At 43.6% G+C, this 144,179-nt stretch overlaps 1 protein-coding gene across 1 annotated transcript; it reads left to right on the top strand.

Annotated features, from left to right (window-relative positions):
- Positions 1 to 37,483: 37,483 nt before the first annotated feature.
- On the top strand, positions 37,484 to 132,663 carry LOC144792164 (mucin-4-like). The gene is made up of 10 exons (XM_078667057.1): positions 37,484 to 37,649; positions 52,510 to 52,683; positions 52,806 to 52,882; positions 73,866 to 73,936; positions 76,187 to 76,365; positions 78,087 to 78,243; positions 81,850 to 82,041; positions 125,544 to 125,581; positions 127,097 to 127,200; positions 132,117 to 132,663. The coding sequence occupies exons 1-10, from the start codon at positions 37,484 to 37,486 to the stop codon at positions 132,231 to 132,233; spliced, it is 1,275 nt and encodes a 424-aa protein (XP_078523183.1). The 3' UTR covers positions 132,234 to 132,663.
- Positions 132,664 to 144,179: the final 11,516 nt, after the last annotated feature.

The following is a 144,179-nucleotide window of genomic DNA, read 5'->3' as shown; positions in this document are numbered from 1 at the left end:
CACAACCCCTGTTACAGCTACTAATTCAATTTCTTATTCATCATTGAGTTCAACAAATGTGAATACAGCAACACCAGAGAGCAGCATGAGCATAACTTCAGTGAGACAAGCCAGCTCTCAATGGCAATCAGACAACATAAATTCAACAATGGATGCTACTACCACTTCACCAGCCAGAACCTATACACATACAGACAAAGAACTAACAACTACCTCCATATCTGCAGACAGGGTCTCTGTCACAGCCTATACCGTGACATCTGATGTAACCACAGAAGAAACAATGTCAATTGCAGGATCAACTTCAACAAGCATGATATCTAGTCCAACAGAAGCAAATACATTAACACATACCTCTGGGTATAATAGAACACCTGGTAAGTACAAACTATCTTGTTCATTTCACTTTGAGTTACACATTTTAGTAGGAGCATTAGGGACCTATGATTCTGCAGTAAAATTGAGGGAGGAGTAGGGAAGGATAACAGATGTGGGGGAGTTGAGCAAAGAAGCAGAAGGAAGGGCCCTTGACCTGCTACCGCCTTTACCTGTGCAGGTGAACTGAAAATGGGGATTAATTGAGTGTAAAATCATGCCAGGTGCATTCTGGACTTAGATTCACGAGTCATCTTCATCATCATCTTTATTTCGCATTAGTTAAAGTGCATAAAATTACATAAAAAGAGACATACAAAATAATGTCATTTCCTTTACAAAATGTGAATGCAATATTCGAAATACTCCTATCCACAGGTATTTGTGCAGCAATATTAAAATCTAAAAGCAACTTGTTCTTATAATTCAGACAATACATCATTCAGTACCTTGTGCATAGATTTTCACTTTATAAGTTACTAGCAGCCCGTCCCGACGTTGTCTGGGGAAGAAAAGTAATGTGTAAAATGTTAGTAATTGTGAAATAAAATTTACTGCAATATTTCCCGGTACACAACGTTTTTGGTTTCATTTGAATGTGGACGTAGAATAATTTGGTTTTGCACATTCCCGGACCTAGAGAGAGCAACATATAACTGCCCATGAGTGAAGCAGTCTTCTCATAAGTCAATGCCTATAACTTTGTAGGTTTGGCCTTGAGATTTGTTAATAGTAGAAGCAAAAGCAATGTTAATAGGGAACTACAAGCGTTTAAATTGAAATGGTAGATCATTGGGGATCATGGGTATGCGGGAAATGTGAGCTAAGTGTCCTGCGGCAGGGCCAGAGAGAATAGTTGCTTTAATGACATACGGTAAAAGACTTATAACTTGTAGTCGTGTACCATTGCATAGATCAGGCGGATGTAGGTTCTGTAATAACATGATGGGAATCCCAACTTTAATTTGTATCAAATGAGGCGGAAGTCCGGATGGGTTAAGTGAGTTTTGGAATTCTTGAGGATAATGCACGGCGTCTTGAGTTTCTAATACTGTATCAATGGATTTTTACACTTTTGTGTCTCCTGGTATTTGTAGTAGTATGTGTTCATTGATATGGTTGACACTTGAGTTTCTGGGTGCAACTATAGCTCTTTCGCAAATCCACCTGAAGTCTTTTGTAAGAATATGCTCAATGTCCGGGTATACATGTTGTATGAGTTCCTGTAAGGTAGAGACCGGCGTACCTAAGTTGTCAATATTAATATTACCATTACTGTTAGGTACCTCACCATTACCAAGTTGGAGTAGAAGATCAGCAAAGTGACTATCTCCACCTCCCAAATGTGTCCTCATGTTAGTGCGTAATGGGAGAGTTTATACACAGTCCCAGAGGAGTGATAACTTTAAGCATGCTTTTAGTATGTCCGCATGCGTTCCTCTTGGAACAACAGGAAGAGTTTGTCTGAAGTCACCATCAAAGACAAAAGTTACGCCGCCCATTATGCTATTGACATTTATGTCTTGGAGAGTTCTGTTGACGGCGTCTATATGTGAGCGGTGTGTCATAGTACAATACTCCCACATGATAAGAGAGACCCTTTGAAGCAGTGTTCCTAATGGTCAATTTTTGGTACCGAGCACGTTGATTCCTTTTCAAGAGAAACATTTAAAGGCATTTTAAAAGTTGAATGTGCAGTTTTTCCACCAGTTAGCAAAGTAGCAGCTATTCCCGAAGATGCAACAGCAAACGCTAATAGTCCTTAAGAGCGTATTTTAGCTAGTATGAGGTTTATTAAGTAAGTTTTCCCTGTTCCTCCAGGCGCGTCTAAGAAGAATATTTTCCCTTGTTTACTTTGAACACTAAGAACAATGGTGTCTTATGCGACTGTCTGATCAGGAACTAAGTTTGGTAAATGTTGTGCAACGTATTCATGGACGTTGTTATTTTAATGTAGTACTTCTGTTTGGTTGTATGTGGTATGTATAGTCATATTACTTTCCGGAAGCTTGAAATCTGCTAAAGATTTTTCACTTAGTACATACAGCGAGTTTTCTATTGCTATGAGTCCTTGGTTAAAGATGTCATTAGTGAATGGTATTGAGTCATCATGTGTTTGTTGTTGTTTACTGTGTAGTATATCTTCACATAAATGTTCTTTGTATTCCTCCCATAAAGACATAGGATCAGAAGGGTTACAAAACAACAGAATAGTAACAAACAATTGACGTAGTTGAGCTGGGCAATCCGAAGGGGCAGCATCACCTAATGTATGTTTCCAATGTTGGTCGTCTTCAATGAGTCCAAGTTTTTTACATGCAGCCTGGTAGGTAGGCATTAATTGTCCCTGAACGGTTAAAAGACTGTCAAAGCATGTAGGTCCATGAACATGTTGTACATGTTGTAAAAGAATCCGTAAATGGAAGCACTCGGATTGGTTTGGGTGAATAGTGTACATTCTCCCAAGAGCTGAGTCCTTTTTGACACCAGGGTGGCCTAATATGTTAATGCCACGTTTCCTCTGTGTAAATGTAGATTTACCCCAGGTATAGTATGTGGAACTTCTTGGTATAGCAAAGTTTTAGCAAAATTGTCGGTGGCACACAATTTGAAGAAGGCAGTAAGTGTTGTGGGTGCAGGATTTTGTGCTACGTGTCTCATGTTTTTTTCATTAAAATATACTCTTTGTCCATTTGGCAGATGTACAGCTGGATGTGTGACCGTCAGATGTCTTTCATGAATGTGAAACTCTAGAATGCGCCAAACAGCCTCAGAAGTACATATACACCTGCCATTTAGATATGTTTCGACTTCATTTTGTTTGTTTTCGATAGTAGCAGTTGCTTGATCAGAGCTTTTGTTTATATATTTGCAAATATATTTTATAGCTTTAACTGATTGGCAGTATTCAATATTAATGTGAGCATTAAAACTGTGACACAGTACAGGTGAATATGGAACCATCCACTGATTATCGACAGTAATTTCATGTCCTCTAACAGTCATTGTGATTGTATGTCCGCCATGTTCTGGGCTCCTTCGACGGTAAATGGGATAACCATTAACCCCAGTTTCCGTTTCATTAGTGAGAGGGTGTGGGTATTTCTTTGTACAAATGCCATTTGTCATACATGGGGAAAGAACGTTGTGTTGACCACATGGGCCATGCAACATGTTTTTCTTAACAATCATAAATAGTTGTTAATCGTTGACAGGATCTGGCAGCTCAGCGGATATAATGAGATCCACCTCGTCTGCTTGTATTTTAGGTTCGAGCAACAATAGGATGTGCACGTGTGGCAGTCCTCTCTTTTGCCATTTAATGGTAAATATGTAAGCTTTGGCATATCCAAAGATATGTTTTTGTGTTAGTATTTTTATTAGTGCTTTAACTTTTAAATTGAATACACGTGCAACGATGTCATGTCTATTGCACAATCTTTGTTTGGGAAATAATTGACTTTAAATTTCTGGCCACTCTGGATTGCACGTGAAAGTGATGAACAAATCAAGTCTCCCATACTGCCTAACGTATGTCATTGCATCTTGTGTCTTTTCGTGCATGTACCTTGGCGAGCCAGTGAAGGTAGCAGGTAAAATTACGTGTTGTCCAATATCCGAAGCTTGAACGTGCTGATCTTGATTGAGTGCATCTTTTAAATTGATGTAGTTTTCTGCACGTAGTTCTGTTTGATTGCGGCGTATGAAGTCGAGTCTTTCGGTGATCATTTGTGCCATCATATCCACAATATATTGATTAAAAAGATATCTGAACCAATGTAAGGTATTGAAAGTTGTGGAACTAACCATTAGAGTATAGGCATAGTACTGCATGCATGTAACAGTTTTCTTATTAGCGCTGTTAGCTTGTGGAATGTTTAGACAATAACCATCTTCCCCTCTAGGGAATAGAATGGGGTATTGTAAGGGATCTTATGATGTATGCAATTCAGAGACTTTACGTAATATTCCTTCTCGGGTATGTAAGACAATATCGCGTGGGCCCTTGTTTTCGTTTACTGAAAGAACAGCAACCTCATCAGTTGTCGGTGCATTATATCTCCCCGGATGTGTATTTGGAGGGCGTTGATCAGCGTGGATGATAATTTTAAAAACTTCATCATGTGAATTTATCTCGTTTCGTTTCATAAACTTTATTCGATTCACACAAGAATCATAAAAGTCACAAAAATACATTTCAAAACATACTTTAAAATTCATTTAGAAGCAGTTTTTAAATTTGTACAATAAATTACTAAGATACATTGATTATTAGACAAAGTTATAACCCATAGCTATTCGATCAGATTTAATTAATCATGAATACTTCATATCAGTGTTGTATTAGAAGTAAAAACAACAGTATACCTGGGCAACAAAACTAGTTCTGGGAGCCAAAATTAACTATACCGTTTTCTGATCATGAGTGACACACGTATAAAACTTAGCATTGCACAACAAACATCAGATGTAGACAAAGCTAACAAATGGTCATAACCCTCTTTATAATGGCAAGGTTGTTTTTCCTTAAGGATCGGCTTGATAAACCTCATTCTCGGATCCTTATATAAAGAACAGAAAAGAACAACATGCATCGTGCTTTGGCTATCTTTGTTGTTACAGGGACAGGGGGGCAGTCTCTCACACCAGCTCCCCTGTCTAGGAAACGCAAAAAGAAAATGCAAAATTTGTAACCTAAACCTTGTCAAATAGAATCGCCATTGCACATGATTTATAAAGGTTAAATAAAACTGATGATGTAAAGTAACCTTAAATTCGTGAGGGCTAACCAAAGAGTGCACAAATGAGGATTTCCAATAACTTGATTTGATAACGGATTTGATATCTCCCTGAATGTTTTCGGGGCTATCAAAAATGTCACCCAGGCCTATTTTATGAAGTGTTTCATTTACATAAGATAACCATGGGATCTTATACATGTGTGTCAATTTTAGACAATCCCGAAGGATGTCTCTAGACAATTGTAGATCCTCTGATAGCCATATTTTGCCCCATAATAGTAGGGGGGAGAGGCGAATAGTGTCACTCACATAACTCAAACCTATCTCATCATGGGCAAATCTATTTGAGGAACTTAGTGGAATGGCCAATACACGTTTTAAAAATGTATTCTCCATAATTTGTATTGTATCTGGGCTTTCGGTTCCCCAGACCCCTGCCCCATAGATAGCTACTGACAAGCATTTTGCTTTATACAGGGTTTTTAAATGATTGACAGGTTTTTGACCTAACTTCCCACAGAAACGAAACAGTCCTTCAATAGAGCGACTAGCACTCTGAACTCGAGTCTTAATTAGCGGGGCCCAACTTAATTTGTTGTTAAAAAGGTTTCCCAGATAGTTAAAGTTTTCAACCTTTTCAATAGTACAGTTGTTAACTACAAACTTTCTGGTTTTGGTGCCCTTTGGGCCACAGACCATAGCAAAAGATTTGGTGAAATTTACCTTCAGGTCTAGGTCCAACATAAAAGTATGGAAGGCATCAAGACAATGCTGCATACTATTTCCTGTGAGAGTCATTAATACCGTATCATCGGCATAAGAAAGCATCGGTATGCTCCTGCCATTAACCTTTGGGAAATCGTGGCAGTGGTCCAACAAGTATTTTTCCAGCCCATTAGTGTAAACTAGGAACAGGAAGGGGGCTAATATACATCCTTGACGGACGCCCTCAGTCGAGGGGATAGACTTTGTTTTCTCTCCCCCTGGCCCGAACCTTATGGCTACAGTGGTTGCTTCATGGAGTCTACGGAGCAGGTGAACCAGAGGTTCCTCAAAACCCATATCCTCCATCATCTTCCACAGCTTGCTTCGGCAGACAGTATCGAATGCACTTGAGAGATCCATGAAGGCAAGATGAATGGAAGAATTAATTGCCTTCATGTGTTTCCCTATAATCAATGCCAGGTTCAGGCACTGTTCGACAGTACCTTTGCCTTTCCTGAACCCATATTGGGAGTTTACAATAAGGCCCACCGAATCTGCCCATGTTTCCAATCTGGCTAAGATAACCCTACCCAATATCTTACAAGATGCATCAATTAATGAGATTGGGCGATAGCATCGGGGATCAGATCTATTGCCTTTCTTAAAAATTGGCACCACTACTGCCTCCTTCCATGATGATGGAATACGACTAATGACAACTACTCTAAATACATTTAATAAAGGAGGGGCCCAAATCTTAACATTGTGCTTAAAAAAGTCCAATGGCACTAAATCAGGGCCGGGAGCTTTTAATGATATACCTTTCGACAAAGCATCTTCCACTTCTTGCAAGGTGAGTGATAAGCTCAGGGACAAAGATGACTGCGAAACCACTAGTTCCCTAGAGTCTCCCAATGACAGTTCATTAAGTGAAGTTCCATGCGGATTAAAAATAGCCCCAAAATGTGATTCCCATGTTTCACAAGCAATCTGCATCACAATATTATCCTTACCATTACTTATGAAAAGAGGGCGATTAATTACTTCCCAAAATAGCCTACTGTCCTTCAAATCAGAGGCCTTTTCTAAGTCTTCCCAAGCCAGATTTTTTAGGTCCAGCTTCCTTATTCTCATTGCTTCTTTATAGGCCATTCTAGATGCCCTAACCAATTCTATATCCCTGGGTTTTTGGTTTAATGCCACTTTAAGGGATCTATGTGTTGCTGAGCATGCAGCATCAAACCATCTGGGCCCTGGCCTTTTATTTTTCCCAATTGGTTTTGTAAGGCGTTCGGCTACATGCCCACATAATAATTCAAAATTCCCTATAACCTTTTCAGGGTTAGCTGTCGGTGATAGACATGCATCATATTCTGAGCTATGTTTGGTCATAATCTCTGCCTCAAGACCTGCTGCGTCTATTTTACCCCATTTAAGAGTGATACCTTGATTCCTGTTACATTTTATGGGTTGATCCCAAACAGGATGTTTGAGTTTAACAGGACAGAGGAGGGATAGGGTCAATGGGTTGTGGTCACTGGCAGCATTAGCAATTACTTCCAGTTTATCGACATAGTGGAAATACCCACTGGAGATAATCACAAAATCAATAAAACTCATCGTGCCTCTACTTCCCTGAAATGTCGGTATCGGGGCCAAGTCTGGACCAACCCAGGGTTCCACTATAGATAAGTCATTCAAAATGATGATATTATTTAAAGCGTCCCCCTGGGGTGTGTGTTTAAAGTGTGTCAAAGGAAGGTCGTGAGAATCTCTCAAACCACACACCTTCGAGTCCCCACGGGTGCATAATGAGCAGTTAAAATCTCCCACCCAGATGACAAAAAGTAGGGGTTGCTCGTGACGTGCCCTGGTCATGGCCTCCTCCAACTTCAACATTACAGTTGTCTCGTTATGATCAAAGATGTTATAGTACCAATTAATCAATAACAACGGTTCAGGAAACAGATTGACCAACATCAGCACTTGGAACCATGGGGTGTCAACTATCTTGGTAATTACAAGTTTACACAGTTTTAATGAGGTTGCTGTCATTAGACCACCTTTTGCCCTACCAGCTTGTGAAGGTACCGCTAGGGTATTAAGGGATTGAAAGCCATCAATATCCTGTGCGCAACGGCTCCATGTTTCCTGGAGGCACAAAATATCACAGTCACCCACAAAATCTAACCATGCCTCATCCTCCAGTCTTTGAGCAAGCCCAGCAATATTCCATGAAATTAAGCACATCCTTTGTTCACCTGGGATCTTTGTGGCTGGCTTAAGTGATACTTCCGGAACGTGCAATTGGATAGTTACATTTGATGCACTTTCTGTGTTGATACCAGCCACAGGGACTTGGGGTTTGGAAGCACGACCGTCACCGATGGGAACATTCGCCCATGGGTTATCGTTGCGACTTTCACCCTTCTCCCTCTGGCTGGACTCTTCTATTATCAGGGCATTACCAGGAGAATATTGTGGTGGTCAATCTTGCTCGTCCATGCCCACAAGTGGATCAAAACGATTTCTTAACGGAATATTATTTGGAAACCAGCCCGCCACTTCCGGCAGGGAACCAAACATGTTGGTAATTGGTGTCCCTTGCCACCAATTTTGCTGGCTATATCCATCGGACCTGTTTGATGTCCGTCCAGCATTCTGGACAATAGTCCATGAGCCTTCATTCGCATGGTGACTTCTTGGTGGGTAAAAGAAGGTAAGGGGTCTCATAACTATTGTAGGGTTAACTTCATACGATGGCCGCACACATATGTTTTGTGCTGTGTAAGGATCAGCAAAAGAAACAATAATACAGTCACCTGCCAAGGACTTGGGTGTAGGGCCTATCCATGGCACTCTTCGGACCATTAATATACTGCTTCTATGATGAACGGGGAGCTGTGTGTTGGAATTAAGCCAATGAATGACTTTATTTTTCAGGGATTGGGGGTTCTCCTGGGAATTCTGATCCAACTCAGGAACTCCAGCTAGTATAGTCACATAAGGCCCGGCTTCTGGTGGAAGATCAATAAAACCACCACGAAAGTTGGGGCGACTGAACGGCCGCTGAAAATTTTTCAGATAATTTTGCCTTTTGCCGTGTTGTGGGGCAGCTCGTAAATTAGAATTCTGCCTATAGGCTGGATTAGGCAAGGGACATAATTTTGGTGCAACAATGATAGGGGTTGATGCAGTCTGGTTTGCAACAGTGGTGCGTGGCTTCGGTATGGGTTTTGCTATCGGTAAGGGCATAGGAATATTTTGAGGTATTTGTAAGGGTGGTGGCAAAGGTACTGGTTCTTTTGTCTTGGGGGCTAAATCGGTCTCACTGGTACGTTTAGCTTCCATTTCCTTTAGACTCAGGCTGGCCAAGGTAACTATGGTTTTATCCATTTCCAACAGATTATTCTCTATACGGGAAAGCCTTAATTCTAAGGGGGTAAGTAGCTGTTTTAACGTGCCCCAAACTATATTGAGGAATTCTTCATCACCCCCTCTAACATTTAGTGATCCACCCACTTGAACCGTCGAATCATCCATTCTATTTGTCCCTGGGGAGGCAACCAGGATGCTATCATCCGCGGAGATATTTGAATCCGGAACGGCTGCCCCACCCAAAGTGCCAGGATTAATTTTCATACTATCATCCTTTGTCCCAAAAGATCCTAGTGCCCTTCTGCTATTGAAAAATTGTGATCTTGCAATTTTCGCCTTTTTCCGAGCATGGATGGCCCTGGCAATACATTTCTTTTTATGTATTGCCATTTTCCTGGCCCTACCTATATTCATAAATGAATTAATTTTAGGAGGATGCAGGGTGCCTGACATGCAAGTTAATGGGACGGGATCCTTAATTGGTTCCAATGGAGTAGGCGAATGGATCAAAGGGGATATTGAAGAGGAAATAGAAGGTGCTGGATGGATAAGAGCCGATGTCATTAGTGGCTGTGGACCTACTGTACGCTCGGGTGTGCGCGCAGAAGCAATATTCCCCATGGAAGACTTTCTAGTAGTAGCTAAATGCTCGGATAACCTTCGTGCAGCTTCAAGATCCAAAGAGACCCTGTGCTGCATTTTGCTGATTTCCTCGTCAATAGCCAAATTGGTTTTGACTAGGAAATCATCCAGTGTCCGATTAGAACTAGAATTACTCGCAGCCATAAGGGTTTTACTCCGACTACCCCGCGAGCACATTATACAGATTAAGAAATAAATACCAATAAATAATTAATAAAAATTTTACACCAATAAAACTGTATAATGCACCAACCAACCAAGGGGCGTGGCCCAGCCCAGTCCTCTTAGCCCTCGAACGGCCTCAAACGGCCCAGTCTTTGCCCAGTCTTCGCCCCGGGCTGCGTCCCGCGCTGCGGGAGGGACAAGGAAGTTTATAGGGGCGTAGATGGCGGGGGGAGGGCCAGCAGGGAGAGCGGACCGGAAGCTGGATGACGGTCTCGCAGGGACTCCTGGTTCCTGGAGTCCCTGCACGCTCGCAGCCCCGCTAGCGCCTCTCACCCGCGGTGTCCTGAGTCCTTGCACGCGAAGCGGCACCCGCGGAGCGGGTGCGGCGAGGTGTAGGCTTTATAAGATGGGCGCCGGTGAATAGCGTGTGGAATACCAGGTGAGCCTGCTGTCTGCCAAAAAGTGAAATGGTCTCCCACGGAACAGGCAAAGAGGGTCGCTTTTCACTCCTCGATGGCGGGGGGAGGGCCAGCAGGGAGAGCGGACCGGAAGCTGGATGACGGTCTCGCAGGGACTCCTGGTTCCTGGAGTCCCTGCACGCTCGCAGCCCCGCTAGCGCCTCTCACCCGCGGTGTCCTGAGTCCTTGCACGCGAAGCGGCACCCGCGGAGCGGGTGCGGCGAGGTGTAGGCTTTATAAGATGGGCGCCGGTGAATAGCGTGTGGAATACCAGGTGAGCCTGCTGTCTGCCAAAAAGTGAAATGGTATTTTATAGCTTTAACTGATTGGCAGTATTCAATATTAATGTGAGCATTAAAACTGTGACACAGTACAGGTGAATATGGAACCATCCACTGATTATCGACAATAATTTCATGTCCTCTAACAGTCATTGTGATTGTATGTCCGCCATGTTCTGGGCTCCTTCGACGGTAAATGGGATAACCATTAACCCCAGTTTCCGTTTCATTAGTGAGAGGGTGTGGGTATTTCTTTGTACAAATGCCATTTGTCATACATGGGGAAAGAACGTTGTGTTGACCACATGGGCCATGCAACATGTTTTTCTTAACAATCATAAATAGTTGTTAATCGTTGACAGGATCTGGCAGCTCAGCGGATATAATGAGATCCACCTCGTCTGCTTGTATTTTAGGTTCGAGCAACAATAGGATGTGCACGTGTGGCAGTCCTCTCTTTTGCCATTTAATGGTAAATATGTAAGCTTTGGCATATCCAAAGATATGTTTTTGTGTTAGTATTTTTATTAGTGCTTTAACTTTTAAATTGAATACACGTGCAACGATGTCATGTCTATTGCACAATCTTTGTTTGGGAAATAATTGACTTTAAATTTCTGGCCACTCTGGATTGCACGTGAAAGTGATGAACAAATCAAGTCTCCCATACTGCCTAACGTATGTCATTGCATCTTGTGTCTTTTCGTGCATGTACCTTGGCGAGCCAGTGAAGGTAGCAGGTAAAATTACGTGTTGTCCAATATCCGAAGCTTGAACGTGCTGATCTTGATTGAGTGCATCTTTTAAATTGATGTAGTTTTCTGCACGTAGTTCTGTTTGATTGCGGCGTATGAAGTCGAGTCTTTCGGTGATCATTTGTGCCATCATATCCACAATATATTGATTAAAAAGATATCTGAACCAATGTAAGGTATTGAAAGTTGTGGAACTAACCATTAGAGTATAGGCATAGTACTGCATGCATGTAACAGTTTTCTTATTAGCGCTGTTAGCTTGTGGAATGTTTAGACAATAACCATCTTCCCCTCTAGGGAATAGAATGGGGTATTGTAAGGGATCTTATGATGTATGCAATTCAGAGACTTTACGTAATATTCCTTCTCGGGTATGTAAGACAATATCGCGTGGGCCCTTGTTTTCGTTTACTGAAAGAACAGCAACCTCATCAGTTGTCGGTGCATTATATCTCCCCGGATGTGTATTTGGAGGGCGTTGATCAGCGTGGATGATAATTTTAAAAACTTCATCATGTGAATTTATCTCATAGTTGTACTTAAGTGACGGAATGTAGGTGTTATGAGTGTGCAATGTGTCTTGTAGTTGTTCAATAAGGTGTCTGTTTAAGTTTGGGATCATGTGTGAGCGTGCATCTACTTGTTGCATTTGAGAAAGGAAATATATTTGTAGAGACTGTGGAGAATTTCCTTCTTCTGGAATCATGCTGCCAATTAAGTGGTATAACTGTCCATGTATTTTAGAAGTAGGCATGAAATTGCCTTCCTTGACTTCATTAGCACCAAAGGATGTCATTTGGAAAAGAGTATTATAACGGCGTGTGTTTATTAAGAAAAGATTAGAAAGCGGGTGTGTGCCATCAAGTAGTTGTTTAATGATTGGAGGTGGCTCTTGTATGTTATTGATAATGATCTTTCCTGATGAGCTGCAAAGGCCTTTAGGTTCCGCCTTCCATTTCAGTGCTTAGCATTTGACACAGACACTGTGTTGTTGCCAATTAAAACATGTGCATTGTTGATGTAGTCACTAAGTGCGTTGTAGTTGAATGCTGACCAGAGGCCGTGTACAGTGTGTGGTTGTTGTAGTAAAGGGAGTTGTGTACCTTGTGTTTCAGATGTTATTGGTGTTATTTGTAAAGTCGAAGTATGAGGTATGTCGTCATTGTTTTGGACCGCCGGATGATGGTAAATGTCAGGCATGCGTGTTTCAATGTTGTTATTGTGTATAGTAGTGGAGGTTGAGGGCTGGGCACTGTTGTGTTGAATAGGCTGTGAAACATCCGAAGTAGATGGTGCACCAATGTTTGTTAACTGTTCGTGATCATGTAGCTGTGTTTGTCGTATGCGATTATTCCTTTGTGCCCGTGTTTTATATGTTGCCCTTGAAAGTTGTGTCTTCCTCTTCACCATTTTTCCAAATTTATTGTAAATGATGAAAAATGTGTCATGATAGTGCAGGTAACTTGAATTGTGCAGTGCAGTGGTGTTGTTGTCATTGAATGTTGATGTTGTGCACCTTTTTAGAATAGTCGATGTCTGATTTGGCTATGGTTCGAAAGTGTAATGAAAGAGTGCAATGTGGCAAATGTAGTACTGTGGCTGTTAGCAGTAGAGTACAGTATTCTGTACCTGTCTCCTTTACAAATGCATTATGGTTTGTAAAAATATTGCCCCTTAATTATTTGTGTTTCTGTTTGGCAGCAGTGAGAAGTGTGAGTTGCTGAGTATAGTTAATGGTACTTTAGATTGTCAATAGTTACATTACCAGCAGAAGGCACTAGTGTGAGTGTTTATGAGAAAGGTATTGGCTAAAGCAATACAACTGTGTGAATGAGAATGCACGCTTAAATAGTATACTGCACTTCTGAGTGTGAAAGTGAAAGTGGAGATATTTGAATAGGCTTTTTTTTTATGAGAGCCCATTGTGCGAAAGTGCGATGTATTTAAAAGTGTGAAAGTGTGCTAGAATGATTGCAGGTATTATTTGTACTGTAAAGTTTGTAGATTCTGGGAACAAAACTTAGCGATTGAGAAAAGCACCATGAATGAGCATACAGCACCTTTTATTGGGAAAGTGAAAGTAGATATAGTGAAAATGCAATGTCTCTTTTGATGGCAGACCCCTGTGACAACGTTTGCTGTAGGCTAAAGTGTGTTACTGTGCTTGTCTTCGTGCTGCAATTACAGTGAGCAGTGCGATAAGGCTTTTGTCCTGAATTTTGAAATAATGCCCACAGTTAGTAAAGAAAATATTGAGATTGTCGAAGCAATTTTTAGGCTTGTGGCGACAGAACTGTGCGATAAGGAAAAGCACCGTCAATTAGCATACATCACGTCTCTTTCACCAAGTTAAATGAGCCTTATTGAAATCTGCATTGTTTTTGTAAATGTCAGCCCCCTGTGCGAACGTTTGATGTAGTGCAAAGTGTGAAAGTCTGTGTGCTTTGGCGCAGCAATTGGAGCGAGCCCTGCAAGAACGCCTTTTTCCCTACGACTGAAATAATGACCGGAGTTTGTAAAGCAATCCTTGTGATTGTTGTTATTGAAATCGTGTTAATGAGAATGCGATTCATATAGTAGCGTCATAAGTCCATGTCTCGTTTCCTTTGTGTACCTCTTCTTTCTCGAACGTGCGTGTTTGAGCAATCGGTAAAGGTTTTGCAGATTTTTCGCGGCAAGTAGTGTGATAGTTTTCGTTAATGCAGCGTCATTGGTTGGTTGTGCAAGGCTCGCCCCTTTGCTGTGCTCGGAGCCCACTGAGAAGGAATGCGTCGTGAAGTGGGCGGTGACGTATGTCAATGAAAGCCGAGCCCCTTTCTCCGCGCAACTTGGTTTGTGAGAATGGGTTTCTCGTTACGTAAGGCGTCTTGTTTGTGTAAGCTGCGCCCCTTTGTTTATGTCCGCCCCGACCCCAGTCATAACGTGTACTTTGAGAAAGGCATGAATGTAGCGCCGAGTGTGATAGCGATCTTCTGCCTGAAGTGACTACCCATGTAAGTGCGAGCCCTTGCCACAGGTTGAACTTGTAAATTGTTTTGCCATGCCCCTATGACCATGTTCCCTCTGATATGTTTAGTTACACATGGCCACGCTCCTCAGTAACATCCGAACAAAGCTGTTTATGTCACCACCGGCACTATCGCTTAATTGTATAAAGGCTTGAATGTTGCTGTGAGTTTCTGTCTTCCTGAACTCGCTGTGTTTTCTGTGTGCCTGAAGCTCACAGCCCCTGTAAGCGAGTGAAGTTGGATGCATTTTGGGCCATGCCCCTCTGCCAATGTTTCCGCCCACAGGTTTACTTTGACACGCCCATGCTACTCCCTAACAGCAGAAGAACGCCCACAAGGAACTACTTTACCCCTAATGTTGTAACGCCGACAAGGAACCACTTTACCCCTAATGTTGTTTGCCCTTTGTAATGTACATGGTGGCCAAATGTATAGCCTATGTTCATCTCCTGGAACTCCCCTTTACAACGCTGTAATGGGTGTTGTGATTGGTGGTGTACTTCTGGAGTTTACCCGCATCAAAGGTTCCCAGTTCTCTCTTTACAATAGTAGTATAGATATAGATTACACGGCATCCAAGCAGTAATAAATGTTAATGTCTGTTAAGACCAACCATTAAGATTCTATAATCTCTATAAACGAACCTCATCAATTCTTTAAAATTTATAATGCTAGTTAGTTCAACTTAGCTTTTCTATATTTGGCTGATCATACAAGCCATTAGGAAACATATCTCCTGTGCCATGTTAATAATTGAAGCCAGTAGCATGTTAAGGTTCAATAACAGCATTATAATTGCAAAATTGGGATTTGTAATCATTATTTGGTTATTGTATGATATGATATATCTTCAGATGTACATTACCTGAATTAATGTACAGTTAGGCAAGAATCCGCTCAAGTCTTTACAGCTGCCCATAAATGATGCAATCTCTTTAATTGGACAACCAAGGAATTCTAAAGTCATGCTCTAATTTCATGACACAGGTTGGTTTATTTGGACTGTATTCCGTGTCCATATTTAAAGCAACTATAATATGGGGGGCCAATTTGATGGTATTACTGATATAGGGTAACCCTAGTTCCTTATGGTAAACGAAGTTGGAGCATGGACTTGGCACCAATAATATTCTCTTAACAAACATATCCTCCACACATTGCAATGCCTCAGCATCCTCCATACCCCAGATTAGGTTCTAGAGTTTACTGAGTAAAGATTTGCAGGATAGCCCAAAAATATATGGATGTAATTTAGACGGAACCCTAACAGAATGAATCGGTGCTGAGGATTCTCAACAAAGGAGAGATAGGAAAGATGTTCTTACATCACAGGGGATAAACTCTGATATGCAATTATGGTGCTTTTCCCCCTATCCCTTTACCATCTCTCTTTTGTTCTTTTTTCCATAAAGACTTCTTTAAGCTTCAATTTAGGGAAGCTTCCACATAAGGTTGAGGTATCATAAACTTTGCCTAAGACCAGGAAATTAAAAGTCACTCTTTCATTGGACAACCAAGGAATTCTAAGGGCGTGCTCTAATTTCATGATGTCTTTTAACACAGGTTAGTTTATTTGGACTGTATTACTTTAACATATTTAAAGCCACTTTAATATGGGGGGCCAATTTGATGGTATTATTGATATAGGGTAACCCTAGTTCCTTATGGTAAACGAAGTTGGAGCATGGACTTGGCACCAATAATATTCTCTTAACAAACATATCCTCCACACAATGCAATGCCTCAGCATTCTCCATACCCCAGATTGCAGCCCTATAGGTGGCAAAAAGTGTAGATTTGGGTAAATAAACTTTTACCATTTACTGGACTAGTTTTAGACTAGGTTTTATGAGAATCTCAATACTGCAGCTATGCTTTTGTCCAAAGGGTTTACTCTATTTAGCAACATGTCCTTCCAACTTAGTCTAGAATCAAAGAGTACACCTAAATACAGAGGGGCAGATTTACAATTACTGGCGCATCCCTGCAAATTAGCAGGGATGCACTAGTAATTGTGCGCCGCAGCTCCGCCACCCATGGTGCGCCGCATTTACAATGCGGCGCACCATGGGGCAAAAACAGCACAGATGTGTCACGCATCTGTGCCGTAAAGGCGTTGCATTGCTGGAGTTGTGTTGCAAGTGCGACGCAGCTCCAGCAATGCTCTGGGGGGCCTATTCTGCCAAAGCTACGTCAAGCCTTACGCCTGCTTCAAGCAGGCGCAGGGTTTTGACGCAGCATTGGTCTAAAAGTGACTGAGTGAAATCTTGTAGATTTCACTCAGCCACTTTTAGGAGGCGTACCTGCGCAGGAACGCACCCCCCCCCCATGCCAGAACGCCTCCTTATGGTGCAGGGCTTTACAACGTGACGCATCTCCCAGATGCGTCACGTTGTAAATACCCCGCACCATGGCTCATCTTTTGTGACGCAGCAGCGACATAAAAGAGCCGCAATTGGCTTGTAAATCTGCCCATAAAGTTTGTCACTCAGTCTATTCTTCTTTGAACTATTTGGAATCTTGACAACCTTTTTGATTCCTCTCCTACAACCATAACAAATATCATGGCTTCAATACCTTTAGATCGAAGTCAGTTTTGAAAGTCATATAATTCTCTATGAGGTTCTGCAAGGGCATGGGTGTTCTAGCTAATATCATTGCATCATCTGCATAGAGCAGAATAGGAAGAGAAGTTGAGTTAACTAATGGGGTATCCTTTCCCTTTACAATCAAGACCTCATTCAACTTGTTGGTATAGAAGGCAAATACAAAGGGGGCAAGCACACATCCCTGTTTTATGCCTTTTATAACTTTGAAAGATTTTGAGCATTCCACTTGCATCCCTTAAGGGACTATAGCTGATGCAACTATATAAAGTTGACTTATAGAAATGATTGTCGAGACCTACCCTCCCTTGTCTTCCATGATGTATAAGAATTTACTGTGTGCCACACAATCAAAGGCTGCTGTGAGATCCATAAATGACGTACATAGTTTATCTTTCTTTACGTTGGAATATTTCTCAGCCACCAATGTTAGCTTCAGACTTATCTAATGTCCCTTACCATTTCTAAAACCATACTGGAAATCGGAGAGACACTTTTTTCCGCAACAAACTCTTTGAGTTTTTTACAGTAGTATTCGGCCCACTACCTGTGCTGTCAAGTTGGGAAATGGGTCTATAATTCACTGGATTATTGCCATTCCCCTTTTTATAAACCAGAATAATTAAGGACTGCATCCAGGAAGGTGGCAGGCCTGTTTTGGCTATTGCAGTACAAACGTTTGTCAGCAATGGGGCCCACATTAGTCTGTTTGAAAGAGAAAAATCCAAGGGTCCACCTCTGGACCGGTGGCCTTATGGGAGATGATTGAGATTGGGCAAGATCTATTTCCAGGGCTGGCTTAAAGGGTAGTGAGACTGGTGCAGCCACACTCAGTACTGACCTGTGGAGGGGGCACTGACCTAAAGCGGGAGCACTGTTTTTAGCAATAACTTATGATTGCAGAGATGAGGGGCACTTTAGCCCGTGGTAGTGAGAGAATCTGAGGAGGAAATCATGGGGTGTGGGGGCACCAAAAATGATTGTCGCACTGGGCGCCACCAGCGCCACAGCCGGCCCTGTCTATTTCTTCCAATTCAAGGAGTAGAGGAGGGTAAACGTTTGGGGCCGTCCAGGCTACAAATGAGGAATTACTCTCCGTCTTTTGAAAAATCTTCTGATAATGAGTAACCCACGCGTCCTCCTCTATGTCCACATTTAATGACGCCACTCCCCCTTCTGACAGAAAGGTGTATTAACCACCTTCCAAAATGCTTTGCTATCATTTCTTTGTGAGGTTTGTTTTAGATTTTCCCAAGCCTCTTCTCTAAATTGCTTCAACCTCTAGCTTTTTTATAGCTTTATCTGTGGTTCCGTTCAAGGTCATTGTCTCTAGGGAACATTTTTAGTACCTGATGTAGACTTGCTAGTGCCTTTGAGGCAATATTTCTTTGTGTGGCTTGTTTTAGATTTTCCCAATCCTCTTCTCTAAATTGCTTCAACCTATTATATAGCTTCATCTGTGGTTCCGCACAAGGTCATTGACTCTAGGGAACATTTTTACTACCTTACATAGACTTGCTAGTGCCTTTGCGCAATACTTATCAAACATAATAGGTGCTCTTTTGGTGGTGGCGGGCAAATTAATTGCTGCCTAATTCCTTCTAAGAGCTTCCCAAATGCCCCTTTCACCTAATTGGGATTGGCCAGCTCATCTAAGCACAGCAAAGAATCCTTACTGTTAGCGGTGAGATTATAGCAGATAGGTTTCCCTCATCTACTTTGTCCCATTTTAACATACTGCAGTTTTTTATTGCTAAGATATGTTTTGGGGAAGCGTTTCTGGTACTTTTATCCTATCCATCCAAAATGCAAGAGAGCAGAGCATAATCACTAAAATCTATTGAGCTTACCTGTATATTTTTAACATAATTCCTCACGAATCATGAATCAAAATTCCCAGGGCGAGGGTAAACAAAGGGTTTACATCCACCAGGCAAGGATACCATGTCAAATGTTTGAAAATCACAACTAAGAAAACTACTTTATGATGTGTTCATAATATTTTGCATTTGTAAAGAAGACAAAACTTCTTAAGATGCCCTTGTCTTCACCTAGATGAAGTCGCTCTCGAGTGACAGACATGAAGACCTTTAGTCAAAGGTAACTCATACAAGAGCGTTTTTTAAAGTTTGTAAAAAAATGAGAACTTCAGTGATGTGACACAGGAGCAGTGTGGAGGAATTTCATGCATTGATAGTGAATACAGAAAAGGGTTTACCACGCAGCTGAGTTAGGTTAAAGCTTGGAACAATCACAAACCTAGCCAGAGTGTTTTATACAAAATGTTATGCAAATACTAATTGATGTTTCATAAAGAGCTTTCTGACAGAGCCTCATCTTTAAAGAGACATATTTTGTGAATGGGTAGCCTGTGTGAAGAGGCTGGGTGAGCTGAGATGGGAACTCTTCTGTTCAAAGCCAAGATCAGTCAAGCTGAGGCACTCTGAATGTGCTGCAGTTTGCCTATATCATAGCCAAGCAGGTACAGATATAGGGATTTACACTAGTGTTAGTGCCATAGAATGAGCCACTGAGCAGTCACCTCTCTAGGTCTGGCTGGAACAATAAGAATATTGATCCTTATGACAAGAAGCTCAAAGAAGTAGGTAGAGTAGCTTGTCAATTTGTACAGTTAATGAAAAAAAGACGTCAAAAGTGATTCCAGGGCTATGTGCAGAATATTCAGGAATGACGTACAGATCTGGTGGCCACTAGCAACGGGTCCAGACTGGGTCCGGAGAGGATCAGTGGCAGGGGTTCACGCGCTGCAAGGCCAGGAACAGCTGAGAGAACAGTGATGTGACGGGAGTTGGACATAATACATATAATAACCTATTTGTGTATGATTCCGTGGTTGAGGGATGGTTCCTGTCATCATGAGATTGTTAGACATGATGATTGAGGTAGTATGTATTCTAGGTTAGCAATAGTTTCTGTATCGCTCAATGAGAAAGAAAGTGTTGAAAGGAAGCTCAGCGACCAGACAGTACGTGAGCCACACTCTGGGCCTTGGAATTGAATTAATGATATCAAATCACTGGAAATGTAGGACTAGGTGTTAGGGAATAATAGCCTAAAATAGATGGATATCCAAAGGGACCTAGAACATTACGCAGGGTGTTTCCTTTATCACAACATGTGTGCCACCACTGGCCACGATTTTCCATGGATTTCAATCTAATTCCTATTCCCAGTTTTTCTCAATACCATTAGAATCTCATGGATTTTGTTATTGATATGTTAAAATGTGACCACTTATAGTACATTATTTCTCTGACAGGGATGACAACACCTACATCAATGATGACAGAAGGCACGTCATATTCAGGACCTGCACGCACAAGCACAACTGACATTATTAAATCTGCAGGAGAATCAACGATATTTATAGATACCAGCTCAGAATCCCCACAAAGCACTGAGAGCTCAATAACCACATTACCGGCAAGCAGCTCAATCTCAACTCATGTAACCAATGCCACATCCACGGAGACAACTGTTGGTCCAGAAACATTAACACTGACAACATTATCCCTGCCCACCAATCACAGCTTTCCAAGCAAAAATGATACATCAGAACCAACCAAGACACCATACCGCAGCAGTGAGATCTCATCCAACGAGACAGCTTTCACAAGCACAATCTCAGCTGGTGTTCAATCTACATCAGTAGTAATTATCCAAACTCCAACAATTTCTACAACTCAAAACTCTTTTACTACTGGCTCTTCTGGCACAAACAGGCCTTTCAATTCATCTGTAGGCATGTACCCCACCAGTGTAAGTGATGCCTCTACTAGTACAAGTTTGACCACAACAACAGCACAGACAGGAGTAAGCACTACCCCAGTCACAATGACTAGGTTCACTCCAGGCACAACAGTAAATGGAACATTTTCAAATACAACATCAATGGTGACACATCCAAGCTCACCTGCAGAAACTGACATCAGTTCCCAGACTTCAGAAGGGAATGAATCCTCAGCAGCATCTACAGCTATGGCAGAGGCAACACCCTTCACTCCATCTACAAACCAGACAGTCCAAACTGCCTCCTTAACTGGAAGCACAGCCGCCATCACAGCTAATGATGTTACCACTGGACCAGAAACAATACCAACAACAGTACCAACAGTAGTTAGCACAACCCCTGTTACAGCTACTAATTCAATTTCTTATTCATCATTGAATGCAACAAATTTGAATAGAGCAACACCAGAGAGCAGCATGAGCATAACTTCAGTGAGCCAAGCCAGCTCTCAATGGCAATCAGACAACATAAATTCAACTATGGATGCTACTACCACTTCCCCAGCCAGAACCTATACACATACAGGCAAAGAACTAACAACTACCCCCATGTCTGCAGACACGTTCACCATCCCAGCCTATACCGTGACATCTGATGTAACCACAGAAGAAACAATGTCAATTGCAGGATCAACTTCAACAAGTATGATATCTAGCCCAACAGAAGCAAATACATTAACACATACCTCTGGGTATAATAGAACACCTGGTAAGTATAAACTATCTTGTTCATTTCACTTTGAGTTACACATTTTAGTAGAAGCGTTAGGGACCTATGATTCTGCAGCAAAATTGAGGGAGGAGTAGGGAAGGATAACAGATGTGGGGGAGTTGAGCAAAGAAGCAGAAGGAAGGGCCCTTGACCTGTTACCGCCTTAACCTGTGCAGGTGAACTGAAAATGAGGATTAATTGAGTGTAAAAGCATGCCAGGTGTATTCTGGACTTAGATTCAGGAGTCATCTTCATCATCGTCTTCATTTCACATTAGTTAAAGTGCATAAAAGTACATAAAAAGAGACATAAAAAATTTAATTTCCTTTACAAAATATGAATGCAATATTTGAAATACTCCTATCCACAGGTATTTGTGCAGCAATAATAAAATCAAAGAGCAACTTGTTCTTATAGTTCAGACAATACATCATACAGTACCTTGTGCATAGATTTTCACTTTCTAAGTTATTACACGGCATCCTAACAGTAAAAAATATTAATGTCTGTTAAGACCAACCATTAAGATTCTATAATCTCTATAAACAAAGCTCATCAATGGTTTGTACTACAACCATAACAAATGTATTAGCTTTAATAACCTTTAGATCGAAATCGTATAATTTTCTATGAGGTTCTGCAAGACCATGGGTGTTCTAGCTGATATCATTGCTTCATCTGCATAGAGCAGAATAGGTAGAGGAGTTGAGTCAACTAATGGGATATCCATTCAATTTAAATTCAAGACCTCATTCCACTTGTTGTTAAAGAAGTCAAATAAAAAGGGGGCAAGCACACATCCCTGTCATACGCCTTTTTCAATTTTGAAAGATTTTGAGCATTCCCCATACATCCCTTAAGGGACCAAAGATGATACAATTTTATAAAGTTGATTTATAAAAATGATTATGAAGACCTACCCTCACATGTGTTCCATGATGGATAAGAATGTGTGTGTGCCACACAATCAAAGGCTGCTGAGAGATCAATAAAGTCCAAACATAGTTTATCTTTCTTTATGTTGGAAAATTTCTCAGCCACCGATGTCAGATTCATACAGATCTAATGTCCCCTTACCCTTTCTAAAACCATACTGGACATTGGAGAGACACTTTTTTCCAAAACCAACTCTTTGAGTCTTTTACAGTAGTATTCGGCCCACTAGCTTAGCTGTGCTGTCAAGTTGGGAAACAGGTGTATACTTCGCTGGATTAGAGCCATTCCCCTTTTTATAAACCGGAATAATTAAGGACTGCGTCCAGGAATATGGCAGGCATGTTTTGGCTATTGCAGTATAAATATTTGTCAGCAATGGGGCCCATATTAGTCTGTTTGAAAGAGAAATATCCATGGGTCCCCATCTGGACTGCCGGCATTCATGGGAGATCATTGAGATCGAGCAAGTTCTATTTCCAGGGCTGGCTTTAGGGTAGTGAGACCGGTGCAGCCACATTGGTGCTGAATTGTGGAGGGACCGATACAAAAGGGGATTATTGATGGAGCGTTTGAGCAATTCAAACACTCGCCCCAAGTCAACTGATCTGGTCTTAATCCATCACCATACTTTAGCTCATTCTGTCACCCCAGTTCAGACATGGCCATATGCAAATCAGTCTGACCCTGTGCCTCATGGGAACAGTCCAGCCCGAACTGCCAAGCCATGTCTTCCCTGGACCAGAAACAAGCATCCTGGCACCGGTTTCGGGTTCATAACCTTCTTCAGCCCAGCTACCTTGAATCCAGTGGCAAAGTGAGCAAGGGACTTACGTCTGAGCATACCCTGCCACACTTAGGGCGAACAAAGCGATACAAAAGGGGATGATGGAGGGAGCGTTTGAGCAAATCAAACACTCACCCCTAGTCAACTGATCTGGGTTTAATCCATCACCATTCTTTAGCTCACTCTGCCACCCCACTTCAAGTATGGCCATATGCGAATCAGTCTGACCCTGTGCCTCATGGGAACAGTCCAGCCCGAACTGCCAAGCCATGTCTTCCCTGGACCGGAAACAAGCATCCTGGGACCGGTTTCGGGTTCATAACCCTCATCAGGTCAGGCTATCTTGAATCCAGTGGCAAAGTGAGCAAGGGACTCACGTCTGAGCATACCGTGCCACACTTAGGGCAAACAAAGCGATACAAAAGGGCATATCCCCTTTTGTATCGCTTTGTTCGCCCTAAGTTAGCCTGGCTGATGAGGATTATGAATCCGAAACCGGTCCCAGGATGCTTGTTTCCGGTCCAGGGAAGGCATGGCTTGGCAGTTCGGGCTGGACTGTTCCCATGAGGCACAGGGTCAGATTGATTTGCATATGACTATGTCTGAACTGGGGTGGCAGAGTGAGGTAAAGAATGGTGATGGATTAAACCCAGCTCTTTTGACTGAGTTTTTGATTTGCTCAAACGCTCCGTCCATCATCCCCTTTTATATTGACCTGCGGAGGGGGCACAGACCCAAGGGGGGAGGGCTGTTTTTAGAAATAACTTATGATTGCAGAGATGAGGGGCACTTTAGCCCGTGGTAGTGAAAGAATCTGAGGAGGAAATCTTGGGGTGTAGGGCACCAAAAATGATTGGCGCACTGGGCGCCATCAGCGCTACAGCCGGCCCTGTCTATTTCTTCCAGTTTAAAGAGTATAGAAGGGTAAACGTTTGGGGTAGTCCAGGCTACAAACGAGGAAAAATCTTCCAATAATGAGTAACCCACGTGTCCTCCTCTATGTCCACATTTAATAATGTCACTCCCCCTTCTGACAGAAAGGGGGATTAACCACCTTCCAAAAGGCTTTGCTATCATTTCTTTGTGAGGCTTGTTTTAGATTTTCCCAAGCCTCTTCTCTAAATTGCCTCAACCTATTATCTCTAGCTTTTTAATAGCTTCATCTGTGGTTCCGTTCAATAAATTGCTGCCTAATTCCTTCGAAGATCTTCCTGAATGCCCCTGTCACCTATTTGGTATTGGCCAGCTCATCTACGCACAGCAAACAATTCTTACCATTAGAGGTGAGGATTATAGCAGATAGGTTTCCCTCATCTCCTTTGTCCCATTTTAACATGCAGCTGTTTTTTTCCTGCTAAGATATGTTTTGGGGCAACTGTTTCTGGTACTTTTATCCTGTCCATTCCAAAATGCAAGAGAGCAGAGCATAATCACAAAAATCTATTGAGCTTACCTGTATATTTTTAACATAATTCCTCACGAGTTATGAATAACAATTCCCAGGGAGAAGGTTAAATAAAGACTTTACATAAACTAGACAAGCATAACATGTCAAATGTTTGAAAATCACAACTAGTAAAATTTGTAAGGCATGCAAATCTCCTTAAAGATGACCTGGTGCTCACCTAGATGAACTTGCTCTAGAGGGACAGACATGAAGGCCTTAAGTCAAAGTTAACTCATAAAAGAGCGTTGTTTAAAGTTTGTAAACAATAAGAATTCAGTGATGTGACACAGGAGCAGTGTCAAGGAATTTCAAGCATTGGTAGTGATCACAGAAAAGGGTTTACCACACAGCTGAGTTAGGTGAAAGCTTGGAACAATCATTCACCTAGCCAGAGTGTTGCATACACAATATTATGCAAATAACTAATTGATGTTCCATAAAGAGTTTTGTGACAGAGCCTCATCTTTAAAGAGACATCTTTTGTGAATGGGTAGCCTGTGTGAAGAGGCTGGGTGAGCTGAGATGGGAACTCTTCTGTTCAAAGCCAAGATCAGTCAAGCTGAGGCACTCTGAATGTGCTGCAGTTTGCCTATATCATAGCCAAGCAGGTACAGATATAGGGATTTACACTAGTGTCAGTGCCATAGAATGAGCGACTGAGCAGCCACCGCTCTAGGTCTGGTTGGAACAATAAGAATATTTCAATATCATGGAAATCTCCCCGGAACCTTCGCCCAGATCTGCGGACAGACCACGCAGCTTGGTGTCTCAGCATCCACAAGGGGCTCTATCTGGAGGTCAGAGTAGCCCGGGCTCGGGTTACTCCCGTACATATTCTCCGTCTAAGGCAAGAACGCTGGTCAGACCGTCTAGATCTCCTCGGAGTCCCAGGGTTTCACCCAGGCCAAGATCTCGGATCAGATCACGTTCTCCAGTACGGCCAAGAACACCTGTCAGACCAAGTTGACCAATCCGGCCAAGACCGAGGTCTCCATCAAGACATCGCTCTAGGTCCAGAGACCGTCACAGCAGGAATCGTGACAGGTCCCATAACAGTGGACGTACAAGATCTTCCACAAGGTCGTCCTCATCTAGGTCGTCTTACCGAGATTACTCTCCGACCTTCTCATCTACGCCTCCTTCCCGAGTCTCTCCAATTGATGACTTCGCGACTTTCTCCGATGTTCTGAGCAGGGGAGCAAAAAAGCTGAACATTACGCTGCATACTACAGTGGTTCCCACTTCTGTGATTTTTGATACTCTTCATCATCGCACAGCGCCCAGGCCTCTTCTGCCCTTGGTCCCCGGCCTCCTAGAACCGGCTAAGGCTACTTTCCTCACACCAGCAGTGGTGGGATCGGTTCCATCTCGGATAGCCAAAAAGTACAAGGCCCCTGCAGAGGATCCCTTGTTCCTCAGATCTGATCCTCCTGCGGACTCCATTATTGTGGCGGCTGCCATGAAGTCCCATGCAGGCTCTACTTCTTCCTCAGTACCACCTGAAAAAGATAGTAAACTTATGGACTCGTTTGGTAGGAAGGTATGCAACACCTCCTCTTCATTTATGAAGGTGGCTAGCGCCTCTGCCTTGCATGGAAGGTACGAGAGGTCCCTTTGGGACTCCCTGACTCGCTTTACAGACAAGCTCCCCAAGGAAGATCGCCAAGACTTTCTGGAGATTATACAGGAGGGAGGCCTGGTAGCCAATCAAGTTATTAGCGCCGCAGTGGATGCCTCTAACCTTGCGGCCCATGGCTATTCAAATGGTATTTGTCCCCGTAGTTCGGCCTGGCTCCGCCTGACAGGGCTCAAACCAGACGCCCAGAAGAAGATTTTGAATTTGCCATTCAATGGGAAATCTCTGTTTGGTCCACACACGGACGACGAAATGTCCAAAATGAAAGCGGAAATGGACACCGTCAAAGCTGTGGGATTAGAAAAGCGCAAGGAATTCAAGAAACGCTTTCGCCAGGGAGACAGGAGGTCTTTCCAGCAGAGGGTTCAAACCCCTCAGTGGCAATCCCAGTCTCAGCAGAAGACGCAGTTCCAGCAGCGTCGTCCTGGCAGAGGAAGAGGTGGCAATAACAAGCAGCAGTCTTCCTCCAAGGAACCTCCTAAGCCCTGAGCCATTGCTTCCTCCACGTCTGTTCGCCACTCCGGTGGAAGGGAGTGTTTCTCATAATCTGAAAGAGTGGAAATCCATTACAAAAGACAGATGGGTGCTGAATATTGTGCAGCATGGTTACTTGCTGAGGTTCAAATCTCCGCCTCCGCAAGTCCTCCTTCAGGCGCGACACCTTCCATGTTTCCAGAGTCAATTGCTACAAGACGAAGTCTCCGTCCTCCTGAAGAAGATGGCCATAGAGGAGGTTCCCTCCATTCACAGAAATCAAGGAGTGTACTCCCGGTATTTCTTGGTTCAAAAACGAGGAACTGCCAAGGAATACTGGCCCATTCTAGATCTTCGAATGCTAAACAAATTCATACGAAAAGAAAAATTCCGCATGCTCGCCCTGCACCAGAGCTTCCCGCACCTTCATCAGGGAGACTGGATGTGTGCCATCGACTTGCAGGATGCCTACTTCCACATACCAGAGTCAGTCAAGCATCGGAAGTTCCTAAGGTTCCATATCGGACGCCGTCACTACCAGTATCGAGTGCTGCAGTTTGGCCTGAAATCTGCACCTCGGACATTCTCCAAGTGCATGGCGGTGGTGGCTGCTTTTCTTCGCAAAAGAAAGATCTTCGTCTATCCATATCTAGACGATTGGCTGTTGAAAAGCTCCACTCCGTCACTGCTTCAAAACCATCTGTCGTTCTGCCTCAAACTGATGGACTCGTTGGGTCTTCAAGTCAATCTGAAAAAGTCAGTTCTCAACCCTTACCAGCGGATCCACTACCTGGGTGCTTCTCTGGACTCACTACAGGCAAGCGTGTGTCCTTCGGAGGAGAGATTGTCATCTATGCTCCTGAAGGGTCGCCTTCTTCTGGACAATCAGGCCCTCACAGCCAGACAAGTGTCCTCTTTTCTGGGATCGATGGCCTCGTGCATTTACATCGTGACAATGCTCGCCTTCACATGAGGCCTCTGCAACAAGCCCTCGAATATCAGTGGTCTCAGAGATCGGATCAGTGGGAAGACCGGGTCTTGCTTCCTCAAGAAGCCAGGGACTTGATCAGATGGTGGTTAAAACGATCCAATCTCCTCCGGGGAGTGCCATTCCATCGTCCTCCTCCGTCCCAGTCAATTGTCACGGATGCCTCCCTTCAAGGCTGGGGCGCTCACATGGACCGACTCCAAGTTCAAGGCCTCTGGTCCGAGGTAGAGCAAGGCTACCATATCAACTTCCTGGAGCTTCGAGCAGTTCATCTGGCTCTCAAGTCTCTTTATCCTTCTCTGCTCACCAACTACCTCCAAGTTCAAACGGACAACACAACAACTATGTTCTATTTGAACAAACAGGGAGGCACGAGGTCAAGAGTCTTGTCTCTGGAAGCACAAGCCATCTGGCACTGGCTCCTAGCAAGAGGCCTGTCCATCGTGGCAGTTCATCTACCAGGAATTCAAAACGTCCAAGCAGACTGCCTAAGCAGAATCTTCGTAGAAGCGCACGATTGGGTGCTCAACGAGGAAGTGGCGCAAGAGGTTTTTCGGTGCTGGGGCGTACCGGACGTAGATCTGTTCGCAGACGCGGCCAATGCAAATGTCCCGTCTTCGCGTCCAGGTTTCCCCAACAGGGATCACTGGGGAACGGTCTTTTTATCAGCTGGTCAGCTGGTCGCAGACATTACTCTACGCCTTTCCTCCCCTGCCTCTGATCCCGGCGGTGATCCAGAAGTTCTACAGGACCAACACCAGAATGATCCTGATAGCACCAGAGTGGCCACGCCGGTGGTTGTACCCCGATCTTCTACAGATGTCGGAGGTTCCGCACCGGCGCCTACCATGCCGTCCAGACTTGTTGACCAAAGACCAGGGGAAGGTGTTTCACCCCAACCTTCCTTCACTTGGCTTGACAGCATGGCTCCTGAGGTCATCCAGTATGGACATTTAGACCTCCCAGCAGACTGCAAGACTATTCTTAAGGAATCAAAACGACCCTCCACTAGGAAGTCCTATGCTTTCAAGTGGAAGAGGTTCTTCTTATGGTGTCATGAGCACTCTATTGCATTTAGCGAGATCAGGCCTGAAATACCCCTCCATCAGGGTTCATTTAGCTGCAATCACAGCATATAGGAAGTCTCCTAATCAGACATCTTTCTTCCTTATGCCTGTAGTTAAAGATTTCCTTGAAGGTCTTAAGAAAGTCTTCCCACCAGTGAGGTCCCCCTCCCCTCCCTGGGAGCTTAATATCGTCCTGACTAAGCTGATGAGTGCTCCTTTTGAGCCTATACATAAGGCCTCTTTGCAGCACTTGACCTGGAAAGCTGCTTTTTTAGTGGCGATTACCTCTGCCCGTAGGGTCAGCGAAATCCAGGCCTTGTGTTGTAAGGAGCCTTATACAGTTTTTCATGCCAACAGGGTGGTCTTAAGAACGCACCCAAGTTTCCTGCCTAAGGTAGTTTCAGACTTTCATATCAACCAGTCTATTACCTTACCTACCTTTTTTCCTAATCCTTCCACTCCCCCGGAGAGGTCGTTACACTCCCTAGATCTCCGGAGGGTCCTGAAGTTCTACTTGTCAAAAACCCTGCCTCTTAGGAAGTCTGATCGGCTTTTTGTTAATTATGGCAGTACTAATACTGGCCTGTCAGCTTCCAAAAGGTCCATTTCTCGCTGGATTGTCTCCTGTATAGCTTTAGCCTCTCAACTAGCTAACAAGACCTTGCAGGGTAAACCACATGCACATTCTACTAGAGGGAAAGCTTCCACTACACCTCTCCTTCGTAATGTTCCTATTTCTGAAATTTGTAAAGCGGCAACTTGGCGGTCTGTCCATACCTTTACCCGCCATTTTTGCCTGGACTCAGACACTCAGGTCGATGCCAGAGTAGGGCAGGCCTCGTTAAGGAACTTATTTGCATAAGATGTATTTGCAATATATGTCTTAGTCATTCTTTGAAGTTTTTATACGTCTTGCTCGTCCGCGAGACTTTGGGTATGAGCTTGCTAATCTATTCATAGATTATGACTATTGATGAGTATCCCCTGGATGAGAAGGATTAGTTACTTACCTGTAATCCTAGTTCTCATCCAGGGGTATACTCATCAAAGTCATAAGCTCCCGCCCACCTCCCCGGACGAGCAGAGTTACACAGTTATGAGATGTTTTATTGTGGATTTCCTCAGGTGTTATGCACCTCCAAAAAGAACTGACCCAACTGTCACCTGTGGTGCACCATGGGAGCAGGGGGTTGCCTTCAGGTCTTAAAGGCACGGTACCCCTACTCTAATGCCTTAAAGGCAAGCTGTCAGTTTTCTTTGTTTGCTTTATACTCTACTGCAGCCTACTGGCAAATGCCTGCAATTACAGGTTTTTCCTATGGCAATAAAGCATTGTTGTATACAAATGTTTTCTGCTCTCTTTCTTCCTTAGGGTTTGGAAGAGTACTACTGTATGTATGCTAATTTATGTAATTTTGCAGCAATTTTGCCAGTTAGGAAATGTTTTAGGCTGCAAATATATGTTTTCACATACATATATACATATATATTTATATGTATTTTCTATATGCTCCGGGATCCCGCACATGGGCGGGGATTATTCATAGATTATGACTTTGATGCGTATACCCCTGGATGAGAACTAGGATTACAGGTAAGTAACTAATCCTTGCCTACTTCGCCCTTTGCAAAGTAGGCGAAGCAGGCAACACTACGCCCACTTTGTGGGCGTAGCGAAGTTGCCCGCCACCCGCCTCCCTCCCGCCCTCCCTAAATGCTTTAAATGAATATATAAATGAATTATAAAACCACTTACCATGTCCGCCGCGTCCCCGGGGCTCCCGCTCGTCATCGCGCCGCCGGCGCCGCCGTCTTAGATACTAATGCGCATGCGCGGCCGCCCGCGCATGCGCATTTCTCACGAGAAATGCGCGGGCGGCCGCACATGCGCATTAGTATCCAAGACGCGCGCACCGGTGGCGCGATCTCGAGCGGGAGCCCCGGGGATGCGGCGGACAAGGTAAGTGGTTTTATAATTCATTTATATATTCATTTAAAGCATTTAGGGAGGGCTGTAGGGAGGCGGGTGGCGCGTAATGGGGCTACGCGAAGTGCGTGGGTGGGCGTAGTTTTTTGCCCACTTCGCGTAGCCCACTACTCCCAGGGTTACTCATGACTTGTGCGAACCCAGAGGCATTTCTTGTATGTATTTCTTCTCTGATGGTTATAATCAGGTTATGTTCTACTCTTAATCCCGTACCACAAGGGGATATCAAGCCTGCGCCCACCTATTATAATATTAGGAGCACATTTGGTCTAGTGGTGATGCAGTCATTTTTAAATGAAGAAGCATATAATTCTGTACAATATCATTAACCTTATACTTTAATTATTAAAAACATTACAAGTTAAACCATACAATCATAGTGTCTTAATATATACAGTGCATTTCTATACACAAATAGCTATGGCGGCCATCTTTTGACATACCATTAGTACCTCAGCAAGAAATTGATCATAAGACACAGAATTCTAGGTAAGGGACCAGTAGCATTAAGTGGTACAAATAAAGTGCCAATATGTACAGTGCATGTAAAAGTAGTCTCAGTGTTGATCAGTATACATGTAAACTAAATAACATTGATTGTGCAAGGCCAGGAACAGCTGAGAGAACAGTGAGGTGCCGGGAGTTGGACATAGTGACCTATTTGTTTATGATTCTGTAGTAGAGGGATGGTTCCTTTCATCACCAGGTTGTTAGACATAATGATTGAGGCAGTATGTATTCTAGGTTAGCAATAGTTTCTGTATCACACAGTGAGTAAGAAATTGTGGAAAGGAAGCTCAGCGTCCAGGCAGAAAATGCACCACACTCTGGGCCTTGGAATGGAATTAATTATATCAAATCACTGTAGATTTAGGGCTAGGTGTTAGGGAATAATCACCTAAATTAGCTGGTATCCAAAGTGCCCTAGAACATTACACAGGGTGTTTCCTTTGTCACAACATGCGTGCCGCCACTGGCCACGATTTTCCATGGATTTCTCTCTAATTCCCATTCCCAGTTTTTCTCAATACCATTAGGATCTCATGGCATTTGTTATTGGTATGTTAAAATGTATCCACTCATAGTACATTATTTCTCCAACAGGGATGACAACAGCTACATCAATGATGACAGAAGGCACAGCATATTCTGGACCAGCAAACACAGGCGCAACTGACATTATTAAATCTACAGGAGAATCAACAATATTAATAGATACCAGCTCAGAATCACCACAAAGCACTGAGAGCTCAATAACCACATCACTTGCAAGAAGCTCAATCTCAACTCATGTAACCAATGCCACATCCACGGAGACAACTGTTGGTCCAGAAACATTAACTCAGACAACATTATCCCTGTCCACCAATCATAGCTTTCCAAGAAACATTACTTCATCAGAAAAAACTATGACACCATACCGCAGCAATGAGATCTCATCCAACGAGACAGCATCCACAAGCACAATCTCAGCTGGTGTTCAATCTACATCAGTAGTAATTATCCAAAATCCAACAACTTCTACAACTCAACATTCTTTTACTACTGGCTCTTCTGGCACAAACAGGCCTTTCGATTCATCTGCAGGCATGTCTCCCACTACTGTAAGTGATGCCTCTACTAATACAAGTTTGACCACAACAACAGCACAAACAGGAGTACGCACTACCCCAGTCACAATGGCTAGGTTAACTCCAGCCACATCAGCAAATGGAACATTTTCAAGTGCAACATCAATGGTGACACATTCAACATCACAGGCAGTTATTGACACCAGTTCCCAGACATCTGGAGGGCATGAATCCTCAGCAGCATCTACAGCTATGACAGAGGCTCCATCTACAAACCAGACACTCCAAACTGCCTTCTTAACTGGAAGCATAGCTGCCATCACAGCTAATGATGTGACTGCTGGACCAGAAACAATACCAACAACAGTACCAACAGTAGTTAACAAAACCCCTGTTATAGCTACTAATTCAATTTCTTATTCATCGCTGAGTCCAACAAATTTGAACACAGCAATACCAGAGAGCAGGATGAGCATATCTACATTGAGCCAAGCCAGCTCTCAATCGCATTCAGAGAACACAAATTCAACTGTGGTGGCTACTGCCACCTCCCCAGCCAGAAACTATACACATACAGGCAAAGGACTGACAACTACCTCCATGTCTGCAGACATGGTCACCGTCACAGCCTATAATGTGACATCTGATGTAAACACAGAAGAAGCAATGTCAATTGCAGGATCAACTTCAATAAGGATGATATCTAGCACAACAGACACAAATAGATTAACATATACCTCTGGGTATGATACAACACCTGGTAAGTACAACCTATTGTGTTCTTTTCACATTGAGTTACACATTTTAGTTGGAGCGTTTGGGACCTATGATTCTGCGGTAAAGGTGAGGGGGGAGTAGGGGAGGATAACAGATGTGGGGGAGTTGAGCAAAGAAACAGAAGGAAGGGCTCTTGACAGGCTATTGCCTTAACATGTGCATGTGAACTAAAAATGGAGTGCAATTGAGTGGAAAAGCATGCCAGGTGTATTCTGGACTTAGATTCACGAGTCATCCTCATCATCATCTTTATTTCGCATTAGTTAAAATGCACAAATGTACATAAAAAGAGACATAAAACAATTCCATTTCCTTTACAAAATATGATTGCAATATTTGAAATACTTCCATCCACAGCTATTTGCAACACAATAATAAAATCTAAGATTAACTTGTTCTTATAATGCAGCCAATACATCATACAATACCTTGCGCATAGATATTCACTTTATAAGTTATTACACCATGTGCAAACAGTAAATACATTTAATATCTGTGAAGACCAACCATTAAGATTCTATAATCTCTATAAACAAACCTCATCAATCGTTTCAATTTTTAATGCTAGTTAGTTCAACTTAGCCTTCCTATATTCCGCTTAAAGGGATACAAGTCATTGGCAAAAGTATCCCCGGCACCATGTCATTAATTGAAGCCAGTAGCATAGGTTTAATTAAAGCATAATAATTACAAATCTGGAATTTGTTATCACTATTCGGTTATTGTATTATCTGATATAACTGTATATCTGTGTTAACCAGAGAGATCGGGCGATAATTCTTGCATAAAGAATGGTCTTTGTCTTCCTTAGAAATCAAGCATATTAAAGCCTATTGAAAGGAACCGCTCGAAGAACCCGCGGCAAGAAAAGATTGTAATAGGAGTAAGAGTTTTGGTAAGAGAAGAGAGGCAAAATGACTATAAAATTCGATAGTGAATCCATCTGGACCGGGAGCTTTACCGTGACGCAGTTTAGAAACATCGCGGGAAATTTCAGAAAGTGATATGTCCAATTCCAAAGAACTAAAATTAACATGGGACGATGGAGGAGAAGGGAGGGAATGAAAGTAAGAAAGAAGATCTGTCTAGGTTTTGACGTGCTCCGGGGTATAAAGAGTTTTGTAAAAATTGACAAATTCGTCAAGAATATCCTTGTCTTTAAATCGAGATTCACCGGAGGAAGTTTTTATAGATTAAATTTTTGGTACGTTCTTTCCTAATTTTTAGGTAGTTAGCAAGAAGTTTCCCCATTTTATTTCTACCACCATACTATCGAGAATTACATTTTAATAGGAGGTTAGAGGCAGCATCAGTTGTAAATGTATTGAAAGAAATTTTGGCATCGATAAGTTCTTTAAGGGAGGCTTCCGAATTGGAAGAGTGATAAGCGAGTTCTAAGCGTTTAATATCAGCGAGTATTTGAGCCGATTTGACCTCTCTGAGTTTTTTCCCTCGCGCCACAAAGTTGATGATAAAACCCCTAGAGGCTGTTTTGAAAGAATCCCAAACCATAACAAAGGAAGAGTCAGGGGTTTGATTAAGAAGGAAAAATTCAGTGGCAAAAGTATTGAATTCAGAACAAAAGATGGGGTCAAGAAGTAAAGTGTTGTTGAATCTCCATCTGCCGGAATGAGGGGAAAATGGAAGGAGATCTATGTCAACTAGGACAGGGGCGTGGTCAGAAATTAAAATGGAGCCTATTTCAGAACGGATGGCGTGTTGGGACAGAGATTAACTGAGGAAAATATGTTCAATGCGGGATTGGGATTGGTGGGGTGGGGAGAAAAAACTATATTCTCTGAGTTCAGGATTACATAGTCTCCAGATATCAACTAAAGCGTTATTCTGAATAGTTTTGATAAATTGAGAATGCATCTTAGAGGGCACAAATTCAACTTTCAAGTGACGGTCAAGGAAGGGGTCCATAATTTGATTGCAATCACCACCAAAAAGAATGTAATCACCAGAGAGGGAGGCTAGTTTGTCAGAGATAGAGGGCCAAAAAGATCTATCAATTCTGGTAGGAGCATACACATTAAAGAGAATAAGAGGTATATTATCTATAAGCAGTTTAACAATAACCCAACATCCATTAACATCACACTCATGAGAAAATGAGGAAACATTCAACTTTTTGTGAACCAAAATCAAAACTCCATTTTTCTTGTCAACAGTGGGAGAATAGAAAACATGACCTACCCAACAAGGTTTAAGCTTTAAAGCCTCTGTCTCCGAGAGATTAGACTCCTGAAGGAGGGCAACATCAGTTTTAAGTCTGGCTAAGTGTGATAACACCCGTTGCCTTTTATTTGGATTATTTAATCCTTTAACATTCCAAGTCGTAACACGGAATGTAACGGCAAAAGAAAACAACTAGCAACAACATGCTTGCTAAATTCAAAGGGAGAGAAGAACAAAGAATAATGCATAGTCAGTGACAAGGAAGAAGAAGAGAAGATAAGAAGGAAGAATAGAAGAGGAAAAAAAGAGAGGAAAAAAGGAAGGGGAAAAAAGAAAGAGGGGGAGAGTCTGCAAGAAGAAGAAAAAAGAATAGAAATAGGTAAGAGAGCAAGAAGACAGTGCATGTCCAAGAAAGACGACTGAAGAACATACTTACGAACACAAAAATGAAAAACGAGAACGGGGTGGAGGCATCAGAAGGCGACGGTGACAACATCAAGAGCGGGCATCGGACCTCCACAACCAGGAATCCAAAAAGACAGCATACAGAAAACAATATGACACATCAGGGTAGTGAGAAAGAGGGAATATCTATAAATGAGAGATAAAAAGATGAAGATTATATTGAGTACAAAGAAGAGAAGAAACAAGAAGTCAGAATTATACAAAACAGAGGATGAATAAAAAAGGGATGAGACAACATCAAGATATGAAGCAACAAAAAATGAGTGCAGAAACAGCACAGCAAAAAATACCAACAAGTCAAATTAAACATGACTGGAAGTGTCAATAGTGTCTGCTCTGTGATGATGAAGGAAGTCTTGAAGAGCAGCAGGATCCTCGAAGGTGGTAGTTTTGTCCTTGTAGGTAACTTAGAAAAGACACGGGTGAAGCAAACCATATTGAGCGTTGAGAGCCCTCGATTGTGGGCGCATATCCAGAAACTTCTTCCGACGATCAGCGGTAGCCTTGGAGACATCTTGTGACAGATAAACACGATGACCCTCCCATATAATTTGTTTCTTAAGCTTGGCAGCTGAAAGAACCTGTAGGAGATCCGTGTATTGAAGAAACAGCATGATAACTCCACTCGGTTTATTAGAAACTTTAGGACCAAGGCGGTGAGCTTGTTGTATATTGATAGAGGATAGAGCTGGTGCATCCAGGATTTTCAAAAGAAAGGATTGGAAAAATGTAGTAGGGTTGGACCCTTCTGTAAGTTCTGGAAGTCCGTATAAGCGGAGGTTGTTCCTACGATTTCTACTTTCCAAATCCTCCGTCTGTCTCTTGAGCTGCAGTATCTCAGTCTGCATTGAAGATATATGAGAGCCAGAAACTTGAAGAGACTCCATAGATTGTTCTAAGATGATAGCCTGTGAGTCCAAGGATGACCATTTGTCATGCATAACTTGTAGAGTCTTGGTGGTTGCTTCCATAAAGGGCTTAAGGGCTCGTAGTTCCTCCAAGATGAGGTCCATAGAAGAGGAGGATGAGGCACTCCCAGGAGAAGGAGGGTCTTTCTTGAGGCGCTTAGTAGAGGCTGAAGAAGTTGGCACCTTGCCTCCAATATGGGATTTGGGAATAGCACCAGGCATCGTGTCAGACTTTGACGCTGTGGTTTCATCCATATCCTGAAGAGGAGAATCCGAATCAGAGCAAGCAGGCACTTTAGTAGCTGTGGAGAGTTTTAAATTGCGAAGCTGTCCCATGAAAGAGCCAAATGAAGTGATTGAGCAAAAAGCGTAGCCACCAATGGCTAAATAATGTAGGCCAGGGAGGTAAATATGAGAGGAGTCATGTAGAAGGCTGAGAGTGCGAGGACAAAATGGCGGGAAGTCAGTTATGACAGGAAATTCATTGAAAAGAAAATTAATACCTCCATGAAGAATGAAAGAACCAATGTGGCGAAAGAGGGGAGTTCAATGATGAAAGTAAATTGCTGAAAAGACATTCAGAGGTTAAGGAGAGAAAGTGGCGTCTTCGCTGCATCTTTGCGCCATGCCGAGAAAATCTTCGTGGACTGAGGGAGACAAAATGGTGTCCGGAAAGCCCAGAATCGGGTCGCAGCAAAATCCAGCAGAAATCAGCATATTAAGGAGAAGCAGCGTATATTGTGTCCATTACATCCCCAAGGAGCGTGCCAGCATTGTAGGGGAAGGTCTCAGTACTTCACATGAAGCGAGAGAGATGCTGAGAGTGATGCGCGGCAGACACGCAAAATGGCGGCCGGGACTGAGAAACCCCAGTCGCGGCAGTAATCTTGCTGAAAAAGCATTAAAAGTCCGAAAAATGAGGGCGCTGGGGCTCACCTCAAGTTCTGGTGCCCATATCCGTGGTCATAGACTGGCAACTGCAAGTGAATCCGCCGGTAGAAGAAGAAACGCGGAGGCCGATGTCAGAGCTCCGACGTTAGTCTGCCATCCCGGATAACGCGCAAGCCACGCCCCCACACTTTTTATTTATAGATCGCATCTACTCACATGTTTAGCTGTCTGAAGGCAGATCTATTGTTTTCCTAAACATAACACATTCTTTGAGTTGATTTTGGATCAGCCCATGGCTCATGATTGGATGGATTTGTTATGTATCTAATTTGTTTGCTCTTGATTCAATGGTTTTCTGCCATATTTCTGTTTGTCTTACACAGGAGTATTTTGATTAGATGAGTTGCATTCATAAACTGTCTACTTGGGGGGACAATTTTATTATTTTTTGTTCAGTACTGCATTCGAATATTTGTGTTTTCTTACCCTCTTTCCAGCTTTTTCCTCTACCTGCCCCATGCAATCTTTTGTCATTCCCTCCTACCCTGCTCTCCCCAATGCTTCATGCCAGCGTCCCTAATTATTGTTGTGCTTTCTACAAGTGCTCAACATGCTGCAATGTGCTGCTAGCTAGCTTCCTTTCTCGCTCTACTTCACCCACACTTGTATTTCACTGTTTTAATATTTTAATTTAGCATTCTAATAAAGCTGCAATGTTAAAACACTAAAATAAAAATGTCTGCCATGCATCATGACGCATGCACCCATCTGTCAGGACGCACGTGTCATGACGCACACCTGGGCATGATTCGTGATACAAGCGTTCGCATCTTCTGCCATCTTGGTATGGGTTATCTTCAACAGAAAATCCATTGAAATATTGCTGGTCATACTTGTACCTGTGCAATGGCACTTGTGTTTGCATGCCATAGTAAAACAAGCATTGGCAAAGCCAATAGATGAGCCTTTTCAGAAATAAGACTCACTGTTTTTGCCAGTGTTTATTTTATACTCAGAAAAGAGGAATAACTTGAGATAGATAATATACAGCTTCATATTTCTACTCCACTCATGTCTGGTAAATAAATATTATTGAGCTTATGTTGCTAATGGAAACAAATGTGTTGCCTGTTTAGTCATGGAGATAAAGGAATTTAATTCTTGATATGAATAATAGAAAATAAGTCTGCCTGGTATGTTAGACCTCAAACCCCTTTGCTACACCTTGGAATAGCATGTGTCTGTGTTCAGAAGGAGTTATCTCCCCTGACATAATTTCTTGTTCCCTGAATACATGCAAGTCCTCAGTGTGACATTGGACGATTGTTACATCCACATACATGATCATGTTTGTGTGCTCTTTTTTGCCTCCTGGATATGTTTTTATTTGATCCCCTTGTTTTACACCCCTGCTGTCTTCCTGCTCTTTAGGTCTATTTTGCAGAGATGTAAATGAATGCTCGAACAGCCCATGCCATCAAAACGCGACCTGCGCTAACACGTTTGGAAGTTACACCTGCACCTGCAACTCTGGATACAAAGGTAACCCTAGAGGTGTGATGGAGGGCATGAGGTTTGTGACTGTGGGAAAGAGAGTGAAAGAGAGAGAAAGGATGTAAAACAGGTAACTGTGTAATACGGTCCAATATTGTCATTGAGGTTCACCAGAACCCCAAGATGGCAATATTGGATTGCATTACACATGCTCACCATTGGGTAGTTTTTATGTTACATGTTTATATTAGGGTAGTTGGCTTGACCACATGGGTTTCTTTAAAGTGCCTTTAAAAACAGACACATGGAGGTAAAATGTATTGGTTTTGTTTATATTTCTTCAATACATTTTTTATAAAACCAGGAGCCAAGGTGAGGGTCAGTGCATTCGCGGCAATGATGTTTACCACACAACTAAGAATGTACAATGTTTCCCACAACATGTGCTACATTATTTGAAAAATTTGCATTTTTCACCAAAACATGTTTTTCTGGAAGATATGGATTAAAATAATGCTGCCAGAGACTTTGTCCCATAATTTGCATTTTTTGCCAGATAATTTAGTCAACACAATCAAGTAGTGCTGGCGGATTTGAAACTCTTCAGATTTATTTGGACGATAAAATCTGTATTTTACAGGCAGCCATGAAATATGTTTTCAGATTTCTCGGTTCTCTGAAATGTATGGGTTTTATACCTCCTTGCACTGCATTTAGTGCAGTAAAAGTCTTTACATCAAACTGTTAATAGTAGAGCTAAATGTTCAACAGACCTGGCCTGAATAGGAAGACTCTTTAATGGGAGTGTCCTCTAATCAAGCCTTCAGAGCACACATTGGTAGAGGTGTGGCTACTGTAGAGTTTCTCAGAAGGTGGACTTAATCAACACCTGCAGAACAAATTCCAGCACAAGGAACACTCTGCCCAAGATGCTGTTCCAGGGATTTAAGCAATTAGAAAGTGGTCCTTCGCCATTTCCAAAGATTTTATTCAATTTGCTTACATTGTGCCTATCATCTGCTTAAGTAAGCATCCTGGCTGGATAATAATCATGCTGTTGCATTATTATAAACATTTTTTGGAACCCTCATTAGCACCACAGTATCATAGGGCCTGTTTGGTTTTTGCAATTAATGAAGTTAATCAGACTTAATTCAGGATGCTAAATTAGTATTAATAGAAAACCTGGAGAACATGCATCATACTTTAGTACTCAAACACTCTTGTGGTTTTCAGGATGATTGAATTTAGAAAGCATTGAGGCATACCCTGATGATGGAACAATGAATAACCATGCAACAGTATCCAGTAATACTTTTGAGATTGTTGGAATACTAATAATACTGTAGTTTCCTGTTGAGGGCAGAGATAAGAAATTGTATACCAGCATCCAGGTGCATCCTGATAGGAAGATGGTTTGCTTATCCTGGGGAGGGTGGATGATAAACTGCTTAGCAATAGCCAGGTATATTATTGAGTTTGCACAATGATGGATTGTATACATGTATATAGGGATATCCCAAAGATTGCAAGATAATTAGTCACATGAACCCATGTAGCATGATTATATAGTTTATATTGCTTCAAGTGTAATAGTGTTGAGACAGGCTTATAGTGTTGCATCTCTGTACGCAGATACTTTGCGTGCCCTGATTCACGTGAACTGATTTGGTGAGTTCATAAACATGCTGGAGGTTGGTAAACTAGTTGAATGCATCATGCAATGACAACAGTTAGTATCTTAATAGTGTGGGAGGATAGAACTATATATTTTACTTTAGTGACTAAATGGTTTTCTGTATTTGCCAGGTGGATATACAGACAATGTATGTATGTCATATTTATATATGGCAAACAAGCCAGGGACAGCTACAGGGCCAAATGTGAAGTAGAAATCAGAGAGCATCTTCCAACAGCAATGGAAGGAGGCTGTTGAGTACTGCATGGGAAGGGGGACATTTACAGAATTATATTTATCGCCCTTGAAAAGATGTGCGTTCAGCTCTTTCCTGACCTGAAAAAACATTTAGGTTGAAGTACATGAGTATATGGGTGTCATTGACTGTCCTGGTAACACATTGGATATGAGATCCTTTGGGAACTACAAGTGTTGATCTTGATGGCTTTGAAGACAATGGTGCTGGTCCTCAAGATGGTGCTGGGAGGTTACAAGAGCTGAAGAAGATTGGCGGTGGTACAGGCAATTTCTTTGAGCCCTGGGTGTGGCATTAGTGCAACTGTGAGATAATGTTCATTGGTGCTCGTCTAGGGTTTGGGAAGCTGTGGATCATTACATTGCCATCATCTAGATGTAAGAGTACAAAGGTCTGGTTGGCAGTTCTAAGGTCCCTATCTAGGAGGAATTCTTTCACTTTCTCCGGTAACGTGAGCTAGCACTATCCTGGTCTTCTTGGTGATGTGTTCATTGAAGGCAAGTTCAGTCTCAAGGGTGAATTCAAAGATTTGGCACTGGGTGATAGATGAAGGCTGAATCAGGTTGAGTCAGCTTTGGAGAAGCTGTTGATTTCAATTGTTGTTTAACATATAGTAGTCTGCCTTAGTGGATATGAGTTTCAGAGATTTGCTGAACATCCAGGACTGAATAAGGTTCAGGCAGTGCTTGAGGACGGAGAAGTTTCAAAAAGGAAAGTTGTAGGTGGTCAGCATATTGGTGATCCCTGATGCTGTCATCGGCGATTGGAAAGCCAAATGGCTCCACAGAGAGGATGAAGTTGATATCAGACAGTATGATTCTGTAGAGTACTCTGACAGGTGACGTTGTGTTTCTAGAATCTACAAAAGATCATATACATGGATGGATGGGTGTATGAATTCATCAATTTATTTTTTATTTATTTTTGGAGTTTCGTATAGCGTCAACTTGCCCTGAAGTTATCAGAGTGCTTGCACAGTAACATTTATAAGGAATACACAATAAAAAAATAGTAGGGATGCAGGGTGATAATATACAACAATTGGTGAAATAGATGAAGGATCTAGTTTGGAGATTGTAATAAAAGGTTATTTTAGGGGTAGGAGGAGTAAATGAACAGATTAGTTCCAGAGGTAGTGAAGTTCCGGCTGTTTGGTGGTTGAGGGGGGAGTGCATCAAGGCAAGTTCATGTATTTGTTGAAAAGAAGTCATTTGAATTATTTTCTGAAGTGTCATGATTGTCATGTAGATCCTATGGCAAAGCATTCCAAATTCTAGACACATTCCCAGAGAAGGAGCGGGTAATTCTTTTTTCTTACTTGAATTTAGACAGAATCAGGAGTATTGTGTTTGAGGTTCACAGAGGCATCTTTCAGCCAGCTTTTAATAGTTGGTTGGCAAGGTAGTTAAGTTTTTTAGTTTAGAGAGCTTTGTGGAATATACAGCCAGTTTTGGATATGCTTCTTGCTTCGATTGGTAGCGAGTTGAGTTTCTTAAGTGCGGGAGTGATGTGATCATAGTGGCTCTCCCCAGAGACAAGTCTAGCCGCTGTGTTGAGCATGGATTTATTAGGTATAAGGTGGTTTTTATGGGCACCAGTGATTGTTGCGTTATTATTCTAAGGTTTTTGCAATGTGTAGAAATCACTTTTTTGCTGAAGCATTCATATGGTCTTTCATGCTCAAGTGTAATCCCTAGTGTCTTAACAGAGTTGGAGATAGATAGTTTACAGTTTAATGCAGTTAGGATGTCAAGACATTTATGGATAGGATAGGACTTTCCTTTTGGTTGGATGAGTAGGAGTTCTGTTTTGTTGGATTTAAGCTTTAGTTGGTTGTTGTTCAGTCACACTTACACCATGGAAAGAGTGTTGTTATGTGATTGATTTTTTTATATTACAAGATTTTAATGAGGAGTTAGGTGTCATCTACATAGAGATGATAGCCAATTCTGTCTTGTTTCAAGAGCACTGCAAAGGGGTTCCATGTGGAGGTTGAACAATTCAGGGGATCGGATTGATCCTGGGGGACACCTTGTGGGACTGGTACTGCTGGTGATGTGGAATTGTTTAATTTGATTGTGAAAGATCGTTGGTCCAGATATGAGGCAAACAGATGAAAGGCAGTGCCATTGATGCCTGCAGGCTGTGAGAGAGTGTTTAAGAGAATGTTGTTGTTGACTGTATCAAAGGCCGCAATGAGGTCGAGGAGGATTAGGAGGCAGGCCTGGCCATGTTCCAGAGATCTATGTAATACGTTAGTGATGTTCAGGATTTCAATCTCCAAACTGCAGCCTTTCTTGAACCCAGATCGGAAGGTATAATGTAGGTTGACTTTTTTGATCTCATTGTTGAGTTGTGAGAGCACACATTTTTCAATAGTCTTGGCTAGGAGAGGAAGATTAGTTATTGGTCTGTAATTGTTAAGGTAATTTGAGACAGCATCTAGTTTATTGATAGGGGTGACTTGGCCAAGTTTTAGGCATGGAGCCAATAGATAAGGAGGAGTTAATGATTTTACTCCATGTTGAGGACATGACGTTCCTGAGATTTTTGACAAGAGTAGAGGGAAGAGGGTCCGAATGTTACAATGCTGGCTTTATGATTGCAAGTGTTTTAACAATTTCATCTTGAGTAATATTTTCAAACTTGTACCAGGTTGCATTGATTTTCAGTTGTATGTGATTGTGGTTGGTGTTCTGGCTCACTGGGGGTGTGTTTTGGTGGACTACTATTGATTGGCGGTGAGATAGTGTTGGTATTAACATTGGTAGAAGGGGTTGAAGAGGTGGTGCGGTCCAGGGAGAATTTGATGTTGTCATTTTTTCTGAGAAAAATTTGCCAAACTCTTCATCATGCTTAGCAGAGTCATCAATAGAATTTTGAGGGAAAGAGGAGGTTTGCAGTTTGATGATGTCGGAAAGGTCTTCAGTTCTTTTTCTGGGCGGTCAAGTTGGGTTCAAAAGATAGAGGATTTCTTTCTGTAGATATTTATTTTGTATTTTAGGCATTCAGCTAGGAGGAGAGGGAGATGGGCCAGTGAGTGTTGTTGTCTCCAGATTCTTACAACCAGCCTAAGTTGTTGTCTCTCCTCATTAAGGTTCTTATTGAACCAAAATCTGGATGGGATACTTATTGATTTCTTGGGTTTTAGATGAGTGACTGTGTTGAGATGCTCTGCCATTTTTGTGTTTGTTAGAAAGGGAGCTGGGGTCCTCAGCAGACTTAAGAATGGAGCATGATCAGATACCCCTTGGGGTATCCTGGCATTGATTCAAATTTGCTAACCATGACCAGTTGGCTTAGGAAGCTGCCAGAGTCAGGTTTAAGAAACTTGCACAAGGGCAGGACATTGCTATAAGAGCAGAGAATAGGAGGAAGAGTAGCCAGTCAACATATATCCAACTTGTCCAGAGGATAAGGCTGAATCAAGGTAAAAGATAATATTTTAGGTTTCAGTGACATAAAGGACTAGAGAGTGAATGGTCCTTGCAGAATTAGCATCTGAATCTTATCACTGCTAAGGTTAATAAATGGATGAACTAATGTTGGTTGGGCTGGTAGGTGAATGACTAGTGAGGGACATTGGTCGTGAGTCCTATTTTTAATGTCAGCGTTTGGATGAGAATAAGATGGTTCATGATATTTATGGAGTCTGATAGTGCCAGATATTATCTTTATCTGAAGTCAAGATGTTTTCATCTACAAATTGGAAAATGACTGCTTCAGTGCTGCAGCATGATCTGAAGCCCAACTGGAGCTTGTGAGCCTTGATGTGATATTGTAATTTTACGTATAGGCTTCAATTGATGACCTTACTGATAATGGTTAATGGGTGATGGACTCGTAGTTGGGTAGATCATCAGGATGGATGGTGAATTTCTTAAGGAGGAAAAGGATCTAGCTTAACTTGCAGGCTCTTGAGAACAAAACATTGGGTGAGTGTGGTGTTTAAATTGTGAGCAGGGGTGAGAGAGTGTCTCCAGAAAGGGCTTTGATGAAAGATGAGGAGGTGGCTTTAAGAGAAGATACCATATGCTCATAACATTGTTTCTATGTTTCTACTGATGCTGCATCAATGATGAAATGTTGGAATTTTATAACTGTAAAGACATGCTGTATACTTGTTTTGCAAGATATAGGAGCCGGTATCTATTTGTGCTTACTGCAGGCTATGTGTGTGGTAATAAAAGGGAAATAACAGTAAAAACTGACCCAACAGACCATAATACAGACCAAGAAAAAGCCCAAGCAATGACCAGCCCATCTGACATGCCCAGTGTGCCCTTTAAGCCAAGTCGAACCCTGCTCTAACCTCACTAACACTGGGCTTAGTACATATGTTTGGGTACGGGGCAGATGAACATATTTACAGTTGTAACTGTAGCCTAACTAGCACTGGGTTTAGTGCAAACCTTTGTGGGTGTTATATGTATTATTGTATCTCCAGTCTCAATAACATTGATGATATTGTAAAAAACAGAAATACTTTTTATTACTGTTTTAACCCAAGACAATGTGAAATATTGTTTTTGAAAAAATAGATATATCTATGTTATATAAATGTATTGTAGATGCATTACAAATGTATTTCATGCAAATTATATTATTACGATTTAATAAAGAAACATTATTTTGGTAAATAACTTAATATTACCTTAAAAGTAATCTAAATAATTCAATGAACACACGTTAATTCCTTTCTCTGGAGATTAAAAACACATCTAAATCATTAAGGCTGAACATCTCACCTGTCCCACATAGCAGCAGAGTTTTAGTGATGTCCCCCTTAGTTATAACTCTGATCAACTCACGTTCAGGTGTGATCATATGTTCCTGTGAGATTTCAAACTCCACTGGGTATAAACAAAACATTTGCCAAATCCTTCCAATAAGAGAGCAACCTACTAAAGCATTCGACAACTTTATTAATCCTTTCAGAATCCTCACCTTAATGTACCTTGTTCATGCTCAAACAGAGATGAAAATAGATAAATCTAAAGACCTCAAATAAATTGACAAGAAACATTGAAAAAACTATAAGGTCTTGTTTTAACATGTTAACGTATCCAAACACTGTCATGCACAAATGCACATATACTATTTGTGTCATAGCTCTGTGCAACTCTTCTATTGCTGTGGTTCAAATGTCAGTGACTGTTTCCACTCAAAAAGCGTCTGTTTCTGCTACTTTCAGTTCCCTAGCCTTCCCAAATGTACCATCGGCACCCTATTCCTGAGTAATGAAAAATGGAGGTTACATACAGGAGGCTCCGAAAGAAGTGGGCTGCCTAAAAAACACTGTATAAATAGCCTCTGACTGCCTTGGTTTTTATATGTTGACACATTTAAAACAGACTGACTATCTTTGCCAGTGATTGTTTCTATTTATTTAGTTGTTACCATGATGCTATGTTATTTGGCCCACAGTTGGTGGATATTTCGACACCTACGGGTACTTGGAGTGTTGTTTAATTGTCAGACAGCATTACTGTGTATTAGCAGACAAGTTGTTACTAGTACTATCAAATATGGTAAGAGTGGGCTTAGTGTCTCCCCATACTCTTGATTAGGGGTCCCGGTTTCTTAGTATTTACTTATCTGAAAGAGACACGTTAGTGATAGATTCCTTACTTTAGAATATCCCCAGGCGTCAGACTGGATCTGGAAAATTTTGGGTAGCAATACCCCTGCGCGCCAACAGGCGTCGTCCGCGGCTCCGCGTCCGTCGTTGTCGTCGTTAGCGCCGGAATGACGTCGTTGGAGTACTTAGACGCCGCCCATGCGCGCTGACGTCAGTTCTTCTTTTTTCCGCGCCAGCTAGCGCAGATCCGGAGAAGCTCTACCCCTTAGTCTTTTTTGACTAAACTTTTCAATCTTTTTGATCATTTTTTCTACTCGAGTCTTCGACTCCGACGGTGCCGGTAGGGATGCCTGGGTTTAAACCCTGTTCCAAATGCGACCAACTGATGTCGGTTACCGACCCCCACTGCCGGTGCCTGAAGTGTTTAGGCCTCGACCACGACGACCGTACCTGCTCCGACTGCCGGGCCCTGACATCAAAAGCTAGGCGGGAGCGGTCCCGCAAGCGGCTCGAGCTCCGGCAGTTGGTCCCGCGCCGTCCAGGTCCCGGTCTCACGGGAGGTCGAGGGACCGGTCGCGGGGTCGGAGTCCTCGCAGCTCCGGGAGCGGACATCGGTTGTCGGGATCCAAGTCCTCAGGTAAGAGGCATGAGAGGTCGGAGAGGCGTCATTGTTCCTCCGACCAACCCCGACGCTCGCGCGATGCGGCCGGGGGTTCGGGTGACTGAGTCGCAGGTGTCGCCACATGCCCCACACCTTCGGGTCCCTGGGCATGGCGCGCCGCCCGAGGAGGTTGAGCGGTATCTTATGGCCATGAGGTCCCTCCCTCCTTAGCCGGGTCCCGTGGTGCCTTCGGGCCCAGCGGCCCCGGCTGGAGGCCCTAGCGAGTCGGGTGCTTCGGCCGCGACGCCGTCGGGTGCTTCGGCCCCGGTGCCGCCGGCGACTTCGGTTCCGGTGCCGCAGGACCTCACCGGATCCGTTTCCGGATCCGGGTCGTCGCCGGTCGACTTCACGACCTCACCGGCGCCGGCCCCGCGGGTGTCGCCCCTGGCGCCCCTTGTGGACGCCGTGCCAATGTTCCCTTCGGTCCTACTCTGGCGCCGGAACGGCGCCGCTGGGCGCCGCTTCCGACGGCCTTTGGAGATTTTTATTTCCATGAGGAGGCCCCGTCTGTTGACCCTGTTCTACAGGAGATGGGTGACGAGGGTGATTGGGAGGGGTCTGCTGACCCTCTGACAGAGGAATGCCAGTCTCAAGAGGACTGGACATATGAGCTTGGGGAGGACAGTGGTATTAACACTTTGCCAGACACTGGATTTGTCTCCCCTCCCACCGTGGCTACGGAGGAGGGGGCTGCTTACAGTGTAGTGTTGACGAGGGCGGCCAAGGCCCTAAACCTTGAGCTCCCCGTCGCGGCCATGAGGACTAACCTCCTCACTGAGGTCCTTAAACCGCAGGCAAGCTCCAGTGAGCCACTGCTGCCGTTTAATGAGGCCTTGTGTGACGTTCTTGTGGGCACTTGGTCCAAGCCTGCCTCAGGTCCGCCTGTGGATAGGAACGTGGCCAGGCGCTACCGTCCGGCTCCGGGCGACCCTTGCTTTTTGTCCACCCATCCCTCCCCCGAGAGCTTGGTCATCCAGGCCTCTACTTCCCAGACCGCATGCCCGATGGCCCCGCCAGATTGGGAATCCAAGAGGCATGAACAGTTCGGGAAGAAAGTGTTCTCGTCCCGGAGTTTGGGACTGCGGTCTGTCAATACCGCATGCCTCTAGGGCCGCTACACCCACACCCTGTGGGATACGGTCGCGGACGTGCTGCCACAATGCCCGGAGGAGGTCCGGTCTAAACTCGCCCAAGCCCTTGCGGAGGGTCGAGATGCAGCGCGATATTCTATCCGGTGTGGGCTGGATACCACGGACTCACTGGGCAGGGCGATGGCAACGACGGTGGCGGTTCGACGCCACGCCTGGTTGAGGACCGCCAACTTTTCGGCCGATGTCCAGTCCACTCTTCTGGACATGCCGTTCGATGGCCGTCACCTCTTTGGCGACAAGGCAGACCATGCGCTTGAGCGTTTTAAGGACTACAGGGCCACGGCCAAGTCCTTGGGCCTCTCGGCCCCACGCCAGCAATCGGGTGCCTTTCGCTCCTTTCGTGGCCACGGAAGGGGCACCCCCACATGAGCTGCCAGCCACGCACCGCAGAATGTTCAGCAGCGCGGTGGTGGCTGAGGAAATCGCCGTAACAGCGGTCGGGGACAGCGGCGAGCCCAGTTCACACCGCCCTCCGCAGCACCTGCCTCAAAACCTTCCTAGTCCGTGTTTTCAGGCCCATGTGACGCCAGTGGGTGGCAGGGTTCGCCATCACCTCTTCCACTGGCGCAATGTCACGTCGGACGGGTGGGTGCTGCAAATCGTCCGAAGGGGCTACTCCCTCCCCTTCGAGGCGACCCCTCCAGCCATGCCACCGCAATGCCACCGAGTATCGGGGGATCATTTGCGACTTCTGCAGGAGGAAGTTACGTCCCTCTTGGCCAAGGGGGCCATCGAGCATGTTCCTGGGCCAGAAGTAGGGTGTGGTTGCTACTCCCACTACTTTCTGGTACCCAAGAAGGGCAAAGGGGGCCTACGCCCAATCTTGGACCTACGGAACGTCAACGGCTTCCTCCGGAAGGAGAAGTTCAAAATGCTGACACTAGCTCAGGTCCTAGCTGCCCTGGACCCAGAAGACTGGATGGTAGCGTTGGACTTGCAGGACGCTTATTTCCACATCCCCGTTCTGCCGGCCCACCGGTGCTACCTGCGGTTCATGGTTGGCCACAAGCACTTTCAATTTACCGTGCTCCCCTTCGGCCTTACCAGTGCCCCACGGGTGTTCACAAAGGTGATGGCAGTGGTCGCAGCTCATCTGCGCAGGTTAGGGGTTTCAGTCTTCCCCTACCTCGACAACTGGTTGTTGAAGGCGGGCTCACCCCAGACAGTCGTCAGCCACCTCCAGACGATGGCAGACCTCCTGCATCAGCTGGGGTTCTCCATCAGTGTGCCAAAGTCACACCTGTGCCCCTCTCAGAAGCTCCTCTTCATCGGAGCGGTTCTCGACTCGGCGCAGTTTCGGGTTTATCCTCCCGAACAGCGGGTCCGGGATATTCAGGCTATGATTCCACTCTTTCAGCCTTTATCCCGGGTATCGGTCAGGTTGACGCTGCGGCTTCTGGGGCTGATGGCCTCCTGCATCCTTCTGGTGCATCACGCTCGGTGGCGGATGAGGGCTCTGCAGTGGGACCTGAAGTTTCAGTGGGCCCAGCATCAAGGCAACCTTTCCAACCATGTCCTGATCTCGGAGGGCACTGCGAGACAGCTGCAGTGGTGGCTCACGGACCGCGATTAGGTCAGTGGCTGATCCCTCTCCCTTCCCCAGCCGGAGCATGTAGTTGTGACGGACGCGTCCCTCCAAGGCTGGGGAGGCCATATGGGAGAGGCGGAGATCAGATGCCTCTGGTCTCCGGAGGAGTCCCAGTTCCATATCAACCTTTTGGAGCTGCAGGCGATCCGTCTAGCACTGAAGGCATTCCTCCCCTCTGTCCGGGGGAGTGTAGTGCAGGTGTTCACGGACAACACCACCGCCATGTGGTACTGCAACAAACAGGGCGGGGTGGGGTCGTGGACCCTTTGCCAGGAGGCTCTGCGCCTCTGGCAGTGGCTGCAACAGCAGGGCGTGACCCTGGTGGTTCAACACCTGGCAGGTTCTCTGTTTTTATCAATGTTATATTAGTATGGAGTTCTGTAATAGTGACATGTGTTCATTGTTGTTACTTTATAGTGTCCCCTGACGAAGGGGCTTTCAGCCCCGAAATGCATTGGGTTTTAAATAAACACTGCGTGGAACGAACCTGTGCAACTGTCGTGTTTGAGCAAGAGGTCCGGATGGGCACAGTTTATGCATGAGAAACTTGGAAAATTGGCAACAGATCCCGTGTGTGGAGCACTGAATAAATTGGAGAGAATGTAAAGTTAAAAAAACAGAATTAAATACTGGTGGAAATGATTACAGAGGACTACATGATGGATTAACTAGTGAAAAGCCACGAAGGCTTCAATTCGCTGTGCATTTGACTTGGGGCGAGAGGTCGCCTCATCCTACCCTATTGTCTACATTATTGGGCCACAGGGCAAGGCTCGATGTCAATCTGCACGCATTCTTATCAATGATGGATAAAAACTGTGAAAAATGATTACATAAAAATGGTGTGCATCCCGCTCTTCTTGAATTGTGTTACGTACTAAGCCATCTTTCCTGCCCAAGGTTGTCACGGCCTTCCATATCGGGCAGTCTATCACCTTGCCCACCTTCTTTCCGCCACCGCATCCCTCTAAAGAGGAAGAGCAGCTCCACCGTCTGGACCCAAAACGTGCGCTTTCATTCTACTTGGATCGCACACGCCAGTTCCGGGTGGATGACCAACTCTTTGTTGGTTACGTGGGTGCTAAGAAGGGGAAAGCGGTGCACAAGCGGACCATCTCGCGGTGGATCATCGTGTGTATCCAGGCATGTTACTCCTTGGCTAAAAAGAAGCCCCCGGTTGGATTGCGGGCTCTTTCCACCCGGGCCACGGCTACTACAACTGCCCTGGGCCGGGGTGTGCCCTTGCAGGACATTTGCCAGGCAGGTACGTGGGCCTCGCTGCACACGTTTGCAAGATACTACTGTCTGGACAGTGAAGTCCGGAGGGATGGCTTCTTTGGCCGTTCCGTCCTCCAGGACTTTCTGGTGTGATTATTGGTTCGCAGACCCTCCACCGGGGTTGGTATTGCTGGGGTATCTATTCTAAGATAAGGAATCTATCACTAACGTGTCTCTTTCAGATGCACAAGTTACTACTTGTGTAACGATATATCTGTAAGAGACATTAGTTAGTGGTAGATTCCTTACCGACCCACCCATCCTCCCCGTCCTGCGAACCGATATCTAGGGTTAAGGTCATCCCCTTTCAGGGCCCTAGTTTCATGGGACCAGTGTTGGTTCTATCATGGCTCTGCGTATCCGACGCGGAAAAGCTGTGTATCAGAACTGACGTCAGCGCGCATGGGCGGCGTTTAAGTACTCCGACTACGTCATTCCGGCGCTAACGACGCCGACGACGGACGCGGAGCCGCGGACGACGCCTGCCGGCGCGCAGGGGTATTGGTACGTAAAATTTTCCGGATCCAGTCTGACGCCTGAGGATATTCTAAGGTAAGGAATCTATCACTAACTAATGTCTCTTACAGATATATCGTTACACAAGTAGTAACTTGTGCGTTTGTCATTTCCGTCTGTATTTATGCATATTTATTTTTTGCTAACTTTACCTATATTTATCCATAAACCATGGATAAACAAACCATAGGGGATTGAAGTCTCAGTGATGATGTGGATAATAAGAGTATTCTTGATAGGTATGAATAGTAGAGCGTTGAAATTTTCGAGCTCCATCTGTGAGCTACTCACTCATGCTTGAAAACCCTGTGGGAGTTAAATTCATGGAGATTTTGAAACCTCACTTATTGGACACACCATATACATCAATTAGGGATACCATGAGTACCCTGCTTTTGCACCTGACTTCTCCCCTCCACCTCCTGCCTTCTCTTTCCAAAACTTTCTTTAAAGAAATACCTGGGACTGATTGGCTTTGCCAGTGCTTGTTTTTCATGTCATTGTTTATCCATTTTTTAAACCGTAAACCTAAGCAGACGTATGCTGCATTTTTGCAGGAAATGGGACCTTTTGCTGCTCTTCAGAGTGCGACTCGAACCCCTGCCTTAACGGAGGCACGTGTCTCCTCTCGGGCGTGCGCTGCGCGGATCAGATCTGCACGTGCCCCGCCGGGTACGAGGGAGAAACGTGTTCAGAGCAAAGCTCGTTTTTTGTTCCCGTGGCTAGTAAAGGTAAGTCCACAATAGCTCAAAATAGGCTAAGGTTAAATGTCAGCTTTCTTCTTCTGCTTTGTGAAAATACATTGCATTTTTATAATTCATGTCACTAAATATGTTCAAATTACTTTCATCAGCTAATATCCCAAAAAGAACTGTCATTCTGGTTTTGTCTTCAATATTTGCTTTCAACAGCACAGATGCAGAGTGCAAGGTTAGTCACTTTCATTTCAAATATTCATGTTATCTGTGTAAATATGGGAACCAGACGTAATGCCATCTGAAAATAAAAAAATTAGCATCAGTGCACCTGAATGAATAATAACTGATGTAGTTTTCATACAATACAGAATCTCAAAAAAAAAGAATCCTTTTAGGAATATTTATAGCTTTTCTGGCAATTGATTTTATCCCTCGTTGGGTATGTTGGCTTCTAATGGGTGAATAATGTCTCAGTAAAGATAAAACCTTAGTAACCCCCTGGGAACACAGGGAATACCAAGCAGTAATGTGTAGGTCGGGGGAGGGGGGTGGGGGGGATTTAAATCTATAAACTGATGAAGATGGAGGGATGAAATTAAAAAAAAAACATCCACTAATAGACCACTACATTAAGTAACAATATGAAAAACTTCAAGATAGAGGAAGTATTATGCAGCAAACTACACGAAAATATTTAATATTGACGACTTATTTCGGTTATCTGAAAATAATAACAAAACGATAAATATTCATGCAGCTAAACTAAGGGATTGGATCTCTCAAAAGGGGAGAAGGGTTCTACAGAAAATTTGGTTCATGATCAACAGAATTTGTTTTCCTCTTTAAAAATGAATGTGGTAGACATGTTTCTGGTAAAGCTTTCCTCAAGATCAAGACAGCTTGATGCTGTGTCGTTGTACAACATCATCACAAAATGGACAGGCGAAGGCGGCATGGGGGTGTGGAAGTTCATGAGGGCGACATAACTTATATAGAAGGATCAGATTAGCAGCTGGTTGTTTAAATTGTGTCTAGAAATCCAGGGACAGATTTCCGAGTTCTGGCACATCTCTGCAAATTAGCAGGGATGCACTAGAAAAGATGCGTCACCCAATTCCCTCCCTCTGCCACCACAAATGCGTGACATTTACAATGTGGCGCACCGTGGTACAAGGATAGGGTGATGTGTGTCTCATCCTGTGGCGTAAGGGCGGCGCATTGCTGGAGTCGTGTCGCCATCGCAACGCAGCTCCAGCAATGCTCAGGGGCACCCTATGCCTAACATGCTGCGTCACTCCTTACGCCTACTTCAAGCAGGCACAGGGTTTTGACATAGCATGGATGTAAAAGTGACTCACTGCGCCACGTTTACGAGGCGTTCCTGCAACACAATGACCACCCTGCGCCGGAACGCCCACATGAAACCTAACGCAGGTTTCATGTGTATCCATGCCTGGTCAGCTTTGAGTTTGTTTGGATCTTCCACTCTGGGTTCACTCGGGGTTTCAGGGGCACAGCTATCCTGATCCACCTCAGGGTTCCATATAGGCCAACAAGACCTGGATAGACCTGAGTGGGCGATATGCACTGGTGACAGGATCACTATAAGGGGAATAACTGATGCTAGGCAGTATCTACTCCCCCCACCCCTGGGATAAGCCATGCTGACAAGGTCTTACACCTCTGGGGGGAACTACCAGATGGGCCGTCAGTGACAAGGGGGGACTTGAACAACATCATGGCACCAGAAGACAGATGGCAGGTGGAAGGACCACACCGGAGTATGGAGGTGGCTTCCTTAAGATGGACTGACATATTGAGATATTATTACCCGTAGGAATCGGGATATACCTTCTTCTCCATGGTTCACGGGTCCTTTTCTCAATTAGATTTTTTATTTCTTCCAGGTCCTCAAATACATAGCACCACAGCAGTTTTTATCGTACCACAAGGACTGTCGATCACTCCCCAGTTAACCTTCAGCTGCAGATGGGGCATCTGAGACCCGCTGTCTGTAGCCGCATGTCGCCTTGGCAGCTACGTAACTCATTTTCCAGAACCACATTATACTAAGGGATTACAGACTATCTGGCATCCGATGCAGGCACGGCCCTTAGTGGGGTAATCTTGTGGGAAGCCCTAAAGCCCACACTGATAGAAATAGATATATGTTTCTGCACCAGAGAGCGACGATGCAGCGATGCGCATTGTAAACCCTACAGAGGACCTCTGAGGCCGAATTCAGAGACGGGGTGAAGCCCGGGCTAGTCATAAACTCATTCTCTCCCAACAGCAACTACACCAACTGCTTCTGAATGAGGCACAGTCGACATGGCAGGCGACACAGTGTACGATATATCAGTGGGGGCCTAGTCCCAGGACCCAACTGGTTTCCCTATGAATTCCCGAAACTATACAGTCTCAATTAGGAATATACTTGCTGAAGGCATTGCAGGAGACCTTTGAGTCACAGGTCCTCCCAACGGATTGGCGACATGCCGCAATCATGGTGTTCTATAAGCCAGGGCGTCTCCCTGAACACCCCTCTTCTTATAGACCTATATCATTGCTGAATATAGAAGCCAGATTCTTGTGGACCATCTCATCCCAAACATATCTGATCTCGTCCACCTTGATCAGGCTGGCATCATGCCACACAGCTCCACATGCCATAACATCAGACGGGTCCACAATGCCCTACCAAGAGCATCAGAGCTCAGCCGCCCGCTGCCATATTACTAGAAGACATGGATAAAGTCTTTGATTTGCTCAGTTGGGAGTACCCGTTCCTTCTTTTACAGGCCCTCAACTTTTGTCTGGGGTTTCTCACATATATTTGTCTACTCTACACAGACTTTACTGCCTCAGTGCCAGTGGTGGGGGCACAGTCAGACCAATTACCTATCTTCAGAGGTATTAAAAGGGTGCCCCTTTTCCTCCTTATTATTTGCCTTGGCAGTTGAGCCTTTGGACACATTGGAAAGGCAGGACCTCCTACTGCGCAGGTTTGAGTGAACCTCGGTACTGTCGGACAGGGTTTCACTATACGCAGATGACATGCTCTTCTTTCTTACGCACCCAGGGTTCAGGGGTCCACGGATCCTGCAGATCCTTGGAGTTTTTGGAGAGACCTCGGGCTTAAGTACAAACCAGTCGAAGTCAGTGCTGTTTCTGATAGATACATCTGCCGTGTGGATTCCTCACCTTGTGAATATCCATTTGCGTCAGCCACATTCGGAAATTCTTTTGTAGCCTCGTGCCGACGTGGACTAGGACGTCATAGAGACACGACTTCGCTCGCGACTCCGCTGACGTCACCGACTCCTACAATAGGCCCACGCCGGCGTGATGACATCAGTTCCCTTTTTTCCGCGTCGTCGACGCTAACGGTTTCAGGATACTCTGTAGCTTATAGCTTATTGTTACTTAATATTTTTTCGATTCTCCATTCTCTGACCCTTTGCTACCGTTGTCATGTCGACAAAGAAGACAGGGTTTAAGCCTTGTAGAGAATGTGGGAAGATGATGTCCGTTACGGACCCCCACCAGGATTGTATCTGGTGCTTGAGTTCGGATCACGACGTGGAGGGATGTTCTTCATGCCAGAAGATGAATCCGAAGGCTCTTCGCGAAAGAGAATCTAAACTTCTTGTGGCCAAATTAAAGGCGAGTAAAGTTAAAAGAGATCGAAGTCGAGATCCAGGTCGAGGTCTCGAGAGGCGTCGGCCTCGAAGTCTTCGTCTGATCACGTTTCCGGTTCTCTTAAAAAACATAAGAAGAGGAGGCATGGATCCCGTCATCATTCAGGTGATAAGTCTGGTTCTAGATCGAGATTTCCCAAGAGGATGAAGTCAAAAGTAATTCCTCCGCAAGTGTCGGATCAAGAAGGTGAGGCTTCGCCTTCGGAGTCGATGGTCCATTCTCCGACTCCGGTTCCGGATCCGACTCCGGCTCCGTCTCCGGCTCCATCTCCGGCTCCAGATGGCACTGATGGAGTTCCTGTTGAGGAAGCGGTTTCAAATCCTGTTGAGGAGACAGATTCAAACCTGCCTCGAGATCGGCCTGAGCATCCTCCATTCCCGACTCCAGGTCAGGACCCCTCTGCGTTTTTAAACGCGATGTATGGTGTCTTCTCGAGATCATGGTACCCCTCTGGAGCACCTTCGGGTCCCATGGGTCCCATGGCTTTTAATTTGGGTGTTCCTCACTCATATGCTCCGGCACCTTTTATGCCAGCCCCGACTCCGTTGTGGCAGTTCTAAGCTCCACCGAGGTCGACGCCGATATCGACGCCGGCTCGGCCGAAGTCGACGACTCCGGTTCCGGCGTCACCGACTCCTAGCAAATCTATGGAGCATCCTTCCAAGCCCTCGGATTCGATTCCGAAGTCGGCTCCGACGCCGTCGAATTCGGCGTTGGATTCGACTGCACTTCGAGTTAAAATGAGATCTTGGAGAGAAGCTCAACGTCTTCTTGATGAGCAGAGGGTTGATGGGTCTTCTTCTGAAGTGGAGGAGGGCGAGCTGGATAGGAGTTGTTTTGAGGACCTAGCAGAGGCAAGTGGTCTCGAATTTTCTCCGGAGTGGTCTTTGCCTTCAGGACCTGATGCACCCTCCAGGGATGTGCAACCATATCATGTTGTCATGAAGAAGGCAGCAGGACTTTTGGGTTTGACATTGCCTACTGTCGAATTTAGGTCGAATTTATTGACTGAGGTTCTCCATTCTCCAAGCTCGGCAGTGGAGCCGATACTACCGTTTAATGATGCTTTGAAAGATCCCATTATGGAGGTATGGAAAAAACCCTTTTCTGCTCCTGCAGTTTCAAAAAGTGTGGCTAGGAGGTATAGAGTGGCTCCTGAGGATCCTGCTTTTTTATCTTCACATCCCTCTCCTGAGAGTTTGGTTATTCAGGCCGCTTGTTCTAAAAAATCAGTGGGTGCTTTTCCACAGGTGCCTGGCGACATAGAGGCCAAGAGACAGGACCAAATTGCAAAAAAGACTTTCTCTTCGGCTAGTATGGCGTTGAAGTCTTCTAATGCCACTTGCCTTATGGGCAGATATATTCATGCTCTTATGGACTCTATGCGCTCATTAATCCCTAAGGTCCCTGAGGATAGCAGAAAAGACTTTGAGGAAGCTTTGTCTGATTCTCAAGCGGCAGCCCGTCAGGTCATCCAAAGTGGGCTTGATACTACGGATTCTGTGGCAAGGATCATGGGCACGGCGGTTGCCACGAGGCGCTTGGCCTGGTTGAAGTCGTCTGATTTTTCGGCTGATGTGCAGTCAGCTTTGTTGGATTTGCCTTTCGATGGTGAGGGGCTCTTTGGAAGAAAGGCAGATACGGCCTTGGAGAGATTCAAGGACAGCAGGGCGACTGCTAGATCTCTTGGCCTTCAGGTCAGAGGCTCTACGGTCAGGAAATTTAGAGGATTTGGCCGCTCGTCCTTTCGTTCTTATAGACAAGGTCAGCAGCAGCAACAACAACAGCAGCAGCAGAATACCTTGTATAGGTCATACAGGGGAAAACAGAGGGCACGTCCTCGAGGGCGTCAAGCCTCCTCCTCCTCCAACCCCCCAGCCACAGAGAAGCAGCCCTAGATCCTCCATTCAGGATCATGTAGGCCCAGTGGGGGGTCGGCTTACCCACTTTCTACGGGATTGGGAATCGGTTACATCAGATCTTTGGGTTCTCAATCTCGTAGAAACTGGGTATGCCCTTCCCTTTCGGGAATTCCCTCCCAATTACCCTCCTTGCCAGGAGTATTGCTCAGAGGAACATCTGTTACTCCTCCAGGAGGAAGTCCAAACTCTATTGAGAAAAGGTGCGATAGAGGTGGTCCCAGAGCAGGAAAGGGGTCAGGGATGCTACTCCCGGTATTTCCTGATTCCCAAGAAGGATGGCAGACTTCGTCAAATCCTGGATCTCAGGATCTTGAATTTTTATCTGAAGCAGGAGAAATTCAAGATGCTCACCCTTGCTCAGGTTCTTCAGGCTCTGCTGGAAGAAGACTGGATGGTGTCACTCGACTTGCAGGATGTGTATTTTCATATTCCAATCCTGAAGTCGCACAGGAGGTATCTCCGTTTTACGGTGGGATCGCAGCACTACCAGTTTGCGGTCCTTCCGTTTGGACTTACTACTGTGCCTCGAGTCTTCACCAAGGTGATGGCGGTGGTGGCAGCACATCTCAGAAGATCGGGGATACCTGTATTCCCGTATCTGGACGACTGGCTGATCAAAGCAGAGTCGTCAGAGAGAGTGCTCCAGCATCTGCAGGAGACAACCCAGTTGTTGTACAGGTTGGGTTTTTCAATAAATGTACCCAAGTCTCACCTGATGCAGTACTGGATACCACTGTATGTCGTGCATTCCCTCCCCCTCAAAAGATTCGCGACATACAGGAGATGATTCCTTTATTTTACAATGGAGCGGTCGTTCCAGTCCTGAAGGTCCTTCGCCTGCTCGGTCTGATGGCTTCTTGCATTCTGTTGGTCAACCATGCACGCTGGCACATGAGGGCACTCCAGTGGTGCCTCCGCAGGCAGTGGTATCAGCACAACGGGGATCTCAGGGAGTCAGTGAAGATCTCCAGAGAAACTGCAGCGGATCTGTCTTGGTGGAGCGTGGAAGGCAATCTTTCTCAAGGAAAGCCTTTCCAGCTGCCTCCATCGGTGGCCACAGTGATAACGGATGCATCCACTCTAGGGTGGGGTGCTCATCTGGGGGATCTGGAGGTCAAAGGGCTTTGGTCTTCAGAGGAAAGGTTGCTTCACATCGACCTTCTAGAATTGCGGGCGATACGTTTGGCGCTCAAGGCCTTCCTCCCTTCCCTTCGCGGTCAGTCAGTTCAAGTACTGACGGACAACACGACCGCGATGTGGTATATCAACAAACAGGGAGGAGTGGGGTCGCAGTGTCTCTGCAGAGAGGCTCTGCGCCTCTGGTCCTGGGTTCAGGACCATCGGATTTGTCTGATGGCAAATCATCTGGCCGGAGTGTTGAACGTTCGTGCAGACAGTCTCAGTCGGCAGTTCTCTGCCGACCACGAGTGGAGGCTTCACCCGGAGGTGGTTCACGACATCTTTCAGATGTGGGGAACTCCTCGGGTGGATCTGTTCGCCACTCACGAGAATGCTCACTGCCTGTCGTTCTGCAGTCTCCAGTTTCCGATGCAAGGAGCTTTGGGGGACGCGTTTCAGTTGAGTTGGGGAAATCAACACCTTTACGCGTTTCCTCCCATACCTTTGATTCCTCGGGTTCTGAGGAAGACTCGTCAAGACTGGGCCCAAGTCATATTGGTCGCCCCGGACTGGCCAAGAAGGGTGTGGTATACAGATCTCCTCCACCTTTCCTCTCACCCGCCGCTCCGTCTCCCTCTCAGGGCAGACCTCCTCTCTCAGATGGAGGGGCAGGTTCTACACCCCCATCTCCAGACATTACACCTTCATGCCTGGAGATTGAACGGGGCAACCTGAATTCCTTTTCCCTTCCGCCTGACGTTGTGGATGTCATCTTGTCAGCCAGGCGTGACTCCACTAAGTCCATTTATTCTTATAGATGGTCGAAATTTGTCACGTGGTGTGGGGAAAAGTCTATTGACCCTGTGAGAGCCCATTTGTCTGATGTTCTCCAGTTTGCCCTTTCTCTGGCGCAACAGGGGCTTGCTGTTGCCACAGTGAAGGGATATCTTTCTGCGCTGTCGGCTTTTCTCTGCTTGCCTGACCAGCCATCTCTTTTTAAGTCTCCTGTGGTGTTAAGATTTTTGAAGGGCCTCATAAATAAGTTCCCTCCTTCTCCTTTTATCGTGCCTCAGTGGGACTTAAATCTTGTCTTGACTTTTTTGATGGGTGCTCCTTTTGAGCCTCTTCACAAATGTCCCATGAGGCTTTTAACCTTTAAAACAGTCTTCCTCGTTGCAATAACCTCGGCAAGGAGGGTAAGTGAGCTTCAAGCTCTTAGTCATAGGCCCCCTTTCGTGACCATTCATGCTGATCGAATGGTTCTCAGGACCAGGGCTGCTTTTCTGCCTAAGGTGGTAACTCCCTTCCATCTGGGGCAGTCCATTACCTTACCTACCTTCTATCCTCCCCCTCACCCTTCTAAGGAGGAAGAGAGACTGCACCGTCTGGACCCTAAGAGCGCGGTGTCCTTTTACTTGGACAGATCCAAGGACTTTCGTGTGGAAGACCAGCTCTTCATTGGGTTTGCTGGCTGCAAGAAAGGAAGAGCTGTCCATAAAAGAACCTTGTCAAGATGGATCGTCCTCTGCATAAATATCTGCTACTCTTTGGCCGGTAAGGAACCACCAGAGGGTATAAGGGCTCATTCTACAAGAGCTAAGTCTTCGACCTCTGCATTGGCTAGAGGTGTGCCTGTAGAGGATATTTGTAGAGCGGCAACTTGGTCTTCCCTCCACACTTTCGCGAAGCATTACTGCTTGGATTCCGAAGTGAGGAGGGACGGTCACTTTGCACGTTCTGTCCTTCAGGATTTCCTGGTTTAGAAGAGTGGACACCCTCCTCCGGGAGTGGGGACTGCTGTGGGACTCTATTCACAAGGTGAGGAATCCACACGGCAGATGTATCTATCAGTTACTTACCTTCGGTAACGCTTTTTCTGGTAGATACTATATCTGCCTGTGGATTCCTCACTGACCCACCCGCCTCCCCGTTGTCCACTCTTTTATGCCAGAGTTACTGTAATGTAATTATTTTGTTGTCAAGGAAATGTTTCAACTGCTTTCTTGCATTTGCTTTACACTGTGTGTTTTGCCTTGACTATTGTGTACTGTGTATACTATGTATATATCTACTGTCATTGGTCCATCCGTGTGCCTCGATGGCACGGAAAAAAGGGCGGAGCTGATGTCATCACGCCGGCGTGGGCCTATTGTAGGCGTCGGTGACGTCAGCGGATCGCGAGCGAGGTCGTGTCTCTATGACGTCCTAGTCCACGTCGGCGCGAGGCTACAAAAGAATTTCCGAATGTTGCTGACGCAAGGGGATATTCACAAGGTGAGGAATCCACAGGCAGATATAGTATCTACCAGAAAAAGCGTTACCGAAGGTAAGTAACTTGTTCTTCTCGTCCGTGGAGATCAGGGCCAAGGACTCTCGGCCACTCACCTGACTCATTACGGAGATGGGTTTCAATACCTTGGTATCTACATATCCCCTAACCCGACCGTCTCATGGACATAGAATCTAAATCCTCTACTATCACGCATCCAAGAGGAGACGAAGATGTGATTTGCCTTACCTCTGTCCCTGCTTGGACAATCTGCCAATTTTATAATGGTCTCCTTGCCACGATTACTATATACGCTGCAGAACTTTCCATATGATATTTCACAATCATGGTTCAAGCAGATCAATGCAGTCCTTAACCACTTCAATGCTAAGCATGAGCTTGGACTTCAATGTAATTTCCATTGAAGTCAATGGAAACTCCATGACGAGCTGAGCTCGTCATGAGCGTCGAAGGAGTTAATCACTTTCTGTGGGGTGTTGGTGCGGATAGAGTCGCCCTCCATACTTGCATACAATGCACCTACTGCAGAGCTATAGCCGCGGCGGACGTGCAAGCCTACGACTCTGCCTCCCACCTACTCCGCATAAACGAATGGTGGTACAGTGCACAGACAGACCTGGGGTAAGCGGCGGAGAGACAATCGATGGGCAATCAGCCACTGATAGACATTCTCTATAGTCACATAGGAACAGCCCACCTGCCCCTGGCAACTAGAGTGGTCATCCCGTTATGGCGGCAGAAGGTCCGGCAGCTAGGTTGGTATGAACAGCTGACTCGGACAACCCCATTATTGCATGAAACCTTGGTCAGACAGGATGCCGCACTTCCAGGGTTTTGAGGATGGGACCTTATCGGCATATCCACGCTGGGTGACATTATGAAAGGGACTGTGCTCAAATCATTCCAACAGCTACAGGATGACTATCACCTTCACTGTATTTATAGCTTAGACACACCCAAACACCGTATATTAAGGACATATCAGAGATATCAGATATTAACCCACTGGAGAGGCAGTTGTTGATGAGTGACATCGGTGCACACAAAATTGGGCGGGCATACCAAACCCTGACTACACATAGTCCCACGACTCTAGTAACACTGCGAGTTGCTTGGGAGCATGAAGTTGAGAGCCTGGACGATGATGACTGGATGGAGGCATTGTCGAGCCCACGCGATACGGCCATCGCACCAAGCCAATGTCCAATCCCATTTAAATACTTACATTGAGCATACTTTACCAGGTCTCGTCTGTGGCAAATGGATGTAATATCCTCTACTGCATGTCTCCGTTGTGGTGGGTGGAAGGGATCCTCTTACATATGGTGTGGAGTTGTACCAATCTCTTGCTCTTCTGGCAGGGATAACCTCTTGCCTGGCTTTGCTGCTGCCCTGGCAGATTCCACTGGATCCCAAGCTAATTCTCCTACATAGTACAGAGGCGATAGGTGGTACTAGATACAAACAACACCTCTTGTTCTTGGGGCTGACTGGCCAAGCGTGATGTAGCCTAATACAATTTATAATGCTAAAAAATCTCCACAAAATCCCTAAATCCAATCCTAACCTTAAATCCATCATTAAAGATATCACTAAACTTAACCCTTCACCAAACTCTGACTGCACCTGGACCGCAACCTAAACCTAAACCTTTTCCTAATTCAACTCTAACTCTAATTCTAAGTCTAACTGTAACTTATCACTAAGCGGAACCCTTAGCTTAACTCTGACTTTAAACCTGAACCGTAAAATTAAACATATTCTCTGACTCTAAACCTGAACTGTTACCAAAACCTATTCCTAACGCTCACACTAACTCTATTTCTAGATCTAATTCCATCTCTTACTCTATCACTAGGCTTAACTACCAGCTTAACTCTATACCTGAAATCTAACTTAAATCTATCACTACCGCTCACTCTAACACTATCACTAAGCCTAACATTTAACCTACTTCTGAGTCTACATCTGAAGTCTAATCTAATGTTATTTCTTACTCTAACTCTGACTGTAATTCTAACTCTAACAATATCACTTAACGAAACTCTTAACCTAATACAGACTCCACACCTAAAACCTACCCTACACCTACACCTAACTTTAAATCTAATTATGACTCTATTTCTAACATTATCAATTGACCCAGGGCCTGTTGTATCAAACGTTGATGCAATGCAACTGAGCAAGACAATTTACTCCATTGAGTCAAATGGAGAGGGCAGGAATGTTCCATAGCAATCAAGATAGGGCATATGCTGCTCCCTCTATGCACTGGCACACTCAGTGCATCCCAGCTCCAATGCAAACACCCTTGAATCATGGTGCAAGAGTGAGTGGGTAGCTGGCAGGATTGTTTTTGTGCAGAAGGGACACTGCACAAAAACAATCTTAAGTGGCTTTTTCCTATTTCTAAGTGTGCTGCAGAATGCAAATGGATAGAAAGAGAAAACAACATGGAGAAATCAATATATTTCTCCTTGTTTCACATGTATCGGGAATATGTAACATTTTGATGCATTTCCTGGTTGACCTGTCTTGGTAAATCTGGGAAAGGGTCACCATCCATGGGCGGATGTGTCGTAAACCTTACCTTTTTTAACACTTGTATCTCATCTTCAATTTGTCAAATAATTTTTAATGATAACTAAAAAATTATGCTATTACTGTTTTCGTTATATTGACCTAAAAATAAATGTTGTTTCAGCCACATTTTCTTCATGGGTGAGTCTTTGCAATAGTATTTTTTTCAGCAGCTTTTCCAGCGGGATAGGATCTGCAAAGGGAACCTAATCATTCACTGAACCTAATGGTGACTGATAATATGCTGCTCCCATCCAGTGTAGGCCCTACCACTAAACAGAGAGTGTATTAATTGCACAGGCCCCTTCAGGCCATGCTCCACAGATCAGGCCACACTGATTGCTGAGCAAAAATGTTTTCTTACCATTATGGGGCCTCTTCCTAAAACTACATTTTGTAGCACATAGTAGCCTCTCCTACCTTTTCTATGCAGAGATCTGTGCCACAATTGGGGATTTCTCTGCACACAAAGCTCTACACTTCAGAAGGAAATGTGGGAGGGACAGTGATTAGTGGCTGTAAAATGGGGACTACTCACACCTACATGGAAAGGGTGGCAAGGACGAGTTTAGGAATCAACATGCAAAATCAAAACGTACACTCACACACGAATAAACCCATTGCTATTCACAAACTGTAGTCCTAAAGGTACAACAATCAAAAAGGTCTTAAAATATATTCCAGCCAGTGGAGCCAAGGGCTTACATTAAGTCCTTAGAAAATAATACTAAAATAAATGCATTTATTTTGACGTTTAAAATAAATAAATACAGATTAAAGAAATGTATATAGTTTGAATAAGTTGGAAACATTACATTCATAATTTAAAGAATAATAGATATATTTTAGTGTCAAAATTATAATACATTTCAAAAATGTATTAAGTAATTATTACAATTAAAATAATATTTCTACGTATAACTTTAAATAAATTGGAATGCACATTAAATAAAAATAAACATTTTAATGTAGGTGGGATTTTCAATTTATTTTAAGGACATTTTTATGTTAAATAAATATATCTCTTGTAAGTAATCATTTAATGTGATTTTATTTTGATACAGTACAACATTTTATTTGATTAATTATACATTTAAAATAAATATGTCAAATTATGTTACTTGAATATATTATTGTAAAAGCTATTCATTGTCTTTTAGCTTAATACATGTTAATACATTTGTTGTACTTTACCATTGAGATATCTCTGTCCGGTGGGGGAGATCTCCCACCATCTTTGTTAAATTACAAGTAGTAACTTTAAACTCATAAATCCTGTTCTGAAAGGCCCCACCCGGTGGCTGAAACACACAAGTCCACAGCTAGGAGTAAGTTCACACTTGGAAATGTTCATTAACAAAAAAGTGTAAAGTTACTCCTGTGTGCAATAGCAGATTTACACTTTCAAAACATCTAATCATATAAATGTAACTTTGTGAAAAATCTCTGTGTGTCTACTTTACAATCTAATGCTACCGTCTTGAGTAGTGTTTCTACCCTGCTCCATTGATTCTATTTGAACGGGTCCACACTCGGTCTGGGAAAAAATGTAATCTACAATGAAGTAGTTATTGGCATGATTGTTATGCCAAAAGTGTGAGATTATGTCATGTTGGTATAGGACTTAGTTCAAGAAAAATCCTATGGCAGGGTCTAGGAAAAAACCTGAACAAACTGAATGCAAGTGGATTTCATTGGTGTCACTTTTTTTGCGCCACAAATGGACACGGGGAGCTTTTTGCACTAACAAAAAAAGAGCAACAATTTTGATGCTGCACTTTGCATAATTATGCGTGATTTTGTGTCATTCTTTTGGGCATTTAAATAATTTCTGCAAAGAAAATTACACAAACTGTGCTTATGGCTAATGCAGAACTAAGCTGTCTATATAATTTTGAGAGGCATGTACACCCAGTTGTGACTATAATTAAGGTTCATCCTATATTCCCTCTAAAAATGCTAACTATGGTGCACAGAAATCTAGTGCCCCACTATATGGACTATTAATTTTAGCAATGGCTAATATAATAATCGCTTGTAACCAAATTCAATATCATCATGGTAATGTATGGATAATTGACTATAAGACCATTATCCTTTTTGCTATTGATCTACTCACTAAAATCAAATTTAGAAAAAAATGTCCCGTCTGTTTAGTCATTCTAAGCACATTCTTATCACTCCCATCTAAGTATCTGAACAGTTCTGCTGTTCTTCTTAATACTTGCATATCATAGTCCTTGAAAACAACATCACACAGGCTACCAGGCCTAAATAATCCTCTACTGTATCAAACTGAAACAATTGCCTCTTCCTCCATGTGATTGGCTATGAAGGTTTCAACCTACTCATGTACAAACCTTCCGAATGGTTCCACCCTCAGACACTGATGACCACGTGGACTTCTTGTTGTCCTTGATTCTACATTCTTTCGACACTGAGAATCATCATAATCATCAATCATCACTTTATTTTGCCAGTACAAAAGAACAGCATAAAAAGAATTTTAAATACAATGCACACAAAATCATATTAATCTTAAAAACCTTAAAATACAAACATATGCACAGTTTCTTAAAAATTCAATTTAAAATTATATAATTAGGTGCAACATGGCTAAGAGGGATAGAATGTATGTATGAGAAATTCATGTATTATTATCATAGTATTTTAAGTTACGGGAATTGTTTGCTTTTTTTATGACACACCGTAAAAACTAGGCCAGACAATTGCATGTGAATGGATTGGGTGACAACTGTAAATAATAAAGAGCTATGAGACATTGTCTGAATTTAGGGCTATGCATAAGTGGAAAAAATAAATTTTCCTTTCCTCAATATGCAAGCTGCAGAAGAATAAAACATGACATTCCCCTTGTGGGCAAGCTCAAAGGACATCCACAGAATAAGAATCAGAAGGAAAGCCTAACAAAAACCTCAGGAACAGAAATCTATGTTGAGCGCTTGTAACAAAGGATAAATATATGGGATCAATATTGTTTATTCTGGATGCAAATTGTACTGTATGACCCTGAATGACCCTCGATTTACTACCGTTAGCATCCTACCCATCTTTCTTTAGTTTTTCGACTACTAACTCCTTTAATTAAGCCTTAGAAACAGATTAACATGTTGGTGGATTGTCCAATAATTTGCCCAAACCAATGGATTATAGGGTGCTCTTTACACATTGAAGCCAATTTAACTTTCTTATACCATCTAGGGTTAGACAGTCCTGCACACTTTCTTGTGTTAGCTTTAGTAAGAATCACTTTGTTCTTACATAGATTCTTTTACCGTGTTGCCCTCTTGTGAGGAATGAATGCTACATGACAAGGCATAGGTACATGTCCTCTCTAAGGTTATTTTTAAAGCATCTCAGCAAGAGATGCCAAAAAAGGTAATGACTATTGGTCTTGAATAGAGGTGTGTAAAATAATGATCCCTATGAGCAATAGTTTGCGGAGAACTATAATAACCTATTTGACTCCACCAAGAGTTGTACTAGTCCGGCAACTAAATCATCCACTGCTGACCATATTCACTAAGTCAGTGCACAAAATTACTTGGGAATAGTGACAAACAAATTGACATATTAGCAGAACTAGACATGCCCAGATCTTCCAAACATGGGTAATAGGTTGTGTACCATAGCATACATTGTGCCTAGTGCCTTCCAGGGTCTTTTACTTCTGTCTTCCTCGCATATTTAAGAATCTCCAAATCCCTGTGGTTGCAAACAGTAGAGAGAGGAAACAGACAATCTATGCATGCCGGGAGCATGGAATGATGATGGATGCCTTCATCTCCTTTCTCACAGGGAACTGACATAAGGAATTGGCTAACCATGAATCCTAACTCTTAAACATTTAACTTCATGGCAAGAGACTACCAGAACATGAGACTTCCTTCCAATACTAATCGAGGAGACGGATGCAAGTCTTGTGGTCTGTGAAGATGCATTTTGTCAGGAAACGTTTTTAAAGTTATGTAGAATGTTACAAACTTTTACAAAATGAATCTGTGCAGTTTCTCATATGAAAATGCAATACTAGGGCCTACCTTGCACACACACGTCAAGCTAGATGTGGTATAAGGTTGATCCATTGTCAACTGCACAACATTTTCTGTTAAACCACACTTACATGAAAAAAAATAATGTAAGGTTTTACAAATGTTCTCAAAATTCATGTAACATAAAGTACTGCATGCATATTCTTTTTATCTAAGCCTACCTGGCTAACAATCTACTCCAATGGTTGGTGGCCAGAATGGTGATATACATGTCTGGCCAACTTAGTGCATTCCAAACAGATTTGCACCTGCTGAGGCTATGACCATTCATCCTTAGGATTGTGGAAAGAGATCAGGGCACTCAAACCGTCATGTGATAGTGACTCTACTTGCTTCTAATGTGCACAAGTGCAACTCTTGAGTTAGCCCTTCCTTTGGGGTACCCTTCCCAATAGGGTGTTGCTTAGAGGAACATTCTGCAGTTAGTATCTTCCGAGCCTCACTAGAGGTGTCATTTTGCACCAGCTCTCTGTATCTCTGCAACTACCCAAATATTGACTCACAAAGAAGCAGATGAGGGTAAACCAAAGCACAAGTAAAACACACTTCCCATTTAAGTGTATGTGACTGGGATAAACCAGCAGAGGCTACTGTTAATAGCTGTGAGCAGCCAAGTAAGATGCAGGCAGCTAGAATGCAGCCCCTCTGGTCCTTTCATGCTAAATCATGAAACAGAGAATGTGCTACAAAATAATTCCCCTTTGGGTGCTTTAATCAAAGTGCTTACAATGTGATTGTTTTAGCCTTTGTTGTCCACTTTTCATGCCTCTATTTTTTGAGGAAATATTGTGTTATGATTTAAACAAAAGCCTACTTTGGACTTTTAAGGCCTTCATCTTTTAACTGGTTTGCTACTTGAGTTGTTGTTCCCTTAACAGAAAAGCTAAAATGGACAACATTTAGGCCCTCCTTGCAAACTCCCCAAACTAAGATACTGGGATACAGGGGGACTGGATAATTCACGGGTTGTGAGTTACTTCTATACGAGGCATAACATGTGGACTTGTGAATAAATACCATGTTCCAATCCATGTGTTTTTCCCCACATTGAGAGAAATGATGGGCACAAACCCACATCTATTTACCACCTCCTTGGACATGGGTAAATCTGCTGATGGGAGAATAGGGCCATCATTTACAGCTCCTCACACTTTGCAGGAAGAAGGGCAGTCTGCGGCCAGGTACATCTGTGGCCTGCAGCCCCCACCCTCTGCTACATGGGGGTTCAGGAATAGCATTTTCATGTTTCTGGCATTACTAAGACTGTATTTTCAGAACCATTAATCCCCAGCCCTGAAACACCAAGTTACTAAGAAGGCACTGAGCAGCTTTTCCCCATTGAGTGGTGTCTCCAGGACTCCTGTCCAGTAATAATATAAGGGATAAAGCACTCCGCTGTTTATTATAAGGATATTGCAAGTCACTGAGGAGTTCCATGACTATATAGAGGACAAAGGTTGAAGCCAAGTTCCTTTATAATGTTATGGTTCTCTGAAGTGACTTACAGTATCCTTAGCATGTACGGCAGGTGGTCGTTTAACCCATGTAATGCATGCTCACACTATCACCTTTCCCACAAACCACTTAAACCTTTGGTGTGTAGCTCTTTCATATGAAAAAGAGAGCATATTTGCAAACATGATGATTAAAAACAGAAACTCTAGTTCCAAATTAAACATATCAATAGGCTATTGAATATCTGTTGCAAAAATATATTAGAATAATTTAATACAAGATCAAGCATGCCAATAGACCCGATTCAGGTGGTTCCTCTGCTTCGATAGAAGTCAATGTGGGAAATACCCTCTCCCAATATTTTTTTTTGAATCCCAGACTTTGCTCTTCTAAAATATTGGCCTGTATGAAAGTCAATTTAAAAATGGGCAGAAACATGCAGAAAGGTTATCACTTTTTTTACCTAAGGAGTACAAACATTAAACCTCTTACCGTAAAAATCACCTTTCTTCACGTCACTGTACAACTAGTAAAACAGAGGAGAAATAAACAAAAGTCACAATTTTTTTTCATTCTTTAACTTTGTTCACTGACTTGACCTGCTTTCCCCTCCACTGCTGGCTCTGGAAACAGGCATTGTGATGTCAGAACTCACTGAACTCAACTGTAATAATTTATTACAATTGAATTCTGCCATCATTTCTTTATAATAAGAGACTGGGTGTGTCACTGGTCACTGATAATATATGGTTAGACAGCCCTCTCCATATGGGTATCACAGGCTTTATTACGCCTCTCTGTCCTGCATCGAATCTCCCATGCACAAATTTGTGTTTTTACTGTGGGTGGTCTTCTAATGGTCCGTAATTTTATTTCTTAAACAATATTATCCTCAAGTAAGGAACCACACATTAAATCACAGAGAACTTTACAGTCAGCGCTCTCAAAATTCGTCACAAAATTCTCAAATCTCTTATGTCAGCCACCAATTTTTGATCTATCAGAGTCATCTTCATACACTTCTCTTCATCGATTCATCTATATTTTACACTTTACAGCATAATTCAGACACAGGCCCTTTTTCCAGAATCCAGCTCATTTAAATGTGTCTTTTTGCAGGAGAAGTCCAAAGGCTACCACATGGCGTTATGTGCGTTTTCCCCTTAGGAATTATGCACAGTCTGTTGGAAATTGATTATTAGTAGTGATAAGTAGTGACTTACCTCACATAAACAGACCACAAACACAGTAAGAGGTTCAGTCAAGGTCTCAATAAATTGTTCACTTGCTCAACCTTTGGTAGCTGGCAGCGAGCAGGCAGGCATAACTTAGGCAAAAGGTGTGTAAAGCATTTAAAAACACAAATACATTAAATAAGTAAAACACAACACACAATAAAAACGCAACTCCAATTATAAAAATAGAATATAATTCTTTGAACAAATAGACACCAAAACAACAAAGATCTAATGTAGGAAACTGGCGATATGAGTTTTTAAAGAATAATCACTTTTGAGTGTTCAAAAACATGTAGCGCCACATTGGAACATCTGGTTGTACTTTACTGGGACAAAGTCAAAGTTTGAGGTTCACAACAATGGAGTCCTGTTTGGGTACATAAGCAGGAGGCCTCGGTCAAAATTTGACCTTCAGACTTACAAACTTTTCTGGAGGATTTTCTCTCCATGTCGAGCGGTCCCCTTCAGCAACCCAATTTTGATGTGAAATTGTTGGGTTGCTTCTCCATAAGGCCCCAGACAAAATTCTGGAAGTCTGGAGCCTTGGAGCTTTCAGTGGGACAAACCGGAAAGCCAGGTTGGGTTGCGAATAAAGGTAGCCGGCTTAACTAGACATTGAGTCGGTCACCGTATGGAGCTTTTTCCCAAATTTGCTCCAAACTTCTCCAAACTTCTGGAACTTCTTCCTGAAGTTACTCTTGAGAGTTAAAGTGTCCAGAATACAATTCCAAGGTTCTGGAATCTCATAGATGGTCCTCTGGATGTGTGGACTACAATTCCCACAATTCACCCGACCAAATCCTTAAAAGTCCACTGGACGCACTCCAGGATGGGGACTCTTGATGGAGATGATGCATGTGGGCTCTGTTAACCTGTAGCTTGCAGGGAGACCACTCCTTAATCCTTCTTGAAGCAAGGCAACGTTTTTAGGGCTGTAGTACCAAATTGTGCAGCAGGTGTCCTTCAAAGCGCAATCCTTTGGGTGCAGAGCCAGGTTCCAGCAGGGCAGACCTTCTTCTCTTTGTATATTTAGGCAGCAGAGCTGAGAAGCTATGCAGCTCTTCCATATTTATTCACAGTTTCTGGACGTTGAGTAGGGGGGCTCCCCTGACCAATGGGATGCAGGGTGCCACCCAGGTGTATTACCACTTTATCCAAACTGTGGCATATTCTTGTCCCACAAAGCATCATTCTCTCAAACTCCAACATGGAGAAGGTCTCTCCTTTCGTGTTAGATCTAGCTATGCCAACCCACTGGTGTAGCTAAGTTTCCTAAAGACTCCCCTTCCAACCCTCATCTTAATCAAATGACAGGGGCTCCTGTGTGGCTGGGGTGGCAGGATGTGGGGGTCAGCTTGTGCTGTCCGAAAGTATCATGCTCCCCTTAAAGACCAGTTTGACTGCCCATCACCTCCTTTCTGCCTGCTGCTCTGCAGCTTGTATTTCTCTGTCCATAGGAAGCCCATTGTCTCTCTAGCAGGGCTGTTCACACCACATTAGAGCAGACTGGCCAGCCAGGGCTGAGGCTTGCCAATCAAGAGAGAACAGCTGAAAGGCTGGATTTTGTCACACAGAAAAGAAAGTTTAATTACTTATTTTCTGTCATAGTTATTATAAATCTAACAGTGGAAAGTTGTTGGACTTAGCTTAACTATTCATTTGATAACTTGAAGAATATTTTATGTGGCTCCCATCAATATTTATACTTAAATAAAAGGTTACAATGTTAGCCCATGGAGTCATTCACTACAATGGAGAAAAATTAAATTTACACTTTTTCCCTCACCGGGGCTTATAAAACATCTTTTATAAAGTCCCTGCCTATAGTTACATGGCACTCTATTCCTGGAGAGTCTAGGGAAGACCTTAGGTGTGACTTATATGTAAAAATAAGGTAGATTATTATTTTGGAAGGACCTTAAAATTAGGGGTGGGCAGAATTTGCATAGTCGCGCTATGCAAAGCTCCGCGAAACAGTAAAAAATCTCAGTGAGCACGCAGAGTTCCACGCACACGCGGAGTTGCTTGTTCTGCCCATTCGCGGTGCTCTTTTCCTGTTCGCGAACGCTGTTTGCATGCTTGGGGGGAAATATCTCGCGAATACACATTGGAAAGCACGAACAAGCAAACAATTCTGCGAAGCTGCGGATCGCTTTTTCGTGGACCGCTAACTTACCCAAATTCCACAAATTCCGCAAGCGGAGCGGAATTTACCGCCCAGGCGTACTTAAAATCGAAAGTTGAATTTGTATATAATTTCAGTTTATAAGCAGCCTGTAAGGCCCGGCTGGCTTTTAATATGACAGAAGGCACCACAGGGCACACACATTGCAGAAAATCCTTTGGGCCTCGAAACCTCCCTTCCCTATTATATACTAGGGATTTTTTAGGTAGATTGGACTTACAGGAGTCGGCCTTTGCCAATTGTAGATATACTAAATTACTATGTACTTTTTACGTATAGCACAGGCCCTGGATCTGGTCAGCAGAACCCAGGGCACAATCAGAGTCAGAAAATCAGCAGCTAGTAGTAAAATGGGGGCAAAAAGTGGAGGGACACTGCAAACAGGTCCTGATCTCTCCCACAGTCCCACAGTGCAATGCTGGATATTTCATTTTAACATTGTTCCTTCTTCTATCAGTAGAGTCTGCAGATTTGTATCCACCAGTCTCCAATACCATCCATGACATTGCAAGACTTAATCAATTGCACCATGTTAGCCTAGGCCAGCCCACAGGATTAGTGGATTAAAATTTACAGAGTGCAGGGAGCTTGAGATATGGTCTTTGCAGCCATTTAAAGTACATGACTCATCTTCCATCTATTTCTTTCCAGATTCAGGAAGTCATTGCAGATCTACTTGTAAGAAGGCTGTTTAATAGCAACAGTAACCACCGCACTGCAGTGTAAGTACTTTCAGAACTGAGCAGCACAGAGTCACAACACACAAAAGCCCACACAAAAGCAGGAAAAGTGCAACGACCTGACACAACAGAAGTGTCTAGGTAGAAATTCAGGTCTTCATTTACAATATTTTGCTCTAGGGCAGTGCCGCAAGCCTTCCTGCTCAGATACAGTGCATTCCTGCATTCATTTCCTGCGACGGCGCTCAGTTGACTGCCATGCACCTTCTTGCTCAAAACAATCAATGGTGGCGATTTCCTTTTTCTATGTGTGCACCTCCCCTATGCCTCCCCGGGTGAGGCATAGGCTTTTCACACTTTCCCAGGTTTACAACGTGTTGTAAATCTAGGACTGTGTCAAATGCAATTGGTGTAACATGGCTAAACCCACTGCAACGCCCATGGCACACCTCCCCATCTTAGATTGAGGCAACGCAGTGACTTACACACTCAATACATGGGTCAGACTCTGTGTCCTGCTTTTGTCACTGCAGATGGAAAAGGAGTTTCCACTTATACCATCATGGCAGCTAAATTAATTTTCCCTGGAAGACGTCACATTTAGGGACTTTTTAGCAGCCAGGATGACTGAATTTGTTGGTTCCAACACAGGCACAGCATTGAGCCGTGTTGTCGAATGGGAGGCTTTTAAGGTTGTGATGCAAGGGCAGTGCCTGGGACATTCAGTGGGAATGCAACCTGATTTGGAGAGACATCTCCAGAAAATTATGGAAGATCTCAATGACCGAGATAACAAGGTGGGTAGTAGCCCGGGAGCCTTTTTGTCATTGCTGGGAATACGCGAACAATACAATGTGATTTTGTAGCAGCTGCAAAGCCATGATTACAAACAATTCTTAAACAGGGTGCACAAGGATGAGGGATGAATGGGACGTTTTGTTTGGCTGGTTGCTATGGGCAGAGAGTAGTAGGGCTCCTATTACGTGACTGGTGTCATTGGAGAGAACAGTTGTATTCCAGCTGAAACATATTAATCAGGCATTCAGTTCTTACTATGTGCCCCTTTATCAATTGTCGGAGCTAGAATTTCTGAAAGCATTGAAACCATATCCATTGTGGAAGGAGGTTGAGCTTTTAGATTGCCAGCAAAAGTTCATGTTTGTGAGTTTTATCAAAGTTTAGAGGCAAACCAAGATTTTGGAATGCCCACTTCTCGCCAATTTATTTAGATTTATGACTGGAGATTTTTCCCTCACTCATGGTGAAGAAAGCAACCAGTAAAATAAATGTTCATGCTGTGGATTCCTAGGAGTGCAAAAATGGTAAATTCAGTCGTAAGGTTATATTTAAGACTAATTTCATCATTGTAAACAGTACCCATCAATTCCTAAATGTTTTACTTCAAAACCTGCCCAACAGCATAAGGCTGCTGAAGATACCTAAATAATGAACAGACAGGAGTAAATTGCTGTAATAAGTGTAATGAAGCAGAGGGGTGAAAAGTCTGATAACTAACCCTGGGCATAGTTTGTGAAGTAGCGCTACGCGTATCTACGCGAAGTCCGCTTCGCACTACGTGAGCTACGCATAGTTACGCGAACTGCGTAGTGCACTGTGCAAAATGCTGTTCTCACTGATTGCACAGTGCCGGATGCTTGTCCACACTGTGCAATCAGTGCAATCTGCATCTTGCACAGTGCAAGCGGTCGTTTTCTGCCGCTCTAGTAGATTTCTACTCGAGCAGCAGCTTTCTGAACCCAGATTGGTAGTTTCTCATCGCGAGCGGTCGCGAGCATACGCGACCACTCGCAATGAGAAACCTGACCTCCCCGCGTTGAGAATCTCGCTGGGAGGTTTATTTTCCATGCCCGCAATCGGCAACTTGATGTTGCTGATCGCGAACGAGGAAAAAGTCTCGCCGGAATGTCATTTTGCTTGCTCGCGGATGCCAACTTGACAATGAGGACCGCAAAAAATGACCGCTGCACTACGCTATGCTTCGCTACATGTGTTTGCACTGTGCTACGTGCAATTCGCGTAGTGTGAAGTAGCGCAAACTTCACAAACTACGCGAGCGTAGCGTAGTGCTTTGCCCAGGGTTACTGGTGACCTAATATTTTCCACATCATTCAATGAAGGTTCTTCCAAAAAATCTAAAATGGGAACAAAGACTAGAAGTACCTCTTCAACAAATGTAATGCACATCAGAGTGTTTTGCATTTCAATATGGCACATATGTCTGTATGCTTTATACTGTGGCAATTATTTATGTTTATTTATGTATTTTTTCAGTCAAGGTGGTGCACACCTCATGAATGTCACGACTCAATTTAACTACAGCGGGGTTGCTACTGAGATCAAGTACTTGAACAAGCAGTTGGTCCCGGCCTTAAACCTTAAGATTGAGATTCTCAGAGCAGTGACAGCCACAACAAAGATTGCTTTTATTCAAGTCATCGATGGCAACTTCAGTAAGTTAGTATTTTTTTTGTTAGGAAACTTTATATTGAAAAATTCCAGTAACAAGAACAAGATTAACAATCTATCCATAAAGATTACACGGAGAATAAGATCAATAAACAAAATACTTAATATTTAAGTATTAATATTTAGGCAATTGCATTATATAGGCTTTTAAGAAAAGTACATAGGCAATTAATTATTAAGACATAGCACATGTATGTGTTTTTTTTGTTTACAAAAAAGAAGGAAATGCAGAAGTGATAAAGGGAAGAGAGAGATTGAAGAAAAAAGGAGAAGGTATAAACATGCAGGGCCGGACTGAGAACCAAAACCGGCCCTGGCACCCCCAATCCCCCCTCTCTCCCCACGGGGGTTGGGGGTACCGGCGAGCTCTTTACCGGGGCCGGTTTTTGGCCGTTTTTTTTACAGGGCCGATTTTGCAGCTATGCTGAAAAAACTGCCCTGTAACAAAAACGGCCCCCGGGGGCCCAAAACCGGCCCCCACCCGTGCGGCGCACCGGGGGATTGCCCGTTGCCCGCTACATGGTCACTTCTATGTGGCTCTCCTGCGTTGGAACAACCACCCTGAGGGAGAGGTGTGGCGCAGCAGCCAGGGCAGCTGACTCCAGAGTGTGGGGTTCACGGTTCGATTCTCAGAGGCAGCTCAGCTCAGCATTGCGTGACTCTGGGCAAAAGCTCACTTAATCTCCCCAACGGCCCCCCGCTCCTTGAGACCCTAACGGGTGATTAGTTTGCACTTTACAAATACCTGGTTATTTATTTACCATTTATACACCGAATTCCTAATGATGTTCTTTTTTTCTACACAAATCATACCATGCTAAATCAGGTTTTCTTTTTAAAAATCATTTAAAAAAACAGTCTTCTGTGCCATGGAAGATATCTCTAATGGGGAGCATTCAAGATAACTACCATGACAAGGGGGACACTTTTTACTGCCTCTCACCCCCAGGGATTTCCATGCAGGGAGGGGCAGTGAAAACTGGCCTCTAGGTCCTTCTATCTAAATTAGGTGGGCAGGCAATGAGGTCAACCTCCAGCTAAGCATGGGCGTAAAATCCATTCCGCTCGCGGAATTTGCGAATTTTTGACAAATTTGCGTTCCGCGAATCACACGAATTTGTCAAAAAAATCGCAATTCGCAAGCTTGCGGATTTTTTTGCTTAGTCGTGAGACTTTTTGTCCGCGAGCACGCAAAAACGGACGCAAACACGCAATTGCACAACGCGAGCATGCAACTAACCCATGTACGACCGCATGGGTAACCTCGCGGTAGCCGCGCTGAAACAATCCCGCGAACATGCAAAAAGCCCCGCAAACACACAAAAAGCCCCGCAAACACGGAAAAAAAAAGAATTAGCAAATTCGCGGATTTCGCGGGTCGCGAATTTGCTTTCGCGCAAATTCGCAAATTTCGCCCATCCAGCAACCCTTTCTCCGTCGGGCCATCAGAGGGTCTAACTACCGCAGGGTCCCTATGGTCTGTCCGCATCTGAATTCAGCAGTCGGACCATCAATTTGGCAATAAGATAGAGTAACTTTACCACTAAGAATTAAATAATCCCCTAAGCCCCCAGATGGCTCAAAATGGTGAAGTAAATGAACAAAAATCTAAATGCTTTAATTCTGATGAAAGACTTGTTAAAGTTATTATATTATCATTCTCAAGTGAACCTGATGCCACTCACTCCTTCTCCTTCATCTGCAGCGAGTCTGGATGACCTGGTGCCATACTTTTCTTGCGGTGACTTTCAACGAGATGCTTATAAACTGAACAACAACACATTTATGTGCGAGTCCCAGTGCATCAATTATTGCAAGAACGGTGGGAGCTGCACCCTGACCTTTGAAGGTCCTCTCTGCAGGTATGTTACTGCATCTTTCATCTGATGCCCTCAGCAAGATCCTTCTCTTGACTGACCACCGTAACTTGGATGACTGGTTAGATGTAGTAGTAGTAGCATGTTTATATCAGATTACAAATCCTTAAAACATTCTATAAAACATAGCAACTAGCTCAAATGCAGATAAATACATATGCCATAGTTAAAATACACATTCCTCTCATTAAAAACAATCAACTCTAACAGATTACTCACACTAACAATATCAACATGGTAAATTTTCAATCTTTGTAAAAGCAATTAAATAACATTAGATGCTAAGGGCTATCTAAAAACAACATCCACTTCCAAAAGACAAAACAAAGGATTTCAGTGTTTGCGATCGCAATTTGGCTTTTTACATCTGGCCCAAAGAGAATTATGCTAAAGGGGGATGACAAATCCCACAGTTTCATAATCCTACATCCAGGAGCTCAAGCGAGTTCGCATTTATACCTTTAAATCACTTGCAAATTATTCAGGCTGCCTGTAAATACTTGGCTAAACCAACCACCATCACTTTTCTTGCATAAGACTTACAGATCCTGAGAGCTACCTCTGAGATCCTAAGTCCACAGTGGGATAATCCATTTCTTGCGTGGTGCTGGATAAGCTGCACAAATGAGTTAAAAGTGAGAGATAGTCTCAGAATTGTCTCTTCATGCTGGGCATAATTTGGAAGCGCTATTGGAATTTCCCCATCTAGAGGTAAACTGTGCTAGTGGGAGCACCCCATATCTAAAGTTCAGACACAGTTGCCTGGGCAAGGAGCCTTCTATAGCATCAAGTGCAACTTCAGAAAATGGCATGATCTTATGATCAAGAAATTGGTCTGCCAGGCCAACTTGCAGCTTTTGATCTTATCACCCCTAGTAAGATGCAGTTTCTGGCAGCATCATCTCTACCAGTTCTGTCTTTCCATTGCTGTGCCAGCAGTGGCTGTATCCTTCCTCTACATGTAAAATGAGGAGGGGAATGGAGAGAAGGGTTTTGGAACTTTCTGTCTCATCAGACTCTAAGGGGTATATTTACTAAACTGTCTCGCAGTGAAATGCAGCCCCCAGACTTGCTGCATTGCTTGAGAGGGAGAGAGCAGGAAAGTGCTATATCTGCAGAGATATGGTATTGTTCTCTATTTCCACAGCACTGGTGCACAATCAAGATAACAGTGCCACACACACACACACACTTGCACCATAGTACAATAGATTGTGTGTGTGTGTGTGTGTGTGTGTGTGTCTAGCATAGGTTTCCAGTACATAATACTGTGTTTAGACACATTTTTAACTTTTACTACTTTGTATGTGCACACATACGAAGTAGGAAAAGTTTAAAAGACAGTCTAAGCACAGTATGTTGCTCTGGAAACTTATGCTAGGCACTCACACACACTCTTGTACTAAGGTGCCTTTACCTGTTATGATTCTGGAAGGAGGTGTCAACAGAAAGCTTGCAGAACAACGCAAAATGCATTTATTTTTGGATGAAACCCAAGCAGGCTTCCGGCCTGCTCATGAAATGGAGTTGTCTCCAGGGTCAGCTTTGGAAGATTTGTGAATGGTGTTGGACAGAGGTCAACCAGTGGCTCTAGTGTTACTTAATTTATCAGACACTTTTGACACAGTAAACCACAAGATCTTGATAACCAGGGGGCATATTATCAAGGGGGTTTATCTCCGCTTTTTTGGCTTTAAAAGCCAAGAAAGCGGAGATAAAATTAACTCCCTATTACCTAGCCGTCGCTAACACCATTTAGCGACAGCTAGTAGGAGATAGCGACCATCTTGGGCCCCGCTTTGCATGTCAGTGATATTTATCACTAATGACATGCAAAGTGAGCGTGCCATGATGTTAGCGACTGGAAACAGTCGCTAACATCGCTATCTCCTATTACCAACTTTTGGAGATATTCGCGCTAAGCGCGAATATCTCCAAAAGCTCACACCTGCCCCTGAGCAGTTCTTAGCCATGTTATCCAATGGGAGGTGGATAACATGGCTAAGAGCATTAGATCGGTAATGCATGAATATCGCTGACTTTTCAGCGATATTCATGCATTGCTGCCGATTTTTATCTCTTAGGAGATAAACCTTGATATTAGCAAGGTTCCTAAGCGATAAAAATCGCCGCAGCTCGGCGATAAAAATATCGCTGCTAAACCAACATAGCGATAATTATCGCTAGTTGTTGGTAATATGCCCCCTGGTTATTGAGGTGGGATTGAGAGGCCGAGCCCTTGATCGGATTTGTTCTTATTTAGAGGAGAGGTCAGAAGGCATTCAAATGCACCCTTTCTGCTCTTCATTTAAATCAGTTGAACACTGGGTAACCCCGGGTTTGGCCCTTAACCCAACCCTGTTCAATGTGCACTTTCATCCACACGCTGCACTTATTAGATCCCAGGGTTTCAATTGCAGATGATACTTAGTTGATTTTAATTTTGGATCATTGATTCTCAGAATTAATTGGTGAACTCTTTCAATAATTGTTTAGCAGACATCTCAGGCTGGTTGAATAGCAGCCCGTGATTTTTCACAAACTGCTTATGGCAACAGACAACTCATGAATCCATGGAGCACTCATTCATTTTTTTTTGCGTTTTTTGTATTTAAATTGATTTTGCAGCAACTCTGTAGAACTATCAGTAAAAACTCTAGAACTATTTAGAAATATGGGGCAGAACTTGCATTCAGTATCTGAGGTTGTCACATGTAACTTTAATACTCTATTTCAGCTCCCACTGCTCTATCTATCTCACACTGTGTTGTAATACATAGCCATTATCAACTCTGCTATTCTGAGAAGCCACAATTCACATACATAATTCTGTTGGCCATTCTTTGTTTCAGCAGTTAAGGGATGCTCTACTGCCTAAACACTCCCTTTGACAGTCTAAGTGACCTATTAAAATGACACATGCCTCTTTAATCGGCATGCTCAGGATGGCTTGTCTATGCTGACAATATATATTCAAATTGCGTAAGATTTACTATATCCAAAAATGTGCTTTATATCTGTAAACAGACAATGCTTGCTATGCTTGTGCTTTCCAGATCAGCAACTCTCTGGATAAGTGGCACCTCTCTGTTCCCTCATTTGTTTTTAGCAATTTTCCAAAATGGAAATATGTTTTTTCCTCAGGGGATTTGTGGTTAATTAATAAAAAGCTTAGTTAAAAATCTAAAAGTACAGATGTATTGACTTGTCACTATTGGGGCCCACGCCATCCAGGGATCCCTTAGATAGATTGGTTGTGAGCAATTCACCGGTTTAAGGAAATCGAGGTGTGCAGGGGAGGGAGGGCATATGTGCTGGTTTTTCATGTGCTGCGGGATATAGGGTGTGTGATGTATGGGCGAGGGTGGGGGAGTGGAGCCTGGGTCTGATGTTCGGCAGACCTTTCAGAGGGATGATGTATGGTGCCTCGGATTTGTACGATTTGATTATTGCGTGTTTGATGCTCATCGGGCTTCGCCCATTTGGTACCTTGAAAAATTAATAAAATTTGTTGTTATTAAAAAAACCTAAAAGGATGTAAACTTGTATTTAATGAAAAGTTGAGCTTTCTTGTCTCCTTTTCCTGTGCAGGTGTGTTCCTTTCTCAATTTATACCACTTCTGGTCCAACCTGTGACACCATCGCCATGAACCTCAACGCCTTCTTTGGCATCCTCTTTGGGGCTCTTGTATTCCTTTTGCTGCTCATAATCGCCATTGTCCTAATAGTCTACTGGCGCCGCAAGAAGAAGAAGAGCGAAGTCTATGAATGCTATGATGATAGGTGAGTGCTATCTTTGAGGCGCTAATAGTTAATGATGTGTTAGTCTTGGCATCACCCTCTTTCTTGAACATTCTTTAGTTGGAGCCGCCATGTGGGAAAGGACTGTTGTTTTGCTCACAAATATTGTGGGTGAGCCTCAGATGACCTTCCTGGGCCTCACTTGAGCTGCTCCTCTTTCAGAGCAACTAGGAAAAGTCACACATGCAGGAAGAATTTTTGGGAACCATCCTATATCATAAATCATGTATCATGCATAATAGGCTATGGCCAGTATATGTGAAGTAAAGTTAGAAATAACAAGTTAGACTTCTCAGTCCATAACACAAAAAAGATGGAAAGTTAAAACACACAGAAAATAGTCTTATGTCACAGCCATACTTCCCACCACCTCTAGTACTGCATTCACTGGTCTGATGAGGTTCTTTCCCGGTTTGGGTTATTTTAAAGGGGTAGCAGTACTAGGCAACATTAGCGCAGGCTCTACTTCACTAAGCAATAACTATGAGGTGTCAATCTGCTGGTCAGTTTTGTCATGCAGAGCTAAATGCATTTATATTGGTAACACAATGCCTTTAACACAGGGAAGGTCTTTACACTTCACTATATACCATATCACTCTCTTTCTTTTAGGCCTGTGTTATCTGTTTGTTGTAGTTGATCCTTTCAGTGTGCTTTTCTCTCTCATTCAAATCAAATAAGTCTTTATTTCGACTTTTAGTCATAAAAGACATACATAAACATATTAAAATCAACGTTTCATCATTATTACATCCATTTTAAATATTTACAGGGAAATACATCATTTAATCATCCAATTGATATTTATCCACATATAGGGTGTTCCAACACAACTGATTAAAAAAAGAAAATAATGTGTTTGATAAAATCATTAAAATTGATTCCATTTGTTTTCCTGCATAAATACCAGATTAAATTTGTGGAGTCTGCAATACTTTCAGCTTGTCCCTTCGTATTGTAGTGTGTTTATCTAGGTACCTATATTGATACTCCTATTTCTGACCCTTGTCAGGTTATTAATTCACTAGTGTCCATACAACGGCACAGAAACCCGTTTTCAGATTAAGTCATAGCGCATGCTGTCACATTAAGCAAGCACTATCCCTCCAGCCCCCTAGAGAGCACACCGAGTTCTCAAAACAAACCAAACCTCCAGCAGACCTGGGAAATCCCCCGCAGCTATTGTTTTGATTTCGCTCGAGAACTCCTGAAAAGAATGTAAGAACGACCAGTCCTTATGACATTCCTACTGACGTCTTATGTCCATCCTTACGTCAAACTCGGCACCTTTCAGGTATAACTATACCGACGCTGCCCTAAGCAAACACACAATGGTGACGAGCTTGGAGCAGCGCTACTTGCCGGAGAGCCCAGCTGATGCAGAAAGCCCACGGACGCTGCCCCTCCCTCTTTGACGCGCTGAGAGAGACGCTGCCTTTTCTCCTGCCGAGAAATCCAGCCTCCGGCGTTTCCAGCCGCCCTCGCGGATAACTGGGATATCGAGTCCTGAGACAGAGATACCAACCCTCCAGCCTTCTAAATCCCAGGTACTGAACTGACTAACCCCTTACAGAGAATTCTTGAGTCAGATCCTTGGCAAAAGAAATTTAACTTAAACTGCTACTTACTTACTTACTCCCTCCCACGTATTAGGCTCAGGTCAGGTACACCGGGGTAGGTGTAGTTAGAAGCACCAGTTGAGAACGATTAGTCAATGTATATATGTATGTATATCTTTTATCCATTTTAAGTATCATATGGCTAAGAAACCATATCAATGCTTTTACAGTATTATTTTATAATCCTGTTTTAACTGTATGCACTTTACTTAACTATAAGTATTGCAATAATAGCGATTCATTTCTCTTGTATGAGAAAAGAGACTGATCAATAAATAACATCTTTTTATTGAAACACGCCCATCTCTTATTTCTCTACAAACTGGTGAAACTAAGAATGCACGTACTGACTGAGTAAAATAGTTGTCTTTTGTTTTCACACGACTCTAGAGATATACTCTTCATTAGGGGGGAGCAAAGTTGTCATGTTCTATGGTTGTCAGAATCTAAATCCCTTCTTGTCTATCCGGGGAGGTTAAACTCCTCCTTGCCTATTCGAGAAAGTTTCTAGTGAACTCTGAGCTAGCTGGCACACATAACTTTAAGTCTAATATCGTCAGTAGAAGACCTAGTTAACCACAGTCCTACGTCTATACTATTGAAGATATTATTCCAATGCGCAGAGCCTATTGGGGAAATAGGAACTACACTACATGGCGCCGAACGGTTTGGATAGGCGATAAATCTAACGCAAGACTTTAGAGTAACTCAGTCGTGCTTTTTCACACAGACCCCTTTTTTCCCATAAAACTCCAAAGACGTCTGGAGTGGGTGAAAGGTTAAATCCGCCAAACTTAGTAGGAGGAGACTCCTATGTATAGTTTTTGGTTTATTCAACGTTGAAGGATACAGTGTTCCAAAATATTGTGCATCTAATCTTTGTTTCCGTGGAAACCTGATCTGCAACAAAAAACCTTCCTGTCAGTAATATGTCAGACGGTGAAGGAGATAGGGAGACAGCTAGATTAGCAGCTCAACTCCTAGCGGAAGACACAAGTCTCCTACAGCAAGACCCTGATGCAATACTCATCACGGTCAGTATAAGAAAAACTATAACTTTAAAACTTATAGAAAACGGACTGACATCAAGAGGTGGTACAGTCATATTCGTAATTGAGGCACATGAATATCGGCAGACAGAGGTATTCTATTCATGGATAAACTTTCCAGCAGCAAATGCTGTAACAAAGGAGTTCCACTATTACAAAATAGAGGAACCACCGGATGAGTACACCCCTTTCGAGGAGGTGGAAACACCACTCAAATACCAAGAGCACCTGCTCTGGTTTAAAGGCGCCCTAAAACATAATAATCACATCACCAGGCTCGGTCCACTAGGTAGACCAGGAGCAACGTGGCCGGTTCTAGCCGGCTACACACCACATCCAGACATTGAAAAAATGTTGAAACCAGAACTTTTAGCACAGTTAGAACAACTGATTAAAATACACAGACAATTAGTCCAATATGTAATGCGGACTTCAACAGTCCAACCGACTGTTAAAATTCCACAGCTGACCCCTCATCAGGGGAACAGAAATACAATCACACCACAGAACATACAGTCCTGTCTAGGTAAAGTACCCATTAAACGGGAACAAATTCCATTCTGGTTAGCACAGAAAATCACTCAAACAGAGGCGGTATTTCCAGATACCACCCCTGTTGAGAAACACAGAATTCTGACTATCTGCCTTCCAATGGGGATCGCACCACATGTGGAGGACTGTGACACTTGGGGTACAGTCTTTGCTTCCATTTACACAAAAACACATGGTGTACCATCCATGTCGGTAATACCAGAAGTGCTAAAACAGATTCAAAATGAATACGGTCCAGAACCTGCTTTAACTCTGGGTATGAAATTACTGAAAGACTTTAAGCAGGTCTCAGCAATATTACTAGCAAACATAAAGGGGGAAGCAGCAAATGTGGCAATCCGCCAAAGATTGAAGGAAACAGATATAGCAGACCAACCATTTGAACTTCTCAAAACAATGTGCCTGTCCTTATAACAAGGTGAAATCTCCCTTTACTTCTGTTAATTGGAATAATCTTAGTAGTGGGTGTGTTTTACTCCTACTACTGATTTCAGTGTCTACTGTCACGTTGTCTTTACCTATGCATTCCTAAAAACACGTGTGTGTGTACCTGTTAGTCCCTTGTGCAGTTCTTCCCTGTCACTCAACCCTTCTCTAGTGAAAACCATTTGAACTTGCCAGAATCATAGAAAAATCCTATGAAGAACTAGGAAGAGATAGTTTGGGTGGGAAACCAGTGAAACCCCAACTAATTGAAAATCCTGAAAAAAGTATTTATTTATTTATTTATTTTTTTATTTTTTTTTTGTTCAAAAACCTTTATTGGAGTAAGCATAGAAAAGTACAAGAATGGGCCTACAACCTCACGGGCTAGACGCTAATGACAAGGCACAATGCATGAAATAAAAATGTACACCCGTGGTCAGGCACAGCTCGAGCACAAAGCATTACTCTAAATATATCACAGAGCAATTTGAATTTTTATTTTACAAAAAGAAAAACAAACACTAAAAGGCGAATGCACGATAATGAAGGTCAGCCCAAAGAACGGAGGGGACGGTCCACGATCAGGAGAACACACCCAGAGCCCAGAGGCTCCAATCAGGTCTGGAGGGGGGGAGGGGAGCAGCGGGGAGAAACGGAAATATAAAAGAAAAACAGTATGGAAAGGTTCCGGGAACTCTCGTCTAGGGAGATAGGACAATCTCAGCAGTGCCTACAAAGGGAGGGGTGCAAATACCCCCACGATAATCATTCCACTGGCCCCAAACCTTCGTCCACGCCCTGGGTCTGCCCCTGGCCACATAAACCGTCTTCTCGCGAAACATGGACCAGTCCATGTTATCCTCCCACTTCGAGACCTCAGGGGGCCTGGACGCGCCCCAGAGTTGCGCAACATCCCGCTTCGCAATCATGTAACCCAGGGTAGCCCATCTGGTCTGGGCCACAGAGTAGTCAGTGGGCTCCCACACATTCAACAGACATCGCCGAGGCTCCGGCCGCAGGGCCACACCCGTCACAGCAGTCATCACCTCAAGCACAGCAGTCCAGTAAGCCGCTACAACCGGGCACTCCCAGAGGATATGTAAAAAGGTCGCACTCAAACCACAACCACGCTTACATAGCCCATCCAAAGAAAAGCCCATCGTCACCAGACGCGGACCCGTGACATAAACTCGATGAAGAATCTTAAGTTGAACCAAACGAAGACGGGCAGGAATGGCCACCTCCTTGGGAGAGGAGAGTGCCGACTGCCAATCCTCGTCGTCCAGCTCCAACCCATCGCCAACCCAAGCCTCCCGAAGTCGGACCAGTAAGTCCGCCCGATTATTGATCAATTTCTTGTAAATCAGAGAAATAGTGCTATCGGGAAGATGCCCATCAAGGACACGGTCCTCGAGGGGGGAAGATTCAGGCAGGGCCTCATCAGGAACCAAGACTGAGGCGAGGGCGTGCCTGACCTGCAGGTAGCGAAAAAATTCCCTACCACTCAAACCATATTCCGCCTGGAGGGCTTGGAACGACTTCACACAACCGTTCGAGCACACATCCCCCACCTTACAAATCCCAATCACATCCCAGTGGTCAAAACCCTTGGCAGACCAGAGTCCGCCCAAACGTTCTGAGGCATAAAGCGGCGTCGCCAACGTCAGTCGATCCTCCCACCCCAAACTCACATTCGCAGCTCGCCATACGGTTACTGCGATTTTGGATGGGCCCACAAGATGGCGCCCGGCCGATCGAGAATAAAGCGCTCTAGTAAAGTCCCCACCCGGAAGCTGGAGTCTATCCATCTCAAATGCAGGATTACGACCCGGGGAAAACATAACATGATTAATGGCAGACAACTGGGAAGCCCAGTAATATCGCTTGATATCGGGGAGCGCCATGCCCCCGTCATACCAAGGGATGGTGAGCTTTGCGAGTGCAATACGCGGACGCCCATCCCATATCAATTGCCGTTGAAGACTCTCAATCTCTTGGAAATAGGTCTTAGGAATAGCGTCATAGGAGTTTTGGAGCGCGTAAAGGAATCGCGGCAAGGACATCATTTTAAACAGGGCCGCCCTGCCCAGAGGAGACAAAGGAAGCTTACGCCAACGGGCCACATCCAAGCGCAGTCTAAGCAACGGTGGTAGGAGATTACGCTCAAAGCGGAGCGACGGGTCCAGCGTAATAAAGATCCCTAAATACTTAAAACCCGACTGGACCACCTGAATAGGGAGCCTGCTCGGCAAGGGGGGCAAAACACCCGAGAGAACATACACACAGGACTTGGTCCAGTTAATAACAAGGCCCGAGTTGGCTCCAAAGGAAACAAGAACGTCAAACAGAACAGACAAAGATTTACGCGGGGAGGTGAGATATAAAAGGATATCGTCCGCGTAAAGCGAAACGCGGTCCTCAAAGTCCGGAGACCAGCGAATCCCCTTAATGGAAGGTTCCCACCGAAGCCAAGCAGCCAATGGTTCCAAGGCGAGAGCAAACAGTAACGGAGACAAGGGGCATCCCTGACGGGTACCCCTACCAAGGGCGAAAGGGGCCGAGACCCTACCATTCACCACTACCTGCGCCAGAGGTTCCGCGTACAGTAACTGGACCCAACCAATAAACTCAGGCCCAAAACCAAATTTCTCAAGAGCCGCCCAAATATAAGGCCACTCCACCGTGTCGAAGGCCATGGACGCATCCAACGATGCCAAAATGGCCGGCTCCGTCAGAAGCCCGGCCCTCGCGACCGCGCCATGAAGACGACGTAGGTTCAGAGCCGTGTTGCGATGCGGGATAAATCCAGATTGATCCGGATGGACCAAGTCACTAATGACCGTCAAGAGACGGGATGCCAGGAGTTTCGCCAGAACCTTGGGTTCAACATTTAGCAGGGATATGGGCCTATAGGAGGAACAAAGATCACGCGGTTTACCCTCCTTGGGGATGACAACTATTGTGGCCAGTCTCTGATCATAAGGGAGAATACCCCGTTCCCGGGACTCCAGAAACATGGCGCGAAGATACGGAGCCACCCTATCGGGACGCAACTTGTACAATTCGATCGGCAACCCGTTCGGGCCCAAGGCTTTGCCCGAACGGAGGGAACGGATGGCAGTAGCTATCTCATCAACCGTAAAGGGGGAGTCCAACGCCACACGGTCTAAATCGGAAAAAATGGGCAGAGCTATATCACGCAACAGAAGACGAGAGTCAACCACATCCCTCACAGACACAGGGGTATACACCACACGGAAGTACTCGGCAAAGCGGTCAACTATTCCAATCGGGTCCGTTACACTCACACCACACGCAGACTGAATCACGGGTACCACACGATTAGCTCTCTCCTTCTTATCCAGCCATGCCAGCAATTTACCCGCTTTGTCACCCACATCATACAAACGTCCCTGTTGCTCCCGAAACATCACTTTGGCGGCATCTGTGACCATGGACTTATAAGCAAATTGTTTCAGACCCAGGACATGGAGCTTCTCAGGCGTGACACCAGATTCCAAACCCTCCTCCAATGCAGAAATCTCCCCCTCAAGATCAACCACCTCTCTATTCCTCGCTCTCTTAGCCTCAACAATAAGGGAGAGGGCCTGCCCACGAATCACGGTCTTAAAGGCCTCCCATAAGGACACAGCAGAGGAAACCGACCCCTCGTTATCCAGAAAATACGAGTCCAGGGACTTAAGCAATAGGGTGCGGGTCTCGGGGGAGGTAAGATACCACGGATTAATGGGGGACACCCGGCCCACTGCCTCCACCCCAACCTCGAAACGAAGCCAGAGCGGAGAGTGGTCAGAGATACCCCTGGGCAGGTGCACAATCTCACGCACCGCTGGGGACTGAGCCGCAGGCATCAGGAAATAATCCAGCCGAGACAGACTCCCGTGGGCCCCAGAGTGAAAGGTGTACTGAAGCTGCGTAGGATGCAAAAGCCTCCAGCAATCCACCAGGCCAAAGGTATCCAAAAATCCACCCAACCACTGCTGAGCCACCGGGGTATCCCTAGGGGGGTGGCGATCGTGGAGGCCGGAGACTACCGAATTAAAATCACCAGCCAGAAAGAGAGTACTATCAGGAAGGTCCAACAAGACACGGCCCAAATCTGAAAAGGTAGAAGTCTGCAAGCCGGGGGGCACATTAACAGATAGTAAGGAGAGGACACGGCCTTCATATCGACCCACAAGGACAGTAAACCGCCCCCGGTCATCCTGAATAACATCATCAATAGCCAGGGGGAGGGAAGCCCGAATAAGGTTACCCACACCCCTGGAACCCGAGGTAAACCCCGAATGTGCTACGAGGCGATAGCCCCATCTATTCATTGCATGACAAACATTGCCTATCAAATGAGTCTCTTGCAGGAAAACAATGTCAGGAGATAAACGTCGTATACATTTCAACACCACACTTCGTTTGATACGATCTCCCAGACCGTTAACGTTCCACGAAACAAATCTCAACCCGCTACCCCCCATCCCACCCGACAAAGCCCAAACCCCCCACTAATGAGCATGACCACAAAAAGCAGTTCAAATACAGAATAAAGTCGCCTTGAACACAGAACACACAAACAACAAACTTCCCAACCACCCCACCCCCAAGTAACAAGAGAACGCCCCCCACCCTGCACCCCTGCAAAAAGCTAAAAAGCCACCCCAACCTGCAGTGTGCCTGTCGCCCAAGAACCCCTATTCTACACAAAGACCCCGGAGGAGGAAAGGCTCCGTCCCACCCGCCCCCCGATCAAACCAATGACGAGAAACAGAACATACATCAAAACACACATGAGGTAGAGGAACATAGGCTTACATCCCTGGAAAAGTTATACAAAACAAGACATCAGTCAAAGACGAAACGTTCAGCTCTCTACACCACCTTCAGCACCGCCCGGGAGGGCTTCGGACTCAGTCTCAGGAGGGCGATTAGGCAGGGAGTCCAGTCAGTCATTCACAGCATCTGGCCGATCAAAGAAGAAAGTTCGATCATTATACCCCACCCGCAGCCTGGTCGGAAAGAGCATTGCGTAACGCATCCCCATGTTCCTGAGACGCTTCTTGGCACCACGAAATCCCATACGCTGCTTCTGGACCTGTTGGGAAAAGTCCGGATAAAAGTTCACCGTGGCATTCTCAAAGGCCACCAGGCCCTTCACCCGCGAGGCCTGCAGGATAGCGTCCCGATCCCTATAGTGGAAAAGCTTTGCGACAATAGGTCTCGGCGGGGCGCCTGGCTTGCCCTGGCCCCCCGGAACACGATGTGCGCGCTCCACAGTGAAAAATTTACTAAGGCCAGACGGAGAAAGGTGGTTCTGGATGAGGTCTTCAACCAGGAGATCAACCGAGTGGGGTTCTGGATTCTCCGGCACACCAACCACGCGAACATTACAGCGACGTGCCCTGTTCTCAAAATCCTCCAAGCGCCGGGTCATGAAATCGTTCACCCTACGGAGATTGCCAATCTCCGTCTGAATATCAGAGACGTCCGTCGTGAGGCTGGATGATTTGATATCCAACGACTTCACCTTTTCGTTCGTCTTGGAGAGATCGGCCCGAATCAAATTCACCTCAATTGCCACAGTGTCAAGTTTGTGGGCCAAGGTTTCGTACTGTTGGCCTATGGATTCCCTCATGCCGGAAATGGCGCCCATGATGTCCTGCAAAGAGGGCTCCGTCGACGCATCCACTACTTGGTCAGACGCAATTGGACCGGGCAGGGCAGCTCCGGGGGACCCCTTAGAGTGGGTATAACGATCCATAACATTAGATTGAACCGGACCCCCGCGCAGAGGTGTCTTCGTCTTGCGCGTCTCTCGGTCCCCTCTGCCCGCCATTTTGAAGATGCGTCACGAGTAAAGTCACCAGGGTCGACGGACCGGGCACCAGGAATGGAGGCCCCGGGACCAAAGGAATACAAGAGGGTATCACTAGGATAAAGGCAGCCCACTCAAGGAACAGTCAGCCAAGAGCCAGACAGCCTACGCGTGTCCCGGCCGCAGCTCTGACCAGACCCTCTCACCAATGTCCCAGTCTGAGGCAGAAACGAAACCGAAACTTAGGAAGGGGACCCTCAAGACCAATCCCTCTGCCGTTGTTGTTCAACTCCAAGACGGCCACCAAACCTCACCCAGTCCCGGGCGCACTTCGAGGGCGGAGCCCAAAAGTTCAATTGAACATAATTCAGCCACCCGATGTCCAAATCAGTTTCTGAAAAGTCCAGGTAGATCAGCCCAGCGTCCTCTATATGAATCCTCGCAAAAAATCAGGATTAAAGCAGGATATTAAGCCGGGAGCGGCGGAGGTCCGGGGAGCGCTGTGCTCACGCGGCCATCTCGGATGCCCGCCAAGCTCCTCCTCTCTGAAAAAGTATTTATTAAAAATAATCTAAACACTTCAAAAAAGAGCTGGGATGGAAATAAACAATCCACTCCCAAAGAAAAAAGATTCCAGTCCAGAGGAAGGTCTCCTCAGCGCAGAGAAAGATCTCCGGACCAAGGACACAAGTCTCCCCAGAGGGAGCCCTCTGAGAAAAAATACAACCTTAGAAATAGGGATAATTTGAAGAAACCTGATAGATATCAAGATATTGATACACGTCCATCTCGATCTTTTCAGACTTCCTCGCAGAAATCGGAAAGAAGAGGACGGTCAGAACACAGGGAAGAGCACGTCAAGTCCAAAGACAAAGAACCTGCTCATCAAAGTAAAAAGTTACAATTTCCAAAGAGGAAGGTAGCCAGCATTAAAATAATCAAACATGCCGAGGATCCTGAGGACTCAGCTGAAAAACGGAGAGTGGGCTCAGACAATGTTAGACAGCGCAGCAGAAGTGAGCATAGCTCGCAAGATCCTGATGAATCATCTGGAGACAGTGGACACGAATGAATACATTCAAGTGGAAACTGCAGATACCAGAGTTAGCAAACCTCATAAAATATATGAAATAACTTTACGTATAGAGGGAGATAAGACTAGGAAAATAAGGGGTCTATTTTGGGATAATCTCTCCAAGGGCTATGACATCCTTCTAGCTGAAAAAGACTGGCCACCAGAGTTTGTCAGGGAGTGCCCTCATGGCGAAGAAATGATTATGCCTGCCTTCTCAAATCATATTCCAATTCATAAAAAATATACACTTGCAAGAAAGTGGGCAGTAGCCCAAGCTCCTGCATTATATAAAAACCATGTGGGATGGGATGAGGACTCTCCTCCTCACAAGATCCAGTTAAAATCTCAACCAACTGCACAGAGGCAGTACCCAATTAAGCAAGAAGCTAAAAAACAGGTCAGGGAGATCTTAGATCAACTTGAATACCAGGGGGTGATTGAAACATGCACCTCACAAATGAACAATCCTTTGTTTCCTGTCTCCAAACCAGATGATTCATATCGTCTAGTTTTGGACTACAGACACCTTAACTCATGCTGCAAAAAGTTTGCAGTACAAAACTCACACAGTGCAGCACTAATGAATAGCATAGTGCGCAAAAAATACAAAACAACATTAGACATCTCTAGCGGATTCTTTTGTCAAAATATAGCACCTGAAAGCAGATATTTGACCGCTTTCTCAATAAATGGCTCGCAGAAAAATTTCTGTCGTTTGCCCCAAGGGTTCAAGAACAGCCCAGGATTATTCTCAGCGAGAGTAACAGAGTTACTACAAATATATGATGATGAGGCATTATCTTATGTCGACGACATCTATCTAACAGATGATGACTTGGATACTCACTTGAAAAGAGTGAACACCATAGTACTTGGGTTCGCAGCAGAGGGTTACAAATTCAACTTCAAAAAGTCAAGAATTGCCCATCTGACTGTCCTATTTTTAGGATATGAATTATCGAGTGAAGGCAAAAGCCTGGCAGACAATTTCCTGGAGAAATGTGCTGTAATCCAAGCACCAAGAATGCTGAAAATTTACAATCAATTCTAGGTTTCCTAAATTTCGGAAGAACTTACAATATAAATTATGCAGAGAGGGTTAAACCCCTCTATGATCTAATAAAACCAGATTTTAAAAGAATCAATTGGACTCAAAAACACACAGAAATTTTGAGATCTTTACAAACAGACATGTTAGTTAAAACTGTAGTGTAGTTCCTATTTTCCCAATAGGCTCTGCGCATTGGAATAGTACCTACAGCAGTAAAGGCCTAGGCCAGACGTTAACTAGGTCTACTACTGTCGATACTAGACTTAATTTTTGGGTTTGCCAGCTAAGCTCAGAGTTCGCTAGAAACTTTCTCGAATGTTCAAGGAAGGAATTAACTCCCCTGATTAGACAAGAAGGGATTTAGTTTCTGACAACCATAGAACATGACAACTTTGCTCTCCCCTAATCAAGAGTCAATCTCGAGAGTCGTGTGAGCACAAGGCAATTATTTTACTCAGTCAGTACGTGCATTCTTAGTCTCATCAGAATGTAGAGAAAAGGAAGAGACGGGCGTGTTCAATAAAAAGGTGTTATTTATTGATCAGTCTCTTTTCTCATACATGAGAAATGGATCGATATTATTGCAATACTTATAGTTAAGTAAAGTGCATACATTAAAAGCAATAGTATAAAATAATACTGTAAAAACATTGATATGGTTTCTGAGCCATATGATGTTTAAAATGATTAAAATATATTTACATACACATATACATTTGACTAAACGTACTCAACTGGTGTTTCTAAATACGCCTACCCCGTGTACCTGACCTAAGCCTAATGCGTGGGCGGGAATAGAAAGTTACAGTTTAAGTTAAGTTTGTTTTTGCCAAGTGAATAACTAAGGAATTCTCTGTGAGGGGTTATTCAGTTCTGTACCTGGAAGTTAGGATGAATGAGGAATGGTATCTCTTTCTCTGCTCTCGATATTCCAGGCTGCCTGCGAGGGCTGCCCAGAAACGCCGGTGCTGGGTCTCTCGGCTTGAGATAGCAGCGCGTCTCTCAGCGCGTCAGGAAGGCGGGGCTGCTGCCAGCGGGGTCTGCTTCTGCTCTCGGCTTCGGCAAGTATGGCTGCTCCGTCTTGTCACCACGCGTGTGTTTGCATAGGGCAAGGTCGGCAATATTTATACCTTAAAGGTGCCGAGATTGACGTAAGGATGGACATAGATACGTCAATAAAGATGTCATACGACTTGCTCGTTAGCACATTCTTTTGCAAAAGTTCTCTGTGAAATCAAAACAATGGCCGCACGGATTTTCCAGGTTGTCATAGGTTTGATTTGTTATGAGAACGTCGTATGCCTTATCAGGGGCTGGAGGAATGTCGCTTGTCTAATTAGATCTCAAGCGTTATGGCCATGTAGTGTAGTTCCTATTTTCCCAATAGGCTCTGCGCATTGGAATAGTACCTACAGCAGTAAAGGCCTAGGCCAGACGTTAACTAGGTCTACTACTGTCGATACTAGACTTAATTTTTGGGTTTGCCAGCTAAGCTCAGAGTTCGCTAGAAACTTTCTCGAATGTTCAAGGAAGGAATTAACTCCACTGATTAGACAAGAAGGGATTTAGTTTCTGACAACCATAGAACATGACAACTTTGCTCTCCCCTAATCAAGAGTCAATCTCGAGAGTCGTGTGAGCACAAGGCAATTATTTTACTCAGTCAGTACGTGCATTCTTAGTCTCATCAGAATGTAGAGAAAAGGAAGAGACGGGCGTGTTCAATAAAAGGTGTTATTTATTGATCAGTCTCTTTTCTCATACAAGAGAAATGGATCGATATTATTGCAATACTTATAGTTAAGTAAAGTGCATACATTAAAAGCAATAGTATAAAATAATACTGTAAAAACATTGATATGGTTTCTGAGCCATATGATGTTTAAAATGATAAAAATATATTTACATACACATATACATTTGACTAAACGTGCTCAACTGGTGTTTCTAAATACGCCTACCCCGTGTACCTGACCTAAGTCTAATGCGTGGGCGGGAATAGAAAGTTACAGTTTAAGTTAAGTTTGTTTTTGCCAAGTGAATAACTAAAGAATTCTCTGTGAGGGGTTATTCAGTTCTGTACCTGGAATTTAGGATGAATGAGGAATGGTATCTCTTTCTCTGCTCTCGATATTCCAGGCTGCCTGCGAGGGCTGCCCGAAAGCGCCGGTGCTGGGTCTCTCGGCTTGAGATAGCAGCGCGTCTCTCAGCGCGTCAGGAAGGCGGGGCTGCTGCCAGCGGGGTCTGCTTCTGCTCTCGGCTTCGGCAAGTATGGCTGCTCCGTCTTGTCACCACGCGTCAGTAGTGTAGTTCCTATTTTCCCAATAGGCTCTGCGCATTGGAATAGTACCTACAGCAGTAAAGGCCTAGGCCAGACGTTAACTAGGTCTACTACTGTCGATACTAGACTTAATTTTTGGGTTTGCCAGCTAAGCTCAGAGTTCGCTAGAAACTTTCTCGAATGTTCAAGGAAGGAATTAACTCCCCTGATTAGACAAGAAGGGATTTAGTTTCTGACAACCATAGAACATGACAACTTTGCTCTCCCCTAATCAAGAGTCAATCTCGAGAGTCGTGTGAGCACAAGGCAATTATTTTACTCAGTCAGTACGTGCATTCTTAGTCTCATCAGAATGTAGAGAAAAGGAAGAGACGGGCGTGTTCAATAAAAAGGTGTTGTTTATTGATCAGTCTCTTTTCTCATACATGAGAAATGGATCGATATTATTGCAATACTTATAGTTAAGTAAAGTGCATACATTAAAAGCAATAGTATAAAATAATACTGTAAAAACATTGATATGGTTTCTGAGCCATATGATGTTTAAAATGATTAAAATATATTTACATACACATATACATTTGACTAAACGTACTCAACTGGTGTTTCTAAATACGCCTACCCCGTGTACCTGACCTAAGCCTAATGCGTGGGCGGGAATAGAAAGTTACAGTTTAAGTTAAGTTTGTTTTTGCCAAGTGAATAACTAAGGAATTCTCTGTGAGGGGTTATTCAGTTCTGTACCTGGAATTTAGGATGAATGAGGAATGGTATCTCTTTCTCTGCTCTCGATATTCCAGGCTGCCTGCGAGGGCTGCCCTGAAACGCCGGTGCTGGGTCTCTCGGCTTGAGATAGCAGCCCGTCTCTCAGCGCGTCAGGAAGGCGGGGCTGCTGCCAGCGGGGTCTGCTTCTGCTCTCGGCTTCGGCAAGTATGGCTGCTCCGTCTTGTCACCACGCGTGTGTTTGCATAGGGCAAGGTCGGCAATATTTATACCTTAAAGGTGCCGAGATTGACGTAAGGATGGACATAGGTACGTCAATAAAGATGTCATACGACTTGCTCGTTAGCACATTCTTTTGCAAAAGTTCTCTGTGAAATCAAAACAATGGCCGCACGGATTTTCCAGGTTGTCATAGGTTTGATTTGTTATGAGAACGTCGTATGCCTTATCAGGGGCTGGAGGAATGTCGCTTGTCTAATTAGATCTCAAGCGTTATGGCCATGTAGTGTAGTTCCTATTTTCCCAATAGGCTCTGCGCATTGGAATAGTACCTACAGCAGTAAAGGCCTAGGCCAGACGTTAACTAGGTCTACTACTGTCGATACTAGACTTAATTTTTGGGTTTGCCAGCTAAGCTCAGAGTTCGCTAGAAACTTTCTCGAATGTTCAAGGAAGGAATTAACTCCACTGATTAGACAAGAAGGGATTTAGTTTCTGACAACCATAGAACATGACAACTTTGCTCTCCCCTAATCAAGAGTCAATCTCGAGAGTCGTGTGAGCACAAGGCAATTATTTTACTCAGTCAGTACGTGCATTCTTAGTCTCATCAGAATGTAGAGAAAAGGAAGAGACGGGCGTGTTCAATAAAAGGTGTTATTTATTGATCAGTCTCTTTTCTCATACAAGAGAAATGGATCGATATTATTGCAATACTTATAGTTAAGTAAAGTGCATACATTAAAAGCAATAGTATAAAATAATACTGTAAAAACATTGATATGGTTTCTGAGCCATATGATGTTTAAAATGATAAAAATATATTTACATACACATATACATTTGACTAAACGTGCTCAACTGGTGTTTCTAAATACGCCTACCCCGTGTACCTGACCTAAGTCTAATGCGTGGGCGGGAATAGAAAGTTACAGTTTAAGTTAAGTTTGTTTTTGCCAAGTGAATAACTAAAGAATTCTCTGTGAGGGGTTATTCAGTTCTGTACCTGGAATTTAGGATGAATGAGGAATGGTATCTCTTTCTCTGCTCTCGATATTCCAGGCTGCCTGCGAGGGCTGCCCGAAAGCGCCGGTGCTGGGTCTCTCGGCTTGAGATAGCAGCGCGTCTCTCAGCGCGTCAGGAAGGCGGGGCTGCTGCCAGCGGGGTCTGCTTCTGCTCTCGGCTTCGGCAAGTATGGCTGCTCCGTCTTGTCACCACGCGTCAGTAGTGTAGTTCCTATTTTCCCAATAGGCTCTGCGCATTGGAATAGTACCTACAGCAGTAAAGGCCTAGGCCAGACGTTAACTAGGTCTACTACTGTCGATACTAGACTTAATTTTTGGGTTTGCCAGCTAAGCTCAGAGTTCGCTAGAAACTTTCTCGAATGTTCAAGGAAGGAATTAACTCCCCTGATTAGACAAGAAGGGATTTAGTTTCTGACAACCATAGAACATGACAACTTTGCTCTCCCCTAATCAAGAGTCAATCTCGAGAGTCGTGTGAGCACAAGGCAATTATTTTACTCAGTCAGTACGTGCATTCTTAGTCTCATCAGAATGTAGAGAAAAGGAAGAGACGGGCGTGTTCAATAAAAAGGTGTTGTTTATTGATCAGTCTCTTTTCTCATACATGAGAAATGGATCGATATTATTGCAATACTTATAGTTAAGTAAAGTGCATACATTAAAAGCAATAGTATAAAATAATACTGTAAAAACATTGATATGGTTTCTGAGCCATATGATGTTTAAAATGATTAAAATATATTTACATACACATATACATTTGACTAAACGTACTCAACTGGTGTTTCTAAATACGCCTACCCCGTGTACCTGACCTAAGCCTAATGCGTGGGCGGGAATAGAAAGTTACAGTTTAAGTTAAGTTTGTTTTTGCCAAGTGAATAACTAAGGAATTCTCTGTGAGGGGTTATTCAGTTCTGTACCTGGAATTTAGGATGAATGAGGAATGGTATCTCTTTCTCTGCTCTCGATATTCCAGGCTGCCTGCGAGGGCTGCCCTGAAACGCCGGTGCTGGGTCTCTCGGCTTGAGATAGCAGCCCGTCTCTCAGCGCGTCAGGAAGGCGGGGCTGCTGCCAGCGGGGTCTGCTTCTGCTCTCGGCTTCGGCAAGTATGGCTGCTCCGTCTTGTCACCACGCGTGTGTTTGCATAGGGCAAGGTCGGCAATATTTATACCTTAAAGGTGCCGAGATTGACGTAAGGATGGACATAGGTACGTCAATAAAGATGTCATACGACTTGCTCGTTAGCACATTCTTTTGCAAAAGTTCTCTGTGAAATCAAAACAATGGCCGCACGGATTTTCCAGGTTGTCATAGGTTTGATTTGTTATGAGAACGTCGTATGCCTTATCAGGGGCTGGAGGAATGTCGCTTGTCTAATTAGATCTCAAGCGTTATGGCCATGTAGTGTAGTTCCTATTTTCCCAATAGGCTCTGCGCATTGGAATAGTACCTACAGCAGTAAAGGCCTAGGCCAGACGTTAACTAGGTCTACTACTGTCGATACTAGACTTAATTTTTGGGTTTGCCAGCTAAGCTCAGAGTTCGCTAGAAACTTTCTCGAATGTTCAAGGAAGGAATTAACTCCACTGATTAGACAAGAAGGGATTTAGTTTCTGACAACCATAGAACATGACAACTTTGCTCTCCCCTAATCAAGAGTCAATCTCGAGAGTCGTGTGAGCACAAGGCAATTATTTTACTCAGTCAGTACGTGCATTCTTAGTCTCATCAGAATGTAGAGAAAAGGAAGAGACGGGCGTGTTCAATAAAAGGTGTTATTTATTGATCAGTCTCTTTTCTCATACAAGAGAAATGGATCGATATTATTGCAATACTTATAGTTAAGTAAAGTGCATACATTAAAAGCAATAGTATAAAATAATACTGTAAAAACATTGATATGGTTTCTGAGCCATATGATGTTTAAAATGATAAAAATATATTTACATACACATATACATTTGACTAAACGTGCTCAACTGGTGTTTCTAAATACGCCTACCCCGTGTACCTGACCTAAGTCTAATGCGTGGGCGGGAATAGAAAGTTACAGTTTAAGTTAAGTTTGTTTTTGCCAAGTGAATAACTAAAGAATTCTCTGTGAGGGGTTATTCAGTTCTGTACCTGGAATTTAGGATGAATGAGGAATGGTATCTCTTTCTCTGCTCTCGATATTCCAGGCTGCCTGCGAGGGCTGCCCGAAAGCGCCGGTGCTGGGTCTCTCGGCTTGAGATAGCAGCGCGTCTCTCAGCGCGTCAGGAAGGCGGGGCTGCTGCCAGCGGGGTCTGCTTCTGCTCTCGGCTTCGGCAAGTATGGCTGCTCCGTCTTGTCACCACGCGTCAGTAGTGTAGTTCCTATTTTCCCAATAGGCTCTGCGCATTGGAATAGTACCTACAGCAGTAAAGGCCTAGGCCAGACGTTAACTAGGTCTACTACTGTCGATACTAGACTTAATTTTTGGGTTTGCCAGCTAAGCTCAGAGTTCGCTAGAAACTTTCTCGAATGTTCAAGGAAGGAATTAACTCCCCTGATTAGACAAGAAGGGATTTAGTTTCTGACAACCATAGAACATGACAACTTTGCTCTCCCCTAATCAAGAGTCAATCTCGAGAGTCGTGTGAGCACAAGGCAATTATTTTACTCAGTCAGTACGTGCATTCTTAGTCTCATCAGAATGTAGAGAAAAGGAAGAGACGGGCGTGTTCAATAAAAAGGTTTTGTTTATTGATCAGTCTCTTTTCTCATACATGAGAAATGGATCGATATTATTGCAATACTTATAGTTAAGTAAAGTGCATACATTAAAAGCAATAGTATAAAATAATACTGTAAAAACATTGATATGGTTTCTGAGCCATATGATGTTTAAAATGATTAAAATATATTTACATACACATATACATTTGACTAAACGTACTCAACTGGTGTTTCTAAATACGCCTACCCCGTGTACCTGACCTAAGCCTAATGCGTGGGCGGGAATAGAAAGTTACAGTTTAAGTTAAGTTTGTTTTTGCCAAGTGAATAACTAAGGAATTCTCTGTGAGGGGTTATTCAGTTCTGTACCTGGAATTTAGGATGAATGAGGAATGGTATCTCTTTCTCTGCTCTCGATATTCCAGGCTGCCTGCGAGGGCTGCCCTGAAACGCCGGTGCTGGGTCTCTCGGCTTGAGATAGCAGCCCGTCTCTCAGCGCGTCAGGAAGGCGGGGCTGCTGCCAGCGGTGTCTGCTTCTGCTCTCGGCTTCGGCAAGTATGGCTGCTCCGTCTTGTCACCACGCGTGTGTTTGCATAGGGCAAGGTCGGCAATATTTATACCTTAAAGGTGCCGAGATTGACGTAAGGATGGACATAGGTACGTCAATAAAGATGTCATACGACTTGCTCGTTAGCACATTCTTTTGCAAAAGTTCTCTGTGAAATCAAAACAATGGCCGCACGGATTTTCCAGGTTGTCATAGGTTTGATTTGTTATGAGAACGTCGTATGCCTTATCAGGGGCTGGAGGAATGTCGCTTGTCTAATTAGATCTCAAGCGTTATGACCTAATCAGATAACACGTTCCTGTGCCGTAGTGTGACTGCGTCAGATAACGGTATCTGCATCATGGGGGTTTTCTTGCCTCATGGGCTGACTGTTAGTTAACTTGATAGTTAGTTTAACCAGAATAGGGTCAGGAATAGGGGGACTGATTCAGAACCTATAGAAATACACGACACCCACTCCACGCTAACTATGGTCATATCTACTAATCTATGCATAGTATAACATAGTACAACATACTATAGAGTATAGTGTATACCTTACCACCCCAAAATACATAAATGCATTTCGAAATTTTCAAATATACTGAAAAATTGCAGTCATATATATTGTATGCACTTAAGCTATGAATTAAATGCAAAAGTAAACACGCATTGTTATGCATTATTGCTTTTTGGTATATGAGAAATACACATGAAATGGCTCTTAATATGGCTATACAGAAAGGAAGTTCGAGACCATTTCATCACATAATAAAATATTTGTGAACATCCCAGCGGACAGCTAAAGTCTATATAAAGTATCTAAAAATAGAAATCTTAGTTCTCTAGGAATAGTTTCTTACTTTAAGCAGAAGATCAGTGTCCCGGAAAAAAATATATAGAAAAATATTTTAGGAGCTTACTGAAAAAATTGCTGTCCGTGAACCGGATGGTAATTGTTCATGTGACTTTATTTTTAAAGTTGAAGGCCGAATTCAGGGAACGCCGTGTGCGAGTTTACTCAAAAGTCTCTATTTCTGTTCCGGAGAGAACATCATATCATTCAGGCTTTCGAAAAAACTGTCAACAGCTTCATGGGAAAGTTCCACTAAGTCGGAAATAGGGGTAACCATGCATTCGTGCGCATGATTGTCTCCATTGACATTCTGATTCGCATTGCTGACAGAAGGTCGTACCTGTTCGATGTTGCTTTCATCTTGAACTTCACTACTCTTCAATCGCAGTGGTGAAGATTCCAGGAATGCCGTCATCAGGATTGGCAGCCTTTGAGGGCAGCACAAAGCGTGAACCTTGGTAGGAACCAACAGTGTATCTGCATCCACTGGCGCATCCGATTGTAGCGTCAGACAGGTGTCTAACACGCATTCTTCTCCGCATAGCAGACACCTTAGTACAGGTAAAACACACCTTTGCCACATTGGTCGAAATGATAGAAACCAAGTCATGTTCAGGTCTCTAAGCCGGGAGAGTCCCAGGATTTTTGATATCCGGTCCCGGTATCCAATGGCTAGGATCGTATCTTCCATTGTCGCGAGAGTTTGATCTGTGACATGGGTTGCCATAACGAAAAATAAGGACTAGGAATAGGATTCCTGCAATTAGTCCCAGGATCAGGGGAAGTCCGCCAAAAATCGAATGGACGAAATCTGGAAAAATACCCAGTATGGCTTTGAATGGTGTTAATGCCATCGAAAATACTGTCTTAAATACCCCTGAGATCCCATTGGTATCAGAAATATTTAAGATTTCGCTTAGGATTTCCGCGAAATGTACGGGGGAATTAGTTGATAATAATGTATGTATCTCTGCAGTCGTCCTTGCGACTTGTAGATCATACGTTTCTTTTGATGACGTGAGCCTTGTAGGCGTCTGAAGAAGCACTGTTTTCATTCTGCTTAAAGTGTCTATTCGAATAGAAGTAATTTTCAAACTGGGCCATGCCCTTGCCTCCCTGTCTGGAAAGGAGCTGGGGAATAAAGAACGTCCACAGCACTTGACCTTCGCCGTTGTAGTTACTAGATAAGGAGTCCCGGGCATAAGACTGCAACATCTGCGGTCTACAATAAGAATGTAACTCCCATTATAGAGTCTTTGAAAGAATGGTTCTATTTCAGTTGCAGGTGCGCCTTGCTGGTGACATGAAAGGTTGTATGAATTCCCTTCACAGGCTCCATGCAAACTAATTCCGTTACACAGAAGCGTGCCGCTTAGTGACATAGCACAATTGTTGCCACTAAGAAACACTTTCTGTCCTTTATTACTGACCTTGCATGGTAGCATCAGCATCTGCGAGTTCAGTTGCTAATCTAACTGCCTCTCTTTCATCCTCATTGTCAGACATTTTACTGACAGGATGGTATTATGTTTATTTACAGATCAGGTTTCTTTATGGAACAAAGATTAGATGCACAATATTTTGGAACTGTTTATCCTTCAACGTTGACTTGACCAAGAACCATACATAGGAGTTCCCTCCTGCGAGGTTTTGGAGGATATAACCTTTCACCCACTCCAGACGTCTTTGGAGTATTCGGGAAAAGGGGTCTGAGTGAGAAAGCACGACTGAGATACTCTAAATGTCTTACGTTAGTTTTATCGCCCTTTCCAAACGCGTTGGGCGCCATGTAGTGTAGTTCCTATTTTCCCAATAGGCTCTGCGCATTGGAATAGTACCTACAGCAGTAAAGGCCTAGGCCAGACGTTAACTAGGTCTACTACTGTCGATACTAGACTTAATTTTTGGGTTTGCCAGCTAAGCTCAGAGTTCGCTAGAAACTTTCTCGAATGTTCAAGAAAGGAATTAACTCCCCTGATTAGACAAGAAGGGATTTAGTTTCTGACAACCATAGAACATGACAACTTTGCTCTCCCCTAATCAAGAGTCAATCTCGAGAGTCGTGTGAGCACAAGGCAATTATTTTACTCAGTCAGTACGTGCATTCTTAGTCTCATCAGAATGTAGAGAAAAGGAAGAGACGGGCGTGTTCAATAAAAGGTGTTATTTATTGATCAGTCTCTTTTCTCATACAAGAGAAATGGATCGATATTATTGCAATACTTATAGTTAAGTAAAGTGCATACATTAAAAGCAATAGTATAAAATAATACTGTAAAAACATTGATATGGTTTCTGAGCCATATGATGTTTAAAATGATTAAAATATATTTACATACACATATACATTTGACTAAACGTGCTCAACTGGTGTTTCTAAATACGCCTACCCCGTGTACCTGACCTAAGTCTAATGCGTGGGCGGGAATAGAAAGTTACAGTTTAAGTTAAGTTTGTTTTTGCCAAGTGAATAACTAAAGAATTCTCTGTGAGGGGTTATTCAGTTCTGTACCTGGAATTTAGGATGAATGAGGAATGGTATCTCTTTCTCTGCTCTCGATATTCCAGGCTGCCTGCGAGGGCTGCCCGAAAGCGCCGGTGCTGGGTCTCTCGGCTTGAGATAGCAGCGCGTCTCTCAGCGCGTCAGGAAGGCGGGGCTGCTGCCAGCGGGGTCTGCTTCTGCTCTCGGCTTCGGCAAGTATGGCTGCTCCGTCTTGTCACCACGCGTCAGTAGTGTAGTTCCTATTTTCCCAATAGGCTCTGCGCATTGGAATAGTACCTACAGCAGTAAAGGCCTAGGCCAGACGTTAACTAGGTCTACTACTGTCGATACTAGACTTAATTTTTGGGTTTGCCAGCTAAGCTCAGAGTTCGCTAGAAACTTTCTCGAATGTTCAAGGAAGGAATTAACTCCCCTGATTAGACAAGAAGGGATTTAGTTTCTGACAACCATAGAACATGACAACTTTGCTCTCCCCTAATCAAGAGTCAATCTCGAGAGTCGTGTGAGCACAAGGCAATTATTTTACTCAGTCAGTACGTGCATTCTTAGTCTCATCAGAATGTAGAGAAAAGGAAGAGACGGGCGTGTTCAATAAAAGGTGTTATTTATTGATCAGTCTCTTTTCTCATACAAGAGAAATGGATCGATATTATTGCAATACTTATAGTTAAGTAAAGTGCATACATTAAAAGCAATAGTATAAAATAATACTGTAAAAACATTGATATGGTTTCTGAGCCATATGATGTTTAAAATGATTAAAATATATTTACATACACATATACATTTGACTAAACGTGCTCAACTGGTGTTTCTAAATACGCCTACCCCGTGTACCTGACCTAAGTCTAATGCGTGGGCGGGAATAGAAAGTTACAGTTTAAGTTAAGTTTGTTTTTGCCAAGTGAATAACTAAAGAATTCTCTGTGAGGGGTTATTCAGTTCTGTACCTGGAATTTAGGATGAATGAGGAATGGTATCTCTTTCTCTGCTCTCGATATTCCAGGCTGCCTGCGAGGGCTGCCCGAAAGCGCCGGTGCTGGGTCTCTCGGCTTGAGATAGCAGCGCGTCTCTCAGCGCGTCAGGAAGGCGGGGCTGCTGCCAGCGGGGTCTGCTTCTGCTCTCGGCTTCGGCAAGTATGGCTGCTCCGTCTTGTCACCACGCGTCAGTAGTGTAGTTCCTATTTTCCCAATAGGCTCTGCGCATTGGAATAGTACCTACAGCAGTAAAGGCCTAGGCCAGACGTTAACTAGGTCTACTACTGTCGATACTAGACTTAATTTTTGGGTTTGCCAGCTAAGCTCAGAGTTCGCTAGAAACTTTCTCGAATGTTCAAGGAAGGAATTAACTCCCCTGATTAGACAAGAAGGGATTTAGTTTCTGACAACCATAGAACATGACAACTTTGCTCTCCCCTAATCAAGAGTCAATCTCGAGAGTCGTGTGAGCACAAGGCAATTATTTTACTCAGTCAGTACGTGCATTCTTAGTCTCATCAGAATGTAGAGAAAAGGAAGAGACAGGCGTGTTCAATAAAAAGGTGTTATTTATTGATCAGTCTCTTTTCTCATACATGAGAAATGGATCGATATTATTGCAATACTTATAGTTAAGTAAAGTGCATACATTAAAAGCAATAGTATAAAATAATACTGTAAAAACATTGATATGGTTTCTGAGCCATATGATGTTTAAAATGATTAAAATATATTTACATACACATATACATTTGACTAAACGTACTCAACTGGTGTTTCTAAATACGCCTACCCCGTGTACCTGACCTAAGCCTAATGCGTGGGCGGGAATAGAAAGTTACAGTTTAAGTTAAGTTTGTTTTTGCCAAGTGAATAACTAAGGAATTCTCTGTGAGGGGTTATTCAGTTCTGTACCTGGAAGTTAGGATGAATGAGGAATGGTATCTCTTTCTCTGCTCTCGATATTCCAGGCTGCCTGCGAGGGCTGCCCAGAAACGCCGGTGCTGGGTCTCTCGGCTTGAGATAGCAGCGCGTCTCTCAGCGCATCAGGAAGGCGGGGCTGCTGCCAGCGGGGTCTGCTTCTGCTCTCGGCTTCGGCAAGTATGGCTGCTCCGTCTTGTCACCACGCGTGTGTTTGCATAGGGCAAGGTCGGCAATATTTATACCTTAAAGGTGCCGAGACTGACGTAAGGATGGACATAGATACGTCAATAAAGATGTCATACGACTTGCTCGTTAGCACATTCTTTTGCAAAAGTTCTCTGTGAAATCAAAACAATGGCCGCACGGATTTTCCAGGTTGTCATAGGTTTGATTTGTTATGAGAACGTCGTATGCCTTATCAGGGGCTGGAGGAATGTCGCTTGTCTAATTAGATCTCAAGCGTTATGACCTAATCAGATAACACGTTCCTGTGCCATAGTGTGACTGCGTCAGATAACGGTATCTGCATCATGGGGGTTTTCTTGCCTCATGGGCTGACTGTTAGTTAACTTGATAGTTAGTTTAACCAGAATAGGGTCAGGAATAGGGGGACTGATTCAGAACCTATAGAAATACACGACAAAACAAAACTACAAACACACGATAACACACGCAACCTTGTAATCCGAGTCATCCCAGGAAGATGCGGATTCACATACCTAACCTCTAATGAGGGAGAAACGGTACCAATAGCATACAAATCACATTTATACACAGAAGCTGAAAAAACATTCAGCATTAAGGAAAACATTGTTCATGCGGTCCAAACAGCTGTAGCAAGAGAAAGATACCAAGCTGACGGCAGACGGATTACAGTCAGAACAGCAGAATCAGCCTTTGAGGCATTAACAAGCCCATGTAATTTACCTACAATGGCACTAAATCCAAAATGGATACAATGGGAATATTCTCTTGCTACAGACAGAGTGAAATACTATTTTGACCCGGAAATGAAAAAATTGAAAAATCTAGAATATGAAAGAGAATATCCTCTGCCAATCGACATTCTGCCCATACGACAGTACGCCTGTATAATACATACAGACGGACATGCTCAACCCTCAGTTTGGGGAGAGCAAGCATGCAACGCCACATGCGAGATTGTAAAAGACGTGTGGCGAGGAGGTAAATTGAAACCTCTGTTTACAAAAACACACTCAGTGGAAAATAATTCAGAACAACAAACTGAAATAATAGCATTAAAAATGGCGCTAGATAATGCCGATCGCGAATTCCCGACACTAATAGTGTGCGATTCGTATTACTGCGTCAAATCATACAATAACGATTTACATAAATGGATTCAAAACGGTTACAATGATGACACAGGTGCAACTATAAAGCAAAAATCGCTTTGGGAACAAATAGTTCTTTTAAAGAAAGAACTACCAAAGACTCACGTGATACACTCACTGAGTCATCAGCGTGATGGCGTTCACGTTGCAGGGAATTCATTGGCTGAGACAGCCACAGCAGAAACAACTAAATCGGCTTCCGTAGCTACAAAAAAGCGTTCAGTAAAATACATTGACGGGGAAACAATGCTGGCGGTAAAAACGTCATCAAAAGGCGACTGCTCATCGCTACCCATCATGTATCCACTCAGTTATACATACATAATCGATGCAAACTCCGTTCCTTTTGCTCGAATGCCTGGAGTGGGGGATAGAGTAATTCCAAACATGAACAGGAGAGTCTTGTTAATAGCAGACGCACATATGGGTGAGGGTCTTAGACACCTTAAACTTAAGGAATCTCTGGAAGAATTACAATCAACATACTGATGGCCAGGAATGAGCCTGGAACATCACCTATTCGCAAGAAACTGTCCAAACTGCAACAGAGATCGCAGTGGTGACCGAGACGGTGTATTGCCATGGCGTTTCGCTCAATAAAGGATTAGGCTATCGACATAAAATACCCAGTATGAATAATGCGTCATATTAACATGTAGAGACTATTTTCACTTAAAATGTAGACCACAGCTCTCGGCTGACGTCTGAACTGTTATACAAAGATTTGCGAGTCTATAATGGCATATACGCTAGGAGCATGCTACGTTCTGACCAATGTCCTGCCTTTAGCTCTCGAGCTTATGGGGGGGGGGCATGGCCATCATGAGCATTGCATTGCGGGACTCTTCTCACTTCCTACCTGAGGGAAACGGGATAGTGTAAAGAAAAAACCAAGGCATAGAGCAATCTATAATGGCAAAGGTATTAGGTTCGGGAGCTGGGTGGGTCAAACATTTAATAAGTGTCCAACGTAGTCTTAATAATCTGCCAAGAAATTCTCTAAGAGGTCTCAGTCCGTACGAACTATTGTTTGGGACTAGAATGCTAATCCAGGACCTCGATAGTCAAACTTCAGTGGTTAAATAAAAATGCTTTGATATCAAAGATCGTTTGGCTATTTTACAGGACTTAAATGAAACAAGAAAAGACCTGAGCAACATAAAGTTGAAACAACAGCCAATAACCACTGAAGAAAAACCACCTGTCCCAGCAAGGCCTGTCTGGATTCCAAAAATCGGGGATCTGGTCAGAGAGAAGATCGCGGTGAAGAAGGAATTTGGACCTTCTTACAGAAAAGCAGTTCTTGTCTTGTCTGTCAACGGGACAAGATCAGTAGTACTACCGCCCCTTGCTGGTAAAAAGGAGAACCGAGTTGTATCCATCGACCTGGTTAAACCACAATCATGTGGCCGATAACAAGTAGTAGGCCAAGTGGACTCCCAAGAAGCAGCAGAACACCAAGGTTTGCTACAATCACAGAGGTTCAAACTGAAAGACTAATCACACCTGATAAACCTACAGTGATTCAACAAGGACTATGCAACAAAGCAAAGGAACTTAAACCTCTTGAAACCCAAATCAAAGCTTTACATCAAGAAATTCCATTCTACAGTGATGTAACCACAGACTATGCTAATGAAACAAAGCAAATACCTAAAGCAAAAAGGAATCCAGAAGCAATTAAAACAATTGACAGAACAGCATCCGGCTACTTCATCAACTCCGATGATTTTTCTGAGGATCTGAGTGAACCTGAGGAACAGCCGACAACAAAAACTTTTAAAGACAAAGCAAAGGAACTCTTTCATCAACTAAAGGAAACCTATCTGATTTCTCCATGGATTAAAATTTGGGTGTCACTAGGTGTATTTGTCCTCATACTTTGGCTCATCATGGTACTATGCTTGGGACATTTCATTGAGGGAAAATATGCTACAATGGACACAGCAAGTCAGAATATCAACTTGGTCCTGAAACCACACAAGTCTTCACACATCGAGAAAAGAGAACTTTCTTCAGTAAACTTCACAGCCAATCCTATACCCGGTGGGGTAGCATGGGACAAAACTGATTATGAAATATATGGTCCGGTTGAGCTCCTGAAGTATCCTCATCAATTCAAGATTTCATTGAGTGACTTTGTAAAACCAAGCACATTCGCTGATGATTGGGACTTTGAAAGTATTAATGATATGATGTCTGATCTAGTGATGTCAGCTAAATTTACAGAACATGATTATTTGCAAGGTTCATCTAAATACGATCAAATGTTTTGTTACAACCATTATGGTAACCATTATCTGCATAAATCTACTCAACCTAGAAATGTTTTAAATTTTAACCAATGGGAACATTGTGCAACTCCACCAAAAGGCAGTTCAAAGACATTTTTTGATAAATATTCATACTTTTCAGGGTTCAACACAAGTAATGCAGAAACATTTTATTTCAAATTTTTAAATAAGACAGGAATGAAAACCATGCTTACAAACACAAAATTGATATATTCGGAATCATTTTTTGAAAAAATGAATACATTCGGTTTTGATTTCTGGAACAATAACATTGAAACAAAAACGATCTGGGGCACAAAAGATTGGCAAGTGCAAGGTATAGAATCATTATTTAGAGCCTGCATGATCCCAGAACAAATTATATTTTTGAATGACACAATTCAACAGACTACCTGTCTTGGCCTAGCAAAGATCAAAGACTTAAATAAACCGTCTATTCCAAAACCAACACCTAACAGTAATAGCACTACGGATGTTGAGATAGACGTATCCCATATTTTAAACCAAAACAGAACACATCCTGATTGGAAACAATGGTTGATCCGGCCCACAGACACAAATAACTGTCAAGACAGATTCCTGAACAAAATACAGGGGTTCACATTGACCAGGCCAGACTCAAGATACTCCCAGAGACAACATCCAGGGATTGTAACTACTTACAGTGTGGGGAAACTCTGCCTTCAATGGCTACATACATCCACACTGTCAGAAATTAAGCAACACTTAACTTTACTTAAAGAAGGTGCTGACTTGCGTGATTTCATCATGGGACCATGCAAACAGCGTCAAAAACGTTTCATAGCGGCCTCTATATATGCAGCTTACAACGAAGCATGGAAAGAAACTCAAATTGAGACAGCAGAAAAAATACGGGAAATTGACATTGTTAATTTGGAAAAATCACTTTCTGTTGTGGACAATGGGTTAATGACTCTGTCTTCCAGAATATATTCACTTGACAGTATTGTATCTTCTGCAATCGATATAATAGAACAAGACTTACTGATGTTGCAACACGGTCAGTCTCAATTACGTTCTATTGAACAGCTTGGCTGGACGTTACAAAATCTGCGTTTAGGCTATGTGCCTTGGCGTTTAATCAACACAACGTCACTATTTAATATCTTTAACCTTACTGATAAACAAATCAGTTTGGCACAAAAGGGTGCTGACTATACAATTCCGAGCATTGAAAAACTTGAGAGATTACCATTGACAATGTCAGAACGACCTGTCATTGAATGGATAATACATGGGATAATAAATATTCCGATAACAACTTTCCAGTTTCAATACTGCCAAAAATATATACAGGCAGGCCAGTATGAAAGGTTGGGTAAAGGATACGTTAAGTCAACATGGAACTTGCCCTATACACACACATGTGTCAGTAATAAAGGACAGAGTGTATTTCTTAGTGGTAATAATTGTGAAAAATCACTAAGTGGCATACTTCTGTGTCATGGTATAAGTTTGCATGGGGCCTGTGAAGGGACTTCAAATAACCTTTCATGTCACCAGTTAGGCACACCTGCAACACAAATAGAACCATTCTTTAGAAGACTTTCGAACGGGAGTTACATACTAATTGTAGATCACAGATGTTGTGGCTTGCTGCCAGAAAAACCTTATCTTGTAAGCGTGACTTCCAGGGTCATGTGCTGTGAAAGAGTATTGTTCCCGAATGATGCTCCAGACAGGGAGGGAAGGTTATGGCCCAGTTTAAAAATCTCTTCTATTCGAATTGATACTTAAGCAGAATGAAGACTGGGCTCCTACAGACGCCAACCCAGTTGACGTCATCAAAAGAAACGTATGATCTCCAAGTTGCAAGGACAACGGCAGAGATTCATTCAATGTTATCAACAAATTGCCCCCTACACTTCACAGAAATGCTGAACAAAATCTTAAATATTTCTGATACAAGTGGTATCGCAAGTGTATTTAAGACAGTTTTTTCAGGAGCTTTAACCCCATTCAAAGCGATCCTGGGTATTTTTCAAAATTTCGTTCATTCCATCTTTGGCTGACTTCCACTCCTGTTTGGACTCGTAGCAGGCATTTTATTCTTGCTACTCTTGCTTCGTTATGGCAAGCCATGTCACAGACAAGACTCCAGCAACAATGGAAGAAACGATCCTAGCTATCCGCTACCGGGACCGCATAACTAAAGTCCTTGGCTTAGCCCGGCTACGAGATCTGAATATGACCTGGTTTCTTTCATTCAGACCCATCTGGCAGAATTGTGTTATGCCTGTATTAAGGTGCATGCTATGCGGTGAAGAATGCGTGTTGGACACCTGTCTTACACTACAATCGGAAGTACCATTGGATGCAGATACTTTGTTGGGTCCAGTAAAGGCTCATGCATTGTGCTGTCCCCAGCGGCTACCTATCCTGATGACGGCATTCGTGGAGACTTCACCACTACGATTGAAGGGTAGTGAAGTACAAGATGAAAGCAGCATCGACCAGGTACGACCTTCTGTAAGCAGTTCTGATCGAACCATCATTGAAAGCAATCATGCGCATGACTGCATGGTAGCGACATTTTCCAACCTAGTCGAACTTTCACCAGAAGCTGTAGACTGTTTTTTTGAGAGTCTGTCTGAAATGATGTTTTCACCGGAACAGAGAGAATGACTTTAAACAAACTTGCACACGGCGTTCCCTGAACTCTGAATTTGGCCTTCAGTCTTTTGAAAACAAAGTGACTGTTAACTATTTTTTCTCTTCTCCCCTGAAAAGCGAAAACTTTTTTCCAATTCCAAAATATTTACCTTTTTGGCACTTATCTTCTGCTTAAAGTAAAATTATTCTTAGAGAACAAAGCTTCTATTCTTAGGAATTCTAGAGACGTTACATTACCTCAACCTCTAGCTTATATGCAATTAACTGCATTTATATGTGATGAGATGGTCTCGCAATTTTTTCTGTATCAAGAGCCATTTCATGTGTAATTTCGCAAATCATTCATGCTGATATAAAATGTGCATCTCCTTCTTGAATGATTATACAGCTTGAATGCATACAGTACCTATACTCATTTCGTGCATTTCGCATACGCCATTTTTCAAATACAAAAAAAAAAAAATATTTTGGGGTGGTTCGGTATACACATGCACTGTTAGTTATGTTTACTATTGCTTAGGTTAGTAAATATGTACATAAAATCGTGGAGTGGATGTAGTGTGTTTATCTAGGTACCTAGGATATATGACGTTATAACGCATACTTTTACAACGCATACCTTTACAACGAAATTTTTACAACGCAAATACTATTACAACGCATGTATTTACAACGCATGTTTTTACAACGCAGGTACCTTTACAACGCATACCATTACAACATAAGTATTGGTAAGTATATATTAATTTTTTAATTGTAAATTAATTGAAATTAATATAATTTAATATAATGTAATGTAATTTAATTTAATTTAATTTAATTAATGTAATTTAAATTTAATTTTACTTTATTTTTACCCTGTACCCCTGTACCCCAAAAACCCAAAACTGACCCTGAACCCTAAAAATACCCCTTTACCCAAAAACCCAAAACTGACCCTGAACCCTAAAAATACCCCTTAAAAAAAACCAAACATATAACATTTTAATTATAATTATATACTTACCAATACTTACGTTGTAATGGTATGCGTTGTAAAGGTACCTACGTTGTAAAAACATGCGTTGTAAATACATGCGTTGTAATAGTTTTTGCGTTGTAAAAGTTTCGTTGTAATGGTAGTGCGTTGTAAAAGTTGCGTTATAAAGGTTGTATACCAGGTACCTATATTGATACTCCTATTTCTGACCCTTGTCCGGTTATTAATTCACTAGTGTCCATACAACGGCACAGAAACCCGTTTTCAGATTAGGTCATAGCGCATGCTGTCACATTAAGCAAGCACTATCCCTCCAGCCCCCTAGAAAGCACACCGAGTTCTCAAAACAAACCAAACCTCCAGCAGACCTGGGAAATCCCCCGCAGCTATTGTTTTGATTTCGCTCGAGAACTCCTGAAAAGAATGTAAGAACGACCAGTCCTTATGACATTCTTACTGACGTCTTATGTCCATCCTTACGTCAAACTCGGCACCTTTCAGGTATAAATATACCGACGCTGCCCTAAGCAAACACACGGTGGTGACGATCTTGGAGCAGCGCTACTTGCCGGAGAGCCCAGCTGATGCAGAAAGCCCACGGACGCTGCCCCTCCCTCTTTGACGCGCTGAGAGAGACGCTGCCTTTTCTCCTGCCGAGAAATCCAGCCTCCGGCGTTTCCAGCCGCCCTCGCGGGTAACTGGGATATCGAGTCCTGAGACAGAGATACCAACCCTCCAGCCTTCTAAATCCCAGATACTGAACTGACAAACCCCTTACAGAGAATTCTTGAGTCAGATCCTTGGCAAAAGAAACTTAACTTAAACTGCTACTTACTTACTCCCTCCCACGTATTAGGCTCAGGTCAGGTACACCGGGGTAGGCGTAGTTAGAAGCACCAGTTGAGAACAATTAGTCAATGTATATATGTATGTATATCTTTTATCCATTTTAAGTATCATATGGCTAAGAAACCATATCAATGCTTTTACAGTATTATATTATAATCCTGTTTTTACTGTATGCACTTTACTTAACTATAAGTATTGCAATAATAGCGATTCATTTCTCTTGTATGAGAAAAGAGACTGATCAATAAATAACATCTTTTTATTGAAACACGCCCATCTCTTATTTCTCTACAAACTGGTGAAACTAAGAATGCACGTACTGACTGAGTAAAATAGTTGTCTTTTGTTTTCACACGACTCTAGAGATATACTCTTGATTAGGGGGGAGCAAAGTTGTCATGTTCTATGGTTGTCAGAAACTAAATCCCTTCTTGTCTATCCAGGGAGGTTAAACTCTTCCTTGCCTATTCGAGAAAGTTTCTAGTGAACTCTGAGCTAGCTGGCACACATAACCTTAAGTCTAATATCGTCAGTAGAAGACCTAGTTAACCACAGTCCTACGTCTATACTATTGAAGATATTATTCCAATGCGCAGAGCCTATTGGGAAAATAGGAACTACACTACAGTATTAACCACATCCACTTTAAAAATTTAGCAACCACAACCACCATACTTTCAGAACAATAAGTTTTGAGAATTCTGAGTGCTACAGTCCCACTCTGAATACCCTTTTGTATACAGATCGGCCTTATCCATTTATGGCGCGGAGCTTTGTACACTGGGCAGACAAACAACACATGAGCTATGCTTTCAGGGTGTACTAAACAAAAAGGGCACATATGATCATCTATGTTACTCGACCATTTGCTAATGAATGTATTAATTGGAAGGGTTCCTGCCCTGAACTGATGGAACAGTTTCCTGTCATATGGTATAGTGATTAGGTCCCAATATCTCTCCTACACAGGGATATGTTTCTGCTCCAAGAAAATCCTGGTAAGCGATGGAGCAGTGTGTTTCTGGAACTCCTCTTGGGTTACGTGTGCCCAGTAAGCATCTTTTAGAGTTTGTTTAGATGGGAAGGTGTTTTCCTCAGGTTTTTCCCATAATTCCCCCATCCCTAAGGCCTTAAATAAAGATTTAACCTTTCTGAACCACACTATTTTTCCCCCAGAGTCCATATTTCGTGTCTCCAGTAACGCTAAAGCGTAGTGAGAGAGTTCAGGCGTGACCCATAATCTCCTCCAATAATCAATTGGTCTGAAGCTGGATATGTCCTGTATTTTGCGACAGCCCAAGTCCATATACAGAGGTACAATTGGTGTTGATTGTGGGAGCCCCGTTATGCATCGCAAGAATTTATTTTGTGCATTTTTTAGAGCCGTAACATCAGAGACCCCCCACAATCCCGCCCCATATAACATAGAAGATCTCACTTTTGTATCATATATTTTAAGTACTGGGGCTATTGGTTTTGTGGCTGAGGACTTAAACTCTCTCAGTAAAACACCTGCCAGCTGTGCATGCTTAGTTGTGAGGTAAGACATATGTGGCTTCCACTCTAGCCGGGATCCCAATGTGATACCCAGATAGCTAAATCTGTCTGTCTGTTCTAGCAATTCACCATTCATAAAAACTCTGCCCCTTATTTTCCTGTGCCTGTGCATTACCATAAATTTCATCTTGGATACGTTAATGACTAGGCCATAGTCATTGCAGAATTTTTCAAAACACCCAATTGCTTTCTGGAGCCCTTCTTGTGTTTTAGAAATTAAAAGGGTGTCGTCTCAAACATTAGCAGGGGGACTGGAATACCATTTAGTTTGGGTGCGTCTGTGTGTGCATCCCTATAATAATATATGACCCGGTTAATGTATAGCGTGAATAGAGTTGGTGCCAATACGCACCCTTGTCCTACACCCCTTTCTGTTGGAAATCTATCTGTAACTTGGCTCTGATTTCCCCACCTGACCTGTGCATAATTATTTTCATGGAATTTGATCAGTACTGCGAGGAGTTCATGTGGCATGCCTTGTTCTTGGAGCGCTCGCCACAACCTATCTCGTGGCACGAGGTCGAATGCCACTTTCAGATCAACAAAGGCTGCATATAGTGTGCCGCCCCCAAGAATCACCCATTTCCAGTATATTGTTGAAAACCTAAAAAATTGGTCCACTGTACTGGTAAAGGGGCGGAAGCCAGCCTGAAGCGTGGACTTGACCCCCGAATCCTCTATCCAGTTCTGAATCCTGAGAAGTACCATCCTGGCCACAACCTTTTGAATACATGCTATTAGGCTGATTGGCCTGTAATTCGCAGGATCGGCACGGTCCCCTTTTTTAAAAATTGGTATTATTCGAGCCCCTTGCAATGGCATTTGCCAGCAGTTCTATGCACGGGCCCCAAACCTCTCTACTATGTAGGAAAAAATCTGCCGGAATCTTGTCTGGGCCCGGGGCTCTTCCTCTTGGAATTGAATTGAGAGCACATTCAACGTCTCTCCGACTGAAGACTAGTGTAGTTGTAGGTATGCAATTACTAACGGAATCCATGGCATCTATGGGGGCGCTATTTGTGTTAGCAAACTGGGACTTGAAATGTGATATCCAGCGCTCTGTAGGGACAGAATTTGCGGGCTGCGGTTTTTGATTCCCCTTACCCCATCTCACTAAGTTCCAGAAGCCAGTCATGTCTCTGGACTTACTAGCCTCATATAATTCTTCCCAATAATTGTTGTCCCATGCTTTTTTTGCCTCTTGTTGTATCTTTTTATAGTGTTGCCTTGCGCCCTGTATCGCCTCCCTGTCACTTGTTCGTACCGCCAGCTCTAGGGATTTATATGCTATCCTACAGTTTTTGTCGTACCAAGAATCGGGTTTCCGTCTGCCTTTACGCAAAGGATTTTTTCTTGACTTACTAAAAAATGTGCCAAGTTTCAAAAAAAGGGTTGTATGAATATAAGTCACCCTAGTCTCGTAATCATCCTTGGATGAATAACCCTGTAAAGCTGCAGTAGCGCCCATTACCAGGGCGACTATTTCTGTAATAGAAATGAGAATTGCCCAAGCACTCGGCCCATCTCAGCCGTCGTGTATCGTTTGCCAGGACAATGTCACCCGCTATATCTGTTTCGGGTTCTCCCTGGCCCTTAAGGAGCTGTATCTCTAGGCTGAGTGGGTTGTGATCACTCTCTATTCTTTGGATGATGGTCATGTCACATATGGACCACCAAAATTCCAAGTTCACTAGGATATAGTCTATTCTACTTGTACCCAAACTAATATTAATGTGGGATTACCCTGCTTATCTCCTCGTGTTCTCCCATTTACCGCTCTGAGCCCACACTCAAGACTAAAAATCTTGAGTTGAAGAGCTGCTTGAGTCCACCTCTTTATTGGAGGGATATTGAGTGGGGGGATTTGCCAGCAGATATCTTCTGCCTCGGTGAGTTCTACGTCACTTTGGTCCAAGGGCTCGAAGGAGCAATTAAAATCTCCACAAATCAGAACGTTTGCATTTCCCCTCCATGTTCTCACATAGTGGCCCAGTGCCTCCACTGTCTCTGATGATTTCCCTCCCGGTTTTCCCCTGGCATAAACATTAAAAATTATTAATTCACCAAACACAGGGGATTTTAACTTTACCACTAAGATATCTTTGGAATTAGTTGCTAACTGAGTTGTTGTGTATCTATCATCCTGCCTGACCCATGTTGTCAGACCCCCCATTGACCTTCCCTTGTTGGAGTGGGTTGCGGCTATCGCAAAATGTAGATACCCCAATTTGTTTTGGGGTTCAACTGCCCAGGTTTCCTGCATGGTAATTATCATGTATTTATCAATAAAGTTCGCCCAGTCCCTGGAGGCCATCTTGTTCCTAAGGCCTGCCAAGTTCCAGGAGACTAAGAACTGTCCACCCGGGACGTTGGATGGATCACTTTGGGCCTGGGTGCGCCGTAGGCATGGTTCCCTGTGAAAAATGATTGATCCCGGGGAATCAGTAAATCCTATGGGCCTCTGAGGATTGTCATTTAAACCCATGGCAACTACTTCTGTTTTTCCTGTTGGACTAATTATTTGATTACCAAAGCCTACACTGTATTTAGTTTGGACAATTGCTGTTTCTCCCATTCTAGTAAGGTCGATGTTTGGGGCGTTCATGTCCTCGATGTCAAACAGGTTGGGCCCCGAGACCATAGCTGTCTCTATGTTATGGAGGTCAGCGTGTAATGATTTTACCGCTTTGTCTTGTAAAACTGGAGTGCCACGTTCTGGCCAAATGTAAGGGGCTATGTTGATCCCCCTCACGGATAGACATGTTACACTAGTTATAATATTAGCCCTGAGATCTCCCTCAACCTCATCTTCCTCATCAGTACCCTCCGGGCCAAAGATGTGTGTTCCATCGCCCCCATCCCCGCTATTCTGTGAACATCAATCGCAGTAATCCAGTCCATTTAATATATTGTACCTATTTGTTGTTTCCAGTGGCGTAAAGGGCTTTAGATGGTCCATTCTCCTGTGGGCAGTTGTATTGAACCTGGGGGTACAGTGTTCCACCCATATAGATCAGGAGCTGGTACTGGGTAGTGCACATGTGAAGGGTTCCATATGTTCTGTGCGATTGGAAAATAGTTGTTGGAGTGGGCTTGTCTATGTGGATGTTGAGGCGGGAACACTATAGATCTCGGGTAAAAATACGTTAAAGGACGGGGGGTAATGCAGTTATTGGCATTGCCTGGAGGCCAATTGAGTATGTAATGGACAACATTTTGGTCTCTAAAGTTAACTACCACCACGTCTCCCTCAATATCCTTAGGTCTGCCACCCAACCACTGAAGACGGCGAACATGTACTATATCGCCGTTGATGTTACTTGCAATTGGCCTGTATATACTCAGCCAGTGCATAATTTTGTTCTTCAGCTGGGCATATCCTTCCCGCTTATTCTCTTCCAGCTCTGGAACCCCCGTGAGAACCACCACGAAAGGCACTGCTTCCGGTGGAAGTTCTGTTAGTGGACCCTTATTAAGTGACCCCCGAATCTGCCTAGTGCTTCCCCCCTCCGTTCTAGATGTCCCAGAAGAGGCAATTCCCAGTCCCCTAGATGACTTACTAGCTGGGATAACGGGGATAGAGTTGGATTTATTTATCAACTTTATAGGAGGTGGCTTGTGTTGTTTTATGTTTGTATTTTGAGAGGGTTTAGGTACTGCTGTTATCAGATTAGATGGGGGATTGTGGGCACATGTGGTGGTTTCAGTAGACCTTGGAATGGTTTGTGCAACATTATTTACTACTGCCCTAGTAGGAATTTCCTTTCTTCCCAGTTCCAGTTCTATTTTCCCAAGTCTTTCCTCCACCCTATTTAATCTCTCGACAATAGCTAGAGTATAACTCCTAATTATGTGTTCAATGCTATCCAATGTAACACTAGTGTGCGCTACTTGCGGCGCAATGTCTGCCAATATTTTATCAATACTAACCTCCTTGTCTTTATGTGTGGTTACTGGGAATGGTGAAGGTTCTGTTACTATTTCCTCTTTATCAGCAATAGTTGTGCATTGGTCATTAACAGTAGTAGGTTTTACTTTTTTACCGAAATCAGAATGGCTCAACTTTTGCTTATTTGGTTCCACCCTTTTGCGTCTTCTTTTGGTTGAGGGTGGGCCATAGGTTTTATGCGGCATAATTGTCTTAGTCTTGTTTAGTGTAATTTTGCATGGCAGAGGTGTTGGTGTGATTGGCACCTCAGTTACACTGGATAAGCTTGTGATGTTATGGGGTGAGGTACAACTCACAGCTTGATTATGGCAGGAACTGGTTGTAGGCATGCAATCTCCAAGTATAAGAGGCACACTATCCAAAGATACAATATCATCGTTGCCGTTAAGGGTCACCTCGATGGTAGAGTAAACTTCTGGAGTTAGGTCAACGAATGGCCTATTCTTCATATTTTCAATTGAACGACGACGTTCTATACGTCGCTCTTCTAGAGTTAATTCTTTAGGAACTTCAGCAGCAGTTCTTATAAAATAGTTATCCAGAGTTCCATTTAACGGGCCCCCAGGTCTTTCTGACACGACAATCTCCGAACTTAACGCCGTCGTAGACATTGTAGAGTTTTAAATCACGTAAATAAATGGACTTACTCAGAATCAACGGACGGATGTACACAAGCAACCAGGGGTTCCGGCCCAGTCCAGTCTCCTCAGGCCTCTGAGGGCCTAAGATGGCACGCCCCCGCGACACGGGGGTGACGCCTCTTTCAAGCGCCGCCTGGCGCGCTCTGTCGCCGGGATTCCCGCCGCTAGGGCAGGCAGGAGATGTAGTTTTTTGTTCTCAAATGCCCCCCTCCGCTCTACGCCCGCGGAGATGGTTGATGCAGCGGCGGGAGGGGGGACAAAACAGACCCAGCAACGGCAAGAAGAGTGGCCCACAGCGTGTACAGCAGGTAAGGGTCCCAGAGGGTTAGAGCAGCGTCACCCGCTCCACCGGGGTGACGCCTCTTTCAAGCGCCGCCTGGCGCGCTCTGTCACCGGGATCCCCGCCGCTAGGGCAGGCGGGAGATGTCGTTTTTTGTTCTCAAATGCCCCCCTCAGCTCGGCGGCCGCGAAGATGGTTGATGCGGCGGCGGGAGGGGGACAAAACAGACCCAGCAACACAAGAAGATTGGCCCACAGCGTGTACAGCAGGTAAGAGTCCCAGAGGGTTAGAGCAGCGTCACCCGCTCCACCGGGGTGACGCCTCTTTCAAGCGCCGCCTGGCACGCTCTGTCGCCGGGATTCCCGCCGCTAGGGCAGGCGGGAGATATAGTTTTTTGTTCTCAAGTGCCCCCCTCCGCTCGGCGGCCGCGAAGATGGTTGATGCGGCGGCGGGAGGGGGACAAAACAGACCCAGCAACGGCAAGAAAAGTGGCCCACAGCGTGTACAGCAGGTAAGGGTCCCAGAGGGTTAGAGCAGCGTCACCCTCATTCACAAGTGTCCTCAAAGTGGTGCTGGACCACAGACAGTGGCCTTACCCTTTGATGGCCTCCCTCGGGTGCACACGACAGCCTGCCCGGTTTCAGGTGATGTATCCGAGTAGGTTGTGGTCTCCAGGTAGATAGGGGTGGGTTCCCACTTACAACAATTATGGCAATCGTCGTAGGAATATCACACAGTGAGAAGCAGCACCATGTGCCTGTCAGAATATCGTGCAAATATGCTGGACAGCACAGAGCAGCTTAGAGTCAAAACAACAGTACACCACATGAGCAGCATAATGAGAAGGGACTACTTCTCTTGTGTTGTCAGCAATGGTAGCACTCTTGACAATAGCTGGCCTCTTCTGACGAATGTATGACTTTTTCACACATGCGTTTACAACGCATGCCTTTACAACGTGGGCAATACAATGAATGTGTTGTTACCACTAGTTCCATTTCAACAGAAGTCGTTACAACAACTTCCCCTGTTGGACGTCCCCCGTCGCAGACACATCTCACCCCACCTGAGAGGCCTGCACTGGCTCCCCGTATACAAGAGGATAACCTTCAAGCTCCTCATCCACGCACACAAAGCACTCCACAACACCGGACCTACCTACCTCAACAGCCGAATCAGCTTCCACACCCCCTGCCGAAGCCAACCTCACCCTCGCTACAGTCCCTCGCATCCGGAAAACCACAGCTGGTGGAAGATCCTTCTCCTACCTAGCCGCCAAGACCTGGAACACCCTCCCAATCACCCTACGACAGACTCAGGACCTACTGGCCTTCAGAAGACTCCTCAAGACCTGGCTCTTCGATCAGTAGCAGCACTCGCCCAGCGCCTTGAGACCCTAACGTGTATGTAGCGCGCTTTAGAAATGTAATGATTGATTGATTGATTGATTGAACTTGCTGTAGGGAAGCACTGGAGTTTGGAATTGTATATTTTACTATTTTAACTCCAGTCTGTGCAACAGTAGGGAAGGTGTTGAATTTTAAATTCAACAATGAGTTACCTGAAGCAAGTCATTGTAATGACTTGTGTTGTAATGGAACTCATGGTAACAATGTGTTTGTTGTGGTGCCTGCAGTGTAATGGCATTGCGTTGTCCTGACAGCGATGAAAATGCTGTTTTCCCTTCTGGACTTTTTTACATACCAGGGACATGCCTGGGCTTCTCCTTATGAACATTCTCTTCTCCTCGAGGGCTAGGCACAGACCTTCCATTTCCAAGCAGACTTCCTAGCATTTGGAAACCCTCAGCTTTTCCAATAAGTTGAGCAGATTTCAGGTAGTATCCCCTCACCTCTGGACATAGGCGGTCATGCAGTCATCAGTCCTTGTCTCACAGCAGTGTTTGAGAACTCTGCAGAACACTTTCATTTAAGGTCAGTGATGCAGCTTGGAACTGGAACAAAGTGGGGTGGTTTGCATCTCACCTTTATACTAATTTTCCCAACAGGTGATGTTAACGTGGGTCCATTGCTCGCTATAAGTAGACTAGAGGGTCCCTGGGAGAGTTAAATGTATATGGAGAAGGGAGCAGGGAAAAAGCAAGAAAATTAAAAACAAAAAAAATTCTCCAAAACCAAATATTTAGATTGTGGCAATATGTCCATCATACAATAAAAATTGTCAAACAGACCAATGATTTTCAATTTTTATTCTTCAGAACAATTATTCATTTTTATAAAAAATATAGCAAATCATTTTTTCCTTTTTATAAAATAACTATACAATTCATTACATACAAATACACACAATCTTATGATATTGATTCCTATCAATTTTGCTGTAATCCTGTTCAGAAGTTTTTTTCTGTAGCCAGTCTTCAAGAAGTCTATGGAAAATACATCGGGATTTTGCATTTATGGACCCCCCTTTTTCAACCTCTACTTGATGGGTCCACCCAAAAATTTCCAGGAATAAGCTGAAGTGGATGAACTTATTTTTTTGTGACAATTCATCAAACGAGACAAAATTATTAGCAAACAAAAAATGCTGTTTCTATGGAAAAGCAGACTTAGCTATGACTGCTTAAGGCCTCATTTATGGCATTTTACTTTGCTGTAGAAATGGCAAAAGACTTTGTCCCTTTCTATCTCAGCATGGATGGCCCTGTGCTAATCCTACGCTTAATTTGATTGAAAAGCAGACATTTGGGGTGAGCAAATTTAGAGTATCGCTGGTATTAAGGTTGCTCAATACAGGTGTTGCTTTCCAAATAAACTTGAGAACTACCCAGAGTTCTCTGCTTCTTTTTTGCATAATATTTGCTTCACTCTATGCTGAAAGGGTATTGTTTTGACTTAAACTGGGAGTTCCCTTGTGTCTGGACAAAGCTATACCTCTTCGAAGAGCTCTAATGAGAGTGAAGCACGTGTCAGAGGTTGCTTTTATTTATTCTTTTCATGTTGGCTTGGGTGGTATTTTATTAATTCAAAGCTGTATTGCTGTGCCTGGAGTGGTAAAAGGCTTTTGTCATTTTACAGCTTGGCATGGATGGCACAGTGCTAGTCCTATGCTTAAAAACCTTGCTGTGAAAATGTCAAAAGACTTTGGGGCATATGTACAAGCCCCTATCGCCACCACAAAGTCACTTTCAATGACGTTGTGATGGCGATAGGAGCCTCGCCTCATTTTCAAGGCAGTGTTAAGCAACTTAATGTGACTTAATGCTGCCTTGTAAATAAGGCACCCTTTCACGCTCTAATTAGCTTGAAAGGGGAGGGTAATGGGTGTAGCAATGGGCGTTTCACTGCAACACCTATTGTTGTTGACGCTGCCCCCTATTTACAAGAGCAGCATAAATAGGAGGCAGCACCAAACTAAGACCTGGGAAACCTAGTCTTAAACTGGCAAAATGAGAACTGCTTTATTTCTCCTCATTTGTGCTGTTTCCATGTGTGCTGCCTTGGCATTGTACTGAGGCCCAAAGTGTCCGGATGGGGCCGGGCCAGCATTGCAGAGTGGGCAGTAGCAGAACTATGAACTTTAAAATGCCTGTGTCTCTTTGGCAGTCATCTTGCGATGGCCAGCCAGACATGCGCATTTTAAAGTTCTCTTCCCAAGCTGTCTTAGACAGCTAGGTTAGAGAAAGGGCAGGCCTCCAGTGCTCTTAGGAGTGCTGAGAGAGGCAGCTCTATCCAATACTGGTGCTACTTTCATGCTGTGAAAGCAGCGCCAGTATTGGGTAGTGCAGTTTCCTGCACCGGGAGCTTCTGTGAGGAGAGAAGACACCCGAGGGAGGTAAGTATTTTTTATGCAGCACCTGGCTCACCACCCTTGTTGCAAGCCAGCCACCACTGCAAATTGCAACGTGCTTAAGTAATATTAATTAGGTAGATTGTTCCCCAATCCCCAACAGTTCTTTAGTTTTGACGGAGAGATCCAAAAATAAAATATAGCTTGGAAAACGGTGAGCAGTATGCAACCACTGTTTGCAACCAGAAGGTTAGTACGTCAGCCGCTTTGATTTTGGAACTCTGCTGAAATAAGGTAGGGTGGTTTGTTCTCAGGTCAGCCAGAAAAGAGTTTTTCAGAGTAATGCTGCTGCCTCAGAGAAACTTTGGTTTTGCACTTATTATGAAAGGTGGTTTCTGGAGGTGGTAATATATGATGGAAATTTAATATTTCAGCATATTTTTGTGCAGTATTTTTTGAGGTAGGGAGGTTTTCTGTTTTTTGTGATGCTGTGTTTTGTGCTGCATTATAGCAATATGGGGATGTCTTATGCTGTGGGAGTATCTTGTTTATTGTGTTGTGCCTTGTTAGTCTGTGCTATTAGGTTGATTTGCAAAAGTTATGGTGTTATGTTTTATAGGAGACAGAAGTGATAGGCAAAACAAGGGGTTAATGGAAAAAAATGTGAAAAAAGTTGTGGTAAAATTTAAATGAAGGTAGATAAATAACCAGCAGATAAAGAGAGACAATCTTGTCATTAACAGAGGGAAATTCTGAACGAGTGTGAAAAATGTGGATGTTCTAATTTAAAAAATATTCTATTGACAGACTTTAATTTTCCAACTCAATTTTTCTTCATACAGTTTCCTCCAGACCAGCTTCTACCGTAAAACTTTGACTGGTAAGTAAATATTCAGGGATTTCATTGTCTGTGTCAATCAGTCAATCTTAGACTTTACTTCAGTCGACCTTTAATGTGCAACATGCAGTACAATACCATAAATGATCAAAATAAGTTAAAATGCCTAATAAAATACATATATTACAAATCACAATTATTATGGATTAAGCTAATATCAAATGAAAGCCCACATTATCAATCAACCTTTCGTTTGAGCAAGTAAAACCAATAGCAGCAAAAAAACGCTGAAAAAGACCTAAAAGTGGGCTAAAAAGAGTCTGTTATGCTGTCTAGGTTCTCCGGTCCGCAAAAAGAACAAATGATGGACAGAATGCAGAACAATGTCATACATTCACACCAGTACAGAGATCTGGGCCTAAATCCATTGTTTTTGTGCTCACGATGCCATTCCAGTTTGGACCCAGCCATATGCAAATCAGTCTTGAACCTGTGCCCAATGGGAACAGACCAGCCCAAACTGCCAGGACTTTTTTTTTGTTTTTTGTTTTCTGACTACAGGTACTACCGACCTTTTTCTAATCATAGTGGCACACAGAGCCACTTTTAATTGCTGCACAAATAGTGTAAGTAACAGCACTTCTCATTGGTCCTGAAGAAAGCCCCATAGACCTGGCTGGGCATAGCGGGGCTGAAACATGTTGACCTCAGTTTTTAATCCATATGCCGTGCAGAGGATTCAGTAACATGGATCCATGGATGCCCATCTTTTTATTTTCTTGAATCAGCGTCTTTTTTCCAATAAACAAGTGTACCTCAACGAGGATGATTCAAAGAATTTTGACTTACTTCACTCTGAGCACTTATTTCCAAAACTTTCTCTGGACACTACTGCGAATCCAGTGGTTACCTCCAGGTGAAGGTTAGCATACCAGAAAACAAAACCCTATGATGATGCATTAACGCTACGTAATAGCGGAAATCAAGATATACTGCTGTACCATCTACGTGTGTGTAAGAGGGTTTTTATGAAAGGTACTGAGTATTAAGAGCTCTGGCTATGTAGTTACAAGTGGTCCTTGCTACTAAAATACGTCTTACTATAACTTATATTAAAACTAAATAAAAAATGTTAATGTGTATTTTACATTGAAAATATAATATTGTTCTTACAAATGTGCATGATTAATAATCAATCAATTAATTATTAAAGAATATAAAATAAATTAACAACAAATTAAACATATTCCTATTTTAAATAACTTTCCACCCTTCCCTCTGCAAACCCAACACCACAACAACACTATGCATCACCGGTGGTAGTGAACAACACAGTCCACTCTTCCTATAAATCCAGCATGTGTGATTGATTGAACTCCTTCCTGTAGTTATGTTCCATGTCTATACAGACACCTGTTTGTTGTCCTAAAGTTAATTCAATGTATCTATGCCAAAACATAACAGAAATATTTTCTGATACTTGGCTACATGGTTGTGTCTTTGAATGACGAGAGATAGAACAAAAAATGTTCACTGAATTTTCTTTAACTCTTGCAGGATACAAGAATGTCCAGGAGACACAGGAGGCCAAGGCATCCAGAAACAACCCAGTTCTTGTGGACTGGAAAGCCAAGAGTGAAATGGGAGACACATCCATGAAGGTATGTGCACAGGGTAGGGGACATTTCAGAGTTGATTATGAACAAAGTGATGCAATGTTTTCAATGTGAACCAGAAAGTTTTGGTTCAGAGAGGTTCTGGCTAATACGGATATTCTGACCAATATACAGGGGTAATTTAGAGGGGTGTGAGTGGCCCACCTAAAGTCACCCATGCACCCATTATTTCAGCAGAGACTATAGCCTTTGTTCCCCTTGCAGAGGACTGCCTTTGCTTCTCATAGAGCCCCTCTTCCTGGTAGGGAAGCCTATAATGGAGCTGCCGCACTTGTGACTCCACTGTAGGCCTAGTGATATTTCAGGCCACCCCAATGCTGGCTTTGCCCTGCTTGATATTTCTCTTTATTTAACCAAAACAGATGGCCAAACAAATGCTTAAATCTCAGAAAAATGTCCCACCGTGCCTCGAAGACACTGATGCATTTTCTTGCCCAGGACTCTATATAGCAGTCCTCCTCAATGAAATCTAGTGGCCAATGACCACGTAAATATTTCATATGAACATTTGGATGTACGGCATTACGACGCGCACTTTTACAACACGTGCCGTTACAACGCGGTTTTTTCAAAGCAAGTCGTTACCACGACTTGCGTTGGAGGGGGTGCGGACTTAGGAATTTTTTAATTTACTATTCCAACACCAGCCTACGTACAGTAGGGAAGGTGTTGGATAGTAAATTAAAACATTCCTTGTCCTGCAGCGCCCTCCAGCGCAAGTCGTGGTAACGACTTGCGTTGAAAAGACCACGTTGTAACGCACGGCGGTGTAACATCCGTGCCGTAAAGGCTGTTCACCACAGAAGGGACCTGCACTTTTTAGAATACCCACAATTTGGTACATCTCCCCACCCTTATTTAGAGTAAAGATGAGAGCCACGTACTTAGCTCCTGTTCAATATATGCGACAATAACCCCATGCTATATTTTGCCAGGATATTGCAAGCCACTGACTGTGAACATTAGGCCAATGGTATGGAATGCTGAAGGAACTATCAGCTACAGTGTGTGACAGATAAACATCTTTAAAACGACTTTAATTAATGTTTTAAGTCCTGATTGGCTATTGGTTGTAAATGGATTTCTGTAGGAAACATTCAATCCAGATTAGAATCCACTGGTGGAATTGCTTCTTTCCTATAATCTTATGAAAAAAACATCACTTGGTAGCTAAGGATGTTTTCTTCCCCCATGAATGATAATCAACTAGTGAATAATATCTCTTCTTACGTACTTAACAAAACAGAAATACGGACCTTACAGAAAGATAGCTCTGTTGTACCCACGCACCATACCAACAAACTGGAACTAGACGTTAGTCTATTTAAATTGATGCGTAATTTGAGACTCCTTCACTTTTTTGACAACATAGTGCAATCGGAGCACAACCCAGAAACGGATGAACAACTCAAACAGTTGAGAAACAAGAGCAATTATCAGGCACCTTTGAGCCACTTTTGAAACACTAATAAGTAATGACATCAACAAATTCAACTTTAAGCAATGTACAAAACTTCAGAATCTTTCAAAAAAAGAACTCAATACGTTGAAGAAGATCTCACAGAATCCTAACATAATTTGCCAAAAAGCAGATAAAGGCGGTGCATTGGTGCTCATGGATACAAGTTTTTACTCATCCCAAGTGAATGCGCATGTCAAGGATCTCGAGATTTACATTCCGTTAGGATACAACCCAACTAATACATTTCAAGATAAACTGATTCAGATCCTGACTAAGGATCATGAAGAAGGAACAATATCTGACAAAACCAAAAAATTCCTCACTAAACAATATCCAAGAACAACTACAATTTATATGCTTCCGAAAATTCACAAAGACCACAGACAACCACAATTCTGTCCTATCGTGAACACAAGAGGAAGCATTCATGAACCAATCGACCAATTGTTAGATGCACATCTAAAGGATTTTGTGATAGAAGCTCAAACGTATGTAAAGGACACCACCGATTTTCTGAAAAAAATTGCTCAGATTACACTTCCCGAAAAGGAAGAAGTATGGCTCTGTACCATTGATGTAAAATCGCTTTACACCTCAATCCCACACAATTTGGGCATTGAAGCGACACTTTTACATTCACAACTAGATCCCAACTTTCAGGTCTTCCTTATGGAACTGTTAACCTTTACACTATACCAAAGGTATTTCAAGTGGCAAGATGAACATTATCTCCAGCTCACAGGGACGCCTATGGGCAATTGTGCAGCTCCATGCTATGTTAATATTTTTATGAACAAATTTGAGACAAGCTACATTCTTAGTCTCGAACATTGGAAAAAACATGCACGAATTTTCCTATGTTACATTGATGATATTTTCGTATTGTGGCAGGGCCCTCAAACAATTTTTATGCAAGCATTGGATGACTTCAACACTATTCACGACCGTATACAATTCACTTATCAAGTGGACAATAAATCAATATCTTACTTGGACGTGCTATTGAATATCAATCAGAACAAAATAGAAACTACCCTATTCAACAAGGCCACAGATCGTAATAATCTGTTACATTACAGAAGTTTTCACCAGTTACCTCTAAAAAATCACTTACCACTTTCTCAATTATACAGATTTAATAGGATATTTTCAGAACAAACAGAATCACAAATTCAAATGAATAATATGATTCAACGTTTTCAAGAACGAGGATACCCTCCCGAAATCCCACAGAAAGCTCCAACAAAATGTGCCTCCAAAACTCGTGAAGAATTACTTAAACCTTCAACTAAATCTGATAAATCTCGAGTTGTAGTAGATTCACGATACTCCACTAAGAGCTACCAATTCAAACAAGCAATCCTTAGACACTGGCAAATTTTAATTAACAAACCAGATTTCAAAGGCATTTTCCGGGAGAAACCGATGTTTGCTTACACAAGGAGCAAAAACATAGAAGGACTGTTGAAAACCACTATCCAAACTGAAGCATTCATCAATTACAAAGGAACATTAACCTGCCAAAACTGTAATAATTGTCAGTCCATAATCAAGCAAGCCACCATTACACACCCCATGAGAGGGACACCTATTAGATTAAAAGTAACCGTGACCTGTGATTCCACTAATGTCATCTACTTACTTAAGTGCCCATGTGGCTTAGGCTATGTAGGAAAAACCACCAGGAAAATAAAAATCCGCCTATCAGAACATAAAAGCAACATCAGAACAAACAATATGAAATCCACTGTCGCTGCCCATTTCAATGAGAGAAGACATAATATTTCTCAATTACAATTCACCATCTTAGAAACTGTTTCCAATGATGAAAACTGTGACATCAATAAGATACTTTTACAGAAAGAAAATGAATGGATTTACAAATTAGATACCATGAAGCCCAACGGGCTCAATGACCGTCTGGAATTCTCGTGTTATCTGTGATTTGACCACATACTGTTTGAACTGTGCCTTTCTAATTAACGTTGTTTTGCGCTACGCACATAATGCTTTATTCAATTATGCATATTCTTTTCTTGATTTTGAATTTTATGCTTTGTTATAGCATTGTGTTACCACAATTTTGTATGAGTTACCTTCTAACCTTTCACTTTGTTTTCTTTTCTTGCTTACACACACGCTTTTTTTATTTTCATTTTTATGTATCACCTTGTTTACACCACTTTAAGGTGGCGTCTTATATCCGGAAGTTTCACACACAATGTTAACTCTTCTTCGATGTTTAGTACTTATAGACGCCAATCACAACGCGGCGCCATTAACGAACACACTCTAAAGCTCGCCGCTTGAGCAGCAGAACTTGAGACAAGCGGTAAGACTACTGCAGACGATTAATATGTTTGTAATTTGCTGTTTAGAGATATGCTTACACGCTTTAAAATCCTCGGAGCACTTTCATTTTCATTATATCTTCACGGACACTGAACTCGTTGTTTCCCCGACACGTAATTTGCACACTCTATCAAGCCTTCGCTTAAACTTGCTTCGTTTCCGCGATTTGCTTTGTGAGAGTTTCAGTTACACCATGAGAGCACTGGTCTCTAACCGTTCACATTCCGTACCTCATTATGCACGATTTTTACAGCTCTGGTGTGACACATTTTTTACTTCTCTGTACCTTTACGTTGTTGAACAAGTCACATGTGTTTTGGCGATTCATTAGAACAATCTTTTTTCGTTACACGACTTAGAAGATTTAATAGCACTACACCGTTCTGGAATGCATGCATAATTCATCAGCCTTATGCATACTCAATCTAATTGTGTGGGTCCTCATACACACTTACTATCATTTTTTCTAGATTCCCCTTAAGAAGTGCCTTATGGGCACGAAATGCATTGGGACCATTGTATAATGATTATTATAATACAATGAACTGGTGAAACAACTTTATATGTGATTTACAACATTTACAGAAGGATATAGATACGTTTGGAATAAAATTATCACCATTGAAGAAACAAATTCTTTTTGCCTTCAACCTTCTTCTTCACCTTAATTTTGGAATATTGAGAACATTTATTTTATCGCAGTTAGCGAATCCAAAGCAGCGCCCAGAGGGTCGTGCTCGAAGTTCAGAGCACACATTTAACTAACTTACAATTGAACACCTTTAGGTCCACAAGGTGATACCTCCGTGGCACGCTACGGACTGTACAATTATTTACACTAACTTGTGCGCAATCATACCTCTTTTTATTTGGATCTTTTTAAAGGCCACATAGGTGTAAAAGTACTTTGACACATTCCGAAGTAATTGTATTATGAAACGTGTCTACTGAGTCTAAGCTACCCTTATGTAAACCATTGACGCAGTATCCTGAACTGAATAGTGTTTACATTATGGTATGACTTCAATCTTCACCCTGAAAAATGTATTTGGGTCAATTTTAAATGTCAGTTTCGTTTTTTTTCCAGGAAACTACAGGCCAACCACAAAGGCAAAGTGCAATGATATACTCTAAAGATCTTGGACCGTTCCCGACCCCCACGCTGATCTCCTGTGATGTTTTAGCTGCTTCTACTGAAAGCTGAGTGTCAAAGAAACTGCACCATTACAAGAAATTTGAGCTTCAGTGCAGAAAGAGGACCACTAATGAAAAATGGCTTCCAGCATTACTTGTTAAAGAACATTGCATACTGGGATGTGTCATCACAGTCAACTGATTACTTATGGAGAGGCTACACTGTAACCTCACAGAAGAGGTTACATTATTTTGAGCCACTCATTGCAATCCAGTTGCCAAGTGTAGTTTCCTCAGATGTGCTTCAGGTAATGTATAATAAAGTCTATGCATATTAATTTTGGTGCATTTGTACTTATGACTATGTATTCAAATATGAAGCAAATGCTGGCTCAGGTGGTTGTGGCGAAGGATCGCATAACTCTGTTGGGGTATTATCAGCTCTCCCAACACCTGAGCACGCTCTTCATGCAATACTCTTTATGTCATAATGGCCTGAATGACTTGTATGTGAAAAAAATATGATTTATCACTAAATACTGTCATTTCATCAGGAGTGAAATGCCACTCGACTCAGTCAAATGTGGTGATTTGCAGTGTTGGAGGAGAATGTTGACCTGCTTTGAGACACTTTAAAATGGGCCTGCTTGACATCAGTGCAAGTCTGCCTTTTAATAGTGTGACGAGCATGCTTCTACATGGTTTGGACAGTCTTAGGACCCAATTCACAAAGGTAAACATAGACCTAAAGTCTACGTTTAGACCTAAAGTCTACGTTTAGACCTAAAGTCTACGCTTAGACCTGACGGAAGACTAGAATTACCACAAAATTACACAGAATCATGCATAATTATGTGAGGAGTGTAATCCTACAATTAGTGCTATTATTTTAGCAGAAATGCTCCCTGGTGTCCAAAATGGACCCAGCGGATGCATTTGGGGTAAGAAAATAGCACTAAATGAAACAGAACAAGAACAGAAGCAGCTACCTGCTGCTCCACCTTGCTGAGTTCGAAGTTCCTGTGTTCCCGTGGTAGGATGTTTACCAAAAAGTGCTCTGAATTATGTGAGCTGGTATCTCTGTGCTGTCCAGTGGACTTTGGATTCAATGCCGGTTAACTGCATTCATTGTCGACGGTTCGACCCTCCAGAACATCAATAAGGGTCTTCATCAGGACGAGGGGAAAAGCAGTCTAGAGTCGGCGATTGTTGTAGTTTACCTGTACTGAATCCAGTCTGATGGACAGCATAGGAGATTCAATATACCACAGTGTACAGTCAGATCTCATAAATCAGATTATCTTAGGCAACCGGTTTCAAGTAACCCGGTGCATTTATTCTGCACAGCCATTTTTGTATTGTTTTTGTTAATGAATACTCAATCACACTTTTTTCACTTGATAAATTGCACTATCCCTTTCACTTTGCACTTAAAAAAACAGCGTTCATGAATGTTACATGTGATTCTGATTCAAAAGTGTATCAAGACATGAGAAACATGTGTTTTTTGTCATGTTCTGTTCTTTTTTAAAAGAGATTCATACCTGATGTATACACTGATTGTTTATACAAAACGTTCCAACAGAGCCAACTGCCCTTATATGCTATTGTTTTAGCACAACACAAGTGTTTAGCAATTGATAATATATAGAAATAATAAAACTTGCACTTCCAGGCCATCCCTACAGCTTGGGGAAACCTGCATTAGTCAATTGTTACAGTTAAACATTTAGGGTTGGCGGTTACTGGAAAATGCTGGCGCAGTGGCAGCAGCTGTGGGTGGTACCTACTGCGGAGGAATGCATTTGACCCTGTACCTGATTTTATTTTTAAATAAAGCACTTATTTAAATAACCTATATTGTGACTTATTATTTGTGTTCATTTTTTCACTTTTCCTGTTATTGTCCTATTGCATCAGTGAAGGCTGAATCTATTCATTTTTCATTTTGATAAGTGATTTAATGTGTCCATTGCCATTCTTGTTTTTACTACATAAAAATGGATAGTTAGTTATATTTATAAAGATGTATTGTCATTTGAGTCCAAAAATTAGATTTTGTTAGCACAAAACATACATTATTGACCCTGTAAGTAAGGGAATCTGAGCCAGCCCTGCCACGATTTAAACCTCTATCCTCTTACGTGGTGTACATTTGCAAGGGTGATGTTAACCGGTTTTATATCATTCAACATTAAGGTTCCAGAAAACAATTTTGATATATGGTCATACAGGAATATGGTGGCATTCTAATAATGCTTTGAAGGAGTCTAATTTCCATGAATTTGTCCATATAAAGACAACACACGCGGATGTATATGTGTAAAATGATGCTCCAGATGGGATGCAGTGCTTTAAGGCCTATGTACAAGACATGTTCAATTAAGTAAGAAGCGCCCAAGGGAATAAAGAATGTTTAAGGAAAAATATATATTTATTAGAAAAGTTCCTAGCAGTTCTGGACAAAGTGCAAAATAAGGATGTGTCCCACATCGGCCTGCCGAACGGAGGGCAGCTGGAAAAAACTTCAACAGCATTTTCACACCTAATGCTTGACAGGCCTTCCACAAGAATGGCCAGTACTCACCTTCTAAGCAATGCTCAGTTCTAAGAGCATCTCTGAGGACAGCTCCACTCCACAGCCAATGTTCTCCCCTCAGAGTGTGGCTGCAGCCCTCCAGTTAAGCATTTGCCCAGCCCAAAGCTATATTACCCCTTAAATAATGTTTCTCTGGAGAAAAGAAGACTCTGAGAAATGAACAATATCAACAGTTATCTCAAGGATATCAGGGATTGCGTCTCAAAATTGAGATCGATGAACTATATTTGATATGTTGCAAATCATCATACGAAGTAGCGATTCGGTAAATTACGGAATCTGTAACTTAGGCTCCTACATCCCAAATGCCCAATACCGGTCGGTAACGGCCGAAATTCGGTAATTTCGGCCGTTACCGACCGGTATTGGGCTACCTACATCTGGCCCTAAATGTGAAGGGCACATGCTTCAATAAAAAAAGTTACAATGCAAAGCTTTGCACTGATCTGCAATCTTGGAATAGTAAGAAATGGTAGAGCATGCAGAATACAATTTCAAGATGGTTGGAATGGTTTCGAAGCTTGTGGCAGAGACACCTGCCTCTTTACATAGGGAAATTGTGGCCCAGCAGGCAGCAGAGCTACTGGTACTCTCATTACTCTATTAGCACTAGCCTGCATTCTACTATGAGCTGCTGGAAAATGAATTAAAGGAAATATCTCCTCAGGTCAGACTTCTCTGGATGCAAAATAACTCAGAGTAGGCAGGCAAAATACTGTTACTTAAACTACCTTACATCCTAAAGACAGCGGATGTCTACTAGGCTGGACTAAACATTGGCAACAAAGCCAATGGCCAAAGAGGGGTGATCCACTGAGTAATTGTATGTGTGCGGTCCTGAAGGGCTGAGGTAAAATGTGAATGACACTCTGTCTGATGAACAACTGAAATGGATTAACTGAAAGTCAACTTTCCCTAAGCAAAATTATTTATTATTTTTGGAAAGACATGTGGCTGGTGAGACAGCTAAACCAGTACTTTGGGTAGACCTAAACACACAGAAATAGAAAGAGCAAATGGAGCTGGAGCACAGGGGGTGCAGTGCAGGTTTCCTTTGAAGACAGAGAACAAGTATGGTACTCCAGTGCCCACAACTGCAAGTTTCCCTCAAAGACAAGGAACAAATATGCTACATCAGGGCTAGTCAGTGCAAGCTTCATTCAAAAACATGGGACAACTGCTGTATTAAAGGGCCACTGCAAGCTTCATTTAAAGACATGGAACACGTGTAGCACTGGGCAGCACCATTAATGTCTCCCTTAGATTCAATGAACAAGCAGCATTTCAGAGTTGCTATAAATGTAAGAAGCAGCACTGGGGTGTCTTAGTGTAAGCTAGCCTCAAATGCATAGCAAGATTTCCACACACTTAATATGTACAGCACCACACAGAATAATGCATTAACCTCACACTCATTGAACACATTCTGATCTGGCCACTGGACATAAACAATGCAAGCTTCCTTCACATGCACAGACCATGGACAGTGTTAGACCTGGCAGCCTCAGGGTGCTCTTCCTCCAACTTTTTGCCTGCCTCCCTTTTTTCCTGACTTTAGTACTCTGCGCACTATACGACTGTTAACCAGTGCTAAAGTGCCTGGGCTCTCTCCCCTAAAATATGGTAATATTGGTTGCCCCAGAAGTGAAAATTTCATAGATTCCCATGCTTTGTATCATGCCTTGTCTTAATAAAAAGAAATATAAAAAAAACCAAGAAAACAGCAGTTTGGTCGTAGGTTGAGGGAAAGGGGAATTAGGCCCTGCTTCTGAGGTGCATTTTTGCCATTGGCTTACATTGGCAGCCTTCAAGGTAGCTGTATTGCGTGTTTTTGGGAAGCTATTTTGGGCTGTTCTAGATTTTTGGGAGTTGGTTGAGGGGTCTGGGAGCACTGCTGGGAAGGTCTAATTTTGTGTCCAAACAGCAGTTTTGTCGTAGGTTGAGGGGAAAGGGGAATTAGGCCCTGTTTCTGATGTGCATTTTTGCCATTGGCTTACATTTGCGGCCTGCAAGGTAGCTGTATTGCGTGTTTTTGGAAAGCTATTTGGGGGTGTTCTAGATTATTTTTGGGAGTGGGTTTAGGGGTCTGGGAGCACTTCTAGGAAGGTCTAATGTTGTGTCAAAACAGCAGTTTGGTCGTAGGTTGAGGGGAAAGGGGAATTAGGCCCTGTTTCTGAGGTGCTTTTTTGCTATTGGCTTACATTGGCGGCTGGCAAGGAAGCTGTATTGCGTGTTTTTGGGAAGCTATTTGGGGGTGTTCTAGATTTTTGGGAGTGGGTTTAGGGGTCTGAGAGCACTGCTGGGAAGGTCTAATTTTGTGCCAAAACAGCAGTTTGGTCGTAGGTTGAGGGGAAAGGGGAATTAGGCCCTGTTTCTGAGGTGCATTTTTGCCTTGGCTTACATTGGCGGCCTGCAGGGTAGCTCTATTACGTGTTTTTGGGAAGCTATTTGGGGGTGTTCTAGATTTTTGGGAGTGGGTTTAGGGGTCTGGGAGCACTGCTGGGAAGGTCTAATTTTGTGTCAAACAGCAGTTTGGTCGTAGGTTGAGGGAAAAGGGGGATTAGGCCCAGTTTCTGAGGTGCATTTTTGCCATTGGCTTACATTGGCGGCCTGCAAGGTAGCAGTATTGAGTGTTTTTGGGAAGCTATTTGGGGGTGTTCTAGATTTTTGGGAGTGGGTTTAGGACTCTGGGAGCACTGCTGGGAAGGTCTAATGTTGTGTCAAAACAGCAATTTGGTCGTAGGTTGAGGGGAAAGGGGAATTAGGCCATTTTTCTGAGGTGCATTTTTGCCATTGGCTTACATTGGCGGCCTGCAAGGTAGCAGTATTGCGTGTTTTTGGGGGGCTATTTGGGGGTGTTCTAGATTTTTGGGAGTGGGTTTAGGGGTCTGGGAGCACTGCTGGGAAGGTCAAATTTTGTGTCTAAACAGCAGTTTGGTCGTAGGTTGAGGGGAAAGGGGAATTAGGCCCTTTTTCTGAGGTGCATTTTTTCCATTGGCTTACATTGGCGGCCTGCAAGGTAGATGTATTGCTTTTTTTTGGGGGTGTTCTAGATGTTTGGGAGTGGGTTTAGGGGTCTGGGAGCACTGCTGGGAAGGTCTAATTTTGTGTCAAAACAGCAGTTTGGTCGTAGGTTGAGGGAAAAGGGGAATTAGGCCCTGTTTCTGAGGTGCATTTTTGCCATTGGCTTACATTGGCGGCATGCAAGGTAGCTGTATTGCGTGTTTTTGGGAAGCTATTTGGGGGTGTTCTAGATTTTTGGGAGTGGGTTTAGGGGCCTGGGAGCACTGCTGGGAAGGTCTAATTTTGTGTCAAAACAGCAGTTTGGTCGTAAGTTGAGGGGAAAGGGGAATTAGGCCCTTTTTCTGAGGTGCATTTTTGCCATTGGCTTACATTGGTGGCCTGCAAGGTAGAAGTATTGCGTGTTTTTGGGGGCTATTTGGGGGTGTTCTAGATTTTTTGGAGTGGATTTAGGGGTTTGTGAGCACTGCTTGGAAGGTCTAATTTTGTGTGAAAATAGCAGTTTGGTCGGAGGTTGAGGGGAAAGGGTAATTAAGCCCTGTTTCTGAGGTGCATTTTTGCCATTGGCTTACATTGGCGGCCTGCAAGGTAGCTGTATTGCGTGTTTTTGGGAAGCTATTTGGGGGTGTTCTAGATTTTTGGGAGTGGGTTTAGGGGTCTGGGAGCACTGCTGGGACGGTCTAATTTTGTGTCAAAACAGCAGTTTGGTCGTAGGTTGAGGTGAAAGTGGAATTAGGCCCTGTTTCTTAGGTGCATGTTTGCCATTGGCTTACATTGGCGACCTGCAAGGTAGCAGTGTTGCGTGTTTTTGGAGGGCTATTTGGGGGTGTTCTAGATTTTTGGGAGTGGCTTTAGGGGTCTGGGAGCACTGCTTGGAAGGTCTAATTTTGTGTCTGTTAGCTGACCTACTCCATGTTCAATTCACAATGTTTGATGACGAGCTCTACTTCCCTGACAACGAGGCTTGAAAAACTTACTTTTTGTTTTTGTCCTTTTTTAATTTTATTTTTATGAGTCTTTCTTTGATTTGCAACTTTTAGCACAACAAAACTTTAATCACAACAAATCCATCAGCATGACTGTCTTTGTCTTATTTTCCATATTGAAGGTGCCGCTGTCTGCATTCCTGAAGTTCACAACTCAGTCATGCTCCTCTATCCTCCTCCTCCAGACTCCCCCTATCCATTTCCCTCAAGAGAGATGGCCGGATTACGCAGAATCTAGAAATTGATGCTTCAGTCCGTACACGAGTCCCCTCAAAAGAAGTGGGAATGGAATTACTCACTATGCTGACTGCACCTTCTAAAATTGACACGAGAGGCTGCCCTGTGGCCCTTCACTTAAATAAGATGATGACAAGTGGAACAGGTAATGAATGATGAGATTTCATGCAGTGGTGGACAACACTGGCTGTCTGGCTCTGATGAAAGCAATTCTTGTTTGTTTGTTGTGCATGAAGTGAATCCTATCTGTGGGCCCGATTCACAGAATGAACTTAAGACAAAATCCTAAACTTACTACAATTTGGTATTCACAGAATGCACCTACTACTATTTGGTATTCAGAGAATGCACTTACTACTTTCGGGATTCACAGAATGAACTTACTACTTTCGGGATTCACAGAATGAACTTACTACTTTCGGGATTCACAGAATAGACTTACGACTACTAACTTTACGTCCGCCGCCGGGCCGTAATTTACGCCACCGGGCCGTTTACGGCACTTTGGCGGAAATTACGATTACGGGGCGTAATTTACGATTACGGGCCGTAATTTACGATTACGGCCTGCATTTTACGATTACGGGCCGTAATTTACGATTACTGGCCGTTGGTCATGTTAGCCAAGGGGAAACACCTGGCCAAGGTCCACCCATCCCCCCAACATGGATAAGCTGACACACAGCAGCCAATCCCAGCCCTGCAGCATGTATGAATGCAGAGCAGACACAAACAATCCCTTTCAGGATGTCACTGAACGTGTTTGTAGCACTACCCCTTGTCATGCGGCAAAACTACTTGAGGAGGAGGAGGAGAGCAGAGAGGATCTACAGGCAGAGGATCAACCTATTTGGAATGTCCAGCCAGGATGTAAGGGCCAGGTACCGTTTCCCACCTGAAGTCATCTTGGATATGGTATGTGAGTGGGAGCAGGAACTCGACTCTGTGACCTGCTGCTCACATGCAATACCAGCATACCTCAAAATCCTTTCTGCCCTCCACTTCTTTGCTACTGGGTCCTTCCAAAGGGTCACCAGTGACCATGTGGGCATTTCCCAGGCGAGCCAGTCGCAGTGCCTGCATCAGGTACTGAGATGCATCACTGATAGAGCCCCCAAATACATCACAATGCCATATACTTTGGCCATGAGACAAAGGGCAGCAAGAGATTTGTATCTCCTTGCACAATTCCCACGTGTGCTGGGTGTAATTGATTGCACCCATGTGGCCCTTCAGCCACCCCGCCACATTGCACACATCTTCTGCAACAGACACAGATGGTATTGCATCAATGTTCAAGCAGTCTGTGATGCCAATGGAAGGTTCATCAATGTGCATGCAGTGTTCCCAGGCAGTACACATGACAGCTTCATATTCCGCATGTCACCTCTTGCTCTGCGTATGGCTGCTGGAGAATTTGGTAACATGTGGCTACTGGGTAAGTACCAAGCACTGAAAATGAGTGATATGCGTCATTGAAATGTCTGAATGCCCCCCAATAGTAACGATTGTACAATAAGAAACATGGCCCAACAGACACTGCATGTATGAACGTATAGATCATGTTCTGTGAAAGTCAAAGAGTGAAATGTTAACAACTGCCCTTTCTTCCCTCCTCAGGTGACGCTGGGTATGCACTCTCTCCACATCTCCTCACCCCTTACAGGCGTGCTAACACTGTACCTCAGCATAGGTACAATATGGCACACATACGTACTCGAGCCTCATCGAGCGCACTTTTGGTCTGTTGAAGTCGCGATTCAGATGTCTCGACCATACAGGGGGTGTGCTTCTGTACTCCCCAGTAGTCATGTGCAAGATCATACTAGCCTGTTGTGTTTTGCACAACATTGCTCTAATGCATGGCTTACACATGCCTCTCGAACCTCGACTAGCTCTGAATGTGGGAGACCGGGCTATTGCACATGACCAACGTCAGGGCATGCAAGTCCGTGATCAGCTCGTTGCCACGTTTTTCGCATGAGCAACCTGTAGAGTCACGGACAACATGTGGTTTGCTGTCTGTTGTCAATGATGAAATGTGGACAGACACAACAGTGTCCATAAATCCCACCCTGAGACGACTTTGCAAACCAGACTAACTGCATGCAAATCACAGCTGCTGACAGAAGTCAAAAGGTGGATTGTGCCTCAGGTCATGTGCCCATGTCAGCGAGCAGCGTAGTGGACATCCCTTAAACAAACTATTCACGCTGATGACAAACGATACATGTCCTGAGAGACATACCTGGACCTCATAAGGATGGGTCACCAAATCACAAAAGGTTGCATACTCAGGCCTATGACCACTACAGAATTGACTCCCCCACAAATGATGGGCCCAGAATGTGAGTGATGATGTCATGGGAGAATCATGCACCATGGGTCAGATTTACAATAAGAGTTTCATCTCTGCATATCAGCAGGGATGCCCCAGTAATTGTGCCTCACAGCAGACATCCCTTGCGCCATCATGGTTATGCCGTATTTACAAAGCTGTGCGCAGTGGGCCAAGTATAGACAGAAGCGTGAAGCATATGCTGTCATAAAGGTGAAGCATCACTGGAGTTGGGTCGCAAGTGCAACGCAGCTCCAGCAAGGCAAGCGGCGAGCCGATACCTAACATGCTGCATCAATTCTTAGGCCTCCTACAAGCAGGCGCAGGGTTGTGACGCAGCATGGCCTTGAAAATGACTGAGTGTAATTTTTTACATTTCACGCTGCCACTGTTCGGAGGCGTTTGTGTGCTGGAAGGCCCCCCCTGTGCAGGAATGCACAACTGTGGTGCAGGGCCTTACAATATGACACATTTCACAGATGCGTCACGTTGAAGATACCCCACAGCATGGAGGTGGCGTAGTGCTGCTGCGCCACTAAAGTTACGCTACTGTGGCGCAATTGGTGCACACAGGGCTCGTATAGCTGCCCCCATATGTATCTGACATATCCACACTTCCCCACACCAATGTTACATAACACTTCATTCAACTCTGCTACTGAGTACTCAATATGAACTACATGTCCCATAATGCAAAGTATGAGAATAGGAAAGTGGGGTGGATGTTGTCAGCCCCCTACCCCGTCAGTGCATAAATGACTTGAAATGATCTGTTCCCCCTTTTGATACATATTCATGAATCACACCTGCATTGTCATTTCACTTTCCCCTACATCAGATCAACAGGATGGCAGTGGATTTGTTTACTGAATGTGGATGGCCCAGGAGGAATACAAAATGGCTGCAAAATACTTCCTGTGATGTATTTCCTGTCTTCCACTACCTGTATAACATTTCCTGTATGATATAATGTGTTCCGGGTCATTTTCGGAAGTTACGGCGCAAAATCGTAGGTTCCGGTGTCGCATCGTAATGCGCGTGCGTGTAAACGATGCCCCAGAACCGGAGACAGGAAACACATCACAGGAAGTAGTTGGCAGCCATTTTGTGGTCATTCTGAGTCATCCTCTATCACTGATCAGATCCTCAGGCATCCTGCTGCTCTCATCTGACCTATTTCCCCATAATGGCTGAGGAATATGAGGAGAGAGCCCCCCCCCCTTTCACAGACAGGGAATTGGACATCTTGGTGGAGGGGGTACTGGAGAACTTCCCTCAGCTATATGGGGACCCTGAGCACCAGCTGACCACTGCAGCCCGGGGCAGGCCATGGGCCAACATCGCCGAGCGCTGCAGTGCAGTGGGAGGTGCCACCAGGAGGGCTAGGGCGTGCTGCAAGCGCTGGGAGGACCTGAAGCGGTGGGCCCGTCACAAGGCTACGGAGCTGGCTGGCCTGTCCTCCCAGCACCATGTACATCGTCCTCGCCTCTCACCACTGTACAGGAGGGTCCTGCGAGCAGCTTGGCCGACCCTCCATGCTCAGCTGGAGGAGCACGAGCAGCATGGATCATATGCAATATGAGTCTGGGAGTATGATGTGAGTGAAACAGTGCTGTACCATTATGTGTCCCATGCCTCCATTAGCCAATTCCTTGTCCAAGCAGCAGTCACCAGGTTTCAAGAGGCACACTGTGGCATATGGACTATACAGGCCAGAGTGCATTTTGGGAGTTGTAGTTTTCTCATGACAACTTGGTAAATGAGCCACACTCATGCATCCATATTGAATTCTGCTCTGCCAGCACCACTAAAATTGAACCAAGACAATCATAACGGATGTGTGCATTGGATGAGCGATGGTACAGAGACTGTCCAGTCTGCACATGGCAGGCCATAGGGGATTGGATGTTGTGATTAGCATTGCACCTGTAGCGTTGTGTTCCAATTGAGACAGATCATCATGTGCCTTGGAGTCAAGACAGATTTTGAGATCCTTGCATCACTCACAAGTTTTCATAGGTTTGCAAGGTGTGTCCACTGACAGACGTCTCACCCTCAGTGGCCTATATGGCATTTTACATGTACAGGTAGCTGTCACAACCGCCCACCACTGTTCAGCGGTGTACTGCACTACCTTGTAAGTCATGTTAGCCACTATGTGGCACTGGATTGTCCGAAGATGTGTGGGGACATCAAAAGGCTAGACACACAATGTAGCTAGAGGAGTACTCCAGACCCCACGTGGATGTGTGACCCACATTCTTCTTGTCCCATACAATGCTACAAAGCAGATGACATTTGTCCAGACATTAAATAGCTGCAAATCCATATCAATGGCCAATATCTATTATATCTGGACTCTTCATGTTCTCCTCTGGTGGAATTGTAGTTGAACTGGCACATGCAGTGGTGACACGACACACAGATCACAACAATGCCAAGGTTGAGGTTTGGATAATGCAGTTGCGCAAGCCACAATAATACACATGAGATGTCCATGTCAAACTCAAATCAGTATATGACAGTGTGCATACATGTAATGTAAGTGCATGGACAGAATGGGGGTTGGGAGCACACTGCCTCACAGTCCCAGCACGGTTTGTCCCTTTGCATCCTGGTAAATGCAGTACACAGTTCAAACTTACTTTGGAATAATCTGGAGTCATACACCAAATTTGCTGCTGACTTTGCTGTATATCTCTAGACACGTGTACCTGGAATGAGCGCTTCATCAGTAGAGAGCAGCAGTTTCAGAGAGCAAAGTAAATCATCTGGGTTTGCTGTGTGCCTGCGAGTGTTACTGTGACCTGAGAGGAACTTGGCAGTATTCCCAGC

Source organism: Lissotriton helveticus, chromosome 11, assembly GCF_964261635.1.
Source record: "Lissotriton helveticus chromosome 11, aLisHel1.1, whole genome shotgun sequence".
NCBI lineage: Eukaryota > Metazoa > Chordata > Amphibia > Caudata > Salamandridae > Lissotriton > Lissotriton helveticus.
The sequence above is the reverse complement of the archived record's forward strand: the minus strand, read 5'-3'. Positions and strand labels throughout refer to the sequence as shown.

Bases quoted from the DNA above. Each gene is read 5' to 3' on its own strand.
- LOC144792164 (XM_078667057.1), top strand. From the start codon at position 37,484: ATGCCGAGAAAATCTTCGTGGACTGAGGGAGACAAAATGGTGTCCGGA. The intron at 73,937-76,186 runs GTAAGTACTTTC...GTATTTTTTCAG, and splicing joins AGTAACCACCGCACTGCAGT to TCAAGGTGGTGCACACCTCA. The intron at 76,366-78,086 runs GTAAGTTAGTAT...CTTCATCTGCAG, and splicing joins AGTCATCGATGGCAACTTCA to CGAGTCTGGATGACCTGGTG.